At 41.5% G+C, this 144,179-nt stretch overlaps 1 protein-coding gene across 9 annotated transcripts; it reads right to left on the bottom strand.

The window, feature by feature from the left end:
• Window positions 1-34,771: 34,771 nt before the first annotated feature.
• Window positions 34,772-95,635, bottom strand: LOC119900577 (ephrin type-B receptor 3-like). Of its 9 annotated transcripts, none has more exons than XM_038715656.1 (16): window positions 94,913-95,635; window positions 65,256-65,320; window positions 60,108-60,780; window positions 56,416-56,571; window positions 55,096-55,431; window positions 52,674-52,810; window positions 51,890-52,052; window positions 51,260-51,368; window positions 49,540-49,592; window positions 49,030-49,236; window positions 46,742-46,989; window positions 45,961-46,176; window positions 44,683-44,832; window positions 44,028-44,227; window positions 41,041-41,196; window positions 34,772-39,011 (listed from the first exon to the last, which is right to left on the bottom strand). In XM_038715656.1, the coding sequence occupies exons 1-16, from the start codon at window positions 94,974-94,976 to the stop codon at window positions 38,903-38,905; spliced, it is 3,042 nt and encodes a 1,013-aa protein (XP_038571584.1). In that variant the 5' UTR covers window positions 94,977-95,635; the 3' UTR covers window positions 34,772-38,902. The 9 variants fall into 9 exon arrangements, with proteins under 9 accessions (XP_038571584.1, XP_038571582.1, XP_038571593.1 ...); XM_038715654.1 differs by having other exon boundaries at window positions 49,030-49,248; XM_038715665.1 differs by having other exon boundaries at window positions 49,114-49,236; window positions 52,686-52,810; window positions 94,913-95,634.
• Window positions 95,636-144,179: the final 48,544 nt, after the last annotated feature.

A 144,179-nucleotide genomic window follows, 5' to 3' on the forward strand; every position in this document is an offset into this window, starting at 1 on the left:
AAATGACCTGTCTGCGTCCTGCCTCGGCTTGTTCATTCTTTCCCTCTTCTACAGTGTGTCTCTGTCCTGTTTCTGTATTTCATATTCCTCTCCATCTATAATACTCATCCACTGCCTTTCCCCTCCTGCTTCTCTCTTGTGCACACTTCTCTTTATACTTACTTCTTACTCTGCCCTTCTTTGTCATTGTTACCATGGCTACAGCCTTCTTCGAATGAGGTGGGGAGGCAAGAGGACTGATGGAAGATACAGGGGCCTAAGATACTCCTGCCATTCATCATTGTCTTCTCTCTCACCCCTCTTAAAATGTTATCTCTTTCAAGTCTTCAATTAACCACTGCTAGAAGAAAGTCATGCTGAACAAGTGCCAGATCCATCTTGCTGTCCTGTCTGTCCAGCTTACCTCAGATCAAGTCACTGGCGTTTGATAGTGTTAATTCAAGACAGACAGAGAATTTGAGAATTATTTCAAATTTGGTTTCAAGCCTTTGTTTTTAAGATATGGGCACAATAATTCCAGGTGATCTTGGTTGGCTAACATTGGTATGTGTGGATGTGTTAGTATGAGGAAACATTAGGAAGTAAGCAATGGAAGAAATCCAGAGGAACAAAAGGTATAGGCTCATAAGATGTATGGGAGAGGAAGAAAGATGAACAGCAAAGGAGGAACAAGAGGGGGGCAAGGGATGTGCGAGTCTGTGATGCAGATCAAAGTCTAGGTGATACCCAGGGAAAGGAAGAAAGTAGGAGACACACACACACAGCCACAGAAGGAGTGAGACCTGTGAAAAGAAAGAGCAGTGATCAAAGAAGAGTTGAGGCGAGGGGGAGACACAAGGAAGGGTGGGAGGTACAGTCAGAGCCACAAGGCCTGTGTGCACGTAGCAACTTTATTGTTATCTTTATGGGAATGTTTTTCTTTCATGATCTCTTCCCCCTTTTTGCCTGGCAGATGCATGCACATACCCACCCACACAAACAAACTGTCACCACCTTTCATGCCAGCAACGGAAACTGCACAGCCATAAAAGATGTGGTCAAACTGCACCCAACAGCGCTTTGTTGTCCTGACAGTGGAATAGCCACATTTAAAAGACATCAACTGATTTTACTGATGCCGTACTGTATTTCTGCCTTACCTCATTTGCTTGGCTCGCCTAACTAATGAACGGGCATCAGTGGAGTGAACGAGGAAACAGCAGGAAAGTTTAAATACACGTGGTCTCACACAGCACCAGAGGAAGTTATTTACATAATGCCTCCCTGATTACCCATCTCCCTGCCTGTTTGCACTTTTATGTGTTGGTCCTGTGGGTGAGGTGAGAAAGAAAGAAAACATAGGCAAGATAGAAGATTTCCTGTGTAGTGGTGTGATGGCTAATGGGATATTAATTTGCAACCTTGACTTTCAGGGCTTTGAGATGCACAGATCAAAGGGAGAGGATTTGTTTTCTTGATGCAGGAGGAGTGGAATGAATCTAATTTCCTTCACTTTTTTCTTCTAAATTCAATGTTTTGTATTGTGCAGAAGTGCTGGTAGGGGTCAGTCACAGCAGTGAAAAGTACAGACATGCATTTTTATTCCTGTGTAGCTGTAATGGCATGTCAACAGACTAGTATAGTATAAATGTGTTTTTATATATCTTGTTTGACTCAAAAGTCAGCTATATCTAATACAGGGGAAAGAACTGCTTATCCAAACAAAAACACACTTCTTACTGTCTTTGAACTGCCAACCCCGCTTCAAAATCAAAATGTACAGCATCGCCCTAAGGAAGACATGGCTGTCAAAGCTTTACTTTAAATAAAAATTATGTATGCCTTGCATTCAGGTTACAAGTGTACAGTAGACTTCCATTTCATTAAATATTTTCTGAATTTGCTGTGTTAGCATCTCTCTGGTGTAAGTGAGTGTGTCTTGCATCCAAATGCGTAACACTGTGTGAGTCAGAGGTTGACCTAATGGCATAAAGAAAATAGTTAAAGCAATTCATTGTTTACATGCCTTGATAACTTCGTTAAAGAGACATATTATAAAGTTCACAATAAACATAAAAAATATATTTTCTGGTACGAATAGCTCAGTAGCATTTGGTTTGTGTATAAAACAACAGTGAAAAATGTTCAGCTCATCTGAAATGTTATGGCACTTACTTCAAAACAATCTAGAACGTGTTGAGTAGTTTCATTTAGAAGTATTTTCTGCTAAGGTGGCCTCACTAAATTCATGGATGAGCAAATGTTCGTGACAACAGTGAATTGGATGTGAAAACACAACTTTGTAGACATTTGCGAAGATTTGTATATATAGCAGCTAAACAAAACTGTTACAGGAGTTCACCGAGCACCACAGGATAATAGCTTAACTGTATACACCACTTCCATGTTTACAAGAGAACCCCTGTTATCTATGAGTGCTATTTATTTTTGGTTTAATTTTATTTAGTTTGAGCTGAGCCTTTAACCATGTTTCTAATGATTACACCACGGGCTTAACCAGGTTGTGACCAAGCAATTAAATTTACAGTACACAGAACGCTCCAGGTTCCCCGAGTAACTGAGTTAAGAAGGAGATTCTCAGTGGATATAAATAGAGCAGGTTGTGAAATAGACAGTAATGCACATTATCTACATCATGAGACGGCCCAACGCCTTAAACTCCAGTCCAACCTCAGTCACGCCATACTTGTCTTTCAACGGTCAAAAATCTGTTCACCCGGATGACACATCTACCTGGCAACTGAACACCTTGTCACGTTTGCAGAGGAGCACAAGAGAACATAACTCAGAAAGGGCACTTGGGAGGGCCAGACTAGGCCTAGAGGTTAGATGGCCCCAGAGTTGCTGAGCTTCTCTTTACACACCTTATGAATGATGCATGGCTGGAGTTTGGTATGGTGTGGGGAGAGAGAGGGAGTGAGAGACAGCAGTCATGGAAGCAAATAAGCATTGATCAAGGGCGCTACAATTACACTGACCTCAGCTAGTTCCTTCCAGTGGGTGCCCCCAGGAGCAGAGGAAATGGCCTTAGCCGGATGAAAAGGTCCTGATGTGTGTGTGTGTTAAGCGAAGGGAATACTTATACTGTAACTTTGGAATTTTTCTTTTCCCTGTTTAAATTCAGAGTTTTCAGATCAAGATTCATATGTCACAGCTTATTTTATTTCTGAAAAACATTAATGTTTTTTAATCCGGCAGCACCAACATGGTATGGTAATGCCTAAAATGGGACTTGAGTAGGTGACAGGGATGAAGTAGGATGGGGGGGACAGGGGGGGTTGGTGAGAGAGAGAGTGAGGTGTGAGATAAAAGGGAAGGATGGGAGGAATGCAAGAGGGAAGAGGAAAGGTGATACGGTGGGCTGGGGAGCCGACAGATTGATGGATGGCTTCGCTGCAGATGGATACTGAGCAGAAACAGAGCTGCAAAAACACACTTTGGCATACTCACACTCACACACACACACACACACACACACGCACGCACACACACCTAAATCCACTCATGCACGCACATTAAGGATACCATTATGAAAAGACTTACAAATTGGTGCGTACACACACATGTGAAAACAATCACACTGGCACATAAACAGTCAGACACTATAATCCAGAAGTGGAATTCAGGTGCAGACATTTAACCCATAACGCTTAATTTCTCTCCTTCTCTATTATGCACACACACATTATTAATGTGCGTCATGCAGCACAGGGTAGTGCACTGACTAATAACTGTAAACAAGTATCACCATGGGGCCTATCACGCAGCCCAGTAATGGTTATTACCATCATCGCTCTTCCTATGATTATCTAGGGCTGTCGTTAGCTGGAACGTAATTCCCAGCCAAATGTACCACTGGCATTACGGAAGTACACTAGACCCCTCTCCATTTCGCTCATTTACATCCCAAGCACATCTGCTCACAAGGTGTCACCACCACGCATTAAAGGTTTCAAGCTGATTTTCTGTCAAACAAAAAAAAAATATTGCTTGGCTTGATTTATCTGTAACAAGCAGCCACTTCCTCGGCAAGACTGGAATGCTCACATCTGTTTATGTGTTGTAGTGTGGTGCTGGCAACTGTGCAAGCTGAGAGTACAATAACCTCATGGGGAGCAATGGCTTGTGGGTTGTAAGTGCCACAGACATGTGTATACTAACAAATCAAAAAACAAGTGTGAAACTCTGATGCATCTTATTTTGAGATTGAACAATCAGTGAAATCTGTCTCCGATCAAGAAACACAGTCCATGTTTGGTTGGCGTTCGTGTGTATCTGGGTCTGGGTGTCTGTTTGAAATTAGAGCTCCTTTTAAGTGTTATATATCTTTATCCACTAATATAAAACAATCTTTTTTAGGTCTTTAAAGAATGTGTCAGTAGCTTTTCACTTTACAGTCCTTCAAACTAGCAAAGCTGTAGGTCAGTGGGAGGAGGAAAACATGATTTATCTTTTTTCTTCTCGCTTTTTTTCTCCAATATGCCATCCTGACAATCCGAGAGATTTTATCAGTGCTTCTTTTCAGTTTATTTTGTCCTTGGACTTGGAGGATAGACATTATTCCTTTCATTAGTCAGGGCATCAATGCCTCTGCACAACCTGGCCTGATCAATACTTATGTTGTGTGATGATGTGCTAAGAGCAAGGTGTTTGAATGCACAAGTACATTGGTGAGTGATCGGGTTTCTAACCAGATGCATGTATGTATCATTATAACACAGGTACACAGCCATGCCAAGAGGGTTGTGATGTGCAAGACAATTGCTGCAGTTGAGACATGTATTTGTTTACAAATGCAATAATATGATGACAGTTGGTTTACATGGTGGCTGTCAAAAATGACCAGATAAGATGTCCAGTTTAAATTTGCAGTTATATTTGCACTTTGTTGGTTTATCACTGTGATTTTGTACTGAAGCAGTTTTATCAGTGTACTACTAGTGGACTTACTGACACATTTAGATACATAGAGTTTATTAAGGGATGCAAATTATTTGATATAAAAGTACACCTGCCAAGGGATCCTTGTTTTTAAAATTGAAGGTTTTTCTTACCAATAATGTGTTTTGTTGTGCATGTTTGAGGTACATATGTAAAGTAGTGTCATAGTTTGTATAAGCTACTTCATTGTTTGTGTATGTATAAAGGCAGAGGTACTCAACACGCTGTATATGAATGGATACATCCATAAGGAGTTATGTTTTCAATAAAAATTCTAACAATTAAAACTCAAACAGAGCACACACAGTGGACTTCAGCAGGGGATCAAGTGGAAAGTAACTTGCATCAGGGCACTTAAAAATACACAGAGCAGTCTACTGTTTTTCCATTCAATATGAAGCCTCAAGCTGTGTTCATGATTTGTTCTACGACAGGTGTGACCATTACTGGCCCCTTTTCAAGCTTTGCTGAAACACCTTCTTCTTTGTTGCAGCTTGGGACCATGTTTTCCCGCTTTAATCAAGAAATGAATGGCCCTCTGGTCGCAGAGGCCCAGATAATAAAGTCTTTCACAATAAATTAACAAACATAACAGTGAACGGTTAGAGTGAATTATGGAAATTGCATCATGCATAGTATGCTAATGCTGTATATATATATATATATATATATATATATATATATAGTGCGATATTTAATGTTATCCAATGTGACAAACAAACCTTCAAAGCAAAGCAGGGCATACAACTGATATGCATGTGTTCTATTAGACTGTGTTGATTTGAGGAAAATGTTTTGCTTCTGCAGGGATGTCAGGGTCAGCTACAGAAATGTTATTGTGCTGGGAGTGATTCTTCAGCAGAGTTAATGTCTGGCAAACTTTGGGCTTTAATGCAGTTCTTGTGGTTCTGCTTCCTCCAACGAAGTTAGTGGAAAGCAACAGAAGAAATGGGACAGCTCAAGGAAACCCAACAACGGCTATAAGCTGGACTAGATCCCACAACAATACAAACCCACGCTAATAACTCCTTGTCACTGAACCACTCTGCCTTTCTCTGCCGCAGAATTTGTTTCATCTATATTTTCTTGGACACTTCTGATGTCTTGTTCCTTTGAGGAATAGTGGACAGACGACTGCATGCAGTTGATTAAGCTTCAGAAATGTCCTCGCTGAACATGATGAAGGCAAGGACATATTTCATATTCATTAATCAATGCTTTCAATGTTGTGACAAAAGACACCGTTTCAGCCTACAACTAATGCTGTGTTGAATAATCAATGGTTATACTTACCCAAACGTGTTGCTGCTTTGAGACCATTAGCTTTTCTTCACTAAGCTGAATCTTCTTGCCTTCAGAAGACCCTCAGCTTTAGGTGATAAGCCTTCACTGCAATTTGTTCAATTTAGAGCTACAAATTTACTCCGACATAAAAAGCCTATGTTAGTGCTGAGGTTTTTTCTACTCACTGTGAAAAACAGGTGAAAACAAGCTTCCTGAAAGTTGGGTGCGGTGCTCTACTTTTAATTTACCCTGTACTTTCCCTTTTAGAAGAGAGAAAGTGTAGTGATATCTAAGCTTGAGATGTAAATTCCCATCTGCACTTTTTCCCTTTGTGCTACTATATGTACACAAGCATTACAGCTTACCCTTCTCTTTGCATTCATCCACTCTACAGTCATAGCAGGCTCACTTTGTAATGGATTAAAACAGCAAGTGAACCAGAAGCAACACTTACTCAAGATGATGAATAACAATACTTTCTACTTGACATAAACACACAAGATAAAATTAATTGCTTATATGAACAAGCCCCCAAGAGGCAGAGAAACACCAAAGACCCATTATTGGACCATAGTGGCAACATGAAACACATGGTTGGTTTGTTTTGCTCAGCGTACATGCACTTTTGTCTGTTGCTGATTCACACGTTCACATGTACACAGATGCAGAATTCTGCACACATAAATGCAGAAGATAAATGCACTATGATGCGCAAAGTTATACTTACAGTTTCAATTACTCATTGTTGGGTTGTTGATTGTGTTGCATTTACTTTTAGCCAATGCACACTGTGAATGAACAACTGATTCTCAGCTGTAAAAAGGATTCAGCTACTGCAACTAAGTCACTGCATATCATTACACTTACATGAACATTAGATTTTAGTCAACAGTATCAACAAGCTTCAAATCATAGGGAAGATGTTGGGGTGGTGGAGCTTTAGCATGAAGGCAGAGTTGTAAAAACTGTTACAAAAGCCATCCTGGGTGAATATGATCCGAAGTCAGTCAGTCTGGTAGCAGGATCAGTTGTAAGATGATGATGATGCACAAATAAAACAGCAGGTGCCTGATGCAGCTTCACTACTCTACCTGAACTTAGACAATGCTCTGTGGGTTTTTATATATTTATATAAAAAAAAGTAATAAACACTAAAAGCCATGATAATCACCATCTGTAGGATCAATCAACACTCTCTCTGGATGCTAATTAAGAACCCCATTCCATTAAGGAGGTCGACTTAAAGTGAACTCTCCTCCTGCCAGCTTAGGTCGTAAAACCCAGACAAACAGACAGACTCTTTTCTCACCATCTCGGCATTCTCAGTAAACAATTTTTGGGATGTAGATAGGATAACTATGTGCTTTAATTGAAATGATAATGTTAACAGGAAAAATAACATATATGGCAACAATGTCCTTAATAAGGGCCGTTCACCATCCTGGTTTCTGAGTCTTTCAACCCAAGGCTTCAGTTTAGCCAAACAGAAGTGTGGCATGACTAAAACCCAGATGGGCCAAAGAGTTCTTTGTTGACAACCTCTACTGACCACCTCTCACTGCACACTGTTGTCTATACATACTCTGCAAATGGGGTTTAAAAGCTCTTTTAATAATATATTATAGCATTTCCACCTCTTTGGCAGTAGAATCTGTAAGATGGCAGTGTTCTGTCAGTCACAGCTCCAGTCACTGATCGCACTATACAAAACAGACTGTAAATAATACAATAAACATTTTTATGACAGAGATTGTTCCAACTCCTCTGTGAGCTTAAGTCTTTTGTATCTAAGTCTTTGCCTAGAAATGCATTTCCATCCCCTGTTTGCTATAGTACTTTATCTATAATCAAACATATGATTGGTCACTCCTTGTTAGCTTAGTGAAACAATTTGACATGCAATACCTGTCCTGGCCAAGACATGTATACAGACTTTTTCTTTTTTGCAGCTGTTGCACCAACTTGCCTTTCACACCACCTGCAACCATTTAGAAAAGAGAAACCGATGAAGCCTTTAGTAATGGTGCATACGAGCGGTAAAGGAGTGCTTTTGTGGAAGTTTGTATGTCAGTGTATTTGTGTATGTACATTCCATTGTGTGATATTGCAGTGTGCACACTTCTTTATCTGTTTGTTTGATTGATTATCCTGCAGGCTCTCAGCACCTTTATACTTTCCAATCCATCACTCTCTACTCTCTCTCTCTCTCACACACACACACACACACACAAGCCATATAGGGGGTGAAGGAGGCCCAGCTAACAGCATATTAGCCACCTGTGGGCATGCCAAGTGCTCTGTAAATACCCAGGGGGAGAGGGGATGAGCCGTGGCGCCCTGTCAACCCTAATCTAGGAAGACACCTAATCTCCCCAATCCCCCAAGGAGCCTTCTCCATCACTCCCAGGTGGATAGGAATACTATGTGAAGGAGCGCCATGAAATATCATGGATAGTCTGGGCCAAAACACACGACAAAGGCCAGATCTGAGGATTAATTAAGAGCTACTGTCAGTGGGTATTCTTTGGATTACACTGGGATGAGTCTCATTTTTTGAAGAGCGACATTAATCAGATATGCTGAAGGTCTAAACATTTGGCTGAAGAGATGGATCTTTTCTTGTTCATAAAACCTGAAATAATCTCTTGCTGTTTAACCAAATCAACTATCCTCACATTTTTATCTTTATCACATCGAGGCGACTAAGACCAAGCATTTCATACATTTTAGCAAACTGCCATTTTCACTGGCTGTACTGAGGTAAAGGAAGATATTCTATTGTAATTATAAAATATTGTAATATTTCAATTACTAGTGATCTGTAATTATTTTGTTATTTTATTTTATTTATATAAATACTTTTTCATGGTTACCCTTGTGAACTGATATTGTAGGAGTAATTGTATAAAAAGATAGGGAGACATGTCATCCCCATAAATTTCAACGAAACCATTTGTTGGTCTCATTTAACTCTATCAAGAGTCGTTCATGTGATATCTTATTTTGAATACAAACATTTCACCTGACTGGTATAAACAGAAAATAGTCTGAGCACTTGTTCATCAGAATGTGTGCATCAGAACACAAATACTGAAGGGACCTTCAGTGGTTACTTAACTTAGTGGCATTATTTCTTTCTTTTTGTTGATGACACAGAATGGAAATATACCAAGAACAGTGTTGGGAGAAGGGGTCTTTAGGAGTCTTCAGAGTGTTTTAATGTTGCAATCCATCTGATGGTCTTATCTGGCCCCCATAGTGAGTGCTAATGCAGCTAGGAAAGCCCTAATAACTAATTTAAATGTAATGTAAATGCTCTGTATAGCACCTTTCTAGTCTTTTCGACCACTCAAAGCGCTTTTACACTACTTCGCATTCACCATTCACACACTGAGCCTAAGTGCTCAAACAGAAACTAACATTCATACACTGGCGGAACAATACGGGCAGATACGGGGTTCAGAATCTTGCCCAATGACACTTCGACATGCAGCCTGGAGAAGATGGGGATTGAACTGCCGACCTTCCGATGAACGGGCAAACCACTCTACCTCCTGAGCTACAGCCAGGTTTTGTAACAGACATGGTGTGGGGTCAAATCCTGCTTTTGTTCAAAAATAAATTTTAATGCACCAGGAAACAAGGAACTTTCATGTTCTCATGTGACCTTGGCAAGCAGCTTCTTTAATCAGTGGACTGGAATTATGATGTTCTTAATCATTTATTTATAGAGTTTGCTTTTACCTTTAGTTGAATTAATCAAACAGTTATGTATACTACATGCTGTAATTGGTGAAGACTGTAATTGTAGCAGGTGAAGCAGTTTTCAGTGAACCTCTCCCCAAAAGATGGCAATTACGTCCTTGGCTCATATGGAAGTATTTCAGCAAGAGTCTGGGTTGGAGAAGGAATAGGAGGTAGTGTTAGAGACAATAAATAATAAATTCCTCTGAATCTGATCCTTGTACTGTCACGCCTCCAACACTTAGAATCAGATATGGTCTGCAAGGACGGACGTTTAATAATTCAATTGGCTGCTACTGAAGGACATCTAAACACTTTCATCTGGTTGGGGGATTCTGTTGAAATGGCTGGCCAGAATCAAGTAGTGGGGAGCTCTGGTTTGTACTGGAACAAGCACTTTTCTGTGGAAGTGGGTCTTAGCTGAACCTCCACCCTAATCCAGTTACTCAGACCCATGCGTTACTAATAGCGAAGCTGCACTTCAAATAGCATTTGAAAGGTGTTTGGGGGAGGGGAGAAAAAACAACAGCTAATTTGCATTTTTCAAGCACCGCTCTGGCAGGTGGAGTGCTAATGAACAATTCTATGATCCATTAATAGCTATCTCATTTCAATATGGCCGTCATCACAAAGTGGCACTTGAGTTTGCATGTTTGTGTGGCTCCATCATAAGGGTTAATGGAGACAATGGTACTAATCAGTCCAAAGCAAACAGCTCCCCTCCAGTTTAAATTCACCAGCGACCAATCAGATATGTCAATATGACATATTGGGGTTCCTAGTTTAAATATATCATTATGCATCAATGTCATAACAACAGCCTTGAGTGCAATGCTTAACATGTAAAGAAAAAAAGAGGTACTTTTCAAATTATTTTTTGTTTTTATTTTACTAAAGCCACATGTTCACACGGTCAGAATATTTTGTCAAACCTCAGTGCATATCACGTTCACTCTCCCCATTCATGTATCCCATGTGAACCAATGCAGCACATTACATTCCTCTTATCTTACATAATGTTCCTCAGCGCCAGTGCTCTTCCTGTCCCCTCTCCCTGTGGTATGGCACGTTGACAATTAGACCAAACGATATCTATTCTCTGCCTGCCATGTAGGCTACCTCTTAACCAGTATTGAGGATTGAGACATCAGGGAGGATTACAAGGTGAGCTGATAATGGCACTTACAAAGCATGAGAAACACACCTAGGTATCTTGTTGCTAAACATAAAGGGACAGTGCGGAGACACACTGGCCCAGCATTGACCTTATTAGGTAAGCTCCAGTCAAGAGCCAGATGGCAAGAGGTGAAAAAGAAGGCGACTGGTGAAAAGATGGTGAATAGTGATGTTTAACAAAGGAAAGTGTTAGATGTTATTTGCTCTTTGGCAAATCAAATGGGTAGAAACTACATCTTCATCATAACAGTAACCTTCTTCTGTACAGCAAACATGGTTTCCATATTATCAAAATAACTGTCATGTGAGTATGTTCCATCTGTGCAGAATGTACACATTTATCAAATTCTAATGATTGGCCAATGGTTTGTAGGTACAGTATTCACTTAAAGGATGCTTTTATCATGATAACATGTCAGCTGTCTCATGCTTCGACAACATCATCCCGTCATCATGTCTGTGGCAACAATTTAAGTGAAGTCACTCAACACAATAACCAATGAAGTCATTATCAAAGAGTGAAAATACCTGTTTTATCAAGTTCTGGAGTTGACCTTTGTCATAAATAATAGACTAATAATAGAGCTTAATGACTTATACAGCCATTAAGCTCTAAGTTAGATTGACAATGCCAGGTTATCACTGTAATTGCACCACAGTTGAGCACTGTATGCATTTCTGCCTCATACGGTGAACATAGATTTATGTCAGGGCCATAATATAAACACATGACAGGGGGTACGCCTTAATGAGTCAACATGGAGAGCTGTTAACTGTGTGGTCCTGAATGATTTAGTCATGGTGAAGATTATGGCCAGTCATGATGAAATATTACTCAAGACATGTAACAGTTCATTTCAGTTCATCATTTTGTTGGTTTACCCTATTGTTTCCGTTTGTCTCTGATCAACCTATATTTTTTTCTCTGTATGTTCCAATTTTACATCATTACAGTAAACATATACAGCGTATACAAGTGAATATATTCAAATTAATAATTAAGTAAACAAAATAGATAAATGCATAGTGACAGATCAGTATCAAGAAAAAGAAAATGATCATGACAGTAAATAGGAAATACACAGTATGTATAAAGGGGATGTGATAGGCAATGCATAGGCTTCCCATCCAATTTCTCCATTTGGGAATTAAAACAGCATCAATGCCCACAGTGAATAGACTAGATTTTCTGCTTCACTATCCTTCCTCTCGGCTCTGTGGTAAATACTTGAATGAGGTCCCAGTGTTAGTCATGTGTCCCCTCCAACCCGATGCGCAGTGATATGCAAAATGGCACTGATCTACTCAGGAGACAAAAAAGGGGACAAAGCAAATGTCAAACTGTTTTCCTCTGAACTGGGATTGGGAGTGGGGGTGCAGGAGTGGGGGTATGTTGGTGTCATGGGGAGGTTATGTTAAATTTCTGTGTGTCTGTGTGCTGGCAAGGGCTTAAATATGCAAGCAGATGTGCGTAAACACACGTTAGTGTACTTATGCATGCGTGTTTGTATGAGCAATTATCAGCTTCATCAGACATTACCTTTGTTACTCTCTGCCCCTGTCGCCCTACCATCCCCGCAAACACACACGCACAAGTCTCACAAGGCTTGATACTTAAGGCATGGCATGGGGGAAGGAGTGTCTGGTGTTACTGTGGGGCCCTAAGCCTGTTAATGATGCCGGCCACCAGAAGCCCCACAGATGGCTAATCTAACTATTGTCTTCCCCACCTAGCCCCTTAGAGCAAGCTCCCTTCCCATTGCCCCCCCCCCATGCAGCATGCTACTGTTTACCCCTATTCTAACCAAGTCTAATCCTGTTTAGCAACATTCTCAGAACTCTGAATGGCCTTTCCCCCGCACCCTCTCCCCTCTCCTTTTTCTCTCCACTCCTCTTTTGTTTTTTCAAATGATAAAACGGGACGGCTGGGTGAAGAGGGGCCACAGTTATCCTCACTTGTGTAGAAGGAGAGATAGGGCCACTGGGGAAGGGGGGGATTGAATAAAAGCACGAAGAAGGGTGGGAAGACCTTGGAATGTTCAGGGTTTCTTTCAAGGCGAGTTCATGCCCCGGCTAATTAACGATTATGCTTCATAGTTCTTGCATTCACTAATATGCTGGGATGATGGATATGGTGCTGACATCTTCAGCCTCCTGATGCTGCACCCGGAGCCTCATCTCTTTTTTCTCGCATAGTCTGTCACTCTAAGTCTGCTGTGTCAATCTGGGCCCCAGTCTGGCTGACTGATATACCCAGAATTCCTTCCCCTGTATCTGGAGGGAGATGTCTTTGTGTGAGGACAGCATTGTATGTGGCACATGAAGAGGCCTAACATTTAAATCAATTGCTCCTCAGCACACATATGCATAACTAGATGAGTACACACACACACACACACACACACACACTGGCTGTCTATAACCTCTACCAAAGTGGGAATGTCACAAAGCAGCCTAGAGAGGATCAGTAGATTGGGCCTGTGTGTTCACGTTGCCCTCTCTGGTAGTCTTTTCACTTTTGTTTCCATACGTATCAAAGCATTTTTCTGTTCTTTTGCCTAGCCTGCTAATATGACACATTGCCATTTATACTGATTTGAATAAGTGGATAAGGGGCACAAAGGCCCACACAGAAAAGGGAATGACTTGAAACTCTTTCATCGCCTGCTGAAAAGGACATTGTTACTGTCCGACCTCACCGCTGAGTTCCAGAGGCGTTTGAACAGCATAGGGAGATTACAGGCGACGAAAGAATCCACTTAACGCATTTTGTTTTGTATTTTTATCTTTTCTTCTCCTATTTGCTCAGCGGTGTGCGTATAAAAAGGAGAAATTATACGCAAATGGGATTGCTGTCTATCTGTTGCACCCAGGTATTGGCAAGCTATGACTTCAAAGGCCACCCGAGTGCTTTGAAGTGTAGTGAAGAGAGACACCTGTTTTTTTCTTGTTGTAATAATTGTTCAACACACTGATACTTAACACCCCGCCGAATGACAGGCTTGGATTCTATGAACATGACAATCGGTCTGGGTCACAAAATCCTCATATCCAATGACACAGCAGAGGGAAAAACGCCAGGAACACCAAATGATACCTTACCGAGGGGATTTTTAAAAGGTAACTCCCCAAGTACTGGCGACTGTAGATAGGTACTCATCAAATGTGTGTTCAGCTACAGACTGTGACCTAACATTTACATGCATTTGATTCATTCACTGGAATCTAATGGTTTTAGTTGTTTAATGCACTAATGCAGTGCCATTTTCCCTTTAAAAGTATTATGAGAGGCAGTTCAGGTATTTAAGAAAACCTATTATCAGCCTACACGGCTTCTGTCTTTGCATGTATTTCATATCACTCTTAAATATTCAAAGGTGAGGCAACTTTGTCATTAAAGGGTTTTCTATGTGAAAATAAGGGAAGGACGCGGCAGAGAGGGTCTGCCTCACTTAATCTGTAGCCATACCTGTGACTTCTCAACCTTGCTTGTAAAGATGAATATAAAAAGTTATTATGTTTCTGACCTCATGCCAAGCAAATGCACCCTCCTCTCTTAATTGAAAACTCTCAAGGCATTTCTCACATGCCTTCTTCTATCTCCTTGCCTCATCTCCTTTTCATACGATGTATGCTTTTATCCAAAGGACATTAGAGTGCATGCACTTTTAGTATGGGTGGCATGTGTTCAGATTGGAACACTGCAAGTATTAAACCTTTTCTTCTCATCTTTCCATCTCTCACTTGTTTGCTTCCATAGAACCCTAAATCAGAGAGACCTTTACCAAAATTGTCTTTACAGATATGGTTAGTGTTGGGGATACGTTAACCATATATTACCACATTATATAAAACAAATATTTAGAAATTTGTCATGAAAAATGCGCTAGCAAAACATTTTCTGCTTCCACTTAAAGCAGACACAAAGCAACAGTAGCATTCAATTGGTGTCATGGTCACTGTATCCAAGACCAACATTCATTCTGCTGCTGAGACTCAACCATACAGTTAATTGGCCAGCTCGCAAACAAAAACAATGACCTTGGATGATAATCCTCTGTGATTCTGGAACCACAAGCATCACCTTTCTGAGCATTAAAACCATTTGAAATATTCAGAATCGATATCAAAACATCGATACTTTTAACAACACTAGTAAGGCATCAGTCGTATTTATCACTGAAATGAGAAAAATTGTCGGGAATGGTTTAACGTGATTGTATTAAAGAGGTGTATGTGTGGTTTTCTGTCAATAAAAAAAAAACAAAACATAAAAACAATGGAATACAATGCTGTTCAAAGTAATGTTAAACATACAGTACATCATGCAACACTCTTATTATTTGAACGGGAATATACAGTTTAACGTACAACTTAAAATAGGAGCGAATATAAACAGAACAGCTGTAGTTAATACTCCTAGTATCTGCCTAGCATGCATTGAGCGATAAATTTTCTAAAAGGATCTATTTGAACAGTAGCCTCAGAAACAGACATATAACCAAACATATCCACCATGAAGTACACCTGATATCTAAAGAGAAAGGGTTCCTTGGCTGATTAAATACAAAGCTTTAAAAATTTTTAAAAAAAAACATTCCTTCTGTCTTTGACACACAACAAGTAGCTAAAACACATTACTATAGCACACAACATAAGGAGCACAATGACGACCTTTCTCCTGAAGTACTGTTGTGATGACGTCACTGATTCACTCGACCTGACCACTATCTCACTGCCTCAACTGAGGAACACAAAGGTGCAAGACAAACAGAACTTGATATCTGACTTCAAGAATGAATATAAACAAAGTCAAAATAAGTTTAGTCTTTTGCATTTTTCTCATTTGTTGTTTTTTTATATTTTGAGACATTCTGCTCATTCTGAAATTTCATGAGGCCAATCAGCCATTACACTGAAAACGGCAGGCCAGGAGCATCAGAAGCATGAATCTACAATGTGGTTTCCAATCTGAGCAATAAGGCTCCAGCACAAAGAGAAGCTCTGTTCCCCCACTGATGAGCCAGCACAAACTGCCAGTCCCCACACTGAATCATTTCCCTAGTAAATGTCCTTCACCATCGGCTTTTATGCAGCACAGCTTCCTCGCCCAGACTTCAGGCACTGTAAATGGCAAGCAGGGTCAGAGTAATTGAAATCATTAATCGTGTTTTATTCCACTTTGGGGCAAAGTAAGCTTGAATTGGAAAGAGGTAGGTAATGGCTTTGGATAATGTACCAGTTTTTGAGGGAAACGAATGAAACATTATTGAGTTGTATACACTATTGAGTTTCAAAGGTGGAATAGTTGTAGATCATGTACTATAATGCTGTCATAGTAAAATCCTTGATTTATCTTTTGGAATTAATGTCATACAGTATTTATTTATTAAAACCAAAAAGACAGAAGAACACAGACACCCTCTACACACTCACATACACCTTGATATATCTTGTTATCAATGTAAAAATGTAAAGCAAAAGCAAATTACCTCCCCCCCTCTGCCCCAAAAAAGAAAAAAAAACATTTGATTGATAAATTGATATGTGTACTTACTGATCCTATCAATAACAAATGAAGAATATGACAAAGCTTCAAGTGTGTTTTCATTTTTAGAAACAGACGATCAGTATTACAAATAAATTAATTCTATATTGCATTTTCTAAACGTTTCACACATTAAGCAGATGTGTTCTACAAGCTGACACTCCCTGTCACTGTCACATCCCACTCAACTTCTGAACTTTTGTACAGAGGTAACACACAGGTAACAAGCTAAAATAAAGAAACCATAATTCTCTGACATGTTTTTTCTTGTTGGCTAATCTAATCGCACGTAACCTTATGTCACTTCCCAGGGGCCACGGCAGTAACTACTATCACATGTCTGGACCAGACAGGGCTTAAGTTCAAAGGTGACTGTCTACTTGATTGCATGTCCATAGAACAGAGCACCCTGGGGTGCAAGGGCACAACACGTCCTGTACCCCCATGGCAGCTGAATGGTATGCTGACCTCTGGCGCCATGCTCCCAGTTTGGCTATGACCTCATGATGTTCCCCCACTGGTTCAGACAGGCCAACAATGTCAGCTTGTGTCTGACCTGTCTCCACCTCTCCCTGCTCGAGTTTCAACATCGATAGACACAGTGGATGAGGACTCTAAATATTGGTGGCCTGTTTGTTCTCACGAAAGCTGCTCACCATGCACAAAAGTTTGCTCTGTCCCTGACCATAGCACATGCTCATTATTATCTTTCCCTTCCTTTGCCTGGCCAATCACTTGCATACATGAATAAAACAAAAATATAATTTTTATACAGCTTTTGAAATGTATTGAACATAATGGTTAAGATTGTAATGATTCAAAGAGTGTGTTTTAATTGTGTGTAAATCCTTGTATTTTTACAGCCATGTCTTTTGTAATAATGTATTGCTCAAGGTCTGTCATGTTTCAAATGAAAGGGTATACCACCATTTTTCTCAGCTTGGTTTTGAGCAACATCCCATCATTGTGATGAAGTAAAGCAATGTTTGAAATAAAGCAATTGAATCTTGAATGCCACTCCAACCATAAAAAGTAAAGTCGGTTCACAATCAATTAAGACATACAATTAACACTTCTATGTAAAAACAACTAATCATTGTCTAATTACCCTGACAGAAATATTAACCAAATAGACAAGGCTATTACCTAACAGCAATGAAAACCCGCCTCTGTACTCCAACCAACATGGCTCAGTCTGGGTTCCCCCTACTATAAAGCCCATTGGATGCTCTCAATTCTTGTTCGGGAGTTTGGACCCATGACCAGCAAGTAATACAGATGGGAGGTCATGCAAACATTTCGGTAACTGAAACTGAATATAACCAATATTTTAATGGTTGAATTAAATATGTGTATTAGTGTTGTCATAAATATTCTGAATATTTCAAACAGTTTTAATACTCATTTTCCACAGTATTAATCCTGGAAATGCAATTCTCTAGTACTCATCCCTTGTGATTGGATGCTGGCAAAGAAAACACGCAAGCCCATATGAAAGTGAATGTACATAGTGGTGCTAAAGAGCAAAGCGCCTGCAGGACCGACACGCCATCCTCTAGAAAGCACCAGGAGAGGTTGGAGACTAGGGTTGGGCAGATAGACGATGCCATCGTCCATCGGCGATGGCTGACAAGATAGTCGATGGTTAAGCTGGCATCGTGATTGTGAAATTTTTCACATAATACCGCCATGTGAAAGCAGGTTTTAAAGCCCCCCCCCCCCAGTTTTAACTGCCATTTTTGGTTAACGTTCTTTCTCAAACAGAGAATGTGGGTGTGGTTAATAGTCGGACGTAATATATTACCATGACAACCAAAAACTGACCGGCTGGAGTGTTCGATAACGATATGCTGTGTTAACATCACTACACTGTAAAGTTTAGTAACATTACACTTTACTGTCTGGCAGGAGTAGCTATTACTTACCCATAATAGAAACTAATGTGCGCGTATCAGCTGTTCATCAATCATACAGTCAATGGTTCTGTCATGCACTGCACATGATAACTCCCACTGCTTTTTATGGTGCACTTACTTTACCGCGGGGGTGGGGGGGTGCCTCCGCCAATGCACTGGTAAAACGGCCGTCAGTAGAATACATGTTGCAGACTTTATATAAGACGGTGGCAGATGAAAGTGCGGCGCGTTTTCTGCCATCTGTCCTCCAACACCGCATGCACAAATGCCATTTTGAAAATGAACAGCACACTAAACCAAGAGGAGGAAACTAAAAAATAAAATGAAGACCCTCTGTTAGCTAACTTTCTGCAATAACTATGCTAGCTAACTACACCTGGCAAACTACAACTTAGTTAACTAAACTACAAAGGCAAACCAACAATCAGACACAGAGAGACATACCTACTGTAAGTTCTAAGTAAATGACATGATAAATTGGTTAGCTAGCTTACAACTGTCGGTTTGACGCTCTGACTTAACGAGGCGTGACGGCGTGACAGTTTTTTTTTAAACAAGGCATGACAGTGCGCAAGCTTGGAGAATGACGTATGACTTCTGGAATTACTATAGTCATACATCACAACCCCATTTTAACAACTAAGCAATTTTTGCAACTTTGAGCACAAAATTAAGCTATTTGTCAAAAAATATTTGTCAAACTATGTGGGTAATCAACACTGTAAGGAAATGACTCAGAAAAATATGAAATATCATAGAAATGTCAAAATACACTGGAGGGGGGCTGTAATTACCACAAACATTCGCACCTTCCTCGGAATTCTCTTCTCCCCACACTCAGACACAGACACACAAGAGGCCTACACCTCAGGTAAACACACCGGCTTGCCCTGTCTCTCTCTGTTCCCCCCCTCGCCCGTCTACTCCAATTTCTCCATCAGCAATACGTTTTATAAAGTTGCCTAAAAGACACAGAACTCGTCTTTTTTTCTCCATATGTTTCCACCAGCGATCCGTTATCACGCAAGCAGGTGAGCCGCTTGTGGGCTTCTTAATGACACAGCCTATCAAACTACCGAAATCAACATCTGCACCCTGTGTGTTCACTGCTGCTTTACATGGTCCATGCTTTCCACCACGACTTGTAACGTCATAGGCTACCAAGTTTTTAACCGAGTAAAGTCTGTGTGAGTGAACACATGCACATAAGACGACCGCTATCCCCCGCCCCCTGCGTGCGCGCCACCGATGTCATCGCCCATATAGAATTATGACTTGGTTTTTGTAAAACCTACATTTAATAGCTTTACGGTGAGGCTGGTGTTTTGATCACTGGCTGGAGGCCCAGTGCTCCATCCTTCTGTTCCAAAGCAGGTGGATTGCCTCAGGGCAGGGCAAAGCATGCCTGCACACTGACACTGTGTGGCATGGCTAGGCAAGCTTTAAGCGCTAACTGAAGATGGTATGGGATTGCTTTCCCTCCAATCATGCCAGCTGGTGCACCCGTCCTTATCCGGTTAACGGGCTTGCGACAAGTTAAATTGTGCTCACTCACGGACACACAGGGGACACTAACAGTAAGGTGAGAAACAGAATGACCATTGCTTCTGGAGTGCAGTTTCTTTTTTCATTTGTCTAGATAAGTTTGTTTTCTGTTTTGTGTGTATCTTTGCCAGATAATCTTGTTCAAATATCAGTAACATGGGCATTTGCCACAGATGTATTTACCAACAATTTTATATTATTAAAACGATCTCATACACATGACAACAGCAACCAAAACCTATCCACTTTTCTTTCATGCCTACTTCCATTCCATTCAATCTAAATGTAAATGCTCCGTACTTGTATAGCGCCTTTCTAGTCTTTTCGACCACTCAAAGCGCTTTTACACTACATCTGCATTCACCAGTCACACACATTCATACACTGAGCCTAAGTGCTCAAACGGAAACTAACATTCACACTCATTCATACACTGGTGGCTGTTCCGCCAGGGGCAAATCGGGGTTCAGTATCTTGCCCAAGGACACTTCGACACGCAACCAGGGGGAGCCAGGTCGGAAGGTCGGAACCGCCGACCTTCCGATTAACGGCCAACCCGCTCTACCTCCTGAGCCACAGCCTCCCCTAAATGTGACTGGCTACAAAGTTAAGAGGTACAGAAGCTTTGCTAAAGCCTGCAATAAGATCCGATGATTTTTTTCTGATTCTCACAAATCGTAGGTAGTTATTTTTGTGGTCTTGTTTTGCACTTGACAGAGATCAGAATATCAGTAATCTTTGGATATGTGGTAATAGCACATTTTCAGTTTTCTGTTAATGACTTTGAGTTTCTCTTTTCAGGCATCAAAAAGTGCAATCATCTGTAAGAGTACGTATTTTGACAAGTTGAAAGATACACACAGCTGGCATTTCAAGCAAAGCAAGGTAAATCAGCTACAGGGCTGGTCTTTTACTGTACTTTGTTCAATGTAAAACCTCCTAAAATTGTTCAAAAAATAAGGACTAACATGTAAAAATAAAATCTTCAAAGTCTCAATATCCTTATTCCTATTCTAGATATCCTTAAAATCTGACACGTTTGGACTTCCGTGCTGAAAGGGCAATATTTAGCTCTGCCAACAAATGACTTATGGCCACCATCCTGGTCACGACTTCACGCTACCTCCTCCTTTCAGCCTCTAGAAGTGTCTACTTTATCTAATGTTTGGCTAAGATAAGTCTCCAGTTCCTTCCACAATGTCAAGTGCCGTTCTCATCAGTTTCACTGCAATTTCTCCAGTCATTGAGTCCACTGCCAGTGTTTCTGCCATGTAGCAACATTTTGCAGCGGCGGCCCGCACAGGCTTTTGGTTTGACACGACAGTGAAGACACATCAGCAGGACACACTAGAATCTTTCGGCAACACCAGAGACCTGACAACACGCATCTGAGGAGAGGCAGGGAGAGACGAGTAAGCAGAAAGAGGAAGGCAGATTTAACAAGCTAACGTTAAGTTAGATAGATTTTGGTCTGCCCCAGCTGCTGAAAAAACATCCTAGAGGAAACAGGGATTTCTGACAAGTTTGTATGTTTTTTGTGAGAACAGCTTGCAGCAGAAGCAGTAAAGACTTTTCTATTTCTATTTCTTGGAATATGCCGCGCAGCTTCTCTTGATTTTCTCTCCATTCACTAATTTTCTGTCCTATCCTCTCTTTTTGGAAATGTAGTCTGATTTTACCTGCCATGGCCTTCTGCTGACTCAGACTCACTCCATCAGAAACCATATCAGACAGGCTGACTGGCCAGTCAGAAGGATCAATAGGTGCTGCCTTGATGGACTCACATACTTCAGGATATGTTCTAGTTGATGGGGTGTCTGCAGGCTGCAGTGTATCACCTGCAGGCAAATCCAATCATTCATGCAAATATATATCAATCATTTAGTAAGGATACACACTGATGCATAAATGACACATCAGGCAATAAACACATCTGAAGTATACATTTTAAATAACAGTTGACCAGTACTGTTTAATTAGAGTGAAAAAAGGTAACAAATCAAAGTTTACAATTATTTTGATGGGAATAAGTTATTCTACCTTTATTGTGTCCTGTAGACAACTGTTTACTGTAGATGGTTGCAGTCTAATGTTGATTAGTATTTAGGTTACCTATGTTCCCTTTCTTAATATAGAAATGATATTTATGATTCAATATATTTTATTGCACTTGTTTTAATGTTACCATCATAATGCAAGTATGTAAAAAAACGGTTTAATAATACATAATATTGGTATTTCACTTGAAACTCTCTTAAATGGACCCATAGTTAAGTGTAACATTAGTTCTAGCTCATTTGAAAAAGAAATAGTAGTACGTAGTAACTTAGGCGGCAAAAATTGGCATTTGTTGGTGCAAGCTTATAATAATAATCATATCAGTGTATTATCACACACACACACACACACACACACACACTGTTCACCCTGCACTGCTAATGTCTGGCAAGCGATACGAAGCAAAGTATCTGCTGTGGTCCCACCAGACAAAGTTACAGAGCAGCTTCTTTCCTCGTTAATCCTAGCATCATTATCTAGCATTAGCTGTATTGCTACTTAGCTAGCTAGCTAACGTTCTACAAATGAAACGTCAACGCACAAAACGGCACTTTTTTAATGGTAACAAAAGAGGACATACCTTTATATTGTGTTTCCTTATCCTCCTCCTCTTTTCTCCGTTTTGTCCTTTGCGCACCTGAAGCCTTGGGCCTTTTTATTTTTAAGAAATAACGTGAAAACAGATACCTTCCTCCAGCACTCACCGGATGTTTCAAAACGTCGATAACCTCCACTTTCAGTGCGCACGGCACAGCAGTCAACGTTACAAGTACAGCCAGGCAGGGCAGAAAATTGTGATGAAAAGAGCTCCAAAGATTATATATTCTCTTTCTAAATTTGTTTATTTCTTCATTTGTTACCTTAAGACAGAAAATTAGGATTTTTAGGGCCCGAACACGACCGTGTGAGGTCCCTATTGAATTTGCTAATTTTATATTTTTTTCTGCAAAGTAGGCTCCATTGACAGGGCCTAAACATACTCGAAAACTCACCAAAATTTGCAAACATGTCAGAACTGGTGAAAAATTTCATATTTTATGGGTTTCACGCATGGACGTGGCAAAATAACTCGCTAGCGAAAAATTTTCTGGGGACATGTATCATATCAAGACGCACAAAAAAGCCTCAAGAACCCATACCCTAAAGTCAACAGGAAGTCGGCCATTTTGGATTTTACGGCCATTTTTTGATGATTTACACACATACTTTAACGAACTCCTCCTAGGGATTTAGTCGGATCGACGTCATATTTCTGCTGTGCCTTCTAAAGGCATTGACGATGAAAAGTTGTGCTATTTGCGAGTTTTCGTCAAAGGGCGTGTCTGTGGCGTCGATGATTCGCCATGAAACAGGAAGTTGTTGTAACTTCAGTGTATATGCTCACATCTGGACCAAAGTGTACATGTAGGATGAGAGACCCGCCCTGAACACATGTACATGCCGACATTCACCCACAATCATAGCGCCACCTGCTGGCAACAGGAAGTGACCTTTAACGAAGCAGCCCCCACTGCACGTGTCACCTACGTGCACAAATTTTCTGTGGTACGTGTATCTTGTCCAGAAGCACAAAAAAGCGTGGCGTCAAAGATCAACTCTTCGCCATGACACAGGATGTTGTTGTAACTTCAGTGTACATGCTCACATCTGAACCAAACTTTACGTGCTTGATAACTGTCCCACCCCAAAGACATCTACACGCCAATACCGATTTATATTCATAGCGGCAAGTGCTATGTAGCTCCACATAGGGGACACAGGAAGTGACATATAGCATCTTCATGCGGCGTCGGAACCGCGTTGCAAATTCATAGCCGCACTGGCAGAGCTCCAGAATGTGCAACTCGGCCGGCTCACACCCGGACGCGCTACAAGTGCGAGGGCCCGCCCAACGCTGCTTGCAGCTTTAATTTTTTATTATTATTTTTTTTTTATTTTTTTTTTTCCCTTTGAGGATGAGACCCACCCCCCCCCACCACCACCACCACCACCACCACCACAGGGTGTCGCCTTAGGCGACCACCAAGATGACCTATGCCATGTCTTAAGCCTGCCTTGACCAGCTATGTCTCCTTTAGAAAGACCATATTGCAAGCATATTTTCCCAAATGGCTCACATTTTCTGCACAGTGGTTTGTTTTGTTTAATCCACAGTTAGCAGGTTAAATGACAGTAATCGGAAATAAATGATAACATAACTTTATACAATGGTGTAATAAAATAAATGAAACTTCATTTTAGCTTGATTAAATTCTACAGATTGATGACATGTGTTCTTATTGCCAAATACTCAGTCAGCAAAGTGCTCACAAAACAACTTTCCAACCTCACACAAATTAAGTTTAACTTTCACTGATCTTACGTGAACACAAATTATCTTAAAAATGTGATTAAAAAGACATTCCATCTTTCACAAGGTTACATTTTTTTATGCTTACCGCTGATGAACCCCATCAGATTTTAATGAATTTCCCACAAAGTAATCCAAATAGCCTTTCTTCTGAACAGCAATTATGTGACTAAACCCCTTCCAAGAGGTGTGTGAAACCATTTTGTGGCCTGATTGAAAGCTATTCATCACTGCTGGCATTCTCCTTACTACTGCACCATGCACGTATATGTGTGCCACGTCTCAGTCCTCCACAAAAAGCTTCTTATATTTCAGAACGGAGCATAACAGTGTATGCCTGTATTTACTGCTCACAGAAAGTTAAAGGCCTTTTGGTTCTCATGTGGTAAACATTCAGTACTTGGGGAATAAATACAAACCACAGATTGAGTTACTGTGGATGTGTTGATGGTGACAGTGGAAATTTTCTATTGTATTTATCTCTTTGGTCACACACACTACACATCAAGTTCCAGTCTTCACTGAATGTTGCGTGGTAGAAGTACTATGTTAAAATAAAACACCTGGAAGTTATTATTTTGTGCTGTGTTCAACAGGCCACAGAAACAGAACTAGCTGTAGGCTACAGAAATGTGTACATATACAGCACTCAGGTGAGCATGCTGTCACATTTCATTGAAATGATGGGAAGAGATATACAGCATGTGCCGTATGTTTCCTATTGACTGCATTGATAGTATGCACACTTAATTTCCCCAGTTATGAGTTTGTGTCTGCAGGGAGGATGGTGGAGGAGGACACAGGACAAGAGATCCGTGGAGGAAGGAAAACATGCTCAAGGGAAAGAGCAACATGGTTTTGTAATAAACCTACAGTACGTCCTAATTTCTTACCAGAGCTGAACTCCGTTTTAGCAAACATGACCGCTCTTTGACCTTTGGAGCAGGGGACAGGTGGTGATGAGGATTACAACAAAGGCAACTGATGAGCGAGGGGGGCAAAGGCGTAGGTGATCAAAGATGAGGCAACAAAAGAGGAGTATTGAGAAATTAGCGTCCCTTTTAGAGCTTAGCTGTGTTTTTTATTCTTTCTTATATGGTATAACAAAGAAATATTACCATAATCACCACTTCTCCACTATTATTAAATCAATTCAATACTCCTTCACTGTTCTCAAAGTCCTCTTGTAGGAATGCATGTTTTGTGCTCGTATATATAATGTGTGTGTGTATGTGGTAAGGTTGCTCCTTTGTGAAACACTGTCCGTGTGTGTACGTGAGCGTGTAGAGAATGTTCCTTGGCAAAGGCAATAAAGTCTGGCAATAATCACCAATCCAGTAAGAGGGTGTGTGTTGTGAGTAAAAATCAGCTCAGCCAGTAAGGTAGCACATTATCTCACCTACACACAGTTGCAAGATAACAGTGAGACAGTTGAGCTTTTGACCAGAGGGTCAGCAGTTCAAACCGATTTGGAATGTCTAAACAGGAAGGTGTACGAGATGTCTGTTTGTCTCTCAAACTGAAACTCATCCTGTCATTACTATTTTTCTGCCCGTGAGCAAGGACAGGCGACACTGTAAGTGCTATAACAGTTAGGCTATTGGAACCAGCGGTTCACAGTGCAATCACATGCTCTACGGATGGTCCCATTACCGGAGTTGTGAAGTCGTTCTTCTGACATCAGTGTTTGTTAATGTGCTCTTAAGTCGGAATGTGGAACCAACATGTGCGCTACTACAAAGATGTGTTGGATTAACATTATCAGAGCATATAAACAACACAGATACATCTAGTTCACTCTACATGCACAGCAAATTTACCGTTAAAACCATATTACAAATTACATGTTTGCAAAATATGTATAAGCAATATGTGATTTTGCACAAATCAAAGTTCTGTATACTTCTTTATGTCCTATGTACACTTAATGTCTCTTTTTGCAATAAAGATTCAAAGAGGGAAAAAACATTCTGACTATTCCAACACCACATGAATGCACCATCAGTCGCAGCGAGTAGGAGAAGCTATAGTGGCCGACACGCTGTGTCGTCTCTTGCGCTGAACAATACTTGTGGTTTTCCATATGTCCGAATTTCTTTTCTTTTCTTACTTCTATTAAATCTGTCAACTACTGCTACTAATATTACTAACGTTACTGTTCTTCTTCTTCTTCTTCTTCTTCTTCGTACTTATTCAACGTAGTGACGAATTACATTCTGTAGAGCAGTTTGTCTGTTTAGGCTTCTGTAGAAACAACGGGGCACAACATGGCCACTTCCATATAAGGGGACCCGCAGTGTATGTAATGGCTCATTCTAAGGTAATAAAAACATAAGCGTTCATTATATACGATCTTTAGACACCACTGAAAACATGATTATGGATATTATATAGCATTTCTGTCAATAGATCCTCCTAAATATTACCCGCTGAACCTTTAATGCTTATAGGAAACATCTATCCAATCACTCTTTGACACCTTTCCTTGTTGGTATTTGGTGTTGTTGTTGTAGTTAACTGATTAATTGTAGATGATATTTAAAACAAACTCAATAAGGTCTAGCATAAGGTTTCAAAGAGAGACTTCAGATATATAAACCGTCAGGGGTAAACCCCAAGGTTTGGTGTCAGCCCCTCATATTCTTGTTTTTTTTTATTGTTCATTTGTTTTTTTATGCACAACCTTTTGTCTACATGTTACACCCAAAAATACCAAATGATGTCATGATTTTAACATCCTATCATTCTCTACTAACATTTCTACAACCTTTGGACTGAATCAAGACCCGAAATAGCGGATGTCAGCAGAACAGCAGGTTGAGGATAAATGGATACACCATTATAGTAAAATGCAATTAAATCATTAAAAACATTAACTTAATCAGTTACTACATTTGAGAGAGTACTTTCAACGTATTCTATCAAACTATAAAATGTTACATGTTCCCACATACTTTATATTGACAAAGTGAATTGAATAATGCACCACGTCAGATTTACATTTGAGCTATTGAAGCCATTTTGTAAGGTACATTTGCTGCTTCTTTTCAACTCAATGGTACATAGTGTGCCAGGGGAAGTGATAGCTATTGGATTGTGCTGTGCCGGTGCATGTCTTCCAACTGTCTGCCATGCCTCTCAGCCTATGTGATGGTTTTTACCACATCACACGGGACCAGTGGAGCGTGTATGGTAGGACGTGTGCTTGTATTGTTGTTGTCTAGATTTTTTTAAACCTGCCACTAATCCTTTTTTCTGCTCCCATCAGGGAGGGATGGTGTTCTTATGTCAACACGGCAAAACCGGTATGAAGACATGAAAGTAAACACGAACAGCCAGAGGTATGACCACACACAGTGTCAGTCGCATACAGGCGCATACAGGCACACACAGTGTATGGTCGAGGCGCAACCATCTGAAGGACACACAAAGCGTAATCTGTGTAGTTCAACAAAGATACCTGATGACATCAAAATTCAAAATAACTAAAGTAACTAAAATGTGAATTTTAGCCGAGCCCCTTTTGACTATCATACCACAGTGATTTTTGTAAAAGCTACAGTAGCTAAAAAATCACTGGCTTTGTAATTAAAACGTCTTTGTAATTGCACACCAATATACTGTAACCATCAAGTGTAGGATTAAGAGTAGAAGAAAAGAGCAGAACAAACAGGACATAACTGCTATTAAAATGCTCTCATATCCATTTTCATATAGTCGGACATTTTCTTCCCCTTCTCACAACAACACAATAATACCACTTTACAAATTAGTACATTCTAATCTTATCAGATTAGAAGCTGAATTTGTGAACAGCCTTTGATGTGCATGGCTTTTACTTCACATTTTCCATGTGTTTAATATGACGGCTCTAATGATCTAGAATGTAATGAGAGGTAATTGCCAGCGCTAAGTATGCCTCTATCGAAAGCCTTTATTGTTCTTTATTGGACACCATTTATACCCTGATAGCACACTCTGCTAAATTAGGCTTGATGCAAATCTTTGTTAATGAGCGATATGTGAGCACTGTGTGTTTAGGCTTGTCTCAATACAGCTATTAAACACAATGCTCACTGGTGTAGCATGAGGGCAACAACTATCCTTTAACCGTGAATGTCTGATTAGTTTATTTAAATCCGTGTTTAGTTTAACAGAATGATCGCTTCTCTGTTTACCAGCTGTCCTACATTTTTGCTTTCACAACTGCCCTTCTTAGAAAAAGAGGTCACATTTTACCCAAGATGCATCACGATCTAGCCTTTGTATGACCCCGTCCACCATGATGCGAGTGTCTGGCCATGAGCGGGATCACACATCGGTCACTTTTGTCCAATCAGAATCCTGTGCTGTGACTGGTGCTGAGACTGAGGCCAGTGACGCGATTGGGGGAGCGTCGCAAAGCGAATGCAACAAACAAAATGGAAAAAAAATATTATGGCCAGTCTCTTAATCTGTGAAATCGGACAATGTCCCACTTTTCATCATTCATCTCATTTTATTGGACGCTTTGGCTTTCCCGCTGCGTTTGCTTTACACTCAAACTGCAGTTTTTTTACCCTCCGCCTTTGTTTCGTGACAGCTCTGGGTGACTCGTACTGTTTACAGGTCATTGGCAGTGCAGAGAGGTGAGGCTCAGTCTGTAATGAGTTGACACTTTGTTCCACATAAAAACACCTCACTGGCCTTCGAACCCACACAGCTGCGCAACCCACAAGAATGTTAGCGCATTACCCAACACCCCTCCTTTGCCTCACCTTTGTCTGTCTGCCACCTGACATTAGACTGCTTCACTTTAGCCTTGTTAGAGGTCCTTAGTGAGGTCAAGGGGGTAAAACTGGACACCTGATGGTAGACAGAAATTACTATAATTTGTGTGTGAACAAAACATTTATTTGCCCTCTTGATCTGATTTTGATGGGGTTGTTTTGATCCTACATGGGCGCAAGTTTGTAGAAGTACTATTTTGTCTCCAGGAAATAAAATCTTAGTTTGTATTAATTTGATACACATATGAAGTAGGTTTTTCCAGCCGCTGGAAACTGGTGCAAGTTATCACAGAGATAAAGTTTCCATTTTCCTCTTTCTGGCTATCTTTTTTCTTCATTTTAACAATATTTTTTGCTTTGTTTCATTTGTTGATGTCTTTGGCTTATTTGGGGGGATTATTTTCCGCTGCTTACTGCATAGTGACAATATTTTTTTCTGCTTATTAATTTACAGAAGAGAATTGGCCCATCATTGCCTTCAACAAATCTCCTTGGGTGGCCTGCAGAATGATACGCATGCCTGAATACTAACAGGAAATATAGTAATTATCAGGGGCAAATTTTTCATCGTACTTTTCATTTAAAAGAGAGTTTTGGTTGTTGTTGTTTTTTTTAATCTATTACTGTTGTTATTATTGCTTTTATTTTTGAAAGAATTCTATTGCTAAACTTATTTTCTAACCCTAGTGTAAACACACTAAAAATAACAAAAAACATTCAAGTAACTATTGGTTGTTTCTCTGTTTTTATTTGATAATGAAAATAAATATCCATAAACCTAGAATCAATGACAATAGTGATTTTGGAAATAATTTTCAAGGTAAACAATATGTTGATTTCACAGACAAAATAAAAATGTGTTTTGATGGGGGAAATGGTCATGACAATAATACCATCTTCATTCCATTCTGAATGTTATCGAAAGATTAGTGTGGCCACGTTGCATTTCTCAGATGTACGATATTGACAATTTTGTTGTGGACACACAATAATACTACCCTTTACTAAATTTTCAAGACAGAAAACAAATAGTTTGTCATCATTGCAAAGCTTGAATGAATGTATTTTAACTTGAGCCGTATGTTTGCAATAAGGAGAGATAAACTGGGAATGTGCTCTTTTCAATTCCATCTTCTTTATACGCAGCTGTCTCAAACTTCCTCAAACATGCCAGACTGTTTTCCCCTCCGTAAATCAAGGACAGTGAGGAGGACGAGGTGTGATTGCTTTCACACCCAGGAAATAATCACACCAGACCTGCCACAGCTCTGATTAAGACTGATAAATATCGACAAGCAGTTAATGAGATGTCAGGCAGGAACAAGGCCCTCCCCTTCATGCCTCCTGATGACACCAATGGAGAAGAAAAATGACCTCGACGTGGCAATGTCATGAGCGTATTTCATAAGTGCAAAGCACAAGCTATTAATTACCTTTAGTTGGTGAGCAAGATTATCGATGGTGCAGCTGAGTTATCAAATAAATAGTGGCCAGCAGATGTTTGTTGGCATATTATTACTTTTAATTACGTCAGCTAAACTGAGAATGATTATTGTTCATTTTTGTTCAGCACAATTATATTTTTCCATCAACAGGTTCAGGCAGACATGTAGTCAACAAAAGGCTCCTGCAGGCAGGTCAATTAGCTGATTAAAAGATTATCTTAAATGTTTGTTTCCTATTGACTTTGCTGCTTGCACAACTCAGCGCCAGTCATTGATTGTAGAGTTTAAAACCTATTGATACAATTCAAATAGGTACAGATTAACATTCCCATAGAGATATAATTTATGTTTTTGGTAAGCATAATGACAAAGCACTGTTTTTTTCTGTAAAGTAAACATTCCTGAAGCCTTTTGCAAACACTCCAGAGCATAAAAAGCCCACAAAGAAACATAAGCCTGCTTGATGTCTGCTGAACTCTGATGAGGACACAAGCTCAGCAGGGGGCTGGAAGAGAGAAAATTAATTATCTCACTAAACATTATGTATGCATTACTGTATGTCTGAGCTCTGTTTTCCCGAGTAGCAGGCCTACGTCAGTGCGGTTTCATGCTGGCCATGTGATTTATGCATTACGGTGATGGTATTAACTATGTTTACAGTAAATTAAGGCTTTATCTATCTTAACTGCAGCCACGAGGACATCTTATCTTCCCACAGCAGCATTTTGATGTGCTTGTTCACTGGCATAAGCCGTACCTGAAGGCTACCATACCTCTCACATGTGATAAATTCCCACCAACTGTCCAGCTTTGACCGTGAACTTCAGGTCACCCCATGGTTCCCGGGAGCAGCAGTCCTGTCAAATATTGTTTCCCTGGCAGACATACTCAACCCATCAGACAAAAAAGACCATGCAGCTGCACCCAAACACTTAACAATAGGATGCTTGTTCTGGGGCAGAAAAGGTCGGGTACCCTTTTTGGGGAAGGGGGCGATGTGAGCGGGTGGTCAAATATTTCAGGGGATTTTCACTAGGATAATACTTTGTGATGTTCCTTTGAATGGAAGAGATTGTCTGCAGATTGTGAGACCATTTGATGAAGTGAAAAACTCACTGTTCCACTAAAGAAATATTTATTTACTGTATATAGCTTTTAAAGATTGAGCATTCCTATGTTCTGCACAAAACACTTATGACTACTAACAGTATTTAAGAAAAGTGCTAACCAAGACCTTAAAAGAATGAAAGACTTATTTTATTTCTTAACTTTTCTATTCATTTATTTATAGTCATGACTGGCTAAACGGCCAAGACAAATAAACGGAGAAACATTCCAAAATCGGTGCAACATAATTAATGTATTGTTAATGTAACAGGAATTAATCAAATGCCAAAAACCGTGGGATGTGAAAATCAGTTCAATCAGGTCTGTAAGTGAGTGCATGTGTTGGAAAGATGGTGAGGAGGAGTTGAAGACAAGTATAAAAAAGGAGAGAAAAAAACAGAAGCATGGCGTTGTGAGAAAGTCTGGATTAAGATAATCAAATGGGAAATATATTAGCAGTGTCATAATGGACAGCAACATAATGCAACAGCAACAAGATGTGATGTATGACACATTGAAACGGACACTTCACAGGTGACCATTGGAAATGCAGTTTAAAGAAATGACAGATTTTGAAACTCTTATAAGCAAAACTCTGAGATGATTCATATCGTGCATATTGCTTATTTTTTGGAGTATTTTTTGTTTGTGTGTGTGTTTCGTCAGACCCTTAACTAAAGAAAAAAACAAAGGTACAGACAAACACACACACGGACACACACACACACACACACACACACACACACACACACAGAGACACAGACATACTTCTTTGTTGAAAGTATTTGCCAATTAGCAAGTTGCGGGGTTGGAGTGGTAATTAGGCTTTCCAGTCGGCTGGTGTCTGTGTACAGCTTAGCTGAGACAGGTCCGAAGCTAAACGCCTCCCTATTTGTCCAGCAATTATGTCAGGTCCCCGTGTCACAGTACAGACGTGACCAATTAGCTGTGCCAAGCTAAAGTGAAAGAAAGGGATTATGGCAGTAGAGATGGGAAAGGATGAAAAAGCAGACAGAACTCTTGCATGGGAGAGTTGGTTGGGAGTGTAAAATAAGGGGGAGAGTAAGACATAATCTGTAGGGACTAAGAGAGAATAGAGAGAGAGAGAAAGTTTTGCTTTGGGAAGGAGTGGGTAAGGAGGGTATAAGTAAGCGGATATCTTTTTTTTTCCTATTGCTACATTATCATGTTTTGCATTGATCCTCGTCCTGACTGACATGTGGCTAAGACATGCAAATAGCAATATTTATGTTAATGCCGCCTCACTGACCAAGTACGAATAAGAACTTTATCTTTATTGGCGTCACAATAATTCTCCCTTACATTTTATGACATATTTGGATGAAACAGGCCTGCATACAATCAATATTCTCACTGCTTGGAGTAATGTGAGACTATGTCAATGGCTGTAGGAAAGTAAACAGTGCTCTAGTTCATCTTGGCATTGGTCCATATTTATACTACGTTTTTGATACTGAAGGAGAACCCTCTATCTGAGCTAATGAAAATATCTCAAAACTATGATATGGTCTACGCTCTGTCTCAGGATACATACAGTAGCCCTGGTTAATTTTCTTGACAGTGGATTTTGAAGTTTCCTCTGAAAAAAAATGGAAAAAATAGAAATTGGTTACGACACCAAATGACAGTAGAAGGTAGAACAAAATTAGTCTCCATGAAAGGCTGCTGGACCTTTAATATGTATCAAGTGAGTCCATCATCTGACAACAGCAGTGGAAAACAAGAAGCCGTCAAAGTTGGGGAGATCTGAGAATTTATTCTGCCTGTTGTAACATAATAAAGAACCCACATAATCCTCTGATGAAACTTCTCAGAGCGCATCTAGGGGGGAGGGTTTTGAAAATATCTGCTCTACCCAGACACCGAGACCACCCGATCCAAGGCTCTATATTTAATTGGACAGGGAAAGGGAGAAGAGGGGAGCCAGGGGACAAGGCGAGGAGCGGATGAGGTAGAATCTATGATCTGAGCATCTTCCCTTTTTTTGCTGGAAAAACAAGGCTGTTGGATCAGTGCCTGCAGAGATGAGTGGAGCTCAGATAAATTAGTGGGCTTGAAAGACAACATGGGGTGCTTTAGAGTGGCATGGTATTGACATAGCTCTTCTGTAGACTGCAAACTTTTTGATATGATTGTGACAACAAGTCTTGCAAACTTGTAACTTTTGGGAATTGATCTGATTTGGAATAACAATGCTATATTTTGGTATTCCTCTGGACAGATGTGCAAGTTAACTCATGATTTTCACAGCTATATTTGGCAAACTACTTTAGAATAGCGGTCTTTCACTTGCAGTAACAACAATAATGGCAAGCGACTTAGCAACTAAAGAAGCATTAGAAATAGATGAACTCTGGGCAACTTCTCGCAAGGATCAATATCCATTCATCAGGTGCCTGAAGCTATATAGTGGAAAGGCGGCATTACAAAAATAGTTTTTTACAGACAGTGTTACTCTTAATATCCTCAGGCTTTTCCAAGGCAAGGGGAAGAATGCGGCCTAAACCTTTATTTAACACAAACATCAAATCAGAGAGCTTTGGATTAAAATGAACAATTCCTGAGTAATTCCTGAGAAATATGCAGAGTTAAATCTGTGAGTATGTTATTTTCATCTGAAACAGATAGCGGTCTGAACTGAGAATTTTGGTTGCCATTTTATCAACAAAAAATGATATTGTGATAACTGCTGAAAAACTACATGAAGTTCTGGTAATGATTATGGGAGTTAGAGATGGCCATAAAGATAAGCAGTGAAATCAAATGTGTTTCTCTTGGGCATGGTATCTCTCGGTGGCATGGTATCTCACAGTGGAACAATTTACTTTAGGTCTGGATGAATTCAAAACACATAAAGACTCAGGAGATCACATTTCTTAAATAATTTAATTGCAAAAGGGTCTTTTAAAAATATTTCTACAAGAATGCATCATCATTTTTTAGTAATTTGTTGTGTATGTCTGCACCATTAAATACATCTTAATGCTTTTTCAAAGAGGAATTAACAATTGCATTTCTCAGCACTTTATTCCGTCCCCCCTCCTGGTTCACTATACATGTACAGTACTTTCTGACACATCTCACTTCCTTGTATGAAGAGGGGGTTTTCAAAAGTGACCAAAAGACAGATGTGGATTGAAATTGTTAGAAGACAGAAGAAAATACAGTACTGTATATGTTTATTTAAAACAGACAACTAAAGAAAAGAAAGTTAGAAAGTTGTAAGTGAAGGGGTTTCGGGGTGTGTGGGTGTGGTTGTTTGATGATTTATGGAAGATGTATATTAAGAAAAGAAACGTAGAAGGAATGTGAGGGATCCTATTGGCACATGTACAGATAACTACATCTGACAAAGCCTAAACTCTGCTGATCAAAGTGTTTCTGTATAAATTTCTTTTATTTCACACACTCTCACACACACGAACGCACACATAACAGTCTATCTTAATTTCAGCAATGTGCCGTCAGAAGGATGAACAAAAAAACACTAGACAGTGTGTTTCCTTCGCTCTGTGAATATTGAATATTAAACCCTGCCATGAATGTGTGAGAATCCACTTAAAGATTAATTGTTTTCAGTTGATGTGGTGGCAGTTTAATCATTTTAAGATGTGCAACAGTGCCAGTTGAGCTCATCACTCATGGCTGGTTGAGTTTGGTGAACACAGCTCCAGAGACCAGAGCACCATGTGCACCTCATCAACAGTTAATGCGAGCTCCAAAGGGCTGCCATTTTTCATGAGTGGGCATGTCTGACATCTGATTGTATTTAGCTCCCTTCTCTATTTTTATGCTCATCAATTGTGTCTTTTTTGCTGTCACGTGTGAGTTTGCAACAGTGGGTCTTCGCTGATTGGATGATTGAGCCGAGGGCAGGAAGCAGGAGTACTATTGAATATTCCTGGGAGACTTTGGGAGGTGAGCTTCTGATTGCATTCATTCTGCTCTTCTGTCATCTCTGAATGTAGATTCTATCACTGTTTTCCAATGAAAATTCTGTTTTGTTTTGGTGAGAAACAAAATACTTCTGCAGAATGGTATCAAGAAACATCTCATCATGATATCACATCATGCTGACGATACTGGAAATCTGAACACTTTGATGAAACAAATGTAAGGATATCAGACCTGAATAGTTTGAGTACACGTCCGTTAAATTACTACTTGATTGTGTACCATAACTATAGAGAGTACTAGCAGTAGTGAAAACAGCTGTACTTAGAATAAGATGAAATAATATAAAACGGGAAACACATTGTTGTTTTGCTTAATATCCTCCATGACTTTTGAAGGGACTTAAAGGTGAGGCTTACAAAAGTAATATGGTAAGAAAAACTGCATGGCCACTAACATCATGCTATCATCACACACCTAACTAACAATATTCACATATTGCATTGATCAGCTCCAACCCAAACAACATATAGACTATCTGAAAGACCATAGCAGTGATGCAGCCCCATCCCTTAATCCGCAACTATCAAACACCCCTCTGTGAGAAGTGAAAATAGTATGGTCTCCTTGATGCAGCTGCTATCATTTAGGATGGGCGGGGGGCTGCAGATTTTGGTTGTCTGCATCTCAGAGCTGTTGATCCTGCACTGTACTAATCATGCAGCAGCCTGAGCTGAGACAGGATGATTGCAGGCCAGACAGGAAATGAAGAGAGATAATGATAGGTCAGCCCGCCGTATGTCTGCGCTCGCTGTGTGCTTGTATCCTCCAGCCCACATTGGCTGCTGCATTAATCGACAGACAAAGACCAATAGGTTTCTTTTCTGACAGCTCTGGATTCTCTGACGAGGATCCTGTTGCAGGGAAGCAAACCGCAGGTCTAGTGGAGGAGCTCCACCTCTGGGGCAATTTAAGTGACTGGCAGGTAGGTCATCGTCTCTGAACCTTCCCCCTAATGACTGCTTAATACACCTACGTAAGATGGGTTGGGAGGATCCCATTGTTGGAAAAATGAAAAATAGGTAAACCACAGAGATGCATCTGAATGGTTCGCAGGAGTTGAAAAAATGTGCCTGGAAGACAATTAGTAACAGCTCAGTGCTTCACAAATGCTCTTTATGTTGCAGAATGAGAATGGATTGGGGAAGCTTAATATCCAGTTCAGGTGGCACACACAAACTTGAACACACCTACACGGACACTCACACTGAGAGCAAAAGGGCGACATGATATTACCAATAGTCCAACCATGTATGTTGTTCATCTCTTCCTCTCTACCTTCTGACTTCCCCCCCTCTCTCTCTTCTTCCTTTGCTTTCTGTTAATTTCACTCTGAATCAAACATTTCACAACAGCACTTCCATTTTTGTCAAAACACCATTTTTCTTTTGATATTTATCATATTTTTGTTACAAAACATGTACAGGCTGTTTAGAACAACAACAAAAATACAATATCCAATTTATATGCAATTTCTTTTGTCATCAATTCGTTAGGTGAATCCTTTTGGAGTTTATCTTCCTTCTGATTGTTCCAAGTCCACTGTCCCAAATGGCATACAGTCCATGTGGGTGTTGGTGGGGGTTGGGGGTTGGCGGGCGAGGTACAAATAAATACATAGGGCAGGATGTCAAGAAATTAAAACAATAATTTTGATTATTTCTAAATCCAGATAATAGTAAGTAGAAAGTAAGGTGTCCGTCATGGTTCTCTCAGTTTCTGCATGATGCATATATATATATAATTTTATATATATATGTATGTCCGTTCATTTTTTTGGATTCAATAAAAAAGAATGTTTAACAGTTGTCCACAGAATATAGCGTAATTGTTTCAGATATATTTGCTCCTTGTCACGGTTCAGTTCATGCGTTAATTCTCCACGGTGGCAAATAGCGGAAGCTGTATTGTACAGTATACTTGTGTGCAACTTGACACACCCGCAGATCCAAGCACACTTAATCACACATACACGCACACATGCGCACACACATACAAAAACGCACACAAAAGGCCAAGTGGTCTTTCTATAGTGTTGCCACAGTCCTTGTTTCCCCTTTAATCACATAAAGCGTCCAGTGGGGCTACTTAGGTTTGACCGGCCATTTTGAAACCACAAATCTCCCAAAAATGCATAAGAAAAGCAAAAAAAAAAGAAGAGGAAAAAAAGGTGTGTGGACAAACAAAAGTAAAACATTTTTATGTGTAAAAATGCAGGTGATGAGGAGGTGATCCCAAGCTGTGGAACAATCCTGAGTCACTTCAGGTCAGGGTGAAGAGATCATCTGGTGACCTATTGAGGATTCAACAGCCAAAACAAAGTGTCCAAAAATGTGGCTGCTGTCCTTTGACCTTTTTGACCTCTGTCATCCTCTTGACCTTTGAACTCACCCGTCTCCGGCAAGTGCCCATTTAGATAACACACCTTCAATATGAAGATGGAGAACAACACACACATGCACAATAAAACAACTTCTATCAGGGAAAGAATTGTCCTCAGTCTCCTGTGGGTCCAAAACACCTCTGTTTTTTAGTTTTGTTTTTTTATGTGTGTGAACATTTGTTTGTTTGTTTTTTACACCAGGGTGTTCATTCTTTGCAAAGCATTGCGTCCATCAAAGCTGGGTTGAGAGGTCAAGGGAAGGGGGTCTTGCTTGAGGATCAGAGTGTGACATTTCAGTTATGGGGCTATGGCCAACCTCACTAAAATACACATGCATGCAAACGTCAATCCACACCAGAGCTGGTGAGAAATGCATGGGATATAAGGGGGTTAACTCTTCTTCCTCTTTCAAAAACACACTAATTCTGATTGGATGGAAAAAGAAATAATGACGAATAACAAAAAAGCAGGAACAGGAAATGAAAGTGGTAGTGAAATAAAGAACAAAATAGTCAGAGGCACTGCAAGCCAGTTTCATAGCGTCTAATTGGCAGAGATGGGTCAGGCAGCTAGGGTTTTCCAATGGCTCTCTCTGGCACAGTTCCTCCCCCCCTTTTCCTATCTGGCTGTCCTTCGACTGCATCGGTCTGTGTCCTGTCGCTCACACCTGGACAGGAAGTGTTTGGTTCATCTGTAGTCTCATGTCCTGAATGCTACCAAGAATCTTCTTCTGATGGCCAGCCAACGTTACCCCTATCCGCAGCAAGTCCCTGTGGAGTGAAATGAAAGGAGAACAAAATAAGAACAGGTGGCTCCGTGATAAAAAAAAAAGCAGGCAAACATCACATGTCCAAAGATGAAGTGTAAATTTCACTTTTCACCCACAAGTAAACACACACTCAAAAGGGACAGGCAAGCACCTTGACAATCGCCCATAAAATGGCTTCCAGAGGGTATGTCAACAAAATGGAGATACTTATCCAGCTATAGTGAATACTGGTCTTAGTGCAACATACTTCTGTTGCCCGGCAGGTGGGCAAGAACAGGGGAGTCAAAGGTCCATAATGTGATAGTTAATGATTAAAGAGCAAACTCAGCTACTGTCTGGCAGCTGGCAGACTTCACAAGCAGAATCCACACAACATGCCACTTAGCCATAGAAATGTTTTTTTGCAATATACTAGACAGTTAGGAGCTTGTCATTCATACTGTGAAATATTCTTAACTTGGCCACTGTTGGACAAAATTCCTCAGTGCTTAAAAATATCCAAGAACTACAGCAAATAAGGTGTAAATTAGTCTTTTAGCTAAGGGCTCACACCAGATACGGTGTGATATTTAGAGTAAGTAGAGGGCCTTAACCTTGGGTGTTGTGGGTGCAGAGGGAAAATATAAAAATGTTGACATATAGTTGACATTACTACACCTTTAAAAAGGCCTGGGAGAGTGCACCTGCTTTGGCTTTGTCATTAGTCAGACGGCATAATCTAATCATCATGGCCATGTTGGTTTAACACTGTACAATAATATCATGAGAACCTCTCTTTTCCGCTCGCTTGTTTGATTTCCCCAGTCGATAGCTGAGGAGAGAACGGACGGCGTCTGGGGTAGCGATTAGCTGACTGTTGGGGCTCTGCCACAGTCTGCGTCCTCTCCGTTCAGTCACACAGACACACACACAAGTACTGGATAATCTAATATTACACGCAGACACCATACACTCTGCTTGTCTCAATGACTTTGTGGCCCCATCCATTTTAGTAGAAAAGTGTGCACCTAAACCCACAAATGGACAAACACGCACACACACACACACTGCACATCCATCCTCTCCAAAGCCAAACAAGGGTGCATCACTGAAATTTCACACAAATAAATGGTGGGGGGTTTTGTGTTTTTTCATATTTCGCCATCCCCATCAGTGCAGCGATGGAGGATGAAATGATAATAAATGGGCACCATTAGACAAATTACTGGCCATTAAGGGCAACAGAGAGCCACAGTACACCACACCTGTCAGCCTGGCCAAATTGAAATAAATTACCCCCACCTCCATTGCCTATTATGCAGCTAATGAGGATAATTTATTTATCATTATAATCCTAATTCATTTATTTGATCATCACTGGCCTCCAGTTTCCAGGACTTCCATTACATCATTTCCTGTTTGTAAACACGGACAGGTGGGTGAGTCGTCAAGGTCAACTGGAGATCATAGGAAAGGAAGCAGCTACACGTGCTCTGGAGAAAATGTACTACACTGTTAAATTGTGTTTGTTGATTGTGTATCTGATGTTGGACTCCTGAAGCAGGCAGTTGGAACTGGTCCTCTCCTGATTACATAATCCTCCCCATACTACAGCAAACCTATCCTGATCAATTATATACCAAATTAAAAGGATCTTGTGTTCATTTTGTCACATTTTGAACTGCTGCATAATCTCTCTCTCATGTCGCCAGTAAATATCACATTTTCCTTTTTAAAACTAGTGCTCACAACATTAAAAGACATGATACTGTATGTATTCATGGCATGATTCATCTTTATATCAGAAAAAATATATTTCTGAAATGTCTGCTAAATGTACCAATATAGTAAAATAATTGCTGTTTAAAATCCTTTATGTTATTTATTTGATGTCTGAGCTTACTCATAGCACCTATTCCACATCTTATCACATATTATTAAGCCATGAGACCATTTTTATTCCCTCAAGGTCAAACAGTCACTAATTTTACACTCAAACCCAGCCCAGTCAGTCACTTAAGGCCTGATTAGCTGAATCCCTTTCCACTCACTCTGCTGTCATCTGGGCCACCAGGTCAAAGGAAGCAAATCCGGCATTGACGAAGTTGTCACGGTAGCGGCTCATCTTGATGGCGTCCAGCCAGTCCCCCACAGTGGTGAAAGTGGTATAGTCTGGCACACAGCGGTCAAGCAAGGGCTGGGATACCCTACATTAGGAGAGGGGGAGGGAGGAGGGGAGAAAGAGAAACAGGGAGAGAGAGGGTTAAGGTCGTCACTCTACTGCCTCTACCGGCCAACCTCACCCCCAAACGCCCCCCGCTGAGCGCCACCTCTCCATTTCTCCACCTCTCCTCCTCCTCTCTCCTCCCCTCTTCTCTCCTCTCCTCCACATCTAAGGAGTTGTGTGCAGGGGAGTGGGGACATGGGGGGCCACTTTAATGACTGTGGAGAGACTGGCTGGAGGCTTGGATGGTGGATGGTGGATGATGGCGCTGCAGCTGGTGAGGCGAGGTGGTGTGTGTTGTCAAATCTGGTCTTTAGTGATGACTATACAGATCACATTTACTATATAAACTATAATCAATAACAGATGTCATAGTAATCAAGTGGGCATTTCTCTGGTCTGCAGACTGCATTTATTTGGCAGCATCTGTGATATTGGATGTTTCCTATATGAAATCCTAGAAATATCTGGACAGCTCTCTTCCTGTTTATTGGTTCCTATTATTTGTGTTGCAATGAGATGAGTTGCATGGGGACCAACAAAACTAAAAATATAACAAAATCCACTTGAAATCCGAGTTGAGTAGTTTTACTGAGTTGTACTTTCAAACCGCCTACAAATGTGCTTTAAATCTGATCTGTAAAGATTGGATTCCATGCAGTTTTGTTGTTAAGCTTAAATCAGATTTGGGCTGTCTGTATGTGCTTAACATGTAGGTTATAAGCCATATACTCTATAGCACATTGTTGTTGCATTTACAGTACAATGTCTCTGGGTGTGTTTGAACTTATATGCATATGCTCTTTATGGAAAACCATCCGAGGTTGGCTAGACAAAAGGATGCATGCACAGAGGTGGACACACATTTAGTGTGTGGTTGCGTGTTAGGACCGGATCATGAATCTGGAAGGAGTGTTTGACTGTTCATCTGTGTATATATGAATAAACTGTACTTGGTCGTATGATCAGTGTGTGTGCGTGTGTATTCCTGAAAATGGGTTTGAGTGTGTTTTGCATGTTCCTGCACACCTTGACAGCCCAAAAGGGCCTTTCTAAAGAAGGACCTAACCCCCTGTGCTGATCAATGCTGTAGATAGAGAGGCCACCTTGGAGTTTTAATAAAACTGTGCTACAACTCAGAGCGAAGTGGAGCGGTTGAACAAGGGGGGGGGGGGGGGGGGTTCAGGGAGGTGAAGGAGGAGAAACAGATGAGGGAGCAAGCACAGAGAAAGAGCACCACTGTCTCCCCTCCTCTCTGCTCTGTTGATCCCTGTCATCCTTTTTGATGGCATTACATTCATTAACAATTAAAAGAGGAATGGAGGGAGAAAGAAGGAAAAAATAGAAAAGGCACCGATGGGGAGTTAATAACAGTGATACAGAGGGTCCATTGAGTGGTGTAGATGGAGTGATATTTAATAAGGCCTGTGCTTCGGAGTCCAAGGCCTCGAGCCGTCGTTAACGCCAACGCCAACGCCAACACCAGACTCTGGCTTCTCTTAATGGAGTATTGTTAGTCCTGTTTCTCTTAAGTTGGCTTCAAAAGGGTCCAGAATGTTGCTGGCCACATGTGAGCCACAAGCAGAAACACAGCAAGAAACATGGGTAATATTATATGCTAGCTAGTGAGACAGTTACAGGCCAAATTCAAAGGTCAGTGGTTGGTACTATAGCAGTTTCACCAAAGAGTTAGGTTTGTTAGACTGTTTTGCAGTTTCTAAAAGTGGATGTGATTCATTTGTCAAGTGTGACATTCTGCATTTGCAACAGAGACTCAAAAGTAAAACGATAAACACAGAAAATGACTCATTGAAGTGGTGAAGGAAGCCTAACACCACCAAAGCTCAATTGCTCATTACACTCTACACCTACAATGCAATATGCAGTCATGTCATGTACACATAACACACACAAGCAAAGGACTTTAATGCCAGACGGTGTTAGCTAACCTCCAGCCACCCTTCAATGCCGACCAGGACGACGGTATCATCTCTCACTCCTCCCTTGTTACGTTTGTCGGCAGGAGGCCACCTCTCCGCTGGCCCGCTTAAAATCTCGTTAGTGGCTAATTAAAAGGCGCTCCCATCTCTTTTTTGCCTCTCCTTAATCGAGCTAATTAACAGCAAGCTTAATCTTCTAAGAGCGTCATTCCGTTGGCCAACCGAGACCCTGGTTTCCCCATGAGCCCAAACTAGGATTGTCTGCGGCCCTCCCTCAAGATAGAAAGACCCTGATGCAGGGACAGATAGGTAGGTCAGCCCCCTCCCTGCCGCTCCAACTCTTCCACCTTCTATCCTCCAAATTCTTTCCAAGAAACAGATTGCGGAGGGAGGTAGTGCTGCTAAATGCAGATGTGACATCATTGATTGAGCTCCCAGTTGGCGGAGGAGTTGCTTTAAGGCCTGTATTGAGCGATAGTAATTTGGATTTGCATAATGTCCCAGGCTGCATTTGTGAGAACTGAAGAGTTGTACGGGAAGAAAGGTGCACTTTGCAGAAGCTTAGAGATTGTTACAGCTGAGTCAGAGTGACTCACATACACCATATCAACTTGGATAATGAATATTTGCAGAGTGGAAATCATTATCGCAGTTCCTCTGGCTCAGGTGCAAATGAAATGGCTCGGCCAATGTACTCTCATGGCTGAAAAGTCAAGTGACTTCATTCAATAAAATAATGACCTGTTACTGTAATCTATCACAAGACTCCAGCAAATCTTCTCCAACATATGAGAAGGTTTTTAGAAAGCGATCAGCACTAATATCATTAATGTTTTGACCATAATTAGACATTATTGCCAATATTACAGCTTACCCAGTGGACTGTGTGCTGTTAGTGACCACCTTGAGACTGGCAGCATTGCGGATAAGCTTATCCAGTGTGGCCACAATCTGAGCGAATTTGGGTCGCAGGTTCCTCTCTTTCACCCAGCAGTCCAACATGAGCTGGTGCAGTGCTGTGGGGCAGTCCATGGGAGGGGGCAGTCGGTAGTCCTGCTCCACGGCATTTATTACCTGTGGAAGGACAACAGAGAAATCACAATCACTTCTAATCACAGAGTATGGTGTAGAGGCAGGATGGACAACACAAGGAGAGAGATGGGTCGATGAAAAGAGGAAGTGAGGGGGGAGAGAAGAGGATGAATGATGGGAGAGTCAGAGATAAACAGGAAAAAAGGCTTTAGGGAATAAATAGAAATAAGGGAAAGTGAAAGATTAGCTTTGAGTGGTAGTTGTGGATGGGTATGTAGAGAGAGAATGGCTGAAAACTATTACAATTTTAAATATTTACATTTATATCTTCTGCTACTGTTTGATGCTGAATATTCCATTATATATACATTATACATTATACAGTATATACTGTGTATACGTATGTGTGTGTGTATATATATATATATAAACTGTATACTGTATATATATTACATTAAGTATGAGTATATCACAATATAAAAAAAATATCAGCTTACATCTTGATTGCTCATGTCCCAGTATGGCCGCTCGCCATACGACATCACTTCCCACATGACAATCCCGTAGCTCCATACGTCACTGGCCGAGGTGAACTTCCTGTAGGCAATTGCCTCGGGAGCCGTCCAGCGAATGGGGATTTTTCCTCCCTGTGGATATGCGAATGAGTAGGTGAGCATGAAATACTGGAGGGATGGAACACAAACACAGAGTCGCACACATACAAGAGGGAGAGAGAGGGTGAGAAAAACACAGTCTAAGGGAAATGTGATGCACAACACATGGGTGCATGCTGTTGAACCCAAACGCCACATACACACAGGGTTAGTAACACAGTTACAGGAAATGACATGTACAAACAAGTGAAGCTATAAGAATATTTAATGTGCTACAAACTGTATTTTTCAACATCAATAGGTCACCAATTTATCACCAATTCTTTCATATTACTGAACTGAACTGTAGGCGAAGTAATTGGCAGCGGTGTCTCTCAGAATAAAGAATATAGTTCCCAACAACCTTGCTTCCTGTCACCAAGAGACTTGTCATGCCTCACTCTTCCTGATGTTGTTCTGAGTGCTTTTTGCTTTTTATTTTCTATATACCTACTAGAGAGGATAGGAAGTGACTTTTTTGTTTTATGATGTGCCATTGTAATATATTCAGAAGGCTGAGCTGCACTGGAAGAAGAGAGCCCTTTTCCTGTTTTGAGAAGTCAAACGCTAAAACTAAACTTTTGCATAAAGGCCAGAGGAGGCTGCCTATCTTTATACTAGAGCTCATGTTCATTTATGACAATTATACTCAATCTCAAAGGACCCTTTCCTATGTGCCTTAACCTGCTTTGCCAATTTTACATGTTGTGTCATTTGAGAATAGCAGCCAGAATCAATCTTTTCACATCACACATTATGAGTATCTTGGAAATTTTCTGCAGCTTCAGTGAAAACACACATGTCCAGGTAAAAAATGCACATGTCCACCAATGTGTCAAACTGTTCTTATTGATCCCACTTCCACCTGCCATCCAATGTGAGAAGAAAATAACTCCCTTTTCTTTCCATTATGGTCATGTCATCTGGGAACAGACTTGACACAGATCTATTTTCTGAATACTTTCAAATATGGCAATGTTGTGGATTGATTTGTAAAAGGGGATACAATTACCATAATAGTGATGTACTGACGTTAAAAAATTACATGTAGCACCTTTAAACATTGATTAAAACATGAATACACCTACACAAACACATACACACATGTAAACCCTAACTCACCAGGGAGCTGGTGTACGTGGGGTCTGTAGCGTCATCCTCGAGGAAACGAGATAGGCCAAAGTCAGACACTTTACACACCAGATTACTGTTGACCAAGATGTTACGGGCAGCCAAGTCTCTGTGGACGTAGTTCATGTCTGACAGGTACTTCATGCCTGCTGCGATACCGCGCAGCATGCCAACCAGCTGGATTACTGTGAACTGCCCGTCATTGAGCTGGCAAAGGAAGAGAAAGAATGACAAGGATAAATTGGATTGTAGATCAAGGTTGCATAGTCAAAGGAATATATGTTTGTCTCCTTTTTACCTTTATTTGTCCTACCTATCTTTCTTTTTTCAGTGCCTCTTAAAGTACTCTTGTGGCATATATCCTCGTTCCTACATCTTTCATCTGACATCACTGTTACACACTATAACATCTTTCTCTTTTCTACCTATCCATCCTCCATTCCTCTCTTCCCCTTTCTCTGGCAGACAATGTATGATGTGACTTTGAGGCGGTGATTCATTGGAGACTGAGCTCTTTGTAAATGTCACCAAATGCCTGAATGCAGCATTTGTTAGATACCCATTGTAGGCTCTGGAGCAGAGCTTAAGAAGACCTTTTATGGCTCTAATGAAAGTGAAATAACTAAAAGCAAGATCAAGCAGATTTGGATGGGCTTATTTGCTGGATAGTCTTGCATTATTGATAAAATCACAGATACATATTTTTTAGGGAGTTGCTAATGTTAGAGCTATTCTTGTGTTTAAGTGTTTGTGTATGCCTTTTTTTTCTCACCCTTAGGAAAGAGTCCAGTGCTCCATTCTCCATGAACTCTGTCACAATCATCACTGGTCGACTTTTGGTGACTACGCCCTCCAGACGGATGATGTTGGGGTGGTCGAACTGGCCCATGATGGAAGCCTCAGACAGGAAGTCTCGTCTCTGGCGGTCAGTGTACCCCACCTTGAGAGTCTTGATGGCTACGATGATCTCCCGGCGCCCAGGCAGCTTAAGGCGACCGCGGCACACCTCCCCAAACTCTCCTGCGAGAGCCCAGGTGAGACAGCCAGAGGAATAGGAGAGATGGAAGGAGAGAGAGAGAAAGAGGGAGGGGAGAGAGGCATGACGGAACAGTGGAGGAGAGTGGGGGAAAAGAGGGGAGAGGGGACAGTTAACTGGTTAGAACCAAGGAGCCAGGGAAGGGTAGCAGGAGGGGTGGGACAGGGGGAACTGCAAGTGAAGCCAGGACTCTAGGCCAGTGTCAAGGGATGGTGGTGATAAGGGGAGCGTATAGTGACTTTGTGCTGTTAAGCTAAGGATTAAAAGAAACAGCATGGTGAGTGTAAGGCATGATGATGGAATGTGAGATGAGATGTAGAGTTGAAAAAAATACATGTTGAAATAAAAAAAAGTAGTTTGACACGGTGAGAAGAGAAGGTGGGGACAGAAGAGGAAAGGATCAGGGGGGTGGTGCTAAGCTTCGGAGGGGCTGGAGAAGTAGGCACAGGAGGATGAGATAGGTGGAGACAGAAGCTTGGGGGTTCTTGGGGTTGTGGAGGATTTACGTTTAGAGTCTATACCAAGCGTGCACAGGAATGCAAGAAAAATGAGGCAATGACAGTGATGTGTGTCAATATGAGTGCAAAGGTGACAAAGTCACAGTACGATAGGGCAGCGGATGGAGGAAAATGTAGGGATGGTTGAGGAAGGGGTAGAGGAGAGGAGGGGGACAGGGAAGACAGGGGTTGAGGGTTCGTCACTTTAAAGGCGAATGCTGGGAAGCGACGGGTTTCAAGTAGTAGCCTCAGCAGTAGAAGAGCTGTCGTAGTAGTAGTAGCAGTAGTAATGGTAGTAGCAGAAGCAGTAGTAGGGACTCCCATCTCTGCCATCACAACGTCCTCCATTTGGCTCAGATACAATGCTAAGAAAACTCAACCTCATTTGGCACAGTCCTGCAGCTTTTGAGTAGAGATATTACTATCAAATATATCAAATACATCAAATATTTTACTATCTACAACAGCAAATGTTAGGGAGGGTTTCAAAAGGAGGGGACACTACCACATAGTGGAAGAGGTGTAAGTGCCAGGAACAGGGTTCAATAATAGTGATCCAGTAGAAGTCCTCTTTAGTAAAGAGGTTCTCAAGATACTTAAAAGTGGGCAGGGTCAGAGACGGCCAATCCTGGACTCGAAACATTTTAAAATCTTTTGCCCCATCCAGACAGGATTAATGTTTCAGAGGGGTGCAGGAGTTAAATATTAGCCATGCTCCTTGGTAACATGAATTGCATTGTACAACCCAACACATTCCCCCAGGAGACCTGTAAAACAATTTAATTCAAGATAGCTATTACCCATTTGATAAGCCTGTAGGATCAGACTCTCCACATGGGCATTCAATAACAACTGTATGTCAATAAGCAAGTAATGGATTTGTATAAAATTATTTTATTACACCCTGCAGAACTCAAATACAGGTGACTGCTGAAAATCAAACTTAAAAAAAGTTACATCTTAAAACACAATGTGTCTACCGGTATAGGAAGTAAAAGGAGACCAATGAGCATGCCAAAAAAACAATAAGGCTGTAATTTATACCGGAAGAGATAAGAGAAAAATCACACACGTGCTCGGGCAGGATTAAAATCTCCCCTAGAGAAATATATCCTGTCTGTATGGAGCTGTAGTCTTGCATTGCCCAAAATGTGCTTCCATTACATTCAAGAAGATTTTTATCAGTTAGAAATGACAGCTGTTTCAAACTTATTTAAAGTAAAAGAAAATCTCCTTGCACAGTATCTCTCTTGTTCCAGGATTGGGCTCCGTTTTTTGGGTGAAATGATAATGCACCATAAAAAAGGTATTGCAGCTACTCTAAATGCACATGGCATGGTAAACAATGTAGTTGTGCTAGGACTGTGAGTCACGTTAATTTAAAGAGGACATATTGTAGCTAGTAATGCTTAAAACACAGGGCAGTGCTAAAGACATCTGTAAGACTGGAAAGGGGTTCCTAAGAGGTGACGAGTGTGGGAGGGGAGGGAGCAAAGAGAGGGCTAGCGATGAATTGAGTCAAAGTACCGCTTGGTGTGAAGTCCTCTAACGGTATGGCCTGGAGGTGACTAGCAGTCTTCCCCCTGTAGCTCAGGAGCTTTGGTGGGTTACCTGCGCCAATGACCTCCTCGATCTTCACGCAGGAGACGTCAATCTCCTTGGCAAACTCGCGCACCGCCTCGTTGGGGTCCTCATATGTGAAGGGGTCAATGTAGACCTTCATTCCCGGCGTTACTATAGGGGATTCAGTGGCAAGAACAGGAAAGTGAATCTATGCCATCAAACAAAATTTCAACAATAGATAACACTATGTAAAGTCCCGAAAACACATTCTTTATCAATCAAGTATAGATCAAAGCAAGATCCTTTATAATACTTATGAGAGCTTATACTTTTAGTTATACTTAGTGGTACTCTACTCTTTTATACTCTTTAGTGGTTGGGGATGCTCAGTCATTGGTAAGTTGAAATATAGAAACACTGCTATTGAAATTTCACTAATGCAAGAAGCAGGGGTATCTCAGCAAAGAGACTTACTGTACTGCTGCAGTTTCTCTGTGTACTCCGACTCTGAGCCATTTCTCTGCTTTCTGTTGAGAAAGATGAAAACACAAACTGAATCACGTGGGCTCCACACAGCAGGGTGCAAATACTGGAAAGGAACAAAGGCATGAGGAGAAAACAGATCCCTAATAATGTCTGCAGAGATGTAGCCACACTACGATGTGGCTTGGTGAAGATGTTTTGTATTTTTGCATTTGAAGCAAGGGATACACTGTAGCTAGAGATTGGATCAATGCCTGGTGGTAAAATGATTCATACTTGGGGACTGTAACACGAGTCTAAACAAAAGGATATCATACCATTGTGTGAAGCAGCAAGTGAACACCATTCACTTTTGGTACCCCCAAGATGAGAAGCCGAGACAAAAGCAGACTGAAACAGCAAGCACAGCTGTCTCGCCTTCCTTGCCCTACAGACATTTCAACTGTAATTTCAATTCAATCTGCCTCTTATTTTGTCCTCATGGACTGTCATTCTCTTGCTATCATTCTCTCTCTCTCTCTCTCTCTCTCTCTCTCTCTCTCTCATTGTCCATTTTTCCTTTCTCTTTTAACTCTCCATGTCTCTCAGTGTCAGAATCCTCTGCACCTTCCTGCATCTGTGCCTTCATTGGGGGGCAAAGATGATGACAGAGCAAGGGGGCTGGGTTGTTGAAATTACATGTTAATGTGCTTCCTTTGTTGTCTAACCAGTAACCAGGGCAATAATACCCGATGGTGATTTGCATCTTATTTCAAATTCTAATTCGGTTCCGGAATATGCTGGAGCTCTGTGTTTTGTATTATTACTATTTTCTCCTTCTTCTTCTGTGGCAGTCAGAGCAACGGCTAAGCCAATACCCTGAGAGAGACACAATGCAGCGGTGTGAAAATAGAAGAGAGCGAAGAGGCAGGAGAGAAGGAGAAGAGGGGGAGGGCAGGGAGATTATTATTCAGTCTAGCATGACCGATGCCCACGCTTGTCAGCCGCTGCCTGAACTGGCTTGTGGAGGGAACCCAGTAGGCGCCAGTCAGCAGTGGGTGCCAACCTTTCACACATATACACACACACACACACACACACACACACACACACACACACACACACACACACTGCATTTGCTTCTTGACAAATGAGTGGTATGAGGATAAACGAGTGTGGTTAGACCCAGCTGATGCAGTGTCAGACTTTTTGAAATGTCTGAGCAGCCGTTCGCATCTTCCCAGTCAATAGGCCTTGCAGACAGGGGCGCATCTGGGTTCTTTGTGGTCAGGCAACCGCACAGTTGATTTTGAGTGTCGGGCCATGAGGGCAGGCCTATCTGGCCCAACAGCTGCTCTACCATGCTGTGTCCAGTGAGCAAAGTAGCATTTTGGCCAAAGCTGTTTACTATTCACAGATTCAGAAGGCTAATCTGGCATTCAGCGGCCTCACAGGTGGCACAGCAATCCGCTGAGACTGTTCCGGGGTGGTTTGGAGGACATGCAAACAAAGTTGACATTTGAAGCTATCTCAGTTTTTTTCAACTTGAAGGAAATGTATTTTCCACAAATGTTTCTGTTAGTCTTCACTGTTTGAACATGTTGTGTAGGCCCGAAACAAGTAAACGAGTATGTTTTGCCACAGTTATTTATCGTTGATACCCAAGTTGCTCATTCTTATCTCTAAAGTGTTCTGACATTTTGAGGGGCTGATAGAGAAGTTAAATTCTCACCTGAGGCAGACGATAGCGATGACCACAACTGCAATGATGAAGACCAAGGTGGCAGTGGCTGATCCCACAATGAGTGGCAGCTGCTCCTGCCAGGACTTTGGAGGGTCATCTTTAGGGTTCAAACAGAGTGAGCTTTAACTTGCAGAACTTGTCACAAATATACACCCACACTAGCTGCATCCATGTCTATTGATAGGCTTGTATGCCTCTCATGCCTACTTCAGAATTATATGCTTATGTAGGTAAATGCCCTCGTGTTCTTCAGGTTGTATTTAGCAGAATGGGCAGCACCCTAGGACTAATAAATGTATTTATGAAGACTGCAAGATAGATTATTCAATTATTTTATTTTGCATGCTTAATGATATGATGTAGAGCAAGAGTCAGTCTGATACATTGACTGATTGCTAGGAAATGGTAGATTTTTACCAAATCACAAGTCACTTTCTCTACAAGAAATTCCAATCTTTTTGTATGAAAAATAGGCATAGTAGCTTCTGGCTCTATAAGCTTTTGAGCCTCCATTATGTTCAGAAGCTTATGCACAGCACCATCATAGATATATTGCTGCTAAGCCACAAATATTCCAATATATCTCTGGATAATGAAGTAGGTATGGGAGTAACATACTTTGCAGGTTGGTGCTGAAGTCGGCTGGGCTGCTGTAACGGCCATAACCGGCCACTGTTCTGGCACGGACCTGAACCACATAAGGTGTACCAGGCTTGAGACCTTCAATGCGGGCGTTGCTCCGTTGCGCGGTCATAGTATGGGCAATGGCCTCACCCTGATCCTGCAAAGACAAAACAGTGATGAAAACAATATCAAACAGCAGGATCCCCTGTGCTGTCCCATTCATCATCAACCCCTGTTCTATCCTCCCTGACATGGCTGACCAAACTAACCGTGCAGGCGGGTAAAAAAAAAAAAAGGAGACGAGTGAGAGAGAGCAATGTAGAGACACAGATTGTAGCTGGTGTGCTAAACTGACAGGAGAAGGACAAGACAACAAACAGAGCAGATACACACTGAGAGCCTTTGTTCTCTCCCCATGGAAAACACACTTGGCCTCTGGAAAATACAGAAACTTTCTAATGCATGGAATGAGAGAGGATGGGGGATAAGAGAGAGGGCAAGAGGGAAAGATTTAGGGGTACAGAAAAGGGTAGAGCATAATAGAAATACAGATTGAGAGGAGTGAAAGAGAGAAAAAGGATGGAGGGGCAGAGGGATGGAAGGAGGGGGATAAGTAGGGGAGGATGATCACACAAGCTAAGATTGCAAATGGTGACTTGCCTCACTGCAACCATGTGTTTATCAGCAGAGGCATTGTTTTCCACATTTACAGAAAGACAGATGAAACAGAGACCATGCAAGTCATTGAAATTGGATTGAATTAGAGGCGTTGACTTACATTGCTGCTTACCTTCTCATGGTACTTAATCTCATAATCCAGAATGATTCCGTTGGGTTTCTCAGGAGGCAGCCAGGACAGGCTCATGGTGCTTGCTGTGGCCGCCATCAGGTGAACTGTGGGCACTGCAGACGGAGCTACACAGGGCAAAACAAATAAAGGAAAATCCGCTTTATTTATCGTTTTCTGTGTTATGCCTTTTCAAGTTCTATGCCCTTTGTCTGTCCACAGAAGCCCAAATACAAAGTCTAAGGCTGTGGGCTTTGTGAACAGCTTTGGCCAATAGTTAGTATGCAGAACCATTCCCCACTAATGCTCAAATTCTCCCTCCCAGAGTCCTTGGGGAGGGAGAGGGGATGTCTAATTCTCCCGTGACAAGAGAATCAAACTGCAAAACTGATGGATAAGTCTCTGGTACATGCAGTTCCCTCTGCCATATACCAACTGTAGGCAAGCTAGGAACACGCACACACACACAGATGTAAACTTTTCACACATTTAACTGTAGGCTTGCTGAACTACTGCTGCACTTTTACTCCATACTCTAGAGGAAGTGCCGGATAACAGTGATGTTTTCCTCTGTAGCCTTCAAAGTTATAAGAAATTATATGCATACATGTACTTCCCCCTCAGAAGAAAATGTGAGCACTACATACTTTATTTAATGTGCACACAAATACATAAGTAGACATTTGTGGATACTCACTCACAGTAGTGCATAAAATACAATGGCACTCCACCCACCTGAGCTTTTCATGCTTTGTTCACATGTGCCTATTAATGGCCAAGTGCTGTCTGCCTCCCTGTCTCTCTTTCCTCTTTTCTAAGTTCAGGCTTGTTCTGTACCTCTGACTCACAACCTCCTCTCAGTCTACTCCATCACTTTTGTTTCATAACTTCAACAGTCTATCTCCGGAGGTACCTTCTCTTCAAAAATAGTTCCTCACTTTTTTTATATTCAATTTCTAATATTTAATTTCACTTGTCCTCATCAGCTGATCACGTTTCATTGTCCTTTTCACCACTACAGACCTCAATCTCTGCATTCTCTCTCCATTCTCTCTCCAAGTTTTTTAATCCCTAGTTTTTAGTTCTTTGATCCTCCCCCTTGCATTTCCTTCCTCCCTCTGCTGCCTGTGTTTGTGCCCAGACATCTTTCTGTCTCACTCTCACTTTGCTCCCCAAACCTTACCTTCCCTGCCTCTTTCCCTCCCATGCCATCCCCATCCACCCAGGCCCTCCAGTCTCTCTTTCTCCACCAAGAAGACAATGCTTCCTAGGCAGATCCCCTGGTTACTCTAGCCAGGAGATTAGGGGCCCTCCTCTGGGAGAAGACGTTGCAGTAACCATGGAGGTGGCCTCTGGGGCTTATCACTGCCCTAGTATTTATTTTGGTTCTTAAAAGGTGAATGCACATGCAGGGATGGTCTTGGGACTACACCAAAGGATAATCTGATCACAGTGGATGCTCTCTTGCTCCCTCCTTTCTTTTCACCTCTGTCTCTGCACCCAACTGACCCTAAGCCCCCATGGATGCTTAGGGATACAGTGGTCCCTTTAAGCCCTGTGCCAGACCTCTCGTAAAACAATGAGGCCCTCACATGGGGCCCTGTAGGGTCTCTGGGTCCTAGACAACAAGGTTAGAGGTGAGGAGGACTAGGCCATGGAGAGAAGAGGAAGAGAATGGGGGAAGGAGCCAGGGATAATCTGTAGTGTTGTCTAAGCCTGCAGAAATAGTAAATTTAACATAGCGACTAAACACATATGGCACTACTGGGAGAACCTCAGTAAAGAGACCAACTCACAAGAACAAAAGTGTAGAGTAAGCTCAATAGCACTGAAATATATATAGGCCATTAAGGTAAAATAAACCAATTAAAATGACCATATTTCTTAAGTAATTGCAAAAATCATCTACCTACATACCTACCTTCTGATCTATCCACTTACCAACCCACACACCTATCTACCTATTTTAATCAAAAATCATTACCCTGACATTTAATGTACACATGCACTAGCTTATCATTACTACCCCCCACACTGACCTAGTTACTGTTGTTACTGTGGGCTGGAAGAGCGGTGGGTTGGAAGCAGTGGGCAGCTAGAATACTGAGGGTTCAACACTTTGAATACACACTGCCTCGCTATTGCTATTTGCAGCGGTGTTAGTACAGTGCATACTGTGGGCGTGTGAAAAAGGTCCCTTTCTAAGCCCATTCAGAAGAATATATTCCTTCTCAATCCCTGTTCAAAGAGAAAATATGTAACATACTCCTACATACAAGATCTCTACTTCTTAAGCGCTGAACGTATTCTCTGACATTACTTTGTATCTTTTTCCAGTCTTTGAAAGTTGGCCGTGCCTACAAGTTCAATATTGATCTTTGACAGGTAGCCACAAGGCTGCAGCAGTACCTACCGGCCTGATTTGTGGTGATGTTGACTGTAGAGAACTGAGGTGTATAGGGGCTCTTGTTGGAAACCCCATTGACTGCCTGGATCTCGAAGCTGTACTGTGTGTGTGCTTGTAGGTTACGAACAGCCACGCGACGCTGGGTTAGGCCCAGGTGGCGTGGCGAGATGTCAACGTTGTCGTCACACCGAGAGCACATTCCCCGTTCAGGCAGACACTTCTTACAGATGACGTTGTAGAAGATGTCATCCCGGCCACCCAAGTCACGCGGGTCACTCCATTCCAGCACAAGCGAGGTTTCGTTCACACTGGAGATGACACTGCGTGGTGCCGAAGGAACAGCTGCAAAGGGGAAGTAAGCATGGATGAGAAGAGGAAAGGTTTGGAATGAGGATAATTTAATCTCCATGCACAATGGATGTAAATAAATTTGTCTTGGTGACAGTACAGAGACACCCTGACAATAGACAGAGATGCATATTGCAAAACACCGTTTACATATCATTATACACACATACCTTCATTATTCCACAATTCAAGAATTTTCCATGTGCTGTGGTATTAGTACATTTTTCATGCATTAACTAGAACGTTTTCCCCCTTCCACATAACAAGAGGCTGTTCCAGCAGTTCTTCAGAGAAAAAGGAGGACAAGAGTTCAAATTTGAATTGTATGCTCATTTCCACCGTGTCTGTGTGTATGTGTGAAGTGCTGGGGGGGACGAGTGAGACAAACTATTGGCAGAGCTTTAGCAATTCTTATCCAATTACCGGAGCCTTATCTCTCACTGCACTGTGGGAGAATCAGCCCCACACTCTTCTTCTCTCTTCACCAGGGAATGAATTAACTCATATTTGCGTTTGTGTGAGTTTGCTCTTAACGAAGGCACTGCTACTAGAGATAATTGTCCACTGTCTGTATAGTTGTGGCAGCACTGAGAACAGATAGATTTTACAGAGAGGCAGGTGGGATGCGGGTTTGGATAAAGTTCTGTATAACGTTGGGAAAGCAAGCAGACTTGTTTGCCATCCGTGTGGTATGTTGAGAACATACTCCTGAGGGATCACCTACTGAGTGCATAATTCAAGGAAGTCTGGGAGAACATTTACCACACAGTCAAGACTTCTGTTTTATGACTACCAATACATTTGATTACTGTCTGAAGATGAGGTATAAACCCATTTCTGTTTTTTTTTTGGGAACAAGAACATGCAAGAGTTGTTGTTTGGTGTTCAAAAGGATTTCAATAACAGAATTTTAGATTATCACTATGACTTTCAAACAAGCTGATGTTATACAGTCAGCTGAAAGCAGTCTGTACTTACTGGTGCAAGGGGAGTCGGGAGAATCAGTGTCTGAGCGGTAGTAACCGTTTCGACAGGAGCAAACGCTGGATGCTCCTGAGCTGGCGCGGCTGTTGGCTGGACAGGGCAAGCAGAAGCTGTCTCCCTGTTTGGACTTGAAGGTGCCAGGGCTGCAAGCTGATGGCAAAAGAGAGACAAATGAGACAGAAAAGAGATGTTAACACTGGATTTAATGGTTTAGGAAGTAGCCATGGAGGACTTTATATAACAATTTATTTTTGTTGCTAAATTTATATGGCCAGTAGGCCACTCTCATTTTGGAATGAAAATGCAAAATTTTACTTTTATTAATCTCTAGTTCCGGTGTGCATCCACAAAAGGGTGCAAAAATATTAATATTCATTTTATGGCTATAAGGTTTGCATTTAAAACACTGTTCCAGCTCCCTAGTAAAAATTACTAAAACGCCTTATTTGATGTGTTTAGCATGTGTTTGTTTGTGTACATGTGTGCGTGTGCCCATGATTTGGTTTTGTCCCTTCAACCCCACATATTCCCTTTTCCCTAGCTGTTTGCATAAACCCATGCTCACATGACGAGACTGTCATCATAAATTACATACACCAACCTCAGAGCCAAAACGCTGGCATGTCGCTTTCATCTGAATTCAGTCTTTTACCAAATACATTTAAGTACACACAGACAATCAGAGAGGCACACAACACATGCTGATGTGTACACAAACATTGATCTGTGCACGACTGTGCTCTTTGTTAGTATGTCTGCATCCCTCTGTCTTTGAGATCACTCCCTGCACAGACCAACACAATACTCCCTTCAACATAGTTTTACCTAAACTAGCTCATTGGTGAAGCCTAGTTAATCAGATGAAAACACTGTCAGCCTTTGTCAATGCCCTATCTCCATTTATAGCAGCTGCTGTTGTTTATAACTCAGGTGATAAGGTGCAGACTTTCAGGGAAGCACTGACAGCGGCACTGTGATCTAGAACACTTTGGCAGGCTCCATATCTTTGATAAACTGTCTCGTTAAAAGATGAATGAGTTTGTCGCAGTGCTTAATAAAAAAGACGAGAGCAGGTGAGACAGGCAAACTTTACAGGGGCCAGTTGATTAGCTGACCCACTAGTGCGTTAGCTCATCAGTGTCAAGGACACACTGCTGTGTTTGTCCCCCTGAATGATAATTATCACCATAGCTCCTACATTTGTATTTCACTCCCTGTTGAAAACAACCAAGGTTGGAGGTCAAATCTAGAGCAGACCACTTCCTGCTCCTGCTGTTTTCTCGTTTTTGAACGTTCAATATTAGCACAAAACCACCAGTTGACTGCGCTGTGTACATTAGTACTGAGTGTATTTGTTCTTCCACCATTAATCAGAGTCATCCACACCAGTGGCTAACAGGAAGTACTGCTCAATAAACAGATAAGAAATGACCTCGAGTTTTACCAGGTGGGAGAACAGGTTCTTCGATTTGGTATCGTGGCCCATGCAAGTTCTTTTAAGTTCACACAACAAAAAGTAAACTACAAGCAATTTTTCAACTCACAGGGGATGAGAGTATTGGTTGTTGAACATGTTAGCCTAACGAAAGAGGCTGAGGGAGCATTCCCATTAAAATAAACTTTTTTTAAGGGAAGGGCTAAAAGTGCTGATCAATCACTTCCAGTGAGTAAAGGGGTCATCCTCTTCCTTTCATCCATCCATTTTCCCCTCAGAGGAACCACTAAAGAATAAGAAAGAAAGAAAGACAAGGGGCTAGAGAAAAAGGGAGGGAGAGATGGAAGAGGTGGAGGCATAGAAAATGCTAATCCTGCAGGCACTTTTCCCCCCTCTTCTCCACTCCCCTGTGTCTTATCCTCTCATGCAGAACATAGAGCTTAAGGAACTGATTAGAATGTATGCTGAAATTGGAAAGTGTGGAGCATGAAGAAAAAAGGAAAGAATATTGGGGGTTAAAAAAAGCAAATTAGTGGAAAGGCAAAAAGAGGCTCATCGATTAATATTAATGCAGACATTCTTACTGTAACTTCGTGGTGGCGTATTAATGAGAGCAACGGCCTTCAAATTAGGAAGGAATGGCAGAAGGAGAGGTAAAGACTAGTACAGAGAAAGGGAGTGCAATGGTGGTGTAGCTGGAGGAGATACAGCATGTTGGAACCAGGACAGAAAAGCAGAGAAAGGAAGAGTCACGGCGAATAGATGATAAAAGATGAGTACAGAGTAAAATAGGGGGAAAGGAGAAAAAAGCAGAGTGGACCTGAAGAAAGGTGATGTGAGAAGAAGAGAGGGAGATTTATCCCTTGTGGTTTCCAGTGAAGCTTGATTAGAGAACATTTTATCAGGGCCCAGTCACCAGGGCTTTAACCTTGAGCTGCCAGGAACAAACAAATTAGTTTTTAACCACACACACACACCATGCTTTAGATTTACTATGCTCTCTCTCTCTTTCTCTCCCACATACTAACGCGCACACGCACGCACGCACGCACGCACACACACACACACACACAAACATACACACTCTCCTTCTAAAGGTGAGCACATATTCAATATTTAGGGTCTGCCAAAAGGTGCCAGTGTAAACTATCCGCCCCTTCCCTGCCTGATCACCAGTTTGGGTACTGAACAAAAGGTCTCCTTAGCATCTCTCTGCTATGAGAAGAAGAATGAGCCCTCAGAACCCAGGCAGGCAATGATGACATACAAACCATGCATAAACTTTACATCCAAAGACACCTCAAAATTAACACTGCTGATCAATGGCCCTGCCAGCTCCCCTCTTCACTCTCTCTCTCATCCTGCTGTCTCCATTTGACCTATGCATGACCTAAGCCTAATTTTACGCTCCTATACCCCTCAACACATGCATATTTTCCATTTATCCTTCCCTCTCCTCTTGCTGTCACCTGCACTCCATTTAAGCTGAGACCTTGCTGTTTAAATTCACCTTGCTCTCAACATCTGTGAACCCATCATGTTTTCCATCAGACCCGAAACCATCATAGGGCCTCCCAACTCTCAGAAACAGACAGCCTCCACTGCATTTCCATTTATTTAGCTACCAGCTGCCAGGTAAAACTGAGGTCAGAGGAGTGAACAGTCACCTGCTGACAGTGTCATCTAGTGTGTATTATTCTGCCATGTAGTCACTGGATTAATGTGTCAAAGAATACAAAGCAGATAAATGGCTCATAATAACATGGCAGCTGGATAATCTAGAGACGGAGGCTGTAACCTGTAGCTGAAACAATACTAATTCAATCTCCAACAATCAGTGTGTCCACAACAGTCATGTGTCCAGATGAAGTGTCCTTCAGCAAAACTTTGACCCCCTTCCTACTCCCTTCCTACTCACTCATTGTAATTCACTCTGCATAGAACCATCAGATACTACTTGCCTAAAATGCAAATGTAACTTTCTCGGCAGTAATAATGTGATACATTATTGATCGCCAAAGGGAAATACCCCCCAGCCCCACCATCATCTTCCAGGAAGATACGATTGTGAAATAAGCTACAAAATAGCACACTATTCTGTAGATTTAGAAAGATTTGTTGACTTGCGATTGGTCAGTTCAGCAGCTAACATATGGATTGAACCTTGTGTGCCCTGGATTAGTCCTTCATCATAAACACTGAGTCATAAAATCCTGGAATGACCTAGAAAATCTGTTGTGAAAACACTCACCTTGACATTGGGTATCCTTCATGGCTGGTTCAAAACCAGCTGAGCAGGTGCAGGCTCCTACAGGAACCATCCACTCGCCATCTCCGTTACAATAAAGCTTCAGCGGCACGGACACCTCCAGGGCGTTTGGGACACAAGTTCCCGGCGCAATGACCAGGGATGTTGCCTCAGCCCCAGTTGCTGTCTCTGGGAAAACAGCAAAGTTGGCAATGGTGGTGGAGCACTTCTTGTAAAAGACTCGCACTGAGATGAGTGACATGCAAGCACCAAGGTCCTGGAAGGCCAAGTAGAACCCAGCTTTGGACAGTGGCCCGAAACTTCGTACTTTTGTGTTTACACGTCCAGACTCGAGCATGGAAAAGCTCTCATCTGGGGCAATAGTGTCCACCTTCACATAAGGGTTTTCCATCCAGAAAGGGCTGGTGGCTGTGGCTGAGTCTGAGTCAGACTCATAGTAGAAGAGGTTGAAGGTCTCTTTGCAGGAACCTGGGATGTTAGGAATGCTGTTGCAATCGCGCACTGTGAATTTCATCTCCACATATACACGCAGCACATCCTTCCGTGGGATGAAGTCACTGCGTAGCCAGTTATTCTGGTTGAGCTCACGAACATTGCAGACTTGGTATGTCCGGATAGGGTTCATGGCATCATCGTATCCACTCACCTCTTCCCACTGAAAAGTAAGTAGAAGACAAAGAGAAACAGGTTAGAGGCTGTAAATTTTTGTTGATAGATAAATACTAGACATCATGTTTGTCTGGTTTCTGGAATGCATGTAAAATGTCACCCATTTCAGCACACCTTGCTACATTCAGTTATGTTGCATGATAAAAAAAAGAATGAAAGAAACAGGGCAGATGTTAGGACCAAGCGAGAAAGAAGCTTTTGGGATATTACATTCCTTTGGCTTCACTATGCTACGCCTTTCATCTCTGGTTAGTGTAGCGAAAAGCCAGGGATGTGGACTGCCAATTCATCACAATTACAGCAACCTGTCACCTCCTCGCCACAGAGTCACCACCGCGTGTTTACCTCATATCTGTTTGGAAGTAGCAGCCACATTGCTTCACAACCAATTACGCTTCAATTACAGAGCAATGATCGTAACGTCCTCTAATAAAGACGGGGGAAAGGCGCCGTTTAACCTTCATGCTTTTCTGTTTTTACACTCCTCTACATCTTTCAATGCTAACACAGTACCCAGGGGGTGAATTACTGTGGATAAAATGGGATTAAATTTTCTAAACTTTGATTACCAGCTTCATTAAATGAGCACAAGAAAACTAAACTGTAAAAGCTTTGCTGTAAAACACTGTAATCTAATGCATTTTTCAATCTCAAATGAGGACACCACGATTAAATCATTTCACTTCAAATAGCGATTCCTGTGTGTATAATATATCTTTGTGCATGTGCGTGTGTGCTAAGGGATCTGCTCCCCTTTCCTACCAGACAGAGTGCATTTATTTTTTAGCTAAGCCAGGCAAAGTTTATTTGCATAGCGCCTTTCTAATATAAAGGCAATTCAAAGTGTTTTGCATAAGACATGGCAATGTATTAAAGCATTTAAAAGACAACAAGGAGAAAAAGTTAAATAGAACAAAATAAAACTAGACAAAGGAATAAAAGTTATAGTGCAGCTTTAGCTAAAACTCTGTACTACTCATTGCACTTGCTACCTAAATCCATGAGACTGAACCTGTGACCTTCTGATTACAGGATGGTCTTTCACATCACTCAGCCCCCTGCCACCCTAAAAGACTAAAATACTAAAGTCTTAAATGCCAAGACACATCTATAACAAAATTAAATGTCGGTTGCACTCTCTGGACTGGGGTTTGCTGCGGCACATTTAACTGTCTCGAAACTCTGGCATAAAGGCACCAATTTGTTCTCCAGAACCAGTTGTTTCCATCTAAGCTCTGAGCATCTTAATTAAGGCTGTGATATGGATGTGGTAGAGACAAGGCTATTCATCCAAGACCCTGGAGGCCATGATGAAGAGAGGGAGAATGGGCGTAGCTCGACTGTAGCATTACAACGATGGCCCGACGAGAGCAGGAGGAAGCAACTAAAGGCAATCGATAATCACCAGCCAGGTCAATGGGATGGCTAAAAGCATGATGTGTCAATGGGTATTTAGTTTAGGGTGATAAATCACCCACTGCAAAAGAGCAATACAGCCAAGTGTTTGTGGGTGTGTGTATGAGGTTGTGTGTTTTCTTAAATGCACTTGTGTGAGTCCGTCTGCCTGAGTCTGTACTTGCACTGTGTGTTTGTTTGTATTAGTATTATGTATGTGTAGGTGTGAGACATGCACCAGTGGCCAAACATTCTGAGTGCCTGCTTACCAAGCCTGAATGAATTAAGTAGGTCATGCGAAAAAGGGTCAAGTTTCTTGGCATTGATTTCCAACAAGATGAATCGTTATGCAAGATTGGCGATCCACTCCACTTTCTCTTTGTCCTTTCCAATCAAAGCTTTGAATTTTACTTTTAGATGGCAATGAACAATGATTCTGTGATGCCATCCTTGGACGTCCAAAGCCCCCCTGGACCTATATATTTTGCAATATTTTGGCAAAACTCTTTGGAACAAACAACAGATCTGAATAGAGAACGGAGAAGTAGGTTGGCCTGCCGGAGTTCTTTAAGACGTTTTATTGGACATTTTTATAGCTTTTTTCAGTCTTTGAGTTTAGGTGAAGTCAAGGTGAACATTAACTGTTAGCAGCCTTGATTACAACTCAGATAAACTAGTAGTATTAGCTTTAGGTTAATGTTGTTATGTTGTGCTGCTGCTGCTGCTGCTGCTCCAACAAACTCTAGTACTAGCAATTAGTGTGCTTTTATTTTTCTTTGTTGTTAGTATTGATAAGCTCTATGGGGCTATTTTTAAGGACATTCTAGTTTGTTCATAACATGTTTAAGCATGCTGGGGGTCTGTGAAGCAGACAGTGACACACTAAAAATAGTTATTATCTCCACAAGCTAACTAACTTTGTTTATTGTTATCAGTGTATGGTTATACAAAAACCCTGTGGGTGCCATTCCAGGTATGTGGGGAGCCCCGCTATAAAGTGGAATTCCCCTTTCATTGCCCACCTGTTTTGTAAGATAAATGATACGGCATATAGACAGACACACACAATACAGGAAAACACACACACACACACACACACCTTTACACAGTCATGCATCATGCACAGATGCCCCAGGCTATACAGAAAGATACAGATAGTGAGTCTAAGAAATCCAAAAATTCCAAAGTGCAGACACAGAGGCAAGAATAAGATGAAAGAATACATGTACACATATGCATGTGTGTATAGTGCCTTGCACATATCAATAATTGAATGTGCTCTTACAGATACTCATTCACAAATGTCTTTGGCACCTAGGTTTTACACAAAGAGTGGTGGTGTTTATTGTAGCACCTATAGGCCTCTGGATTCACTGTCACAAATGGAACAGCTTATGTTCCCCTCTGTGTAGCTTTATGTCAGTTGCTTTATCTGTATGTGTTGTGCAACACTCAGAAGCAAGACAGAGATGCTGTGACTCAGACTTTGCTGGAAAGTATCCCTGAAAGAGTGTGTGTAGTCAGTTTGTGAGTGGGCCTATGAGTTTTTCTCAGAAATTGATTTTTTTCCCCCTCTGTATGCTGTCGCCCTCTCTCTGTATGGACATTTCTCTGGATTTTACTTAATCTCAGTCTCACTGCTTTCCCCCTCACTTCCAGCTCTCTCAGTATGTTGTTTTGTTTGTGCTCTCAGCCACTTTATCGGTTCCTCTTAAACAATACCAGAATGTACAGGTACAGGCTGCCACGTTCCCATTGCAAAAGCATATAAATAAACACATACAATACATTGTGAATAAAGACACAAACAAGACAACAGGGATGATTGATTTTTTTTGTGTGTAAGAGAAAAATAAAAGGAGAGAAAACATAAAGGGTAGAAAGATAACTCAGGGACAACCACCGTCTGTGGCACATTCTGCTGTCAAAAAAAGGCAGGGGAGAGACTCATCTCCAGTCTTTTGGTTGGTAATGTGGGAAATGTGTAGTGCAAAAGGCTCTGCACTGTATGTATATCTCTTGAAAAGGAGCATCTGTTGTGGCTTCGCCTAGAAACGAAACGGGGAGGTGTCGCTCTGCCTTTTTGCATGGGACCGGTGGGAGCATCGCTGCTGCATTGTATCTTAATGAGGAGGAGGGGGACAGAGAGAGGCAAAGGAAGATGGACGGATGGGAGGGGCAAAGGAGGAGCAAAGGAGGCCACGAAAGGCAGTGTGGGGGGGTTGTCCTACTGATTGTTGCAGCTGAGGTGGCTAGTGTGTCTGACTTCATTAGTGCTTAGTTAATTGGAAGTAATGGAAGGGGTAAATAAGGATGGTGGGATACTTCCAACAGCTGGGATGGAATCTCCCTGCAAGTGCATTGAGGTAAAAACTAAATATAAAAAATGGGGGCCCACCTTTCAAAACACAAGGGCCAAGTTAGAGGGCCACACAAAGGGGAAGGGAGGAGTGCTGGGGGTCTTTGAAGTATAGCTGGGGAGGGGTCAAGACTCTTTTTGCTCCTCTTTCTGCTATTGTGGAGACCACATGGGAAAGCAAGATGAGGCTGTCACTGGCACTTTGTGTGTGGTAGATTTTGATGCCTGGATGTGCAATGGGTCAACGCCAACACCCTTTTTAGTGTTTAAAAAGTTAGTTCATGAGGAAACTGCACTGAAAAGTGCACTGAGGCGGTCTGTGACTGGGCGGGTCAGTGAAATGGGATTGCTGTGTATCTTTTTCTGCTTGCTAAAAAGTACCTCCTGTTGAATCCTAAAACATATCTTGTTGAGTGATATGCTTATGAAGGTGTACAGGACCAGGTGGCCTGCAGACCAACTGTGTGTAGAGCAACATGCATACACTCAACACTGAATGTAATCCTTTAATAAAAGTATAGAGTCAAAGTTACAGTCCACACATATATATGTATTTGACAAAGCATTGAAATTCCAAAGAAAAAAATCCAGCAGTTACGTTGGGTACACAATATTCTCTTCTACCATCTGTGTCTTTATTAATAAATCAGTCTTACTTTACATAAACACACAAAGGCACACAAACACACACTACAGATTAAACTCACCCCGGTTTCAGGGTGTGCAGTCCAGGCTAATTCTGTCGTGGCCCACTTCGTGTCCATCAGCGTCTCTGTAAACGGAAGCAGAGAGAACACAACAAGGTCAGACAAAGAGGAATAGGGTGACAGAGGTGATCAGTAGAACTTGCAATAATTTTACAACAATGTCATAAAACTTGTGCCGCGCAAGGGATAAGGCGCTTTGACCAAAGTTGTTCTCAGATAACTGGGTGAATAACTCAGTGACAGAAAACGCGGGCTTAGAGAGATATTAAATTGAATTGCACAAAGAAGTGCCGCATGTCTGTGTGCAGCAGGAAGACCAAGAGACAGTGGGAGAGTGAGACAGAAATCTAGGTGGGTGATCTGTGAGGTATTGTGTGACATTTTATTGCGGCTCCTTGTCTGGCTAATTAGTCTCAATTAGACGTTTGCTTTTATACAGGGGAAAGGAAAGAACGGTGAGTCTCGCAGTGAAACAGTTCCGCTTCCCACAGGGCACTGTGACACACACACTTGATAACACACACACACATACAGTGAGTAACAGGTTGTAAAATTCCACAAGATATATAACCCAACAGAAGGCTTGAATGGAGAAGGGGGTTGTAAAGTTAGGTGTCACAAAGGAGGCGCTCTTGAGCGGAACAGAGGTCAATACACTTCAATTGGATTCACTTTCTGTCAATACTTGAACACATACACACTTCGCATTTACCTTGTTTTTACGCTTGTCACTTGGCAAACTGAGAAAGGCACATACATCATATACACGGTACACAAAATGGTGGACAAAATCCCTTTCCTCCTTTCCACTTTCCACTCTCTACTGGCAAAGGTGCCGGCTTTGTGAGAGCAGAGAAGGAAGACTATAAATGTCGGGTCTTTTACTACCTGGCGCTCAAGGCACAGTATGCAGCCACCATTATTATCTCAACCACTGTGCTGTTCTACAAGATAGTAAAAGATGATGAAACGGCACTACCAGGAAGTGAGCATGCACTGTCCCTGGTCATGGAAGCAAGTGTGAGATGTTCCATTTTTCCTGCCTCAGCTGAAGGGGATGAACCTGAAGAAGTCTTTCAGCCTACTTTGCTACTCTTTCACTGCCTATGTGTCCTTCTTTCATCTATTTATTTTTTTTGCCTGCTAAGCTGACAGGAAACGAGACTTGGGAGCAGAATAAAAGGCTAAACCCCAGGATTTCACCATCCCTTCTCCAAATGCCACCACTGCTGCATTCAGGAGCAATAGTGGTGACCCTCGAACTCAAAGACCCCTTGTGAATTATGTCTAGCTCTGTAGAGATGGCGTGCTCCCCCGGCTGGGAATTCCCATTGAATTCCACCCCCTCATGCTTTGAGTGACAGTGTCTCTGACGTGTGTGTGCCTATTACACTGGTGAGAAAACCTGACTTCCAAGAGATTTCCTGCCAAACGGAGATATCCTCCCGTGCAAAAAACAAATGCAATCAGATTTCAAATGTAGTTTTGGCTTGTTGCCCTCAGGCGAAATGGTCTGGAAGCTTCACTGTGAGCCAGTTCACGCAGTGAGAACTGTCTCTCTGGGAGTGGCTCTGGGAGCTGAAGTGAATATCATGTACTAGCATAGGGTCAAATCCAGCTTGCAACCCTTGTCACAAACAATCCATTCCCCTTCCTCCCTCATCAGTCTCTCCAATATTCTCTCTGTGCTGATAATGGAAATGCTTTAGAACAGGTCTGCTTTTGCAGAGAGCTTTCTTTTTTAACCAGATGCAAAGAGCCACATTTGTCAATTGAGCAAATAAGGCCCTACTAGTATTTTCATCTCATAAACTGTGTCAGTGCTTATTAGCTGCGGGACTTCCCCTGACTCAAATCATGACAGTGTGGGATTTGGGACCTGTTACCTACAGCTACGCAGGTGTGATGAAAATTATACACTTCCACTGCATGGTGTTTATTGTTATGACTGGGCCGTGTGTATTAGCTTGTCATTAGAGCTGACCTTGCTGAAATGACAACAGGGTGGACAATGATCGACAGAGATGAGAGAGAAAGACCGAGAGATGGGGAGCAGAAAAAGAAATATGCAAAACACACACACAGCTGTACAGTCTGACTCAGTGATTTAGACAGTGGGTCATTTGGGAGTGCATGTGCAGCAGTAACCCTTCCCTTCTCGATGCATCTGCATTGTTTAGCCTCTGTGCTTGTGTGTGTGTGTGTGTGTGTGTGCCTGTGTTGGAAGGTAATTGTGTGTGTTTGGTGCAAAGCCCTGTATTGTGCCCAAAGTGGAGCACCAATCCTGAGTCAATGGGCCAGAGCAAAAGCACTGAATGACCTCGACCTAACCCGGCCACTCCCTCTCGGTCAGCGTGTATGTGAATGAGGTGGCTGTTACGCTCATATGTCTCTGCACACCATGTTTATATGTGTTTATATAAAACACCGGACAATAGAAGTGCACTGCAATATTCATGACTGTACAGCAAATTCAGACACCTGCACAGTCACAGAAAACACACGCACACGAATACACACACACACACACAAAGGAAACAAAACAAACCTGGAAAATAAAGTGCTATATGCCCCCACACAATGCAACCATTTTTGTATGCCAAACCCATAAACCCGTGCTTTATGGACGATAAAGGATGAGAGAGAGGCAGAGTAAGACAGATTAAAGAGAGAAAGGTATTTTTTAAAGCAGCAACCTCTGAAAGCTTCTAAGACTAGCTGGCAGCTTGCCTAATGGGCCCGGTTGAGAGACAGAAAACGAAAAATAGGCGGAAAGAAAACCAGAAGGACGAGTTGACGGAGAAACAACCACTATGTGACTATAAGACCCTCCCCTGTACACAGAAAGCGCTCTTCTTTGCATTTTTGCTCTATACGTTTCATTTGACTCGTTCATATCCTGAAAGTGTAAAATGAGAGAAGGAAATATTGTACTTTGCAGGGGGGAAAGAGCAAACAGAGTAAATTAGGCAAATGAACATGCAATTTACTGCTGTAAAACACACACACACACACACACACACATATACACACACAGAGCGAGTGAGAGTAAAGCATGCAGATGTGAGAGGTAGCACTGGATCAGGATACACAGATGCACAGGGCTGTTTAATCCATCTTCCTTGCATGCACTCTCATTTTTTCTCATTCATTTCCAATCTATTTCTCATCATCCCTGTGAAATGATGTATATAATTCCCTGTTGTTTCCTTTCTCCACCTCTTTTTCTTTCCCCTTTTTATCACTCAATTTCTCTCTTTACCCTCCACTGGGAAGTGTAGATTTGACCTCTTTTCGTTTTTCTTTTTCCTCTTTCTCTTCTCTCCTCGTTTTCTTGCCGATCTCTATTTCTGTGCTTGTGTTTTCACGCTGTGCTGTGATGGATGTGACGCTCGGTGTACAGGGGAATTTCAACCTCCCACTGCTTACGAAAACTATTCAATTAGCATGTTGCTGTTTGAGTAACCTGAGGACTGCTTTAGTAAAGTGTTATTTATGATATAGGTCAAATGCACCTGGGATTAGCATAACAAACATGAGGGACAATAGCAGTAACATTTGTTTTCTCTACAAACTCTGACTGTGTGAGAAAAATTGCAGAAATACAAACAGGCTTGAGAGATGCTATGCAGGCAAATACATGTGCGCACGCACATATACACACATGCATGCACACACGCTAAACCAGCCCCTACACTCTAATCCCGTAATGACAGGGCAGGCCTAATAACAGGGGAGGGCACTGAAGCATTTGTCCCTATGGCCGCATCCAACACACACTAACATGCACACACACAGCACCCAGAGTTAGAAGCCTCTTAAAATATTTCTTTGTTCAAACAAGCAGACTTCTTAAAAGAAAGAAAAAAGAGAGGGAGGGAAGGAGGAAAGGGGAAGAAAGGCTATTATTGAGAGAGAGGAATGTGCAGTCGTTTCACAGGGCAAAGTCCCCAGGTTGCAAAGAGCAGACAGGTGAGGGATTTAGTTTGGATCTTGCTGCGACTACTTTGAGCTGTTTTGCATGCTCGTCTTTGTCAGCGTGACCCCGTCAGATGACAACTGAAAGATAACTTAACCGAGCCTCGAGTGAGTTCAAAGATATGGCTCAACAACCTTGGAAAAAGAGCTATCTTTCTAATGTTAACCAAAAGCGTTTTACTGATGTAATAGCTTCCTGTTAGCTTGTTTTCCTGCTATAAGTGGAAAACAAAATGGCTTCCCCCCCATGCTAGCATTAACTGCTGTATTAATGAAACATGATGACAACAGGATTTTGTTTTCAGCCAGGAAAAGTAATGAAGAAAAAACTTCAAACCCCCTAATGACTACTTCCCCGAAATCTTTCCCTTCAGGCTTGCCACTAGTTAATTATCTTCTCCCCACCTCTTCTCTGAGTTGCTTTTGTTGTATTCTCCTACAGTCAAACAGACCAAGCACATGGCAACCTGGCATGGGGTAGACACTCCATTAAAATACTATGCTGTCTGGTTGCCAAACACTTGAGCCTGTGTTTCGCCACAGAAACAGTGAAATGTGTCAACATTGGGAGTGAGGACCCCACGCTCAACTTATTAGCGCTATTAGCCTGATTGCTTTGTGTGCTATCTTTGTTGGCTCTGCTTTTGTCATCTAACAGGAAGTAAAGGCAGGGAAAGAGGAAGAGAAATTCAGAAAAACAGAGCAGGAGTAGAGATGCTATTGAAATTCAAATTGTCCAGGCAGCCTTTTTGCTTTTGTGCAGGGCCAGAGTGCGATGATTAGGAGAAGTCCCCTCCATTTTATGGCGAGACCTCCCCTTCAGCACCCACACACATACACACACACACTCACACTAATGTGACACACAGTCACGGTAATTGGTTGCTGCGACATGGACAGGCCAAGGAGGTGATTCCTCTGTGGAATTCCTGAACGGACTGGCCTCCCATGACAAAACCACCCCCTCCCCATCAGCACACACACATACACACACACATTCTTCATCCTGCTACCACTCTCTGTCAGTCATCCCACAATGGCTGTCACACAAGAGGTTTGTCCTGTGTGTCTGCTAACAGGGTTACGCCGTCGATGCCGAGGAAATAAGCTCTCTTTCCCCCTGTCTCTCTCCTGGTCTCCTATTTTTTTTCCTCCATACTCTTTCCCTCTCGCTTAGTCAAACTGTTGTATCATCTCTCCCTATGGGGAAGTCTAATGTACACAAGTCTTTGCCCTCTGCATTTGTCACTGGGCCCCTGTCCTCAATTATTTTTTCCCTCATCAAAAGATACCTTGGGGCTGAATACTATTGGCGGTTGTAAAAGCGTGCCGTTTCTGTTTTTTCCTTCTGTCTGGTTGGCCCATCGTGTCTGCAGAGACAATTTCCGACAAGCAGCTCTTACACAATGATGCTGGGAAACAAAAACACAAGGATGTTCTTTTCTGTCAGAGGCGAGATGGTGAGCAGTTGAAATGGAGGACATTGTGAGCTAGTGCAACAGCTTTTTTGAAATTATATTTAAAAGTACATGTGTGATCGCTTGTGTGTGTCTGCTGAAACCAAGGAGTGTGTTGCCTATTTCTAGGTCTAGTCTAGTTCCTGTGTTGCTGACGGAATGGGCCTTTGTCTTTGCTCCATTTTTTCGTTCTCTCTCTCCCCCTCCCTATCCCCTTCTCTCACTAACTCTCCTAATTACAAAGCACAGAGGATCTGACGAACAGGTAGCCCTAAGGGCAGCTGTCTACAAAACCAGGTGTGCCTCTGTGTGTGTGTGAATACATGTGAGTCAGCATGTGTGTTTGAGTGAGTGTATGTACATATGTGTGCATGTCTTTAGAAGATGGTGCCTGGCTAATATGATTATGAGTAATCATATGTGTGCCTGTTTAAGTCATTGATGTATGCATAAATGTAAGTGGTTCAAACTGGGCTTTTACCCTTGTACCTCTTAGGTTTAGTCGCTCTAATGTTGGCCACTTAGGAATTGAAACTTATTTCAGTGTGTCACTGTTGATAGCTACATTTTTTGTCTTTAATAGAAATGCTAAAAGACGAACACTCACAAACTAAACTTTCTGCCAAACTAATTTTCTCTGCTTTCTTATTCTGAGTATGTGTGAATATGTGCGTGAGTGAATGTGCACATTCTCTCCTTTCTCTTTCCCAACTTCCCAGTTAACCACCCGACCCCTCACCCTTCCCGAGATCCCACATTCACAGCTGTCTGCATTGTCCCGTGGGTTCACTGAATGGCTCTGTGTTTGGTTGCTATTGAATAAGTCACAGCCCCTTCATCAACAGTACTGACAACATAACACATAGACACACAACCACACATTTTCACAGTTGGGGGTGAGCCATTACCACTTGTTTTATTGGCTACTTGCTCTCTGACATAAGCACTTTAGATTACCTTCAAACTCCAATTAAGGAAAGGTTCAGTGGGGATCCTCAATAGTGTGAGTGCCATCTTTGCTCCTGTTAATGTAGCTAGATTTATCAGCATTTGTTGTTGTTGTTCAAATTAAAACACTGATATAATAACAGTACAGCAGATTGCCCAAGACATGCAGTTTAGCTTATAGCTGACTGAGATTGTGTTTTCAGCTAAATGCTTGAGCTAGCTTTGAACCTGCAACCTTTTAGTTACTGCTTCATTTCCCCTACCATGAAAGCTGCACTTAACATTTTGCTCTCAGAAGGGAATGTTAAAGCTTTTGTTCACTGTCCATAACATTGCCCATTTATCTTTATGTCTCTCCCTGCCCCTTTACTCAATAGATAGACAGCTCTCTTTACTTGCATGTGCTGCTTCCACAAAACTGCTGATGCTGACCATGGTGACATAATAACATTTCTCTGCCTTTGTCTGAGAAGATCTAACCACCACTGTTTTGTTTTGTCATGCTTTCCTGTGTGACGTGAAGTTTACTGGGTTTCATTCACCATTAAAATATTCCTCTGAGGGAGTCATCCTATCCCCTGATTTACAGCACTGAGATGTTTGGCCTTGTCATATGAAGTCTAATTAAGGCTGCCGGTGCTTTTACTCACCTCTAACTGGAAACCAGTCATGACTCCACATATTTGATCCTGGCATCATATGAAATGGTAATATACATCCTACATTTACAGTAAATGAGGATATTTGCGCTGAAAACTACAAATTCCTTTTTAGTTTAGTTATAGCAATGATTTTATAAGGTGTGGTGTCACATTTACCCCTTACATTTCATTTTGGAAAGGCATGTTCCTCATTTGCAAATGATTACATTAAGGGCATCAAGTCTGTCTGTGTTTAACCACCTCCAGGAAATGGGCACGGAACCATATTACTGTGGGGACACGGGATGTTTACATCACCTAACATGGAAACTATTGCCTCAACCTTTATCATAAATTAAGTGATTTTTTCACTTACAAACTTTCCTGGAAATTCTCTCTATGTTTTACAACATTTCATAATTCAGTCTGGGATTAGATTTTTTTTTCAGCAATAAAATCCAATGTTGTATGCTGACAGTAAACACTGTTTATGTATAACACTCTTGTCATGAATTAGATTGCTGAATCCAGGCACGGGGTGACTTGTGCAGTGTATGCCTCTGCGTGAGACGCCTAGATGCCATCATCTGATTTCCTAGCAAATGACTCAGCTAACTTCGACTGAAAAATGCAAACAAGCATGCGAGGAGCAGGTTCGCTTTTGCCCCAAGGATCTGCATATGGAAATATGGATCTCCTTGTCGAGTTTTGTGGGTATTTGCACGTGTGTATGTTTGTATTAGTCAGAGTGAGAAAGGAAGTGAGACAGAGTAATTTCGCTGTCTATTTGTGTTGCTTTTGGGTTTGATGTGCCATCACAGCTGTTGATTTTAGTTTCACCTCACGCTCCCCGGGGGGTAGCAATACCTGGGATATGATTCAGATTTTAAAAAACAATATAGTGTACTGCTTCCGCAGCTAACTCTGATTGATTTACTCGTCTGCCACGCAGACGAAAGGCATACAAATACACCACACATGAATGCCATAGGTGCACAGTTCTAACTTCTATAAAAATACTTCTTTGACACATACCAAGCAGGGAACACGCCTCCTAATGTCAGCCTCACCATTACCTAGCTTTCAACCATACCTATTTATATCATACACTGTAAAAAATGCACTCTCTCTTTTGTTCAGGCAATACTCCCTTTGTATGCAAAATTCAAAGCCTTGCTTGAGGGCACCACAGTAGAAGGAGCGGAAGAGCAGTCTGTGTTTATCAGACAATTTACTGTATGCAAGCCCTAAAAAAGGACATTATTTTTCAAAAAAATTAACATTCTCTTGACCTGAAACAATCTGCTAAATAACAGTAGATGGGGAAAAAGATCATTACTTCAATTCCCAAAAATATTCCTTACTTTAATGCAACCACAGTTTAGCATAAAAAAATATTCTTTCACATCTTCTAAAACTGATACGTGTCTTTTTATGTATCCCCCTCATATTCCATGTGCTTTGGCATTTACTTAAAGCTTGTTACTGATATTCAACAATTGCCTCATTATATGTTCATCCACAAAGAGAGAGGCATAAAACGGGGGTGGTGGACTAATTTACTCAGTGAGATAAAGCCGTGCAGATATTCTTTGAATTGCTGCTTTGTCTGGCCAAACCTGCGGACTACTCTGATGACTCCTCAGTGGATATTGCTAATGAAAAAACGGCCCTTGCAAACCTGATAAGAATCATGCACAGATGCTAGTAAATATGAAGTGCCTCAAAGGTCAAACAAGAAGAGGGAAAGATGCAATGAAATAAGCTTAATTCTTACTCAACAATCTTATTTAAATGAATCAAAGGGAGGCATGCATGTGTGAGAGGCAAACATCATTTAGCTATCCATCTATCTTTTTGAAAGGAAGATAGCATCCCAGCATGATGTTGGTCTGTGCGTATGTGCCTGTCTGTGAGCAGAAACTGGCACCTCTGCCTCTCGAAGGGATTTTGGGTAGTAGTGGTGCAAGCTAACAATGTGACAGGTGAGTGTCATGACTCACTAACTTCATCCAATTCACATTTAGCATATCCAGTCTGCCAGTGAGGTTTTGGCAGCCAACAATCTGCCCTTAAGCATACCTTCATCGACCCCCTTAGCCAAATTTCTACAGATTCCTTGTGTCCTGTTGTGAAAGCAAAGACTTCTTTGGAGAGTGGCCTTGCAGTTATAGAAACCTCACTGTAACTAAAACATCATAGGTCTGATCCTCAAAGTCAGTGTGTTCAAATGTACTTAAGAAGGGAAATTAACCTCTATTTGCTCAGTGATTGTAAGTCACTCCAAAACCGAGCATGTAGAAAAACTGACTGCAGTAGGACATGCACGCCAGATACAAAAACAATGAATGAGGATTGAACAATGTGAAAATAGACGAATATGTGCCAAATGACCCACATTTTCAATGCATTACTTCCCAGCACGACACAGCTACAGCACAAAGGAGATAGCTATTGAATATGGGTTTATTTGTTGAGATAAGCAAGGGAGAGGCGAGCGAGGAGAGAAAGTAAGAGAGAGGGAGAGAGATTCCCAGCTTTGGGTGTGGTTGCTTGTGACTTAAAAAAAGTAATTCAGGGCACACTCATTTAGACCGGCTTTGCTTGTAAGTCTCCATAGATTTCAGTAAAAGAAGAAAGAGAAAGAGAGGAAAAGGGGAAGAGACAAGGAATGACAGGGGGAGGGAAGGGGGAGCAAGAGATGGGAGTGAAAGAGAAAAGAAGAGATTCTCAAAGAGAGAGGGAGAGCAAAGCAGAGAAAGAGATGGGAATGAAAGGCAAGGGGGGGCAGCACGGTAACAAAGGGAGATGGGAGTGAACACAGGAGAGAAAAGGAAGGAGAGGAGAAGATGGAGAGCTGGTACATGCTCTCTTGTATTCCCCACAGCCCCTGCACTTCTTTTATTGCCACTGTGTTTTTGGCATGCTGACATGCAGTGGCCTTCAGAGACTGTATGTGTGTGTGTGTGAACGTGTGTGTAGACGTCTACGATGTCATGTGTATGTTTGTGTGTCTGCCTGAAGTGTCTGTGTTTTACATGTAGCCTGATGGGAACTTTTTTTGCTCATTGCCTTACTGCAGCTCAGGGAGCCATCGTCTACTTCACTGCTGTTCTTTTCTCTGCTGTTCTCCTCTCAAGTCCTTTTCTTCCTACTTTTGTCCCCTCCTGCCTTCCTCTGCTCCACTGCCCTGTCCCCTGCGCCAACCAGGGTGTCCATTCACAACACTGTGACTGTGTAGAAGATAGCAGCACAGATTCTGGGACCAAACATATGAAAATGTGATCGCAGCAACTTGTCCTTGGGGAGCTATGTGTGAATTTCAATAGAAACATTTCATTGGTGCCGAGAATGGTGTTAGTGTGTGCATGCACACTCACCTGTGTGAATGAATGGGTGTTTGGTTGTATGGGTGGAAGCTGGTGATTATCTGAGTGTCTCAGAGGCACTAGAAGCATTAAACATTAACAAATACACACACACACATACAACAGTTTTGTTCAATGGGAGGTGGGCTATTGTGCTGCCTGTGCAGTCAGATTCTGTGTGAGCGGTTACCTCACTGCTCTAATAGCAGGTTTCAGGCAGTTTTGTGTGTCAGCATGGGCTGACTCAACAAACAGAACTCAATCACATGGGAACACAAACCCATACTGTACACTTACATAATGCTAATGCATACACATTATGCATAATACATTATTTTAACAATAATAACACCAACACACATACAATTAGAAAATGAGACATATTATTAAGACTCATACACACACACACACACACACACACACACACACACACAAATCCTGTTTGTTCACTGGGGGTGTAGCCTAGAAAGAGCTGGAACCGGGCATTGAATAAAAGCCGTGGCTTTTTGAATGGCTGAGTACCACAAGAAAAGGGCTTAGCACCCAGCTTTGCCATTCTGTTTCAATAGCCACTGAGTCTCTCTCACAAACACATGCCCTCTGTCTCTTTCTCGCTCTTTTGCTCTCTCTCTCTCTCTGTCCCTCTACCATTGTTTCTCTTAATACAGTCTCTCCTAATACAGTCATCTGCCAACATATCAGATCAACTTACAATGCACTTCCAGTGCAGCATGTAATGATCATGCTGAATCTTATTAAATTTAGCTACTTCCTGTTACACCCGGAACAGCTGCCTGTCCGTCTGCAGTGAGGAGCAAAGCCCCAATGCGGTTCACATTTTCCGCATGCCAGTGGCTTCCAATTACTTTAAAACAGTTTAAAAAATACTGCGGTGGTAGAGACCAAAAGCCTTTGAAGTTGGCTTGTTTCTTTTCTGCTTCTCCTCGGAAACTTGCACAGACAGGATAAACAAAAAACAAAACCAAAATAGGAGCTGGGGACTACCCTATTAGTGCGGACTCCAGCTAGACATATTTAAAGCCGTCTTTTGGCTCACCGAGCAACCGCTGATGATTTATGAAGATGTTGCAGGGTAATTATCAAGTCAATTATCACCGCCAGTCATGTTAATTTCCCAGGTATGCCCTCGTTTACCTATAAGGAAGAAAAAAATAGAAGGGTGGGAAAAAAGAAAGGGAGAAAAAGTGGCAGATGGGGAATTTTAGTAGATGAGTAATTATACTGTACCTCCGCCACCACACATACACATCATCACACCCCACTCCCCTGTCCTCGCTTTTCAAAAGGAAGGATAAGGAGGACCAGGTGACATGCAAACCCTGCAGGCGGGCTGTTGTTTCTCACAGCGGCTCGTTAAATCGGCAGAGGCCTTGTTACGGTTTACCTGCTTGCCCAGTCATTATCCATTCAGGTCAAAGACACAGAGAACAAAAGAGAGGTTAGGGCAGTTGAAGTCAGGAATGCAACCTGCCAGGTCAGGGCTCTGCGGGCCTGTGTGACTGAGACAGTCTCACACACGCACACACCCTTTCTGTTACAGCCACGCAAATCCACAACACAAAGACCACATAAAAGCAGAGATATCTCTTTCTCTGTACACTCAATTACAAAGAAGTTGGGGAGTGACGCTTTATGTAAAATAGTTAAAATCTTAATGTAGCATGCAACTTTGCTACTACAAACGGGAACAGGAAAAATGGCCCTGATGCACTCATGTACAGTGTTTATATAAAACACTGGGCAAGGTAAACCAGGCAGGTCGGCTGGTTTTGTCCTTTCTCTTTCCCTCACAAATCCTTCCTTCCGTCCTTTCTCTTTCTATTTTGTTCCTGCCTTTATGAGAGTGTCTCCTTAACACAAACAGCTACCACTCCCATTCTTCTCTATCATTTCCTCATCCCTAGGTGTGTGTTCGCTGGCTATAACTAACTAACCAACTTTGGAGCTTTGGAGTGAAGTGGTTCAATTTTTCACCCCGCAAAACCTTGGCAACATTGCTCTCTTGCACGAATAGCTGGATACAACCTAATTTCTGTCTGCTGTTTTTTCATTCTTCTTTGTACTGTGTAACAACGGTTAATTGTCTATAATGACAAACAGCTGTGGATTGATTACTGAAAAGGGTTTATATATTTATTTTAGGGACCAGGCTTTTATTTCATTTCTGAAGCTGGTGGTGGCAGATAAATGTGTTTATTTGTTATTTGGCTTCATTAAATTAGAGTAAGAGGTGCAGAGGAGAGATCATTATTATTTATGGCTATTTTTTTTTCACATGCCACATACCCACAAATGGCTGGGTGAGATTAATCACATTGATCTGTTTTAGAGTGGAGGCTCTCTCTCACACTATCTCTCTCTCTCTCTCTCTCTCTCTCTCTTTCTCTCTCTTTTTCCTCCCCTTGCTTCCACCGAGATTCTCGTCGGCCCTGCATTCTTAATCGCCACTGAGTTAATTAATCTCACACTTGGCTGCTGTAATAACTCGACTTGTTAGACCTCCTCTGTGCAAATGGACTTTGCCTCTTTAGCAGCTAAAAGCACAAGTAATGAACCAGCCAGGAGACAGGCATAGCGAGAGCATCCAGAAAAGGCTTTAAACATGGCCATGTCAATGCTAATATCTACTAGACCTTTCATGTACTTTATATTTACATTTTAGCCATTTAGCTTACAGTCCTGCAAAGTGGCTTCTTGCAAGTGTAGCAACAAGCTCTGGTTTCTAGACAGCCAACATTGCAAGATGATATGATAAAATGCAAACATCAGCTACAGCTACAGACGCAACAAAAATTTCATGTGACTCTAGAGGTTTGTTGCAATATAAAGGAAAAAATAGGAGAGGAGAAGACGTTTCTGGTTTTTGTATTGCTTCAATAAATTATTACCATGTTTATTTTAAAACATTAGTATAATTACCATAAAAAAACAAAATCACTATTGTGAAGATTGACAACCTCTATCTATCTAAAATGCACTTCATATTTTGTGCCACACAGATTCCAGGAGACTGGCTGTATAACTTTAAAGTACACAGGGGGATTAACTTTATGGAACAAAACAATATTGACCTTTATATTGCAAACAATGCAAAACATTATTCTAGTTCCACAATTTCAACAACATGATCTCAGTACGACGATGGGTGTTTTGGGGTCATATATCTTTAGTCTTAAAAACAAAAAAGGAGGTGGAAGTAGCAGCACCTTGTTTCTATGGGAAATTTGGTAGTAGCTTTGATAAATATTTTATTCTTTATATAACACTTTAATATAAAAAAGAAAGTGGAGGAAAAGAGGATGTAAATCAAATGGAGATGACAATAATGAGCTATACCTGTTCTCAGTCCAACTCAGAATTTTCTGGTCAATCTCATGGTCAGGGATTGGTATGGTCCCAAACCTTATTACATATTAATGTATTTAACCTATGGAGAAACCACTCGATAGATAGTAACAGCACAGAATCCTGGCTCTGGGCAATTAAAAGAAATTGATGGATGGACAGACTTCCAAAGCTGCTGGGGTCCATATGGCGGGGGGCTTTCAGGGGCTCACTTCAATTACGTAAAGACCTCTGTGCATTGGCATGACACACAGAGGACCCCAGACAGCAACAACAGCGAAAGACAGAATAATTTGTGCAGTGGTTAGTAACACACTTGGACACATACTGTATATGCATACACACATGCACAGAAACAGCCAGACTGGCAAGGACACAAGTCCCAAAATGCAATGCTTCACACACACACACACACACACACACACACACACACACACACACACACACACACACACACACACACACACATACATACACACAACACAGGAAGACATAGACACAGACAAAATTTGCTTTCCGTCTTTCTCTAACACACACATACACAAACAGAAACTCAACCTGTCATTGTCCGAGTAAGATGGATGTCTAAATAATCGCACCATGATTACAGAGCCACTTGCATCAGCGATCTATGCCCAAGGACCCTCACACACTCCAGCAGGTCTGCTAAACCCTAGCCAGCTGGCTGGCCTAGAGTTTATGCCTCGATTCCTCTTTCATCTGAAGGTGTCCTGTTGCCCTTAAAGCACCTAAACAGCAGTATAAATCTAAACAAAAAAGCTGGTAGTACATCAGGACAAGGGAGTAAGAGAGGGACACTATCTAAACAAGAAGTTAGGTAGGTTGAAGTTTGACAGTTTGGCTGAATGATGTAGATGACAAATGAGATTAGGGAGGGAACAGTTCTGGGTTAAATATCTTTTTTCTTCTAGCTTGTTTTTATCTCTATAGAAGATATATAGTGTGGATATTTTTCATTTTGTCATCTGTCTACCTTTCCATCCCTCTGTCTTTCTCTTGCGATATGTAGGGGGAATATGGCCTACCTTGGCTAATATATTATTCAGCCTTAATTGTTGTGTAACTAAAGTTGGCAGTTTGGAGTAGAGGGTGTCACCAATTACCCCCACAGCACCACTACCTGCACACACACACACACACACACACACACACACACACAAAATAGCCACTGTAGCCACAAGGATGCCGGGCGCATATTGATTTATGTGCTGACACATAGTGTGCATGTTTGGGCATATACATACACATATACATATTTTCCTGTACCTAAAACATGGATTTTCATCTTGAATGGATGTAAATCTGAGCAGGGATACAGAAGGTCATCCGGGAATTTCAACAGGATCACAAAAGTATTATAGAGGTGCCATGCTATCACCGGCAAACACCAGCAGCTGCGTGTTCACGTGTGCATGAGTATTCTGATTTGTTCATACACTTGCAGGGGTCATCGGTTAAAAAGGTCACGTTATAGTCAATATTCATTTAAAACATTATCCATTGCTGTTTTGACAGCCCACTCTGTTTTGAATTAATATTATCTGAATAATTTGACTACAAGAGGGGCTGATGTGTGCTTAGTAGTGGAAAAAAAAGACTAGAGAAGGGACAACAATGTTCTGGGTTGAAGGTACTTATGAAAGGAACAACAATCAGGGAAACAATTTTTTACTACTGTTTTTGCCTTTTCAAACATACATGTGAAAATGGACATATATGTGTAAATTCAAGTAAACACAAAGAAGAGGAATCTTGTTTTGAACCAGGGTTGTCCAAGAGAAGAAATGGTTAACTTTTTCATAACTCACCCAGAAGTTTCCCCCACCTACCCACCTGCCTTATTGTGATCCTTATAACACAGCCTCCGGCGAACTTAGCTAGTTAAAAAATAACAATCCCAGTGTTTATGCCTAAGCTCACCCATTAGCACAAGTGTTCAGCTGGGTTCAGTTCTGTTGTGGCCCGTGGCAACACAATCCAAAGGGAATAAACAACGAAGAGGTGCAAGTTTGTTTTTCTCCCCAACTGGAGACACTGAAATGAGATGTACTAAAAATATCAGTATGTTTCCATGAAGCTCATATGTGTTCCATCTACCTTCAACACAAGCACATACACACAAGCCAGACCTCTTGGTGGTCCAAGTGAGTTAGGTGGGGTTGGTAATGCTCCAACCACAGGGTGTGGATCAGCACCGACTTGATTAGTCATCGGCCCTGACCCTGAACCAGTCAAAGTGGGTAGAATACAAATGAATCCCCAGGGCCGTTGGCCAGTAAATCTGACTCAGGACCAGTGTTTATGGGATTCAAACCGCACCACACAAGGCCACAGCGGATGGGCTTACTGACCCTGAACAGTGACTTCATTGAAAGGAAGGGAAAAAGGCTTTTGGGCAGGGTGTTTGCTGGACTGATTGGTAGTTATAGTAATTATAAGATTGGGGTTATAGTAATTACGTCTACTGGCATACTTCACTCGACAAGGTGTTATGAAGGCAACAGTATACATCTGTTGTTTTCCTATGCTTGAAACAAGCCCCTGTTTAAAGGAAGAGACACATATCAATAAATCATGACAAAGTTAAATCTGTAAAGCCCTTGCTGCTCTGGGAAAGTGTTAATATTTCACCAACATGAGCCCCCCCCCCTTTCGTTCTGTTCCTTCAGGTTCTCTTCCATATCTAATGACTGTCAAGGCTCAACGCATCCGGGCTGCTCTATTCTTGGGTTAATGAACAGGTGAGGAATTACTTAGACAGACGGAGATGGAAATTGATTTTTTTAAGTGTTGCCTCATTATCCCATGTGAGGCACTTTATCCAGTACCACAGAAACACAACACCAGACAACGTGGATTGTGTACCGTCAAGGTCATATGGGTGTTATGGTTCCGTGTGTGCATTGACAGAATGGGGGTCGACGGTCTGGATTGAGACTATATGGATTGTCTGGAAGCAGGGCCATTAGTGAGGGACTAATTAGGGGAGACCAAGTGGTCTCCAGTACCAGTCGAAGCCAAGATTCATAAATAAGTAAGTGCAGGGGCAGCTTGGTCGCTTAATTAACAAAGCGTGAAAAAAAGGCGTGAATCCCAAGAGGCACAAACCCAATCTGGTTGCAAGGATGGGCTATCGGCAGCGATCCTGTCTATCTTCATGGCATTGATTGATGGCAAGCCAAATTGAATCTCTAATCATCACCACCCTTTTATATCTGCACCCGTGGGGATTTACAGAGGCCAAACGTGGCACAGGAGGTAATGCTTTTGTATCCCTTTCCTGACATAGTGGCATAAACATTGCAACCCCCCACAACCTTTCTCCCCTGCTCACATGACCATCCCCATCTGGCCAGGGGTTATCTGACCCCTGTGTCTGTGTTCTCGCTCACACTTTCATGTCTCTGCCGATTGTTTTCACACTCTAAGCTGTTTGGCTGAGGTATTTAAAACCCAGACACCTCACACGACTCCCACTTAGGCACCCTCTGCCACCTAAAGCAACATATTGCATTACAACCCACTACCCACCCAGCCTTTCTTTTTTGTAGCCATTCCTTCTGCACTAATCTTCTGTATTGTCCAAGCTGACAGGCAAGGAACATGTTTTGCGAAAAAAAGCCGCAGGCGACAATGACATGTTGAAAGAAAACTGCATGTCAGACCTGTCATGTAAGGAAACAATTTCAGTCAGTGGAAAGAGGGGAGATGGTGTGCATTTGTCATGCCTTTCAACTGCAGACTTTCCTCTCTCCATATACAATAGGGGAAGTCATCTTGACAGTCAAGACCTTATCAAGTAGTGGGCAACAACAAAGGGTCTCTGAGAAGTAAATAACATCTGTCTCCCAGCTGCTTACTGTCACTGTTGGGATTTTGATATCACAAGGGTGTGAGATAACAGGGAAAGGAAAAGAATACTGCAATTAGGACCTACTGTAACTGTGATAAGCTGTGGTCACAGAAGAGGGAACTGAAGAGGGGCAGCGGGCAGAACGATGGACAAAAAGGATGGGATGAAAGACGAAAGGATGAGAATGACACTTAAAGAGAGGGGGCGGAGAGATCATAGGCTGTGAGCAGGGCTGGGAAAGGGACAAGGCCAAAGAGAGTGACAGGGAGGTGAAGAAAAGGAAGGTAAACAGCATCTAAAAGGAGGCTTTGTCTGCAGAGGATTTTTGCTTAATGCCCACCTTTTTCGGTGGAAAGCCTTGAATCTTTCAGTTCTGCCTCTTTGACAGGCCAGAGCGCTAGGGTGTCTGGCTGGCACAAAACATACAGGGACCTTGAAATTGGTGGTACCTGATTAACTTATGCAAAACAACCACTGCGGTTCTACAGCCTCAGACTTCTTCTAATAAAATATATTTGTCCATTTAAATGAATGAAATCTGAATCAAAAGTAAACTTTGCCGCTCTATAAAAAGAAACCAAATGTTGAAAATGACACCATGCTTTGTTCCTGTTGATAACCTAGTTTACTGTAACAAGGCTCTGAATTTCTCAGACATTTAACTGTGAGCAAGCAATAAAACCACAACGCTTGGCTATTGATAAGCTTGCACTCACAGCTCGTATGAGATTTGTGTTTACTCACTCCCTCTGCCTTTTTGTTTAACTCTAATTATTCCATTCCATCTACCATTGACTCACCCACTTTGACACTATAGGAGATTGCATCTTGAAATCGTCACACAATGTTTCCATTGATCTGCACTGGCTGGCTTGTCAGTTTCATTAAATAAAACACTGACAGATTCCTTCCAGACTGCATCAAAGCCTAGACCTTTCATCTGGGACCAATGTGAGTTTATGTGTGAGTAATAAACAGAGACTGAGGGTAAAAGATGGTGAAAGGTATTGGTGGAGAGCAATTGATCATCCTTCCTAGGCATAAGCCTGTATCTGGGAGGAAGCTGCATGGTGTGAAAGTGGACGACAGGTTAGTGGAAAGCGTCCAAGTCAGGAGATTACAGTTTCTCTGCTCGGGGGGAACTCACAGTCTCAGAACCTACTGCTGCTCTGTTCCTCAGCTCTTCACATTCCTTCCTCCTCTTCTTCCGCCTGCTACCTATCCTCCTCTACTCCTTTCCCCCGAACCACAACATAATTGACCTTGGCTCCCTGCAACCTCTGGCCTGCATAGTTGCTTCTCTCAACACCTTTTGAAAGGAAGTGGCTGGCCAATAAACAGAACTAAGTGGCTTTTGAAAACGAAAACCCTCTCTTCTTCCCTCCCTCTCTCTCTCTCACTCTGCATGACCTCACACACACACACAACTCCAACTCTGAGGTGCTTAAATAACTGATAACCTTTCTGACTTTGACTCTGTTGGTGGGATGGAGGGGTGCAGCATGGCGAGAGTTGGACCCGTCATACACATTGCTCACCTAGCCAAACTAGAGGCTCACACTGCAGAGTAGGGCGGGGCAGTTTAGATTTCATGGCAAAAAAGGGGCATCCCTGGAAGTGAATGAGCTTGCAACTGGCTGAAATCCGCCACCTGCTATCTCCAGCCTTCCTGCGATGTTGGAGTCCACAGTGCTAACACACCAGTCTCGCAAAGGTAAAAGGAAGGTCAGATACCATGTATAAACTCTAGACGTCTTGCCTTCTTGATCTTTTTTTAATTCCTCCTCTCTCTTTCATTTCACACACATGCATACACACTGCTACACACCATCAAAACGCCATATTTCTGGGGAACCAAAGCGGATAAGACATGAGGAGTCTTTGAACTGCCTGGATGTTTCAAGCCCCTTCTACTCCTCTCGATCTCTGAGCTCCCCTGCTGCTCTGTTGGGACAGGGGAGAAAGGGGCTGATCGATATGCTCTGACAGCAATGAAATGAATGGAACCAGCTGATTGATCCATTAGCAGAGGAGTGAGTGGATGTGGGCTCTGACCCCACAAAGCTCGTGGTTGCATGCGTGAGGATTTCGTGGGGGCTTGTCTGGTTTGTGTATTGGGCGGAGGTAATGCGTGTATGCGTGTGTATGGCTGTTTGATTAAGGAACTGTCACCATTGTATGTGTGTGTGAGCTGAGATGTCATAAGGGATTTCCATAGGGTGTGAGAGGGGAAGGTAAGCTGTTTATGGCCTGACTTGGCACGGGGGGGGGGCTACATTGTCCGGCGCTTTCATCTGGCTCATTGCAATTAGTGTTTCACAGCACTCGTTGTCAAATCCCTGTTTAATCCACAGTTAACAACTGCCATGTCACACAGGCATATGGACACTGAATATACATTTGAAATTACATATATGTGAATTATACATTTTATCTACAGTTGAGGTTGCATTGAACGTATTATTTATTGCATCTTACAATCAAAAAGAAGAAAGTCTGCTGCAGAACTTACTTTATTGTAACAGTGAAACAGCAGCTCTGTGAACTAACTAAAGCTGATGGCAAACCCAGGGTGGCCTCCCTTCCTTTCCTCTGTCTGTTCCTGGAAAAACACATCAAGAGAGTATCTGTGTCCCAGACACACACATATATCACTTTATAGCTCTCTGCCATCTACAGCCCTACCAAATGGACAGGTATTAGGGCCATCTGAGTCACAAAAGGCCAAAAGGAACACCTCCACATTTGCTAGATTGCCCCCATGAATTGCTGGCCTTAATAATAATAGCCAGTTTGACCTTCCTTTCATTGCCCTCTAAATATTGCACTCACTTAAACATTAAAGTCACTGTGTCACTGAAACTCCATTTCAACTTGAGCTGAGGTTAAATAAATGTTCCCCACAGCTGACAGTGCCTCCAGGAGGCTGCAGCATGGAACCATGGGGATTATGTAAATGTCTTGACAAAAGGTCACGTGTGATTGTTGCTAGCTGCCACTGAAATGTGCTGGATTCATCGTGTGTGAGCTGTGCACTAGGGAGTGTGCTTAAGGAGTTCAGAGTGAATTTGGTGCGCTGTTGATAAGACAGCAGGTTGAACCTGCGCTGTTCTCAAGAAGACAAAAAGGGAATGGGAGAAATATTTAATAGAAGTGGGGAGCCCTCCTCTTGCCTGCGGGGCTTTTGAAGTGTAGATGAAGTGCAGGTGGTGAGTGTTTTTGACACCAAGGATGAGAAGTGGGGTGGAATAAGGTGGAATAGCGGCCTGCTCCAACACTGCACTCAATGGGAACACTCACACTCACACAGACCCCTTACCAAGTAAAATATACACTTTCCAAACAATCTTGTTCTCCTACAAGCATTATGGTTAATTACAATATACATTTGAGCCCATCACATCAGTCATGACTTCAGCTTTTCTCTTGAAGCCGTTCCTATCATCACACATCGGTGTTCACACAAAGCTGTTTTTCTGGTGTTGAAGGGAACAGGCCCTGGAGCAAGGTCCTGTGTCTCAAAAAGTCCCACCATCAACTACCCAGCTATGGCTAAACTCAAAAAAGAAATTCCCCCCCATCTGTCTTTTCTTCTTGCAGTTAACAAGACCAGCAAAGAGTGAAACCAGGATATGTGGACTTTCTCACCCCTCAAGGCAAACTGTTTTACAGCGGCGTCCACTCTCCAGACAGATGTAACTGGCTATTTTTTAAAGACAAATATCAAAGATCTCTTTCTGCTTCATCAGCAAAATTTGTTACAAGATTCTGTAGCTCATAAAGAAATGGTGGGAGGAGGCCCCTAGGTGGATCAAACTGCTGCTAGAAGAAGTCTACTCCCCCAAACTCCACCCTGTGTTCCTTTGAATATCCCTGCCTCCTCTGTGCTCGCCAAGTGACGAGCAACATAATGGTTGTCACATGTCCCTACAGGCTCCTACATGCAAAAGCTATATACAATTCCCCTGTTGTGCAGACTGGCCCCGATGACAAAAAAAGCCAAGCGTGTATCTCTGACCCAGTCTCCAACTGGTCAGTTGTTTGAGTCGGTCCCTCTAAATATACACATCCTCTTCCAGTGTATTTTTATTTGCCACTGGAAAACGATAACCCCTGGAGCTTGATTGTGTTAGGGCAGCTATTGTTGAGAAAGAACAAGATAGCCTTGGGGAGTAAGCCCCAAACAAATTCACCCAAACAGACTGCCATCATGACCTCTGCATAGGGGTCACCAGACGTGGGCTGAGAGAAGGTCCCAACTCACTTATAATCTGGACATTTTGACACATGGTAATTTCAGCTGCACTTTATGGACATCAGGTGCCGACAGGGCCTATAAAACACCAACTCTGATGGCCATTAATATTATGTCAGACATTTCATCAGTATTTTGAAAGCCATTAATGTAGTCCAGTAAGGACCAGAGAAGGGGAACATCCCTGTCTGAGTGAGCTGAACAAAGTGAAACATGCGTCACACATCGACACAAACACATGCATGCTCACATGCTATAAAACTTTGCGGCTCCATGACAAAAACGAACAGGTTCTGAATAAGTTTTGACCAATATACAAGTAAGGGGCTGTCAATAACTTTTTGTCTTTCACCTAATTCAGGGAATACAGTTATACAATTATTTGGTCTGAAATGGTTAGGAAGTTTTGCGGCATGAAAATGGTCTGAAACCTAAGCGAAAGGTTTTAAGTAAATAAGCTGAACCTTCGTTCCTATTATTGCCACGGACTAATACAAAGGGTGGTGTGTCCATTTCTCTCTGCTGTCATCACATGACTTTATTTTTAATTCAGTCCTCCTTGTTAGAGGAGCAGACATACCGTGAAATACTGTACCCCCAGCAATACACACACACTCCCCAACCCCTGTAACCTCCTAAACACACATATACACTCTCCTTCTGCCTAGATGCACTGCCCAGCTTGCTTTCCCTGTGAGGGCAAAATTGCTCCCTCACTCTCTCTCACTGTGTGTCTCACCATTGTTCTGCTCGGCTGACTACAGACACCAGCAGTGTGTCTGTGCAGTGGGCAGGCCCAGACACATTCGCCCTCCTCTGCTTGCTCTCGACAGTGTGTGTCAAAGACCTGCCATCCCACAAGGCCCCACTGTCGGATGCCAAGATGGACTGCACACCCAAATGCCATACACAAAACAGCCATACACACAAACTGCATGCACACGTACAGCTTTGGAAATAGTCCAGAAAATAGTCTTAGAATAACCTACTCTCATGAAGCTAACACACTACTCACTTCCGTGAACACAAATACTTAACTTTAAAGCAATTACAACACGACACTATACACAGCTACATTGGTTTGGTTATATGTTTTTTAAAGTATTGTTGGTCTCCAATTTTACTTGGATTAACATAAAATGGATATTATAACATAAATTCACCTCAATATCATAAAAACCCCTTATTTTTATTTAACTGCAATTACAATCCTCATATCTCCTGAGCTACACCCCAGGCGGCTGTGGCTCAGGAGGTAGAGCGGGTTGGCTGTTAATTGGAAGGTTGGGGGTTCAAACCCTGGCTCCCCCTGGTTGCGTGTCGAAGTGTCCTTGGGCAAGATACTGAACCCCGAATTCCCCCTGGCGGCTATTCCGTCAGTGTATGAATGTGTGTGACTGGTGAATGCAGATGTAGTGGAAAAGACTAGAAAGGCGCTATACAAGTACGGAGCCCAATTCTTTTTCACAAACTAGATTTACTTTACAGTGTTATATAAATGGCTAAATTAAACCATTTCGTGTTTTGTCACTAGTGGCTTTGCATGGTTGTTGTTATGCACATACAAATACAGCCTTTGACATCTATATCTTAATATTTATGTCAGCTGAAAAATATGGTTGGATTTAACTACATTTGGAGGTTACTGTAAACTAACACTAACAACCATAAAAATAATTGTATTATTGTAATAATAATATTCTTACACTCATATTTCTCTTATCTGTGTAATTTTGCTGCTGGTTTTATATTCTGCCTCTGCTGATCCTGTTTTGTCATCCCCAAAGGCTAAGCTGGAAATGGCCTTTGTGTTGTAAAGCCCTAAACACATACAGTAAAATGGACATGACTTGAGGCCATCCTCTGTGTCATATTTTGTCTCATCTTCAATAAATACTCCACAGTATCAAAGCTGATCATTCTATTTTCATCCCTGCTGCATTATTTTGGCCTGGTCATATGGCTTTGTCCACTTCCTGGTGTGTGAAGGCCCCAGCAGGCCTGACACGGCAGTTGCTTGCCTACATGTGAAATTCCAGCTTGGTGAATCTTTCCGCACTGCCATATGAGCCATGAACCATCAGTCCATGCACATGAGCGCTCCCGCAGGCCAGTCGCATCTGTAAGGTCTGTCAACTCTGCTGCTCTATGGGTCTCTGATCCAAATCTGCCCCACATCCCAACCAAACCACCTCACAACTCCTCCTATACCATACCATCCCACCCCAACTCCCAAAATGTCCTGAGATGTCTTCCTGAGCGCCTTACGCCAATCTGAACCTAAGTCACTATGCATCTGTTCAACATGGCTGCTGTCTCGCATATGACCTACCGACTGGCTGGGTTCTCTGTCGAGGTCAATATACCATGGTAGTGCTGAAAGTGAGGAACTGGTACTGTTGTTTTCTTTCATGTCTGAATGGGTTTGTTTCTTCTTTTAAACAAGTGTATATCTGTGAATTTTGACATTGATCTGCATTACGCTGCTAATTTGTTACTCTGGAGCAAGTATTGGAAATTCAAATGCACTACCAATGGGAAGTACAGCATAAAAATGTAATGAACATGATATGCAAAAATAACTTAATGTTATAGACTTTATAGTAAGATGCAAATTGAGTTGACCAATACTACTACTACTACTACTACTACTACTACTAATAATAATAATAATAACAATAGTTTTATTATTATTATTATTATTATTATTATTATTATTATTATTTCCCAGCTAATAAAATAAATTACCCTAATTTGATTTCAATGTCTGTAAGTCTAAATTCTTACTTACAGATAATATTACAAAAACAATTAATAATAATAATAATAATAATAATAATAATTCATATTATTAGTGTTGTTGTTAACAGTTAGTGTTATTAGTGTTGTAAAAGTAGAAAGCCTTTGTGCCTAATGTGCATTCGTGGCTATTGCACAAGAGGCGAAGTCATCCTTCACACAGCCAATTGATTCAGGACGCACTGATAAATATCCTTATGAATTGCTAATTGCTTCTAGCAAGAAGACAGCTAGGCAGTCTCCCGCATCAAACCTGATTCTGCGGTTTTAAAAGGCTGAGTAGCGCTGAATCACTCGATCAATAAAACCGCATCAATTGGCACTTTGAACACTCTTTGTGTTGTGTGTTTCTGTGTGCGCGCCTAGGCGACTGCCTGTTTACATCTCCACCGACAGTTTCTTATTCACTATTATGAAAAAACAAGTATTTCTGCTTGATAAGCATTCTTTAAAAAAAACAACTACTAACGTACCTACTAATAGATAGATAGATAGATAGATAGATAGATAGATAGATAGATAGATAGATAGATAGATAGATAGATAGATAGGAGTCCTTTACCATTTTGCTGACTTCCACATTGCCCTCGGGAATGATTCATTAGTAGAATTGCCAGAATGACTTTGCTTTTATTTTGCAAATTCGCTTTCACGCCTCTTTAGTGGGTTTCCACTCGGCTCTTGAATGGTCTGTGTGATAGCTGCCATACAGCCACTAATAGTTCCCTTTGTCACTTCAATTGAGACCCTAAATACATTTGTTCATTGGTTTGCTTTTGAATGATATGTAGAGGAGCTCTTGCAGTAAAGTTTAACATTGCAACTTCACTGTGAGTCCTGCTCAGGCCACACAGACTGCTGCGACCATAAATAACACCCGGTGAATGAAGGCCTTCGGACAGCAAGCGTGTCGGACAAAATGGCCACATTACTCCCTTTATCATCAATGTCAACTGAGTTTTACCAAGAAGCAGCCCTCCCAAACCTATAACAAGACCCAAATTTGATTTTGTACTTTTTATTAATGTCAAATGGAACACATATCAAACAAGCCGCCAATTAAGCTGTTTCTTTGAAAGTTATTAGGGGTGGAAAAAAACACAATCACTTTAGCATTAACAAGTATTCCCGTAAAAGTCACATACAATAATCTCACCTAAAATTTAATTTAGGCCTAAACAAGTTTCTTTTATTTGTGGGAATAGAGTTTACGAATTAAAAATGCCTTCTGCGCCCTATATCTTAGTATGTAATAAAATGGAAGACAGATTATGTTTCCTATTTCTATTCTTAAATTAAGACAGTCTTTCTCTATGCCTAATGATCACAAACTGGGGGGTGGGGGTATTATACAGGTCCCCATCCCATCGCCATTTATGATTGACCATTGCCTTACTTCCAATGTCTGGTAATATTGATTACAATGGGATTTCCTCTGCTATAGAAAGACCGGGAGAGAGAGAGTTAGGTGAGAAACGTGCCAACTGCAAACAGGCACAGGAAAGCTCCTGTGGAGGTGTGATCTCACCCACGTAAAAAAACATAAACATGTGAGCTTCAAATGCCCTGGTTGTACGTAATCACTCCACAAAATACACCGCCGTAAAGTTTAGACAGAAAATTATTCCAGGTGAGCGTTGTTCAACTGGAAGTTGTTTTACAAAAGGCTGGGCTTTGGATAAAGTACATCAAGTAAAGTATATCTGGGTTAATGTAATAATAAATACTCGCCAAACGTTTTCAATGAACACAATTTTGTCCAGCTATGGCTCCTAACCTGGGAAGTTGTTAAACTGAAACGCCATCTAATGCTTACATGCTGGTAGAGTCTAGATGAGAACCAATGATATGTCTTCTATCAGCAACTAGAATGTCATACAACGGGGATGCATTAAGACAAGAAACTGAGATAAACTGCATTGTCGTGGGTGCACTGTTCGTTGGTCTGGCCTGCGTGTCATTAGTTTATTCCTGCCACCCCCCCCCACCCGTGCTTCCTCCCTATATCACAAGTAATTTACACCGAGGACTAACCACAGCGCCTGTGCTACACAGGACTGTCATCGACGCAATTTGTCTCCTCAGCACACTGATAAAAGCCTAAGTTCAACAGCTAAGGCCTTTCTTACACCCACTAAGGCCTGACCTCACCCGCATTGCAACGATCAGCTTCTCATTTTGACATAAACATAATTAAGTTTATTATCTAATAAAAAAAAAGAAAATAACCTGAGTGGAATTAGAAGTCGTGAACTTCAGACAAGAGACACGTTTCAATATCCAAGCTGTAACACCCCCCCCCCCCCCCCCCCCCCCCCCCGCAATTCTATCGAATAAAAATAGAGACCTGGGTATTTCATTATTTTGCACAGAGCAACAAAACAATCATTAAGACAGGAAAACAACTGCTCGTACTTTTATGGGCCACATTTGAGGCGAGTAAAATCACCCAATTAGTTCAATCAAGTGAAGTGAAAAGATTCAGATTATTGTTTAGCATTGATGTTTGCAGCCACTGAGGACTCAGAAACGAGCGAAACCCTGTAATAGCCCCATAATTAAAAGCAAATTAAATTTACAAGATTGAAGACGTTTGGTTTAACCGTTAAAGAGTGGATGAGAACAAACAACGGAAAAAAGAAATAAGAGGAAAAGAAAACATTAATTCATTTAGAGCCTTTACCCGGGCTGAGTGACCCCGGGACCCGGAGAAAAGCACGGTGGGGCCGGGGTAACTTCCCCTCCAGGCTGTTTCTTTCTCCCTGAAATGCCATAAACCTAGATATACCAGAAAGAAGTCCCAGCAGTGGCTATAAATCATCCGGCTGTATTAAAAGCTTTAGTAAACCCCCAGCCAGGTCAGTCGGGTACAATTTATGGTATCACTTATGTAAGGAATAGATTGTTCTAACGAAATTCATCAATTTCAAGCCTGTGCGACTCGCTGTACTATTGTCAAGAAAAGCTCTCTTTCTAAGTCTCTACCTCAATCTCTCAATTCCCTTCTCCCTCTCTCTCCCTCTCTCTCTACCTCTGGAGTCCCCGACTGCTGCACAACAAGAATCCACTCATCCATTCAAGCCATGTGTTTTAAGTCAATGGTTCCTTACTGGGGTCCGGTGACCTACAGGGGTCACTGGGAGAGGTCCAGGGGGTCCCTAGCAAAATAAAGAACTACAATTTCAAAATAATTTTGTTCAGGGGGAGCTGGTATTAGAAAAGTGTAATGGCAGCCATCCACCTACAGAGTAATTAATTCAGCACTTTTATTCAGCAACGTCAAAACTGCATTTTAGTCTGATTGCTGGTTCTAATGTAAGGTCCCTTCTGTGTTGGGAGTCTTATCATATCATACTTGGTCGCCCTGTTATTTAGTGATACCAATAAAACAACAAACCTTATCAGATAAGCTTTGCACTATTTTAACTCATGATACCCGTGTGTTCTTTACCCCTGGTCCTGGCAGAGGAAGCAGTAGTGTGAATTGTGATTGAAGAGCAAGAAGCACCGACTGTAACAGGCCTACGGATGTTTTCTGAAATAAGGGTCAAGACACTGTGTGAAAGTGAGTAGAGAGGTAGACTTGAATCAAATGCAAGTGAACTGGTGTTGAGCCAGATTGCAAAATGATGATGATGATGTTGATGATGGAATTATTTAGTTTTGTGAATGTTTAATAAGTCACACAACTTTAATTGGAGCGGGATAAATTACCGTGTCCTTTAGCGTAATGTTTATACTGTCGCCTGTGTGTATCTACTGTTTATAGGAAGCCTATCCACTGTATATGACTCATGTTTAAGCATTAAAGTAAAGTTTAAAATTGTCAAGCAAAGTAAAAAAAAAGTTGCCTTGACAGGCGTATTTAACTTGTTTTAAGAATTAAACAAACTCTTAAGACGTTGTGTGGACAGGTCGAGGAACAAGCTGAGAGAGAAAAGCGTTTAGTGAGCCAGTGGCCCACTGTCCTACTTTCCTACTGGCATCACAAGCCAACCGGGAGCCTTGCCTGCGCTCCAGCGTCCACAGTTTCACGCTTTAGGCCCCTTCCAACCTTATTTCAACTATACTATATATTTATTTGTATTTCCCCAAACAGAGCACAGTGAGGTATTCCAAAATGTAGGAAAGTTATAACAGAGGAGTGGGACTTAATTTCTCGCTGATTCTATGCACGGCAAACATCAACACTTAAACTGATGGCTTTGTTATTGGAAGCAGCTGTTATAAAATATATGTGTAAATAATCAGTCGATGCCACTTTAAGAAAAAAAATCATTAACAAAACTAAACACGAAATGAATACTGAGATAAATTAATTACAGTTAATTTGATTTAATTTACTAAATGGCATTTTGCGTTTCCAAGCCTTCTTTTATAAATGAGAAAAATCATAATACAGCTTTTCCATGTGAGCTGAGTATCAAAACAGACTATAATCTGATTTTTTTCAGCTTAGTCCACATGTCAAAAGGCCACAAATTCATACAGCCCTAAAGGATAAGCAGCCGTCCTGGAGAAATTGTCTGGGGTGTGGGGGGCTTGGAGCCGCGACTCCCCGATGAGATACAGTGTGGAGATAATTTCTCTTAAGTGACGAAGAAAGCACTAGCAGCCGGCAAAAGCTGATCTAACAAAAACGAATACACATTGTATCACTGAAATGGATGAGCTTCCCTTGACGCGCATAACAATTGTGTACTGAAACCTCCACCGATCAGCGCCTGGCTGCGTAAAGCTCATAATGCCATTTGTAATGCCTGAAAAAAAGCCAGATGGCCACTATGAAAACGAAACGCTAGTTTTGATTTGGAGATGACAGAAAACGAAGAATTTGGGTATACAGGAGCCTCACCCGCTGCGTTGCCCACCCTCTGAGAAGCATGCGTGCTGGCTCATTTGGTATGGAGGAAAATATGCTTTAGGCATCCTGCAACGCAACTGAACCAAAATGAAGATGAAATGTCTTACCTTCAACGGCGGACACCACGGGCAGCAAGAGGCTGCATAAAAGCAGAAAGTAATCCATTGTCATAAAGCGGTCAGGTCGGACATGTAAATAGACCCACGAGAGAGAGAGAGAGAGAGAGAGAGAGAAGAGGGAATACAATCCTGGGTGATCCGACGCTCCACGCACCCAGTCCCGTCCTAGTCCCAGCTGTGTCAAGCCTCCAGGACCAGAGTTACCCCCATTCACCAAAACACGTAAAGGTGAGTGTTCGGACGAAATAACACACTTGGAGTACAATGTGTGAATATAGCAGCCCTTCTCCCTTTTCAGCAATCTCCAACGTGCCTTTTTAAACCAGAGAAAAGGCACCGGGCGCAAGTCTTCCAGTCCGCTCCCCTCGCACCGAGTGTCTCAGCTGTAAACAGGTAGTCCAGTCCGTGGTCACCATCCAGAGAATATTTCCAGCAATATTTCGCTGATAGTCAATGAAAAAACAAGAAGTAACAGCCGTCTGGAGGAGATCTGAAGACTGTCTCTGTGGTCAGGGGAGCAGAGGCAAAGATAGCCGCACTTGTGTCAGAACCATGGAGTATAGTCCGAGCTAGGCATGTGCACACTCACGTGCGTCCACGATCAAGTGGTATTCCTATAAAGAGACAGCGGCGAATTCCCTGAGCGAATTCATCAGCTTTGGTGCTGTGTGAGTCGTCTGCTTCGCACGGCTTGTGCACTGGAATGAAGCACAAGGCTGTGGAGGAATAACGGGAGAGTGGCGAAGGAGAGAGAGAGAGAAAGAGAGAGAGAGACCAGGGGGCACCAGCAGGAGGAGGAGGGGTTACGGTTAAAGCGGCTGCAGTGAAGAATGTCTACCTTGAAAATCATAGTCTCATATTTATTATCAAAATAAAATCCTTGTCTGTTTAAAACAAGAGTGCATTTATAACATTTCCCTTCACTTCCCAGAGTAGTCTTTCTTCTCGCATCGCCTATCGGCACAGTTACAGCAGTATACCAAACGTCTCGTCTCTTCCAGACACTTGATTTAACACAGTTTTGTTTGTGATAGAATAATTTGATATTTTTTTCGAACAGTTTGTGTAACATTTTGACATGTATCTTTACGTGCATTTTTCTAGGATATGCAAGCCTTAATTATCAAGTTGGTCTTTTATTTTATTTTATTTTTATGTTTTTGCAGCGTATCACTCTGCCTTTCCTTTCCCGGGACTCCCAGCTCGTGCACAGGCATGGACGCACAGCGCCTCCCTGCGGGTCACTTCGCTTCATTGGAAAGGGGAAAATGAAGTTTCTGCTGAGGTTTTACTTTGATTAAAACAATTTTCTCTTCAGCTGCGTGACTTCAAATACTAAAACATTGCGAAAAGGCACCGATGGCAACACATTTAAACAGCGCCCCGCCCGTTTTCAGATTCTTCTGTACTTCGTTTAAAAAAATATATATGGATGAATAAAACGAGCAATTTAAGATCATTTAAGATCATTTTAATAATATGCTCATGGAAAACATTAAGGTTTTCCACCAATTTCGATTGAAAAGACAGTGGCATCGAAGTTCTCTGTTAAATTTAAAGTCATAACAGAACTGAGAAACTTTCCTGTACGCGGCGCTTTTTTTGAGGGGAACTTATGACTGCACTGCACAGTTTTTTAAATCGCTTGTTTGTGTTTGTAATACAGTGAGACATTTAACTCAATCGGTCGGGCAAAAGGCAGCAGGCAGTTTTTTTTCCTTGCAGGATTATACAGCTGCAATCTACTTTTCCTGCTCCTGGGATTTGCTGAAGAAGGGGGCATCTGTCACGACCAGGCTTTTTACAGCCTTTCTCCTCAGTCTCTCTGCCTTTACAATCGTTTTATTGTATCAGTAAGTGCTACAGTCTATTTTCAAAACAGTACTTAACACAGTTAGGAAATCTGCAAAGAAAATATACATTTCAGTCCAAACAGCAACCCTTAATATGCGTTGCTTTTTTATTTACAAAAAAAACTTGCTTGCTTCATGCACATTTTTCAGTTTTAGGGGGTCAAAGCAGTTTTTAAATGAACGGAAATCGCCATATGGTCACTCAAATAAAATCCTATGATCTGTGGGGGAATTACAGGACTGCTGACAAAACAAAAGCCTACAGTAAGTCAGTATGCAGGTTATAGGCGCACCCTGATATATAGGGAATATTTCAATAATATTGACATTTACTTAAATACTGAGTAATATTTTGTTCAGTTTGCTTTTTTAAATTTAGTAATAACCAACTGATACATTTAATTAAGTCAGACATATATAACTGAGACAGAGATGACAGGCGCAGTTATACTTGGCAAAGTCAGCATTAAATAGCAGAAGTCGATTACATTATTAATTATGTTGAATATTGATGTGTTCTCGGCTCTGTTTGGAGATAAGAAAATAGCGGACACGCTCTTCAAATAAAGTTATTAAAGTTAATGTAAGGGATTTGCAGCAAAGAAATGTTTTAGGTGTGTCATGAGGAAACCTGTGGAATCTCAAAGTGGAGCCAAATGACCGGTCTGTCAGTGTAAAGTTGAAAGGAGATTGGATGCTATTTCCTGAGAGGTGCCAGCAGACAGATGTGACCATATGCTCTGTCATCTCCCCGTTTTATGTGTCAGTGTTGCCACTGTCACAGAGCTGATAATAAACAGTATTTTAAAATATAATCTTGTGCCATTTGGCTAATTTGTGTAACTTATTTTCACCCAAACTCCCAGTTAATTTCCTGAATTAGATTTGTGATTTGTTTTCTTTCTTTCTTTTTCTTTCTAAGCTGATTGATATGTGGAGCAACAATAATTCACTTTTATTATGAAGGAATATTACCAGTACTTTGATTTCATTAATCAAAGACAATGGCATTTTAAACCAGCACATTGCAGTTACCCAGATAATTCATGTTTTAAAAGTGAAAATGCAACCCCTCATAGATTTATTTTTCTAAATAGGTATAGCAATGTAAGTAAAATACAAATTGTAATTTTAAAATGTTTGTTGATATTTTGTAATTCTGTTTCCAGAGTGTTAGGATTTAAGTGGCTAAAATGTTTGAACATTTGTTGAACTGCTCTAAATTTCCCTAACTTAACTCTAAATTTTGGAGTATTTTCAACAGTTAATGGACATTTGTGCTATACACAGACTATTGCTGTATAATTGTACACATTTACTGTTTTAACAACAGCCCTGTGTTATTAACGGTGCTTTGCTGTTGGTGTCATATACAGGCTGTTGCTGTAAATATCTACTTTTAGAAATTTAAAAATATAATTTTTTTGTTTGTTTTCTGTGGCAAATGACTATGTAAATAACTGATTTTACAGTATCATTGTTAAAAACAACCCATGCCAAAAATGGTTGTTTTTATTATATTTTATATGATGAATAATTTCAGCGTTTTGGTCTTGTTGTCTAAAAATACTCAGAAACTATAGCAGAGGGGAAAAGGGCATTAAAGGCTCCCTCTAAGGTATTTCAGGAGGTCGGTCTCTCTCTGACACAAAATTTGTCAGATTCCCATATGAATTCCTGCGTACCTCCCAACGACATAGCCCGTAGGAAAGGAAAATCATTTTATAAGTGAAGCGACGTGGGTAAGAGGATCTGTGGCGGCTTCAAAGAAGACTGTCTTGTTTGTTGCCAAAACCACTGAAGCCCCAGCTCTCCTGCCTGGTCGCCATTAAAGGGCAACCAGAAGCACACTGAGTTCACGACTGCCACCTCTGTTACTTCTATACGCTTATGACGGCTCTTAAAAGGAAATGAGGTAGAAAGACTTTAGAGCAGCTTTGCTAAAGAAAACATGAGATTTTACAGATTTTTGTTGGGAGTCTGTTACACCTTTGAAGGTTTCTCCCTGAAGATCAGAAAGCAAAAATATTGGTCTATGATAAACAAAAGATTACCAGGGGTATGTCTCAGAGAATTCTTGAACCCCCAACTGTTTGCCAATGTAGAAAATAAGTGTGTCAAACCATAAACATTGGCTTGGTATAAACCAATACACTTGGGGGAGGGGCTTTTTTCCAATGACTGAAACATCCACATTAATAAATCAGCAGTTGTGTACTTTGTTGCCAGGGTTTTTACAAATCTTATGAAGCAGGTTTATTTTTCTACGTTTTATAGCGTGTGTCATTTGGGTCCGGTTTGACGGTTGAGCATTTTCTTGTCTATGAATGGCAGCAGTAAAACTGTATGTGCAGTCTTGTTGTTATAAAATGGCTGCAATGGGTCAGGATTAGTGCTGAAAACACTCACCAACACACAGAGCTTATTTCTGGAGACGTTGCATTGATACATTTTTCCTGGAGGCTTGCCATAACCATTACCCATAACCAAAACATGTATGATCCTAACCATTGCATTTACCTTTACTCTATAATCTAACCTCAGTGAGGACAACATGATATTTTAGATGTTCCTGGATGCAACTGCTCTGGGACTAAATCGTGGACATCAATTTTGTCCTGAAGCAAGTGGCTGATCTGGTTTGGAGTCCGCAATTTGTTCCAAATGTGACTTAAAACAAACACGCACACATACTGTCAGCAGACAGGGAGAAATTGTCCACACAGTGCTCATGAGAAGCACCTGGCCCACATTAGAAACTCAATAAGCAAAGTGGCAGACATTTTATTGCCATATAGAAATTTCTCAAGCTTACACCTACTGCGCCCTTGCCAGACCCTCACTAACCTCATCTATCCGTCCTCCCACTCATCTTGTGCCAGGATATCAGTGTCTCTACTTTCTCTCCTAAAACGCAACACACACACACACAAACACACACACACACACACAACATAGACCAAAGACTTTTATAACACACACTAAACTTCTCTAACCTTTCCTCCCTCACAAATCACATACCCCGGACGCAAACACAAACAATCACCCCCTCTAGCATGCATAAAACTCTGGCAGACTTCACACACATACACACACCCTGTAGCTCTTATGTCTGGGTATGGCCTAATAGCAGCACTAATGTGATGTGAGTGTGAGGGGATCGCTTTACTCTGGCAATATTAAGGGAATGGTGAGCCGTTGGTACGTTAGAGTGTCTTTTGACATGTGTGTGTGCTGTAGTAGGTGAGTGTGTGTGTGTGTGAGTGAACAGGCAAAAGAGTACTGGTAGTGCTGGTGGAGGAGGAGCTGTGGTGGGTGGCTCTGGAGAATCTCACAAGTTGGAATCCAGGCAGAGAGGAGATGCATGTGTGTGTGAGTGTGAGTGAGTGTGTGGGAGAGAGGGCGGGCTGTTTACAAGAGTTTTTGGGGGTGGGGAGGGGTGAGGGGGTCTAATCCTAAAGGCCTTCACCACTGACCGAGCACTTAACACAGGATCACAAATGCAGCCCCGACTGAACCCCCTCAAGACCACCATCATCCACCCTGCTCCACACACACCAGCACAAACACACACCGAACACCACATCCACTGTGTCCCCTCCAGCTAAAGTTCTGCCGCTGTAAATCAGCACCTACTTGCCAACCCCCCACTCTCCTCTTTCCTTACCACCACCAACACCCCAACGTCTGCCACAACCAGCTACTGTCTGTCTCTGGTGAGTATCTATCATCTTTCAGCACCTTCTCTACCAAACAGAGAAAAGATATCCTTCACTGTCTCAGCTGACTGTAGATTTATGACTCAACCTCACATCACCCCAACCCTGCTGTCTTTGTGCCGACACAGACAGACAGGCAGGCATTTAGGCAGACAGGCAGTCATAGATAGAAGCAGTCATACACGTATAAGTATCATGTGTAACGCTGACAAACAGCCTGAGCATGCAAATTACACACTTTGTGGACAAAAAGTGAGAGAAATAATCTTTCACCACTACAACATGATTGCGTAGAGAACATGAACAGAAACAGACAGTTTTAGGTATTGAAGTTGAGTTGGTGGATAAGTAATTACATTTGCTTTCAACTCTGGCAACTGAGGTTCAGTTCCTGACTTCAGGAAGCAAGTAACTCTGAATGAAGATTTTAGGTCACAACAAAAGCCTTCTCCTAACCTCAACCAAGGTTTCTGTTGCCTAACCTTAAGTGAAGTTGCTTAATGTGCTTACACTCAATTAGCTAATATTTCCACATGACTTTAAATTAGCATGTCCAATTTGTCACATATTGCTGTCACAACATGTTTGTATAGGGGGTCTCCACTGGTTGCAAAAAGAGGTCCGACTGCATTGGAGTCAATGACAAAACGGCCTACTTTTCACCTGATTTATTAACTTAGTGAACACATTCCTAATGGCTTTATTTTATTTTATTAATTATTTTATAAATTTTATTTATTTTTTGGTCCCAATTGCTAGTTTCAAGTGTTCTTCAATCCAGAATAATGTTAATTTTGTGAATTACGGTCCCATTTAGAGCAAAACAGACAATAAAACAGGGTTTGTTTTACGGGGTGGCTACCTTGTGATTGACCAGGTACCTAGTCTATTTTTGACGGAAGCCACGTCAAGCAGGACAGAGTAGTAGGACGGAACAAAAAGTGTTGACAGAGAGCTGTGAAGAAGGTAGTAGAAGCGCAAAATTGACAAATTAAAAAGTCACTTACGTGGGGCAGGCTACACATACCACTGCTAAAACGCTTCTAAGATGCTTCCAGTGGAAGTTGACGCCGGGCAGAGGACAGAACAAAACCATGGTGCTGCCATAATGTGATGATGTGGCTTACTTTTTCTGGTAAGAACACTTTGTTTTAAGGCTATTTTTGCTAGCCAAAATAGCCATCAAAATTAATATCACAATAACTGTGAATTACAGCTGCACCTTACTGACCAAGTTAGCTAGCTCAACCAATTTGCCTGCATTTGGTTACTTCTGGTTTCCAAAAGATGAACATGGGAAGGTCAAAATGTCAAACTCGAGGCTTCAAAATGGTAGTCCACAAACCAATGGGTGTCATGGGTGTCCAATTATACAACTCACAAAAGTGTAATTTGGAAACTTGAAATCTCATTTGCACATACACAGAGCATGGATCTTTCTGTGAAGTTAGATGCATCTTGTGCCCAGCAGATAAACCTTTGAAATGAACGATATTTACATATTGATTGATCAGTTTAGTTAAATAATGGAGAAAGAGTAGATATACTTTAACACATTTTAACTAAAAAAAATAACCTTTTTGTGGTCAAACTACAAAGACACAAATTATTATTTAAAGGAGCACATTTTTTATGCCTTAAAATATATCTGGAGGTGGAGGTGGATATTTTATCAACTTGTTGTTGTTATTTATTGATATGGTCTTAATTTAAAAACACAGCTAAAATTCATATACAAAAGCAAACATGTAAGTCCACACACCTTTCCCTCAAGTATTACAGTATTTTGTCTGGCCCAAGTGGCAGAGTCGGTGGGGGTAGGTCAAGGCAGACACATTGGCCAGCAGAAACATGACTGTACGCTTCAGAGCTTTTCCCATTAACACAATGGAAAAACTCTGTGTGCTGTGTGTTGCTGCTATCATTGCCACTGTAAATGCATGGCCTTCCCAAGGTGTGACCTGCTCCTGAGGTATGCTTGCCTGTACATTCCAGATTTATACGCTGTCTCCTTACATCCATCGCTGAGCTTGATATATCTTGAGCTTAACCCGTGCCAAGAAAATTGCTTTAGATTCATGAATATTCTGGACGTCTCCATCGCAGCAGTGGATTACTTTCAATTTACTTTAGTAACTAAATGTTATGGAGAAAGTACAACAGTGACAAATTCCCAAGAACAAAGTCCAGACACAGATGCAAAAACGAGGCTCTTGCAGGAATCATTTGACGTCGGACGAAATCAAAGGTCTAGAATGAATAATCACCGGTGCTGGTCCAATAACAGAATGATTGATTGGCCCAGAGCCCCACACTGTCTGAGATAACATTGTTCAAAGTGACCAAACACAATGTCAACACAGTGTCTCCCTGTGGGCGCCGTTCTTTCTCCATGTTCAGAAACCCACTGTTGACCCTTGACCTTTTAGCATGTCTATCTGCAAAATGCAATCTTCCGTGCAGTCTGTGACCCCGACGGTTGCCAACAGTGGCAAATGGTGGCAGATGCTCTCTAGTGTGGGTTATTGGAGGTCACTATGAACATCACGCAAAAACAAGCCAGGAAATTAACTTATTAAACAGGCCTGGAGGAATGTTCTGCTATTTGAAAGAACATCAAATACTGTGATAGGGTAGTTACTGCTATGCTCATATCCCATACAGAATACTTACTTCAGGCCATTGACAGAAGCAGAGGTCAATAGCTTTGGTGTCTACTTTTTATGAGCATCAAATCACAACAAATCGTCCCTGTATAGTTACTGTCAGTCAGGTGAAAAGGGTTTTCTTCCCCCTCAGTGTCCAGCTCTATACTCCAGCTCTCCCAGAGGTAGTTAGTAATGACAAAGTTTCTAACCGCAAAAGCACATGGTTTCAGTTTAGCCGTCGCTACCATTCAACATGGCTCTCATCCGGTTGCTCTCTCTCTCTCTGCATGATCACACCACTTGTATATGACATGCTATGACCCAAAAGCCGTATAATGGAAAGCAGAGAGCCTTAACCATTACCACCCCCAAATCTGGACACCCAATAGGATATGTCATCCACATCTTTGGATAAATGTTTGTAACATTTCAAATTACTCTGCTTTTATGGGTAAGAGGGTTCTGCTGAATGATCTGAAACCAGAATAAATGCATCTAAATGAGAGTAGATTGTTTTGCAGAGGTGGTGCTGGTGCAGGGTGTCAGCTGGTCACTTGATTAGCTAGGTTTTTGCTTGGCCTGCTGGCTACTGGTCACGTAGTGAGAGAGCAGACACTTGGCAAGATTGTGCAAGACTGTAGTTATTCAGTTTAAGCGTCTCTGAGTGCGTATGCGTAAGCCAAGCCCTTATTACCTCAGTGTGGGTGGGTGTGAGGTGGTCTGTGTGTGTGCATGTGTGCGTGCTAAGTCCTTATTACCTTAGCGTATGCGTAATGTAACCAAAGTACTTATTACCTTAGCATGGCATTGCGTATTTATATGTGTGTGTGTGTGTGTGTGTGTGTGTGTGTGTGTGTGTATATGTATATGTGTTTGTCCCTATTAGCTTCTTCCTCCATACCAGTACTCCCTGAGCACTAGTCAGCATGTAAAGCAACAAAACACAGCAGGACCCTGCCAGGACAGCCACAAACAATAGAAAAATATACCTAAAAAGAGAAATATACCTAAAAAGCAAAGATATAGCTCATCCAGTATTAAAGGGTTGGTTCACCTACATAATGCACACAAAAAAGAACGTTTTCATATTGTATTTATGTCCTGTGGATAGTTTTGGTTTCATTTGTCCAGATTTTTAGATTTTTGTCCTAATACAATGGAGGTGTATGGGATTTCTATAGTGGTTTCAAAAGCATTGAAACAATATATTTAACATATGCAACAGCAGCTTGTCTTTCCAGAAACCCTCTGATTTAGGGTCAGGTTTTGCTCGCAAAGAAGTAGTTCGTGTGAAGCTTTGTCTAACCTCGTTGGAAACCAAAAGTGTTTATACCTGATCACAACGGCCACACATGGAGTGGTGGAGTGAAAAGCCGACCACCACAGAGAGTGGGGCAATGTGACTGTTGTTTATACGTAATATAATGTACGTATTACGGTGGTAACGGTAAACATTTTCAGTCGGTGTCTCATTGAAGAGATAGTGTTGCATTCCGGTTGTTCACATGTGACAGTGCAACAATGGCAAAAAAATCTTGAGAGAGAAATTCAATTTCTCCTTTCTCACCCCAGCACTGCTGGCTAACCACAGCATGAAGTGGGTTGTGAACAGAAACCACTGGACACAGCGCCCCCTAGTATGGCGTCAGAAAGGTTTGGGGATTTCCAAAGCTGTTTGACCATCTGACAAGCTTAAATCTTTTTCTGTGTATTATCCAGAATAAATATCTTGCTGTACAATTTTTAAAATGTAATTCAATACTGTGAGCCCCACAAACAATATGTCATTAATCCATTGTACTGATGTTAAGGCAGAAATCTCAGACATAGATTTCTCAAAACCTGGACAATGATAGAAACTGCCACATGGCTTGATACCCTAGAGCAGGGGTATTCAATTAAAATTCAAAAAGGTGATGGCGTAGTGGATAAGACACATGCCTTTGGTGTGAGAGCGTGCGATCTCTGACATGTATAGCAATTGTAAGTCGCTTTGGATAAAAGCGTCAGCTAAATGAATAAATCTAAATGTCCATTTAGAGAAAATTTCCAGAAGCAAAGTTCCACAACATCATAATGACATAATTTAGGTTATATAGTACCATAATATATAGTTGTATCAACATGTGTTTTTAGTCAGCAAATGTTTCAAATATTTCAACAATATTTAGGCTACTGTCAGTTTTCACATCAAACTGAGGAATAATAACTTCTCTAATAATAAATTCTAAATTTCAGTAAACTAAGGGATGCATTACAAAAATACATACATACAGTTTTTAAAAAAAAAAAACAAACAAACTAAAAAGTGTAGCTTGAAGTGATGAAGTGTAGTCTCAACCAACTTTATAATAAACACTCAACACATCTTAACAAATGAACAGCTTTAAAGCCTCCTTTTCGCTTTCATTCCCTCTAATATGCCACTTCTCTGTTTCTTCTTGTTCAGTGACAAATGTGAGCTGTGGCTTGTCTTGCCAGCTAGGATTGGAGATATATGAGATATTCTGGTTTTGAACTGCCTGTGGGAAGAATGTACATGTAAGAATCTGTACATTCTTGGTTAAAAGCCATGTGAAATCTCTTTTCTCTTTTGTTTCCTCTCTCCGTGTGTGTTTCAAAAATGTCTCTGGTGTATCTCATTCGCTGATTTGACTCGCAATGCTTATTGGAATACACAGATTTGATTGGCTGAGCAGCATCACATGAGACCATTGGAACACATGCAATTGATCTGTGAGTTTTCTGGGCTCCGTCACGAGGTAGTAATCCTTAATAATAAATCGGCTATTGGTCCGGGTCCGGAGTGGACGGTGGCTGAGTCCAGATCCGGACCGGGTTCTGCCAATTAGTGACCTTTGCACTAGAGTAAGTTTATATATTATTTGTAATTTGGGTGAACCAAACCTTTAATATTGATCTTGCGCTGTACAGAGCTTAAATATGCAGATCCAAAAACAACATTTTAGAAATTTGATCCTCCACCTCTGCTGTCTAGATGATGCAGTATTATACTATTATTGAAACATGTATGCATTAGTGAAACAATGTATGCTAGTAAGTACACAAAAAGAAAGAGTTGTCACTTCTGAGTGAAAATACTTATTTCTTTCACTTAGAAAGTATCTGAACAACAAACTATCCTGAGGTCCATCTGCAAACAGTTGTAGCAGTTAAAATTCCATATTCATGTCTGTACAAATGCAACACAGTTCCATGTTCATAGGACTGTACTGTACTGCCTTTTTGTTTAAATTTTTTCTTTGTCTGCGTAAACATTGCCTAGAAGAGTACCCTAATACTAGTCTAGCCATAGATGAACAAACACTCACAATCATCCTGCAGTTTCACATTTGTCTCGGCCTCCACTAGACTCAAGGAAGACAACGCGGGGCAACATTATTGTTTTGCCTCAGGGCTCTGACTTGTCCATGCACTTTCACATGATTACATCATCACTATTTCAGGCAAACAACTGAAACTAGTGCTGCTAGGCTGCAACTCATAATCTTTCAACTACTTATGAGTCACAACAAGTTATGCTGCCATATATACAGGTGGATGCACGTAGTCGCATTGTATTTTGTCTGGTATCGGAGGAAGCAGCGACTATAACAAATAATCACGGACTGACTGCAGATGACTTTCAGCAAACGTGTGTGTTGCTAATGTTGATTCAACTTCTTTTCAACCTGAATTCGCTTATGGTAGGACTCAAATGTATCTTTAAAGGTGGACCCTTTTCAAACCTCTTGATGGTTTCAAAACCCACTGTGCATATTATATTATCTGTTGTTAAGATTGTGTCTCCATTTATCATCTAAAATCTGTTACTGTTTATCTTATACTATCCTGTCTAAATGCTACATAAAATCAAAGTTAAAAGCAGAATGAAAACTGCAGCTGATTGTGTGAGTTTAAATATGAGGTTTTGAATAATGGTATAGCATGTTGCTCTCTCACTTTCTCTACTCATGCATGCTGTGACAACCGACTGGCAGACCAAGCAAAAGTCAAGATCCCTGGCAGAGAAGGTAATTTGGTAAAGCGGATATGTAATTCAAGATCATGCACCCATCCACAGACAAGCCTGCACATGGCAGTAGGGATGAATGCATGCAGTTGTGCAGGCGCACACGCACAAACACACACACACACACACACACACACACACACACACATGACTGTACCCAACAAGCGTTTGACAGACAGCAACATGCAGGAGGTGGCCAAGTTCAACCACTCTCCAGTCCCCAATGACATTTACATGACGCACAGGTTGACTCTCTAAGAAAACACTAAAGCAGCTTTGGAATATGTTTGGAGCCGATATCATAATTATTATTCACTTTCTGAATTTACAAAGCAATGCATGCAGCACGAATGTGAAACATATAATAACTTTGGTGCTATATTTACATGGGCGCGTCCCTCTTGTAAAAATTTGTTCAACATTAACATTTTTGCTACATATGCATGCTTACATACACACAAGCACAGACACAGAGAGGAGTTATGAATGTGCAGACTTTTTTCCCTCTTAAGCAGCCCCACCCATCTTTATGGCACAGATATACACACACAAGGAAACAGTTGCGCTGCCAGCACCAACCCACACACCATCCCATAACCACCAGCCTTATGCCTGCCGCTGATACAAACAGACAAAACAAAACTCTCTGCCAAGAAGCAATCAGTCAGACAGAGTGCCTCGGTGATTTGTTATGAGCAGGTGCTGTGAAGAAAATTGACAGGCAATGTTTTATCAAGACAGAGCGAATTTACTGCCAGTAAATTGATAGTAGACATAATGAAACAATAAAAATGTGTGCAGCACCAGTCGGGACTAGGTGCTCTGTGGTTGCCTATATGTGTGCTTATGTGTGGGTGCCCGTGGTGTCAGAAGAGATCCATTGCCTTGCAATTCACCACACCCCCACATTTACATAGTCTGATTCATGCCCCATTGTTTTCTTAACTGATAAAGAAGTACTTGAGCTGTTTGCAAACAGTGTGTCAACAATGGGTGAGGACAATAGAACTATTCAAAAGCCAGAGAGAAGGAGAACAGGGTAATAAGAAGAAAAGAGGGAGAAAAAAAACAGAGATATGTGTGTGTGTGTGTGTGTGTGTGTGTGTGTGTGTTAGTGTCCGGTTTGTGGGGACACAGGATGGGTGCTGTTTCAGTGGCTAATTTGCAGCTTTGTTGCATTATATCATATCACCCTGCTGCAAGTCATCATAGTGTGTTAGTGACTTTGCCCAGTGCACTTTATATACTTCTACCCCTACCATGAGTCTCACACACACACACAGGTCTGTCACCCATGGCGATGTGAGTGATCTCTGTATGGACGCTGCTGAGCAGCTCAAAGGGGCATCTGGTCTTTTTCCCTTCTCAGTCGCTGAAATGTAAACACCCCAGTTGCCTGGATTTGCCAAATGAGCACCTGGTATTTCAAAGTGGCCTCCTGGTTGTGACTTTTTTTTTTCAAGCTGGGGTGGGAGGCAAGGCTGTTCTGCATTATGCAGACATACACACAAGCATGCTTGCACGCACACTCGCTGTTGTTCACTACAAATGTATAGTGGGAGTGGAGACACAGGGTGAGACAGGCCAGCAGGCCCACACACGCACATATACACACACTGACCCAACTGCTTTAACTTAAAAAAAAAAAAAAGCATGTTTAGGTACATGCACACTATGAACTCCGCCATGCATACACTCCGTCATTCCCTCACCTTGCCTTGTGTTTAGTCTATACAAAGTGTAATGGTATACGGTAGGATTACTGCAACCCTCTGAGGTGCTGCAGTACAGCGGTGTGGTGTGTGTCAAGACTGTCTGTCCTCGTCCCTGCGGGCTGCTGAGACTTGTCATCAGAACAGTTAGGCACACAGAGCTAAGCCAGATCCCAAACCTCACACTGTTAATCTGAGAAAAATATTGGGGTCATCAAACAGAATATCCATTAAAAAAAATGTAACATGGTCAAAGAAAAAAAATTTTTCCCCCTCCAATTTATGTTTTTCTTACTAGGAAACCCACAGTAAGTTTGTTGCCTGAGCTTCAAAGCAAACGACTGCTCACTAGAGGATGAGGTATCCAAACATTCACAAAAATAAAAGAGGCAAGACCACACTGAATCCAAGCCTTTGTGTTCTTGGCTAATTTACAATACAAAGTCAAACTAAATTGCTCAGAAAATTTGTACCAAACATATTTTGGCATTTTGGGCTTCATCGGTGTGTAACGACAGATTACCCACTTGCTCACATCTCCCTTTGCCATTTTTAATGAAACAGCATATTTATTGTACAGTTATGTACACCCTTGCAGTTCTAATATTTGCTAACAAGTCTATTGTAGCCCTCCTTCTCCCTCTGGTGCCTTTTATACTGTCTTTTGTGGCAATAGTAGGGGAGAACAGTTGCTTCATAATTTTGGGGGGCTCAGTTCCCTGCACCATAAATGCAGACGTGGTCCTCGGTGGTGTAATTGCTCATTGTGTTGTTTTTATGCTGACACTTGCCAAGCAAACTCTAGAAATAAATAACATGTCTGAAAAATTATTATTCTTGTTCTTTTTGCCAAAACCAAGTGGAAAAGACTGCAAATGAGAATGATTTTAACAGCCAAAAAATGAGCAAAAACCTACGATATAATTTTGCACACCCACAATGCCTCAAAATTGTATCATTCTTTTTACAAAACAAGCCACAAAAAATAGATAGACAGAACCATCTCCATCTGGCCCGGGGAGCCTTTTTCTCATCCCCCCTAACCCCTTCCTAAAATGGAAAATGTTGTCTTGTTGCTCTTGCTGATGTGATTTGTGGCCTGTTGCTTTTGGGCCTGATTCACATTCATGTGATAACAGACTATGTCATGCCACTGCATGTCTCAACCTTGACAGTGTAGGGCCAACGTAGGCGGTCTGTCATCGGCCCACACTGACACATCCTGGCCTACACCCACTAATACCTGAACGAGTCATCTTGTGTAGAAAAGCAAGGTGTCTCCCAAACACATTCCATGGCCCTTGAATCACCAGGAAGATGAGTGAGAGTCTAAGCTGTGTTTATTATTTATGTGTGTATGCATATGTGGTGACATTGGTTTGTTCTTACTCGACTGGATAATGTGAATGAGTACAATAATTGGGTTTCAGTAAGTGTGTGTGTGTAACAATGTGTTTTGTGGGATGTGTTTGGTGTGTGAGATCATAGATCAAAGTATGTTTTTATGTGTGTGTGTGTGTATTCTTGTATGTGGGTCTGGATATATGTGAGCATTCTGACACGTCTCAGTGAAAAATCAGGCACACCTCTCCTCTCATGCTTTCAGGAAACTTTTCACGAGGGACTGTGATAGTCTCCTCTACCCACTCCAGCACAAAAGTGGTGTTCTGCCTTTGTAGCAAACCCCTGTTTTCTCAACTGGCTGCATCCACTGGGGAAACAGAACACATTCTACAGAAAAGCATGAGACACACCCTGACAAAACAGACTACAAACAGCTAGAACGGGAACAGAACGCTGATAACGTATAATTTTTCCATTTCTTTTCCCTTGTCTTCATCCCGTACACTACTATCTGTCATTTTGTGTTGGGTGTTTTGTTTTTCTATGTGAACGTTCATTAGATTCCCATGGGTGCTGCATTTCATGTAAACTCCATAAGGTTGTAAGACCTTGTGTCTACCCTAACAGTGGCCCACCTTTGCCTTTCATTACCTCTTTGTCTTCTTCTCCTTTTGCCCTTCCTTTTACTCTTTTTCATCAAAACTTCCCTCAAAACGGAGCTCTGTGGTCTCCTCCTATGCGCTGGGGGCAAAGGTGCTCTAGATTAAAAAGAACCTCGCAAATTGAATTCACACTTGATGAAACAAACAGATTTGCATGTGTCTATCCGCCTGAGACGGGGTGGCCAGCTCCAGGCAAAGAACTGTCCCACCTCTGAACAGTGTAATGTGCTCAACTAATTAATGGGCTGTTATTGGAGAAATGTGTCAGAGTTTGAGGTGAGGCGATGTAGAGCGGTGCGACCCCAGTCCAATAAAGGTCGAGGTCCTTGCTAATGGGATGGAACCAGGTCATTTCTTAACCTAATGAAAGTTTCCAGCCTAAGTTTGCAGTGCACAAGTTTTGTATCAATATATACCTCACTCACATCTCAGACAGAGAGCAAAGACTGATTCCAGCCCTTTTGGTCTTTCTTGTTAAAAGGCTTACATTGTCATTTCTTTGTGTTATGGTGGCAATATGTAAAGTATTTGGGCTGCTTTGAAGCCATATTGTGGTGACAGCTGTGCATTCGAGTTGACAGCTGAGTCTATTATCCCCTTCCTTTAATTCATCAAAGGATGTGTTGCCTCACATTACATCAACTTAGAAATTACAGTGATATGCTCAAGCAATAACTGTGTTATAATCCTGTGCACACTTGGGTTCATGTATGTGGTTTTTATTTCATTTGTTGCCCTTTGGTCCCAACTGGTGGTGTTATTTTATAACGTACTCTAAGCTATTTCTGTAATGGCTCAGGCCACACACTGCTACAACAAGGCCTCTCCACCTACTGTTTTTTTGGCCTTTAAGGCAGCCTGCCTGCTGGTTGCCAACAGAGGTCAGTGGGGAGATCGGTTGGGCATCGGCGACCACGGATAAACCCTCCTCTCTCCCTGGGCATGATGGGAAGGCTCATGAGACCAGTGTGGGCAGACAGGCTGACGCGTTTCCTCCCCCCCTCTGTCACTTCAGCTATTTACCAGATGGAGGTCCCATCCAAGCAAGAATTTCACACCCTATTGACAATGTGGCTTCTGTCAGCCGCCGCTCCAACACCCATTACCAGGGGCTCATCCGTTCTTCCGTCTCTTCCTTGTTTCCCCCCTCTGTCTCTCTCTCTGCCTTATTTTAATCCTTCAAGGGGGTTCTACCCTGTAGATTGCTAAAAGAAAAGGCAGGATCCGGATTTTAAAATCAAGGATCAGTGGTTGGTTAGGCATGTGTGGCCAGGGTGTGGCTTTGTTTTCAAGGTGCTCTATTAGTTTAGCTGGTTGAGGAGGAAGATGAAAGTTGGAGTGCTGAAAGCAGACAAAATGATAAGTCACGTGACGTTACGGAAAGGAAATAAAGTATTGCAGTTCTCAATTATAGGCCTCAGGATAAAGTTTCTGTGACTAATGTCATGGGAAACATTTGGACAGCTTGTTTATCAACCACTCATGAAAGGGGTTTTATTCTTAACACTAACTTTCCAGTCCAGGTTCAGGGTGTAATTTACCCAGCAAGGTTATTCACAGCTAACCATTATCCACCATTCTCATAAAGGTGTTAACCGCTCTGTGTTGCCCTCCTTAGCAGGGTGTTGGGGCCTCTAAAACTGCCAGAAATGTATCAACAAGGGTATGGTTTTCTAAAAGAGGAAATTATGTTAATGAGTCATTTAATACTGGACTAAAAAAATTATACACAGAGAATTAGAGTCCGATCGATATGGGAATTTTAAGACTGATGCCGATTTCGATAATTGAGCATTTTAAAATCCTATATATCGGCCAAAATTATTTTTTCCCCTTTTCCCCTTATTTTAAGAAACGCATAAAATAAACATAAAGATTATCCCTAATATTTGTTATGTTGAGACCATACCAAGACCATGACATAATGCAATATGAAAAGAAACTTTTTTATTGTTATAAATAGTATTTTAAACAAACAACAAAATAAGTTTTTATAAATGAGAGTGAAATGTATAAAACTACAGAAAAGATTTTACGAATCTCTGAGTTGTTATAAATTCACTATTACTAATGAACATTAAATTAAATATGTGGGGGCCAGTGAAACAGAAACAGAAAAAAAAATACCAATATACTACTACTACTACTACTAATAATAATAATATCAATGTCAAATCTCATGTCACTGTTATATAGTATATATATATATATATAGTATATAATATTAATGATAAACAGGTGTCTACTGAACAGTTAAAAAAACTGAGTTTACATACAAAATCAATGCAAAGACGAATCCATATGTTTAACAAATCTGCATCATGTTGTAGTTATTTTGGCATCAGTTTAATCCGTTTATTGCTATTTAATCACAGCAAAATGTTTACTTTGGCTTCATACAGTTGTAGTAAAGGTGAGTAGTGTTTATTCACGTTATCGCGTTAACATGGCCTCACGTTGTGTGTGAACACTTGCAGCGAATGTACTCACACGAGGAAAGCGTCACGAGGCGAAATTCGCGGTTGGTCTGAATGCGGCATAAGACAAGTGGCTCGCAGATATATTTAGAATACGTTAAACAATATAGTTTAACCGCTCAACGTTAGCGCTCCTCTACTGATAAACATGGCATTAGCCAGCTTTGTGGCTAATTTAGCATTTAGTGATGTTTAAGAATATTTAGTAATGAACTAGAGAGAAATAGGAGAACCATTTGCTAGAACTATTTCGGAAATAAATCTACAATCACGTTTGTCAGCAGCTTAACTATGACTCACCTATCGTAACTGCTGTGAGCCTGGAGCGGGAAGTGAAAAACGAGAGGATTAGGAAGTCTGGTATGGTAAGAGGAGAAGTGATGACTGTTTTTATTATTTTTATTATTACCGGTATTTAAGTTATGTAATTGACGTGAGAAATGACTAATTCACCGGGAACACTGAGTGTGAGAGCTACCAGGAGCTCTCCCTGGCTCTGGTAGACTGTGGTCAGCTGATGTTTTGGTCTGTGGTGCAGCAGTGTTGTTAACAGAGGAGCTGCAGTGCGCCGTCTGGTGGGCAAACTATACAACACTCATGACATGAAGGATCCGACTCTCTGTTTCTCTTTTTAATAGTCATATACGTATCGGGTGTTATAAACGCCAATGCAGATATATCTGCAAGTAACTCATATAGGCTGATAATATCTGCAAAACGTTAAATCGTTTGGGTTTTACAGATGATATCCATTTTCATTTGGCCAAGGGAGCCTTTTACCTATCCATCTAACCTCTCCTTAGAATGAAAAATGTTGTCTTGTTGCTTTCAATGATGTGATTTGTGGTCTGTTTGGGGTTGAGTCGTGTGTTAACAGACAATATCATGCCACTGCATGTCTCAACATTGAACACCTGTGCATCACCTGTGCATCACTGCAGCCAGTTGAAAAATTAAACCAATGAAGGTCATCAAAGACAAGATTGTCAGGGGTTGTTAAGTTATTAAACATTCTTTTTGTTCAGAAAAAAATTCCAGACAGCTTTTGGACCAGAGATTCAAAATCATCAACCATTCAGTCTCAAGTTCTAAAGTTCAACCGTAATATAAGAAAAACAGAAGAAGTCTTCAGAGACTCCCTCTCTGTGTACAGCTGGGGGGTGCAATAGCAGTTGCATATTAGGAATCACAATTACAGAAATGAAAATGTTACAATGAGAAGGCAATAGGTTTATGATAAGCACCACTGCCAGTATGATAAACCCAATAACGCCAATAAGTCCTTCATAATGATACCAATATCAGTTCTTCATACCATTCCATCTCCTAGAAGGGTCTGATGTGGTGGAATAAATCGGAAGGGTCTTGGAGGAGGAAGAGTAATGGCTTGTGCAGACCACATGACTTTCAGCGTCAGCTGATTGGCGTGCTGTTCAGACTACACAACTTGCTGTCTTGTAATGGTAGTCTTGAAGTCGTTGGTGTTCACACTATATGACTGATCGGTCATAGGGGGTCACACACTACACGAGCTGACAACAACATCTGTGTCACCCGACAGCTGGTCTCCAAACCACGTTTTGTCCATAAAACACATGTCAAATGTGAAACGGGAAGTGACGCAAACCTACACATGAAACAGCTGTTGTTTGTTATCATAAAGATAGCAATTATAAAGACAAAAAATCTGTGTGAAAGAATGGATTAGCACACGCAAGTAGCAGGGATCGTCTGTGCTACAGAGAGAGCTGGAGGTGAGTAAAAAGTGTTTTGCAGTGAAAAAGTAGCTGCCTGCTCTCATTGGCTGGATGTGGATGTCAAGTCAGCCGACTCCTCCAGATATCTGGCAGACGTCGGCGATGTGCCGGTGAGCCGTTTTGATGTGTTGTTGGGTAGTTTACACATAACGACTGGTTTTTGTTTGATTTAGCCCTGATCACAGCCTGATGGCAAATCGGGCTAAAAATCGGCTAGTGTGAACTAGGCTCAAGGAAGCCCAAGCTGTGTGAGAGGACCATAAGGGCTGGGGTAAACTCTATCAGGACTAGTTTGTATGACGTGTTCTCTGACCACATTGGAATACAAAAGTGTTTATAGTTATTTTACTCAACGGAGGGGGATACCTCTGTGTTGCAATGTGATGCAGATAGCCAGTCATGGCTCACACTGTAAAAAAAAAAGAGTTTTGTCAGGCAAAATAATCTCAACTCAAAGGTACACTTATTAGCTTTGTTGGAGCTTTTCAACTGCATCTCACAGTTTTCATCAACAAATGGCTTAGATGTCTCAAAACAACTAGAACTTAAAGTGAAAATCCAGGATGGTTGCACAGATGTCTACAAGTAGAGTAAAGTCTCTCGTATGAAAATCTAATCTGGCATGTCTGGCTGATAAATATGCTGTTCAGTGCAAATGCCAGTGTATTCATTGTGAAAGGAGGTCATTCCTTCCATACAAGAATATGGAGTTTGCTGGTCACATTGAGGAAGATGACACCCGAAGTTGAAATCCAGACAAAAACGACATGAAATACTGCCGTAACAGTAACATTACAGCTAATAATTCAGAAGAAGAAGAAGATTATTTAGAACTGGGATTATTAATGTTTTCACAGTCAACTTGGATAAGAGTGCCAATGAAATATTACATATGTAAATGTTCAATAGGCCTGCTTCACTGGCTTAGTTACCTACTTCTAACACATATGACTTGTTTTTTTATAGAGGGAATTAAAAGGAAGCTGGCTGAATGTGTTTGTGAAGGCAATGTAAAACATGCCATACCTAAATAATCCTACTTACATTATTGTTATTCTAAAGGAGGGCAACCTGGATTCCCTTGACTAAGACTGTCATAAAATGTCTCTCATCACACATAAGTGTTCCTTCCTGAAAGCGAAAGGTCACATCCTCTCCTGCAATGATGTGAACACAGTGTGTGGTTCGGGGAAAAGGAGTGTTGCTTTCTCTTTCCTGTGTGTTTATGTGTTGGGTTTTTGGTTTGTGATGGAAATATTACAAAGTTTCCAACAGCAAAGCCGATGTGAAGAAATAATCTGGCTCAGATAAAATGCAGCGAGAACCTTTCACTGCTGCACTATTATTCATACTGTCATACTTTCATTTCTAAACAGTATACAGTATAAAATATCAATTTGGAGAATTTGCACTGTAAAAGTTGTATAATTTAATCATAGAAATCCTGAGTCATACACTTTTTCATAGTACCATTTGTTTCATTCTTTTGTTACATAAACATACATCCTCAGCTAACAGTTGCTTTAAATTTGATTAATAAATAAATAAAAACAGGAAAAAAATCTTCAGAATATGTTCAGCCAGTTTATCTTCTTGCTTGAGAAAAAGTCAAACCTAAAACACTCATATGGTATGCTACTTGAAGCTTGACTAAGACCATATTGCCATGGAAACAGAATATTTTTTGGTTTCATCAAGGCTTTTTTTTTGCTTTTTCAGGAGAGACAGTTTGAAGGAACCCACTCGTAATAGCAAGCTCATCTCTGTCACTCGACGCTCACATGACGCCTGAGAGCAAAGGTTTTGGAAGAGGTGCATTAAGTTTACCTTAAACGTGATTAAAGAAGGGGTCGGGGATGGCAGAAGCAGCTAAATGAGATGGAATGAAATTGGTGGAGGGGGAAAGAGTTAATTAGCTTAATAAGATTGGGGAGACGGGGAGTGGTCGGAGCAAAGGAGGTGAGGAGTGGGGGCTGCGCCGATGTTTTGGAGGGGTTGCTGTGCCGTTGCGTGTCTCTGGAACATGCCAGAGGTACAAAAGGGGTGCTAATCTGGCAAATTGAAAGGTTCTCGCAGGGATGGGTGTGGGTACGGGAGTGGCACTTGGGCTCCCATCCCTGGAATGAGAAAAACAAATTAAATTTTTGTAGCCTCAGAATAGTCCCCCCTTCCACCCTACACTCGTTTCCTTGATTGAATTTGTGCCTTGCACACAAGCTGGGTATACTTTTATGTGTGAGGGAAGGCTGTAAAGATAAAATGATCTCCAATTTTTCGTTTATGCCTACCTTGGTCTAAACTGTTTTATTTAAACAATGCTATTGTCTACATTAATCCCTCCAGTTTTAATATGACATTGGGGTGTGACATGTAAACATAAGTGTTCCAGTGGAATGACTTTTACTCCTTGGAACTCCTTGCATGACATACAGTACTGGTCTCACTGGTAGGCTTGCTTTGTTTCGTAGGAAATAGCTGTGCTACATAAAGTTGTAAGGACGCAAAAATACTCATGTTCATGTCGATACATGGACACAGGGAGAACACAAACTCTATATACTGTCTTTTTAGAAGGCATAAATCTGTATAATTTACACCCAATATGCTGTTCTACCATCATCAATTCAGTTTGTAAAGTTTTCATCTAAGATTCGAATTATTTAATCACTATGATGAAACAACAAATGTGTAGTGATACTTTATGAAATGGTGAAATAAGTAAATAAATAATAAACAGCAGTGTTTTTGTTGTCTCTGTGGCTTTGATGCACTAAATGTCGTTCATTCAAGAAGTGCTCCCATTGGCATAAAAGCCCAAACTGCAACTTTGAGCATACCCACTCTGCCTTTTAGCATTAATCAATACTTATCAAGCTGCCCAAACTCTCATCTATTAAGACGGCTTGTCATTTCTTGTTTAAATGCCAGATTAGCTCTTTTATGAAGCACCTGTTTGTTAAAATTGCCATTCCTCTAGAGTGGTGTCTACTCTGCCAAATCTGACAGCTTAAAAAAAACAGAGGCAGTCACATCTTTGCCTATGGCCAGTGTCAAATTAGTTACAATTATCCCCTTTTTTGTCAGAATTACACACATTTTGTCCTCAACCTCCTTGGCAATAAAATGAAAGGGGTGAATGATAGATTTAATCCACAGGCTTAATTGTGGGATTCTTGATGGATGAGGGTCCATTTAAATAGGTAGATGAACGAGAATGGAGATAAGAGAGCTGTTGCTGAGTAGTGAGGGGGACAGATTACCTCTGTGCCCTGAAGAAAACTTTGATTAGTGGGATTTATTGGTCAGTTTGACTGCTGGGAGGACATGAGGTGATGTTCCTGTTTATTTTTAAGTGGGTTATAAGTGGGTATATGCATCATGTGAGATATGTACTGCTTGCAGTGGCATATTGTCTGAACGTAACTGATATTTAACTTATAGAGTAAGGTCCCAACAGCAGGAACATGCCTCACAGAACATAAAGATGTCATAGGTTTTACAACGTGGTTTGCTGCTGAAGTTCAGAGTTAGTTCTTTTTGCTTTTTGCCAGCTGTGATATATCTCATATATAGCATTTTTTCAGCACGATTTCATGGCTGAATGGAATATGTCAGTCATACCACATTTTTCTCCTGAAACTACAAATATATTGCAGGTGAATGGAAAACATTCTATAGGTTCATTCTATTCGGCACATTGAAGCAATCTGTAGGAGAGTTTTCCTGTCTATTATGCAGAAAAATGCCCTCATTGCATTACTGAAAATACATTGACAAATAATCAGTATATATCAAATGATGTTAAATTAAACATGAGATGTTACATTTTTAACATTGAGAGTCCAGAACCTGAAGGTGTTGCTTCATCCGGCACTCCTGCGTAGTCACATGAGCAAAGTCTTCCATACAATTAAATGGGTGTTGCATTGTTTGAAAGACTTTCAGGTCAAAGAGAGGTCTGACGAGAACATGGTTTATGTCTAACTGGATTACGTTGTCATCTATATTTGACAAAACCACTATGTGGAGTTGCCAGTGGCTACCTCACAAACAGGGAGCGTTGATCCCATGCCAAAACCTTATGGCAGGCATCAGCATTTCCTTAATGATCACAGTCCATCTGAACTCATTCAAATTAGCTTCACTCCATCTTTCTGTCTCTCATTCTGTCTCCCCTTCTCCTTCCAGTGACTCTATAATATGTTGCCCTAGAAAAAAGCAAATAAATAATGCATTGCATGATTAAATTACAATTTCCTTTGTAAATGCACTGATGTAAATGTGAAAAGTAACTTGCTGGCAAAGAATTAAAAAGAGGGTTCATTTCATTATGTAAAGAAATGCCTTCAGGAGTCACAAAAAAGAAGTTGGCAATGGAAGGGTGGAGCCATATTGGAAAAAGCAGTAAGACGTACAAGATGGGTTCTTCCATGAGTTAGACATTACAACAGACACATTATCGCTGGATTTGATCTCTCTCTAATATGTTTTTATTGTAACCATCTTTTGGCTCAGACCACCATTTCACTCAAGGCTTCTCATCAGCAGCAGCTTCTTTGCCCTGTAATGCGGGCTGGTTTGCATCCCAGTGAAACACATGATCTAGGGTTTCCACTGGCATTGGAATTGTTTTACTCCCATACCGTGTTGAAAATGAACAGCATTCGCTCCTATTATGTGGCTGTCAGTAAAATGCACATCCATCCCATTAAATAGACCACAGACAATATGACTGGGTGTCAATCAGATGGAGAGTAAGATGCCAACAGGGTTGGGGAGATGAAGGAACCTGAATTGAAAATTCTCCAATTCAAACTTTGGATTTAAATGTCTGAGTGGAGGCTCAGTGTGGATTTGTCATTGAAATGCAAACCGTTTTGCTTGCAGTGCTGTATACTAAGGGATGAAAATTAACATAAATTTTCAACACATAAAACCAGCCAACATCCCAGGATTGGAAATGCATTTATTCAGCATGCAGTCATTCATTATTCATGTTTATATGTGTGCACCCCATAATTGCTTTATTCAGAGTCATGTCTTGTTTCGGCATGGGGCCTTTTGATCGCTTACAGACTAACTACTTGAAATTTGGCTGCTTTAGATGTAATGAGTGTCTAATGGACACCTGGACTCAGTCTGCTGGGAAGACCAGCCATCCAAAAACAGCTTGGCCACTGTCCCTTGATGAGTCACACAGGACGTCCTGGTGGCCAAGTGGCTCACACTTCCTGCCTCATTTGTCACCTCAGGTTTTAGGGCCCAGTCTCTATCACACCGGTCTGGTTCACAGCACAAAGCTGTGTGGTATTGTAAAACCTCTAACCCCTGACCATCTGTGTCTTTTTGTCACCACAACGCCAGACATACCAGACACATTTTGTGTATGGTTAAATTGTTAGCAAGTGGCAATCCTACATTGCCACTGCTATCCGTCCTTTAAGCACATTGTCAAAAGTGACCGGGTTCACGTGTAATTAAAGAGAAAAATTGGCCCAAGCTTGAGTGGGGTAGAGGATTATTCCACTCGATCCCCTTGTGTTATTTTATTCATTCTTTTTTTTCTGGATGACTACATTCCTTTAATATGATGAATGGGAATGCAACAGCCCAGAAATTTCATTCTCCAGCTATGGCCATTTTATTATGTCTCAGGTCTTAAAGAAATGTGGTTGAAATTTTCTGGAACAAAACCACTTCAAAGTCACACTAGACCTCAGGGCTATCGAGACTAAGAGCAAACAGTCTCCAGAATTGAGTTGATACATACCGAGCAATGAATTTAATCCTTGACAAAATTCAGACCAACATTCACATGGAGAAGAGAGAAAAAAAACATCATGGTTATTACTTCCCATTTATGTTCACTTTGCATTTCAAAGACATGGCCTCTCCTACTTGTCACACCCTAGTTAACAGTTTAATCCTGACACGGTTGAAGTACACGGCCCTCCTTTGTGAGTCGACTGCTAAATGTCCAATGGCTGGATGGTACCGAAGTGATGAAATCAGCAAGGCTGGATGGGGAAGGAGGGGGAGATGATCTGAGGGCTACTTTATCTGCCAGAAGTCACACCGAGTGCCATCACTGAGGCAAGGAGATTAGCGAGTGGGTGTTTGGGTGGGTGGACAGGGGGAATAAAGTAAAGCATCAGAGACTGCTAGAAGCCAGGAGGTGAGAAAAGAGTACGTGTGAGCATGTCTCCAGTGAAAGGCGGCAGTTACAACCAATGTGTCTGATTCCATTATACTTAACCTTAATGCATTTTTCATAAACCAACCTCATTATTATCAATCCATCACCTCCAAACCCCAGGATTCCAAAGAGCTTTCCTTTCATCTAAAGCAAGATAAATGTTAACAACTGATAAAGCATGAGATGCACCAATAATAAGTCATTTGTATGATAGTGCCTGCGCCTTAACTAATAGCCAACACAAGTGAACATCATCTTATCTGACTGCAATTACATTTCTACGTAACCCAGAGGAAAACATATGTCTTAATGTACCTTACAGGCATGGGAACATCTAGTTTCTTGATTCCCTGATGTCCTGATGATGGTTAAACGCCAATTTGTGGTTGCTAAGTCCATGGGGTCTGTTTGATTTCGCCATCTGCACATGTCTGCATGCTGCCCAAAATGTGTGACCATTTTAAGTTTGAACAAACAACCAGTGGAGTCATTTTACTGGAAAGGACAGTTTCCTTTAAAGTCCCTAAAACTTAGTTTCAAGTCTTAACTAAATAAGCAACATTCAAAGTTAGAATTTGGAAAACAATTCATAGATCGTATTTATTAAGCGTCAAAAACTCAACTAATCTTCTTCATCAGGACTGTGCGGGTGTGGATTGATCAGATTTGATACTGGGCAAGCAACACATGCATCTTTTTCAAACTGAGCTTTGTCCACTTTTAACCAGTGAGTTCAGCACAGAAAAAAACACAAATATAGAAATCTCTCATGTGAAAGAACCAATAATGTTTTAATTTTGGCAGAAGATGTTGTGTTCATGTAGGACCCCATGGCTCATAGAAGATTGTGAGAACAGGTTTTCTGGGCGTTTAAAGTATTAGTATAGTATGGGAATGGTACACAGTTAAAGGCTATGGTGCTGGTACTTCTTAATGGTGACCATATATACCTACCAAATTCCTAATACTGCTTGGGTTGAATTGCCTTTTTTTCTGATTTAGTAACTGTCTTCAACTGTCTTTACTTCTGAAACTCAGCACTCAAACCCTACCGTACATGAGATGCAAGGCAAGCACAATTAACTGCACTCAAAATATGATGACTGATAAAATTAAGAACTCTTTCCAAACCTTGACATGCATAATATTTACTTAGGAGATGCAAAAGTGCCCCTTCTGTCAGCTGCAGACTAAACATCTTGGATGGTGTCCAGTCAAACTCCATGATGACAGGTAAAATAATATTGAGGTAAAATAAAATGTGGTAGCCTGACAATATACACTCACCTAAAGGATTAATAGGAACACCATACTAATACTGTGTTTGACCCCCTTTCGCCTTCAGAACTGCCTTAATTCTACGTGGCATTGATTCAACAAGGTGCTGAAAGCATTCTTTAGAAATGTTGGCCCATATTGATAGGATAGCATCTTGCAGTTGATGGAGATTTGTGGGATGCACATCCAGGGCATGAAGCTCCCGTTCCACCACATCCCAAAGATGCTCTATCGGGTTGAGATCTGGTGACTGTGGGGGCCATTTTAGTACAGTGAACTCATTGTCATGTTCAAGAAACCAATTTGAAATGATTCGAGCTTTGTGACATGCTGCATTATCCTGCTGGAAGTAGCCATCAGAGGATGGGTACATGGTGGCCATAAAGGGATGGACATGGTCAGAAACAATGCTCAGGTAGGCCGTGGCATTTAAACGATGCCCAATTGGCACTAAGGGGCCTAAAGTGTGCCAAGAAAACATCCCCCACACCATTACACCACCACCACCAGCCTGCACAGTGGTAACAAGGCATGATGGATCCATGTTCTCATTCTGTTTACGCCAAATTCTGACTCTACCATCTGAATGTCTCAGCAGAAATCGAGACTCATCAGACCAGGCAACATTTTTCCAGTCTTCAACTGTCCAATTTTGGTGAGCTCTTGCAAATTGTAGCCTCTTTTTCCTATTTGTAGTGGAGATGTGTGGTACCCGGTGGGGTCTTCTGCTGTTGTAGCCCATCCGCCTCAAGGTTGTGCGTGTTGTGGCTTCACAAATGCTTTGCTGCATACCTCGGTCGTAACTAGTGGTTATTTCAGTCAAAGTTGCTCTTCTATCAGCTTGAATCAGTCGGCTCATTCTCTGGAGTTTGACTGGTTGTGCGTGAAAATCCCAGTAACTGAGCAGATTGTGAAATACTCAGACCGGCCCGTCTGGCACCAACAACCATGCCACGCTCAAAATTGCTTAAATCACCTTTCTTTCCCATTCTGACATTCAGTTTGGAGTTCAGGAGATTGTCTTGACCAGGACCACACCCCTAAATGCATTGAAGCAACTGCCATGTGATTGGTTGATTAGATAATTGCATTAATGAGAAATTGAACAGGTGTTCCTAATAATCCTTTAGGTGAGTGTATATGAATAAAACATCCTGGGTGACTGGGCTACCAATAGATTTGGATCCTTCTTTGAATCAATCACTGCAGTCAAATCACTGCCAGTGGTTAATGTAGAGATCTTCCACGTTTCCAGTTTTGAGAGCAAATAATTAATCTTTATTGGTACACAGCACATGGTACTGTAAAGGTGGAGTCAAGCCATAATGATCGAGTCAAAATTCACCAGACCTGCAAACTTCAAGTTCATCAGCTCATTCCATATGCTTTTGAATGTCTGCAAAGTCTCTGTGAAGGCTGGGTAAATGAGCAGGAAAGATTATTTCAATTGGAGATATAAGGAAATCAAACCATGTGGCAGGTTGCATGAGTAAAGAGAGGAAGTCAGAGTCTATGTATCTGTAAAGTGAGGTATGTGCACAAATGTATAGCTGCATGAGTCTGTGAATGTGTGCATGTATATATGCAGGTGTGAGCTGATATACAAAAACAGGAGATTGAGAAGTTGATCAAAGAAGAAAGGGAAAAGAAATTCATGTATGCATATTGACACACTTGTGAGAGTTCTTGCGTGGTTTGGAGCGCGTGTGTGCCAGTGACTGTCTTTGAAGTCAGAAGAAAAGAGACTTGCATTTCCGCGCCTATGCTTTATTCAGCAGGACTCTTTTGGGCAGAGAGATGGAGGACTTTTATTTATTCATTTATTTTACAAAGCACACGCACAGCAAAGCACAAACCGACGTCCATTGTTTGTGGATCAACACAACACTTTCAACAGTCGTGGCATACACTTGTGACTAAATTCGAGATGCGGTTGCCCCTAAACTATGGCCTCTCTGGAAGTGGACTTGATCTTTCAACCTCTCCCCTGTGACCTCTCCCAGTCACGTGGTTAGATAAGCTGTGACCCTTTGCAACCTCAGTGGTTTAAGGGTAGGCAGCTGTGTTGGGGAGGTCACACAGAGCTACTGCTAATAACACCTTTAACACTTGGAGCTGCTGGGTGAAGCAAAGCATGCTTAATTGCTCCTGATGCGGATAGACCTACCAGAAATGAATTTTTAAGACCGTTTTTTTTAACCTTTGGATTACTTAGATTTTAATATAAATTATGTGGCCACATAAAGAAAAGTGTCATCAGTTAAATGTACAACAGAGAATAAAATGAACTCATATTTACATGTTTTCTTCAAACACAGTAATGGGTACGCAGTGGGTGGTGGGCTGCCATCAACAGTATTATGACTGATACAATCACATATTATCCAACTTCCTTTCTTGTACATGTGTGGTCTTGGTGTTGACTTAGCTGTATAATATACAATCAAAGATTTGTGTAAGAGATTTGAAAACTCACTGACAACCAGTTAGTTGATTGTGATGACTTAAATGCACCGATCCAACAAGAAACAAGGATGAGCATCGTGATACTTTAATATATGAGACTCACAGCCTTGTCCGCCACCCTGCTGTGAGATGGTTGGAACGCTTTTGTTTAATTTCTTTCTCGAGATTGTGATCTTAACTTGGACATCCCTGTTGTATCATTATATAATGTAAATGTTTCTCTATTTTTTTCGCCAGCAGTTTTGTAGTGCGAGCAATCTAACAAGTCGATTTGTCACTCTGGCCAAGAAAGAGAATACAGTGGGGTCCTGACCTAATGCGGTCTTGGCTGCAGCGATGGACCACACAGTTCACAGCGTGAACAAGCAGTTCATGTGAACACATATATTGTACATGTTTATGCACACACACATATTGCACACAGTCATTTTTGGTGAATTGGTTTTGTCTATACACACATACAGACACATACAAATGCGTTATTGCACTCAAGGTCTGCCAGTTTTTTAACTCTACAGAATGCGGAGTGTTTCAAGAAGCGAACCTGACAGTTATTGAATCAAATTGAAATAAAAATAGTGAAATACAAGCCAAACCTCAGTAACCTTCTCTTGGCCTTCTCATAAAGATTTGAGTTTTTAGAGGGGTATTCAGTTTTCCACATCTCACCGCTGCCACACACACTAAAACTGATGCGCTCTGTGCTACTCTGTACAAATTGTTACATATTGCCGCAGTTACTAGATACAGCAGTAAAGGATTTCACAGGGCACTTACAGAAAATCCTTCCTTATTCCCCATAATCCATGATAGACCTAATGTTAAAAGGTCTTCGTAGTATTTTCACCCAGGGCAAGTTGACTTTCCACCCAGATTAGGTCTAGGCAAGGACTTTTTTGGAGGTTTTTCTCTTTAGAGCTGAACTGACCTAGTTTCACTCAAGGACAGCCTATAATAGTAAAGAACTGTTTGTTTCAACTTATTAGTTTGACTTGGCAGAACTTAAAAACAGCAGGATCCTACAATGCAGACGAGCCCTAGTGGTACAAAATCAGCGCCATGGTGCTGGTTTCTTTCAGAAGAGTAATACAGTGTGATATTGGGGTCAGTGCCACCGGCTGTCTGCTTCAACCCTACGTTCAGAAAAACATGACTGTTTTCATTTCTCTGTGTACGTTTTCTGAGCTATGTAATTACCCCTGTCATCTCTATCGCACAGCCACTGCAGCGGAGCCAACACAAATGTACAACAGCGACCTGGAATTGGGTAAAAAAAAGAAATATCTTGGCTCATAAAACCCTGCTAGGAGGAGTTTCAGTCTGCTTTCTTTGTTCAAAGTGTACGCTGCAGAAAAGCTGTGGATTGCCCCAAGGGTTTAATTCTCTCTCAGTACTGTCGGTGGAAGGGACGGGTGGGTGGCCCGGGGAATGCCGCACAAATAACATGCTTGTTTACGCTGCTTGGATGCAAATGATAGACTGAGGTCACAAACTTGGAATGTTTGTGAGATAAAACGCGTCTCACATGCAGCCATGCTTTGTGGATGAGATTGGAGGTTTCACCCTGAGGTTCATCATTACTCCCAAAGGGCTGCATTTGATCCAGCCCTCCTCGCCTTGGTCTGATGCGCCACTCTGTTATAGCTGCATCTTCTTTGCTTTGCTGCGTTTCGTTACAAATTCTGATTCTGAAAGTTCAAACAAGCAGTCCCCGAGGAGGACGGCTGATTCTACAAGAGAGCAGAGAAAGAGGGCGCTCCTCTGAGAGTTCCCCTGCTTTTCTGAAAACTGGGGAAGGCGAGGGTGGAATGGGGGGCTAGAGAGAGAAGAGAGAGACAGGAATGTCTGAGTGGTTGATCATCCTCCCATCTTCTCAACAGCTGTGCAGCAGAATGGGCCCGAGTTCACAAGAGTGTGAACAAGTCTATCTCTGTGTCGTTCATCTCAAGTCAAACACATGGAGAATACGCAAATGGAAGTGTAAAAGAAGTCATAGCTAGGCAGGCAGATAAGGGGAAAGGACACCGGTTTAGTGGAAAGTCCACCTCAGTCATGATCACTGCTCAGCTAAGACTAAATGGGCCACATTGCAAACAGACCGGACCTACATGCCAAGTGCATCAATTTCAAAAGGTGGAGAGATGATGAGAGACAGAGGGAAAGGCTGGAAGCAGACAGAGAGAGAGGGAGATAGAGAGGTAGAACAGACCTCTATGTCAGGTACATCAATTGCAGGATGTGGAGAAATGATGAGAGACAGCCAGAGTGAGGGATGGCTAGAGAAAGGGACAGAGGACAGGCAGAGGAAAGTGGAGAGATAAAGTGAGAAGAAACAAAGAGGAAGAACGTCCAAGAGAGAGTAGACCTCCGTGTCAGGAGTGTCCACAGCAGGAAGTGAAGTTTTGATGACAGGTAGAGAAGGAGCTAGTTGTGGGCTAATGTGGGCAAATATGCAGGTAGATGAGTGTCACTCCCCAATAGCTTACTGCATGTTTCTGCGCTTTCAACTTTGGTATCTCTGAAACTCGAAGAGGAGAGTGAAGACCGGATTGATTTTCTCTGCAGAAAGATCTGGGCGCATGCCCCAAAGACAAATTCCTGTCCTTTAAATGATCAAAGTGATTGTGATTTTATAATGAGAGCCAGTTGAATTGGTACGTGTTCCCTCATGGCATCCTGAGAGATTTAAAGACATCTAGGAATGGATAATGAGCACATCAATGCTGCATTGTCCTCAAAGCACTTTGCTGTCCCTTGAGAGAATAACAAAATACCAACAATGTATCAGTAAGGTGAGACTAAACTTAATGAATGTGTGCATGGCATTTAGAAGCATTCTTTTACTTCTTTCGTTTGCATGGGACATGCCATTGTATGCTGTTTGCAGATGATGAGAGGGGGTGAAAGAAATGGGTAAGGAAGAGAGAAATGGGGGGGGGGGGGGGGGGGTCGCAGTCCCCTGGAGAGCCTCGCCAGGCATTAATCTTCTCCCTTTGACAGCTCCCTGAAAGTTTCTCAAGAAGGGCCATTTCCTTGAGCTATTATAATGCTTCACTCAAGCACAACCCCTATGCTGAGTGTTTGGGGGAAGGACCGGATGGACAGAAGGGGAGAAAGAGTTTGTGGGACCTCAGGAGCAGAATTTAAGGGGATCGTTGAGTGGATCTAGCAGCAGTCTGTCATATGGGGAAACACAAGTATGCAAAGTATTGCTTATTTTGGAGTCTCAACATTAAAGTACTTCATTCCAAATGACTAAAGCCATTGATCGAAGCTTACTTAGCCATAGTAAAAAATAAATAAATAAATAAGTATAAGTGAAAACAAATGCAAGCAGATTAAGAAATACAAAGTTCTACTGTAAATGTCACACTCTAATTTTTGACGATTTTATAGTTTCATGCATCCAAATTTTTTCTTTCTTTCCTGCCAAGACAACGACACTGTTCACTTCTTTTTTTTCTCACAAAATGCCTGAGCTCATAAAGTTATTCAAAATCTTTGAAGCAAACCTTACTTATAACAGTCACTTTAAGCCAATTTCCACTAATGTTTCACTAATCTGATGCACTGATTTTGGGTTGTTCCATTTACATACTGAGAAACAGCTAGCAATCACAGTATTGAAACAAACCAAAATGAATTCTGGAATGTATCATTGCAATATAAGTATTTCATTACTGACTTTGTGTAAATCCACGTATTGATTATAAAATCAATTTTTCCAACTTCAGAAGCTGTCTGTGGCCCTGCACTGCAAAACCAAATTATTTTCTTCCTAAGTACGTACATATCCCGTCCCATCCTGCTATTTGTGAATATGTGAAAGACAAGGAAAATAGTTTTCCTAACAGAGGCACCTAATGTTTCTTTGGAACAAACCACTTCCTAATTTCGTCAATTTAGATGCTCCTTTTTGTGTCCCTATATCCCCAAAACTCCTCCCCAACTCACTGTAGATGTTTTGAAACCCCAACCTGTGTTGAGTTTCAAAGCATCAATAGTGAGCAGACATAAAATTTTGGAATTTAGCGGAGATGATAAATGTGGAAAAAAATTGAAATTTAAAGTTACAGCCAGCGGCAGTTATGGTTATCTTAGCACAAATACTGTAAATAGGGGGAGTCAGCTTACCTGGCTCTGTCCAAAGTAGTGTTGGGCAACCATGAATTACCCAGGAATTGTAATAAGTTACTTTAGACTTATTAGTTACTTATTAGCCTACCGGGTATTAAAAGTAATTAAGTATGTTACATTACTGTATTACTATCACTACCCCCCAAAAAGTGATGGACAACCTGTTAAGTCAGCTCATTTTAGAATTGAATCCCCTTTATTGGAACAATAATTAACCTCATTCAACAATCAGCCAAACTGAAAACATTGCAGTCTTTCAAACCAGATGATGCTCTATTGTACTGGCTATGTTCCAGCTGCTGAAAGAACACCTATCTCCCTTGTTCTTCATTCTTTGTTAAGCTTTTTGGCTTGAAGCTGACTTGAATTGCCCCTGACATGCTACACAATCACAATACACATAATCATAAGATGGTAGTCAAAATGTTTTTATTATGTTCAAGTAAAGCAGCGATACAACGATTAATAACTGTAATATTACTGTTTTGGGAATGTTAATCCCTCACACTACTAGTTACTGGGGAAAGTAATTATATTACTGTACCGCATTACTGCACCTCTAAAACTCACTAATTATGTGCCTAATCCTAGCTGTTTAGCTCCTGTTTGCTAAGCTAAGGTAGCTGGCTGCTGGCTGGCAGTAGTTTCATATAAATGTCAAACTATTCCTAAAACATTAAGCATAAAGCACTTCATTTTCTTTTTACTTAACATATTTGTGTTCAAAAACACTACAGAGAAAGATGTTCCTCTTGGCTTACCTAAGCACACATTGATTCATAAACACCTGCTTGGCTAATATCCATAAACCTGTGTGTTTCCGCAAACATCAGAATTATGCTGGTTTCACTGTTTCACTTCTGAAGGCTTTCTCACACTCACACCTACTAATCTGTAAATCTCCTCATCTCTTTCTCTGTCACTCTGTTTTTCTAACACATGTAGAGTGACATGGACACTCTATCATGAGTGTCAGTTTGCACCGCATGTGAGGTCTTGTTGCACGACATGTCATTATGCACTGTGAATCTCTGTACGCTGTCAATATGTCTCTGCCATGATGCCACCAAAATATGTTCCTGATTCCAATTCACCACACACACACAAACTGTGCTTCTCATAATGGAGTCAGGACTGGCACTGCTGCCAGTGACAGCTGTCACAGATTGTCCTTCAGGTATGGACAACCCTGGCACTAATATCCAACTCCAACTTCACCCGTGATTAAAATTCTCCACAGCTTGCCCAGGGTCGGGGCCACTGACTGGGCTGAGTAGCTTCCAAATCAGACAACAAATTAGTTTCTTGACCCCCTCCAGTTCAAGGACAGCAGTCTGGCCTTCTCTGGAAGACCTGACATGGAGATGGTGATGACTTGAGAAAGCAGAGTAGAAAGAATGTTGGACAACAAGCAGAATGGGAGCATGTGAAGATAGGAGATGGAGCTGAAAAAGAAGAAATACAGAGTAACAAAGAGGCAGAAAACCTTAATGAGAAAGGATGAGGTTGGAGACAAAGTTAGGTCATATAGACTGAGTGGGCATGAAAAAGTAAGAGAAAAGCAGTTAATGTGAGAATGTTGTGAGATCCTGTAATTGCTTTGTGAATCTGTGCCTGTGACTGTTTCCTTCTTTCAGATGCTCCTACAAAATAGACAGGGCATATTGTTAGTATAATCAAATGTGGGAAAGTGTAATGAATCACCTTCGAACAGGTGAAAATTAGATGCTGTGTTGAATTATGATGGAGGAAAAAAATAAAATATTCAGCCACTGACAGAAAAGTAGGTACATGGTCACTGAATTAAAGTTAGAAAATCAGTTTTTAATTATGTTTTAGCCCATCTATGAGACTGCACACATACATTACTTTATTAATGACAATTTTGCAAAGCAGACCACACTTAAGAAAGTTAGTTAGTTAGTTAGTTAGTTCATTTTGTTGTGATGAAAAAATGTAGCTTGAATAAAATAATGAGAAAATATGACAAAAATAAACTTGGCCTCATGTATAGTTTGAATGATTGATTTGGAAAAGAGATGACGATTTAAAAACATAGAGAAAAAAAACTTCTCTGGGCTGTGACTCCTTCATAAAAATTAGTTTTATTGGTTTTTAACATAGTGTGTGCTCTGTGGGAAGTTCCAGCAACCTTTTTTCAATGTGCGTTCAGCGATTTGTTCAGCGGGCCATCCTGCAGTCAGTATTTAAACCCTGCTGCGCAGTCACTCATTCAGCCTTTTGTGCACATCTTTTGTAGACTGAGGTCCACAAAAGAACATGTCCTGAGAGAGTGGGTGCTTTTTCAACAGCAGAGAAAGTGTTTCCTTTTCATTGCCTTTAATTATCTCCAAATTGTGATGCGAGCAAGGGATTGCTACGTGCAGTACTCCACTCTTGCCGGTGTCCCAGACACGTGTCAAAGTGTTGTAAATGCGTACACAAATGATCACATTTAGGCTCACAGCCAAATTGATGGGCAATTATACACTCACATACACATGTTGAATGTATACAATTTATCTCACACAAAAGAACAAAAGCATTTATGCATATGTGCACACAGTAAATATACAGAAAACATGTAAAAATGAAACTTGACATGGAGCTCCATGGCTTAAGCATGGACCAAACCACCACACAAAGCTTGGGTGAAGCCAAACTGCGAAACAATGTGAGGCAAGCAGAAAAAGGTAAACTGTGGGTACACTATGACACCACACATTGACAATAGACCATAAACTTGACTGAGCATTTAGTTATTCACCTTCAAAAAGCTGTGTGTGTGTCTGACATCAAAAGTCCAGCTTGCAATGTCATTTCATCAAGTGGAAAAGGGTGCTTAATAAGTCCATTAACAGCAAATGTGAGTTAGTAAGAAAATAATTAAGCCTTCAAAGTAGAACAGTGTTCAGATAAACAAGGAAAAGCAACTCGGTAAACCAAAGAGAAATTCAAAGCCAAAATTTCACAAGCAGCAGGCCTGTGATATTTAGGTGCCTGGAGTAAATCAAACCTCAGAAGAATAACACAGGAGACAGATAACCTGTAGGTGATGCGTGACCGTCTGAGAAATTGATATTTAAGTATCAGGCCTCACTCTCCATTTTCCATACCATCATTCAACAAGGGGAATCGGCAGGAAAAAAAGAGGACAGATTTCAGCCTGAAGATCATAGACAAGTTTTCACCGTCATGGTGGTGGGACAAAGAAGGTATCGTCTCTGACCCTGGAGTGCTCTGCTCATCAATCTTCAGCAGGTCATCAAATGGGCAGGGACAGAGAAGGCCAAAGCAATTGGATTCGCCAATCATGATGGATCCACTGCTGGTTGCTGATGGGAACACTGGGACAGAGAGCTGGGACTTGAAGTCTGTAGTGTTTGAGAACAGGCATGTTTTTAGATGTTTAATAAAGGAAATGTGTTTGCATGTGTCTGTAGTGAAAACTATGTTTCTGTTTTACATTACATAGCTGACTCACACATGCACTCTCTCTCTCTCACACACACACACACACACACACACAACACACATTACTTGGCCTTAAAACAAGGTCAAGCCTGTAGCCGGGTAACAATCGCAACTCATTAACATCCGGGAAGATCCATTGCTCTGGATATTAGCTTGGACAGTCCCTCTGAAGCGATTGTCTTCGGACGTTTCAAGCCTGTCAGTTCCATCCCTTACAGCCTGCGCAGCTGAGGGACATCTGCAGCCCAGAAAGACAACTCTCTCTGTTCCTACTATGCTCATAACTCCCCTTCATTGATAAAGCACGCTCAGAACAAAGGCTGAATTATACTTCTATAACAAGAAGGTGATGTAGCTACGTAGCTATGTTACCTACAATTATGGATAGGCGTCACCCATTGATTGTTGCACCATGAAACTAGATGGCAGAGTTGTGCATTTTACAAGCTAAGTAACTGCCTTTATATTCTCTTGCATTTGCTTTGTGGCGCAGAGCAGCAATGAGAAGGCTTGTAATGGAAATTGCTTCGCGTGAGGAGGAAGAACTAATTGGTCTAGCATTATTAGGAAGCAGCAACTAGCCTTTCTTTCACCTGCTATGTGTTGTAATGGACTGCCATCAGTGTCAATGAACAAACACTTAGAGTATTGGAAACATAAACGTAAAAGAAATACAAAGTCACTTGAGCACATCCCTCTATATCCCTCCACAGACAATGTAGACAACGATGACACAGGTATAGTGACCATGGCCGGATTAAAACCTCCCCCATTTGGGCATCTAATCACAAAGGCCCCAATATGGGAATGCATGCTTTGCAGCACTGTTTATTGGTATCTGTAAAGATTTTTTTTCCCTTCCAAACCCATGGCTGTGTCTGAAATCACACATATAGTGCAATATATTTACTGTCCGCCATTTAATTTGAGTGTGAAAATGTGTCCACTATATACTGTCCTCAAAACATCCAAAATGGAACATAAAGTAGTAACTTTTGGGTGTCTATTTTAAAGGGAGTACTGAATGAGTGAATGAGGGGAGTGGTTACGGACACACCCAACGACCTGTTTGTAACATTCATTTCAGTAATTTTAGTTGTGTTGCTAGTAGCAAACCTTACTGGCACAGTCGTATAGCGGTTGCTCCTTAATTGAAATTGTTAGATACAGCCTTTTGTTGGATTGTGTGTATTTTATCTACACCCCAGATGCCATTATTTGTGATCAGTTTACTGTTAACTGATGTATCCATTATACTATTTGTCTAAATCAACATTCTAAGCTGTCTGTTAAATTACTGTTGGGCTAACTGTTAATGTTATCTGCTTCACTCCCTTTACTTTCTCTTGGGGACTCTGTATATGTTCATTAAATAAATGGAGCCTTAACATTGTTCTTTACTGGTGAAAATGGGTTTTCTTCATGAGGGACAGCTAGTGAAAACTTAATGAATCAAGTTTCCTTGTTACTGTACTAACTCATTTTACAATATATTTGGTCTAGCCCTTGTTTATGTTATCCTGTATTTTTCTGATTTATAATCTCTATCATTGAATTTGTTGTCCAATACAGTTTTCACAGCTTCACACAGTTGCCTCCAGTAAAAACTTCAAAGGCCAACTGCTGTCCTTTATATATATTATAGGAAGTGTGTTTAGCTCACTCATAGCTTTGCACCCACACTCACAGTATGGGCAGAAGACTGATATACAGAGCAAAATACTGACTTGTATGTACACTCACCTAAAGGATTATTAGGAACACCATACTAATACTGTGTTTGACCCCCTTTCGCCTTCAGAACTGCCTTAATTCTGCGTGGCATTGATTCAACAAGGTGCTGAAAGCATTCTTTAGAAATGTTGGCCCATATTGATAGGTTAGCATCTTGCAGTTGATGGAGATTTGTGGGATGCACATCCAGGGCACGAAGCTCCCGTTCCACCACATCCCAAAGATGCTCTATTGGATTGAGATCTGGTGACTGTGGGGGCCATTTTAGTACTGTGAACTCATTGTCATGTTCAAGAAACCAATTTGAAATGATTCGAGCTTTGTGACATGCTGCATTATCCTGCTGGAAGTAGCCATCAGAGGATGGGTACATGGTGGCCATAAAGGGATGGACATGGTCAGAAACAATGCTCAGGTAGGCCGTGGCATTTAAACGATGCCCAATTGGCACTAAGGGGCCTAAAGTGTGCCAAGAAAACATCCCCCACACCATTACACCACCACCACCAGCCTGCACAGTGGTAACAAGGCATGATGGATCCATGTTCTCATTCTGTTTACGCCAAATTCTGACTCTACCATCTGAATGTCTCAACAGAAATCGAGACTCATCAGACCAGGCAACATTTTTCCAGTCTTCAACTGTCCAATTTTGGTGAGCTCTTGCAAATTGTAGCCTCTTTTTCCTATTTGTAGTGGAGATGAGTAGTACCCGGTGGGGTTTTCTGCTGTTGTAGCCCATCCGCCTCAAGGTTGTGCGTGTTGTGGCTTCACAAATGCTTTGCTGCATACCTCGGTCGTAACTAGTGGTTATTTCAGTCAAAGTTGCTCTTCTATCAGCTTGAATCAGTCGGCCCATTCTCCTCTGACCTCTAGCATCAACAAGGCATTTTCGCCCACAGGACTTTTCACACCATTCTTTGTAAACCCTAGAAATGGTTGTGCGTGAAAATCCCAGTAACTGAGCAGATTGTGAAATACTCAGACCGGCCCGTCTGGCACCAACAACCATGCCACGCTCAGAATTGCTTAAATCACCTTTCTTTCCCATTCTGACATTCAGTTTGGAGTTCAGGAGATTGTCTTGACCAGGACCACACCCCTAAATGCATTGAAGCAACTGCCATATGATTGGTTGATTAGATAATTGCATTAATGAGAAATTGAACAGGTGTTCCTAATAATCCTTTAGGTGAGTGTAGAATAAACCAATTTAGCAAAAATTAAATTTTTTGTTCTTAAAATGACATGAAAATGGATATGGGTTGGGTGTCCTGTGTTGCTGGATAGCAGTTTAATAACTGGACTTTCCAATTTATTCCCAGGCTTCTTTCCTTTTTTCAAACATTTGACCCCACTGGTATGCTGGGCAGCTGGCATGACCACCACACTTCAGTGCATATGTATAAATCAGCATGAACACAGCAACAACCATCTTTTGAGTTTGATATATACAGTAAATATGTTCAAGCAGGTCAAATCAAGTCCTCATGCAGATGAGGAAAAGCAAAGACGAGCAGGATACAAGAAGTGTTAAAGGGGTCATAAGACATTAACGTCGTGAAACGGTGTAGACAGGCACTGTCACTGCCAGCCATGAGAAGGGGGTGTGTGGTGGTGGGGTTGACTGCTGTGAGTAATGGCTCCTGTCTGACAGGGCCTTGGGAAATGGAGTCAAAGCGATCGATACGTTATAATGTTAACAACGATCCCTACTCCCATTGTGCTGCCCGAGACAAATCTATTAAAGATCCATCCCATCCCGTTGTCACCATACGCTGCCAACAGCATACAGAGAGAAAGAGAGTGAGAGAAATGGAAAAGAAGGGAAGTAAGAGGGGATGGATACCAAAACAGAAAGCAATTTTCTAAGCTGCTCTGCGAAACAGTGGTTCACATTGTGTCAAAAAATGTTCACTTGTCATTCAATGACAAGTTTTTTTGTTTATTTTTTTGACATGTACTTCTTGGTTATTTGCTTTGGTCGATTTGCAGCTCGATGGAATGCGTCTCACAGTGAAGTGATCGCCTTGCCGGCGCATTGATTACCCATTAACGAAGGAATATCGATAAAGTACGTCTTTGAAATTGTTTCTGAAAAGGTGTTTGGATGACGCTTCTCACAAAGTAGCTAGTGTCTTTAAAAGCAATCCATTTGAAGATAAAAGGGGGTTTTGTCCAGAATGAGTCCTTTTCACGTCCGAGAGACAAAGCTTGAAACATGTTTGGATAAGTTTTTGAGTAGCTTGTAATGGTTGAGAGAGAGAAGTGCCGTGAAAAGTTGCCATAGTCTTAGAGAGGTTTGAAAGTGCTGCCTTCAGCCTGTCACTAAATGTACTCAGAGAAAGGCAATTGGAGAAACATTTGTCTTTTTTTTTCCTCCATGGTCTTTGCGTATGTGTGTGTTTGTGAGTGTGCAATTGGAGTGGCCCCCTCAGACCAGGATGAGCAGTGAGTAGTGACGACAGCTAAAGTCAACCATGCTGATGTGCCACATGTGGAATTTTCATTACAGAGAAAAGTCAAACAGTCACACATGCATGCAACGCCATCCACTTGGCAAGGATGAATGGGGGCGATATGGTCAGCTGAGGTTGGGCAAAGTCACAGCTGCCTCAGGACCTCCTGCTTTCCACCCACACAAATTGACGTTTACACACATTCTCACATTGAAAATTGCAAGTATTTTTCCTAAAGTGCAGAGAGAGGATAGAGGTTGCATTCACAGCAAGTTACGTCAGAAAAATGTGGGTCACCTCCTCTCTAACGCCACATTATAGGACAAGCTGTGGCACATACAGTAAAGGCATGCACACAAACACCCATGTCGCCCCACATGTCGACACACCAATGGATACAAATAGGTCTCGACTCACCCCCCTGCCGATGCAATGAGGGGCCCTGCAGATCCCTTGCAACCCCAGCAACTGTACATTCTGAGGTTTTATGATCTTGACCTCATATGTAAGTGCCACAGGTTGGCATAGAAGGGATCAGCTTAAGTGAAAGGGCCCCCACTCGTCCTTCCTGCTATGACCCCACAAGCGGTGGACACAGATCAAGTTGCCCTCCCTCCAGATGTGAGCCAGGGGGGTCGTCCTAAGGCTCCAGCAATGTGTGTGTGTGTGTGTGTGGGTAGGGCACACTCCAGTGTCAGCAATGTCACACCACTTGGCACTTGACGCCACCGACCTGTCAATGAGATGGATAGGCCTGTGATGCCGATGTAATGTTAAGATAGGGTTGAGGGGCATATGTGTGGATCCTCTTGCTCTCTTGCTTTCCTGTAATAATCACCTCTTTGGTAGCTTGCCCTGATACACATTCCATCCCCATCCCTTGGGATAGCACAGTCCCTCAACTTCTTTCTTCAAACTCAACCTCAGCACTCCCTCACCTCAGAGGTCTTTATTAACGGCTTTATTTTAAGCCCTGCGTCCAGACAGCGATGTTTGTGTCAGCATCCCTCCACATGCATAAGACTTACCGCCGACAGTGAACCCCCGCCTCCCTGCCCATTCCTCAACGGTCAGACACTACATTCGGTTCAGATCAAAAGAGATCTGGGTGTCACGATGGCTTGACTGTGTACATTCAGGACGCCCATGCTGGTTATAACTTAATTCACACATCTGTTTTCCTTATTGATTGCCCTGCTCAGATTTTAATGGGGGACCAAATGTTCAGGGGAGATTGTGTTTCAGCCCAGCTCATCCGATTTTCCCTTCACACTGACATTGTCAAACACTGAGCACAGGTTTGAGCGGGCAATAAGTCAATACGAAGACCAAAGTGGTAACACTTAGAAACCTTTCATCCGCCCTCTGCCACTTGAATATTTAATATGTTGGTGTCTGGTGTTATGAATCTCAAGATGTCTGCTGAGGACCTGTCATTACTTAGCATGTGCCAAGTCCTTCCTAATGCAATATTGGATTTGCACGTCAGCGGCTGTTAATTTATGTTCAAGGCACAGAGTCGTGGTCAAATTCCAATCAATAAAGTATCACCTGGAGGTTAGAGGATTGACCTGACCCAGGAATCAATTTCCTTATCCATAACCAGTTAAGAGGATTTGGCACAGTTCTCTAAACAAGGTTCCCCTTATGTGCTTCTTTTCACCACGGCATTTGAATTAACTATTTGTTTTTTGAATGTCAAATGAATCTGATATAATTTAGTTAGTTTATTTATTTGTGGGAAGTGTGGAAGGGTAGCATAACATCTTCATGAGCTTTTTGATATTATCATTTGAGCAGCACTAGATATTATGTTTTCTACTCATTCTATCCATCCTTGTAGCGTGTCAGTGGGCATTAATGAAAACTAAGTGTATGCTGTGGTCTAGATTTGGTAAAGAAGAATTGGTAAAGGCTTTTGCTGATCATTTTTTCCATAAAACAAATTATTCCGAGGACTTTTAGAGTGCATTCCATCCTGCAGGCAAAACCCTCCCCGTGCCAGGAAGACGAGACACTCCACAAGTTGCCTCTTCACACACACACTTCTGCATGTTCGCACACACGCGAGGAGACATTCAGACAGACAGATGCTTTCAGACAGATAGATTTGTACACGCAGAGCCAACAACATTCTCAGCAAACTCCAACACACCAACAGTCAGACTCACACAGCCTCTCAGTGGATATAACCTAACCCCTACCCTGTTACATTGCTCCCACATAGCAGAGCAAGCCTAATGAGTGTATGCTGTGTACAAATTAATGTCTATGTGCAGCTAGGGTCTATGGAAAAATGAAAGCATGCAAATCTCTGTGAGTACTTAAGACATTCACCCAGAACTCCAACAGGAAGATATTCACCCACTCAGACAAATGTGTTCTTACCCACACAGTACATATTCCTATATATACACACATTCTCAAGGGATATACTTTCTCCTAGTATGAATCTGCTGAGTGAGATACATATACATCAGCATATGCTCTCTGGGTGTCACAGACAGAAGTCACAGGACGTATTCGGCATATTTCTAAGAAACATGCTGAAAAATTTGGTAACAAGACAGGTGTGGCTATCTGGCAAACTGCTTTACTTCTCAGTGTGCCACACAGAGATGCTTTCCCTTTCACAGTGGAGAAAAAAAAACTTTGATTCAAAGTAAAGAATTAATATGGTTTATAATCAGCCCCTGATTAACTGGTTTGTGTCTGTTTCTCAAAAGGCGTTGTCAAGACAGGTGGACGCTGTGCTAAGAATAGAACACAGGCATGAATTATTACCACATTTCTGAAGCACACTTGTACACACACACACATACACGTCTGGGTCTTTAAAATGCATCTTTGTAACCACGGTAAACAAGGCCGCGCATGCACTCAGGCAGACACTGTTACACGCATATCAAAATTAAATTAGCCAACGCTATCTCATTTCTCCCAAACGCAGCAGGGCCCATCTGCAAACATCAGACAGCCTCTCTACAAAAGACCTGTTGGTTCTCATTGTTTAAAGCCAGCCCCCACCTCCCAAACCCCAACTCAATAAGCACTCCTGTGTTTATACAGAACGCATTTTCATTAACTGTAGCAAATTACATTTTAATCCATGAAGCCATTTCATTGAAGAAATTGTTTGACTGGTCTGAGATTGGCATTGAGTTACTTGCCATGCAAAAGGCAGGGAAACAAAAGTGAGAGATGATGAAAGCACTTGTTTGTTGTTGCTGTTTTTTCCCTTTTCTCTGTCATGCTGATGGAAATTAGCAGACATACAAGAATCTCAATGATGGCTCAGAGCTGTTGAAATTCTCTGCAGACTTTTTTCCATCCAACCTTTTTCTCTTTTTAATCTGTCAGCTCTGACAAGTTGAAAGATTGAGATATCCTCCCCACCGAAATGAAATATACATTGCACCAATCTAAAATGATTGTGTATGTGCATATAATGTAGAAGAACAACTACAAACTAAGTTGCAACAGCAAGCTTGAGTGGTTAAATGGTATCTAATCCATTTTAAAACAATCCACTCTTTGTTTCACTATAATAATCACAGGGAACAATGTGATGTATTTGCATTGGTCAGGTTCCTATTAAGACAGACTATTGCTGCTTTATAAAAGTGCTTGACTCTACAGAGTGGCTTCTCCTCCAGTAGTCTACTTTGATCTCTCTGCTGTTTCAATGGCTTAATTGCCCCTTAATTTGTGTGACCAGTAGACCCTGATGTTGGGGGCAGATAAAGAGGCAAAGCTCAGTTGGATAAAAATAGTGACCTACTATGTGACATAGTCAGTATGCTCCATTGCCCCATACAGTTCTTCCGTGGCCCCCTGATGCCAACTGAGCCTGGGGGCCGAGTGGTAGAGTGGAGAAGCACTAGCGCTGAGGCTGGGACCAAAGGCCCTTAATTAGCAGTCTTGGTTGTGGAACTAAAAGTTGGAGCAGATCTCTAGAGCAGAAATCCTCTCCCTCTGGTGTGTTCTGCTTGAAGTATTTCTAATGTAGGAGCACTCTTTCTGGAGTCAAACCAATAACAAACATAATTCTACACTCAGACAAAGCTCTGATTCTTACCAAAAACATGTGCACACCACACAGAAATGCACATTTTCAAATAGAGGTATTGGTACCAGCAATGTGTGGTGATTTGAAGAGGGTCTAGCATGCTGTGGAAAAGAAAATGCACTGCGTTAATCAATGTGGCCACTTGCTTTGCATACAAACAATGCATGCGTTATTGAGACACATGCATTTGTAGTGCAGCTATACAAAAGCAAACCATTAAACTGGGGTCATGGTTACAGTGAGTTATGCATAGATCATGTTTAATTAACAATAACACAGAATTTATGGAACTTCTCCCTGCCATCCAGACATTTGTTTAGACGATGCAAGGATGAAGTTCGTGAGTTTATGACTGGGAGGTTTGTGTAATGGTAGTGCAGTCTGAATACCTTGACAGGTTGTACATAAACCAGGAAACCTCCCTTTCCTCAACAGTGACTGTCACAGTGTCCTCGAGCAAAGCAGTCAACCCCAGTTGTTCCAGTGATTTTGCTCCGTGAACACTACAGCGAGGCTGCAGCAGCATTGACAGCAACAGTGTGATTATTTTCTGTTGAATATAAATTCTGTTGACTAAAAAATGTTTGAATGAATTAACGCTATTTATGCATATAAATTTGAAAGTAAATGAAAAAGAGAACATGAGATACTTTGAGGTATACATTGTAAAAATAATAATACAATAATAACACTGATTTAACATGAATATAACAACCACAGCTTACTGCAGCTACACTATTATAACTTAGGTGAACTTTCAGGTGAATTTACCTACTTACATTTTTACACCGTTCTGTTTTTGTGTAACTTAGTTAGAGTCCGAATAGAGTTCAAATTGCAAGGCACAAGACACAAGACGAAAGACAAAACATTGAGATGAAGACATTTAACACTACACAACAATCCAGTAACTCTTTGTTTTCATAGGACAACAAGAACAGGCAGTCAAGAGAAAACGTAATTAACTTATCATTAAATACCTAATACCCACTTTTTCTTTTTCCTCACTTTTCTTTTGTACGGAATACAGCTGTAAACCAACTCTTAAACGTATTTTGTAGACATTTTCTCAATGGAGCCTGTTACTGTGCTGCGCACTGAAGCAAGGACAAAGCTGTGAAGGTAAAAAGCATGTTCCAAGCTGCTGACAGTCACCGTTGAGAGATCATGCCGTTAAAGTGGAAAATAATATGCCTTCTTGTCCAAAAAGTGAAATAGAAACTGACAGGTAATGGGATATGGTAGAGAGGTACGGTATTTCAGGATTGGAAACAATTCAACCTGATGTCTGAGGAGAATTCAGGACTGTAGATGTAGCAAAATTCACACTTTTTTTTCTCTTACTTTGAGGTTGAAGAGTAAGACGAAAAGATGTGAACTGCTGACATAAAATTGTTGCATTGTTCCCATGTAAACTTTTTGTGGCTGACCTTAGATTGGAGGTACAATCTCAGGCACTGGCAAAGAAGCAAGACTGAGAGGAGTTGACTCCTGTGCTAAGAACCCATATTATTTTTGACCTTGTTATTTCGGACCATCCTGCTGGAGGGTTCATCACAGAGTGCCTCAACGATGATGTAATAGGTGGAAAGTTGTCCTCTTGCCACATCATCATTTGTACCCCAGCTTGCTAAGCCCCGAGCCGAATCTGAGCTGGAGAAAATCCCTAACTAATAGCTGTTTATGAGTGGCTGAGTCACCTTAATAAATTCTTACTTCTGGCCAATGGCAAGTGACGGCCCAACAAGCAAGAAAATACCCAGTGCCACCTGTTTGCTTTGGACTGCGTGGCCTTAGAATACTGGCCTGGGGCCTCCTCTCTGGTGTCCTGGGCCAGGTGTAGCAGAGAAACAGAAATGTCCAACTCCTCTCTGAATTTCTGCAGCTCAGGCCAAAATCAACTCCACTGCTCCTCCCATCCTCGGGCCTTCCCCTCATCACTGTCAGGTCCATGTGACCCGCACAAAACCAGGGCATCCCAGCAGAGAAGCCACCCCAGATGCTCTGGACATGTGCAGCCTGATTGGGGAAACAGAGATCAGGACACACAACTGGTATGCATTCAAAGCATAGTAGTGCCATTTGACTGACTTGAGAGACATTTACTCATACTTAGTCTGATAAATGTAATATAAACAACTCTGTTCTCTGGTTTGAATTATCTTCTGTGGAATAGGTTTATTTACATTTTCTTTTGTGCATAATTTCAATGAAACTGGTCACTTATGCCAACATGTACATGCACGAATACACAATCAGATATTTATGCCATGGAAAAGGTTGCTATATGGGTTGTTCGCTCCCTTTTTATGAAGCATAACTATTCAGATTACATGAATATGAATGATGCTCTTAATTTAATTGCCCTTGATTGAGATTGAGCAGGAAACACAATCCTTCACCTGTGGGCTTGTGGCTGGATAAAAAAACAACAGTGCATGTGTAGCATTATTATGGAGTAAAGAACTTTTACAATCTCTCTTCCCCATCCCTTGGACTCTTATTGATGTTTCAACATCACGCCAACTTGCAAGCCCATAAATGCCACCAACCACCACATCTTGTTTACCATCTCTCCTAGGAATGCAAAATGTCACAGCTGTTGTCTTTCTCTCTCTCAATAAATGCTGTTTAATACGACGCCATTAACTTTGATTGGGGTTATGCTTATTATTCCCCAACACTTGTGCAGGGGACTGTTTATTTTTATCTCTGCTATAATTTCGTCAGCCAAGCTAAGCCAGGACCCATTCCCATCCCACGTTTCATCAGCCATCTCTGTACCGGCCCAGCCACTTGGATCAGATACACCTCATACATCTCAATGCCAAGGTCCATTATTCTGACACAGAAATGCAGGTACTTAAAGGTAACTAGGCTATAGAATAGTACATAATATAGTCTCACAGAGCAGCAGAGTGGCATTGTTGGTGTCGAGAAGAGGAGAGGGGAGTAGGGGAAGTGAAACCTCTCATGTGGTTCTTGGTGTGTCTAACCAAGGCAATTACATTCAATCTAACAAGGACTATTTCCCGTTTGCTGGAGCTTGTGAACAGGCGGCAGTTCTTCTGCAACCCATTCTGCCTTAATGAATGGGGGGCATTTACAGCCCTTGGATCGCTTTGTTGGGAGTGAGAGAGAGAGAGAGAGAGAGAGAGTACATGCCCTGCAAAGGAGCATTGTTTTTATAAAAAAATCCAAATTGAGTATAACTGTCCTTTCTGTAACAGAGACTTT

This window comes from Micropterus salmoides, unplaced genomic scaffold (genome assembly GCF_014851395.1).
Source record: "Micropterus salmoides isolate LMB-PRFRI ecotype aquatic unplaced genomic scaffold, ASM1485139v1 Ms_hic_scaffold_13, whole genome shotgun sequence".
In the NCBI taxonomy this organism is placed as follows: Eukaryota; Metazoa; Chordata; class Actinopteri; order Centrarchiformes; family Centrarchidae; genus Micropterus; species Micropterus salmoides.

What these genes read in the sequence shown, in the direction of transcription:
- LOC119900577 (XM_038715654.1), bottom strand. Translation starts at nt 94,976, where the DNA reads ATGACAATGGATTACTTTCTGCTTTTATGCAGCCTCTTGCTGCCCGTG. An exon ending in CTGCACACCCTGAAACCGGG is followed by an intron (nt 60,781 to 65,255) that starts GTGAGTTTAATC and finishes CTTACTTTTCAG; the next exon opens with TGGGAAGAGGTGAGTGGATA. An exon ending in ATGAGAAGGTAAGCAGCAAT is followed by an intron (nt 52,053 to 52,673) that starts GTAAGTCAACGC and finishes TTGTCTTTGCAG; the next exon opens with GATCAGGGTGAGGCCATTGC.